This window comes from Rattus norvegicus, chromosome 6 (assembly GCF_036323735.1).
Source record: "Rattus norvegicus strain BN/NHsdMcwi chromosome 6, GRCr8, whole genome shotgun sequence".
Taxonomy (NCBI): Eukaryota; Metazoa; Chordata; class Mammalia; order Rodentia; family Muridae; genus Rattus; species Rattus norvegicus.
This window is the reverse complement of record NC_086024.1, coordinates 34602240-34746418: the sequence shown is the minus strand read 5'-3', so window position 1 is coordinate 34746418 and position 144179 is coordinate 34602240. Positions and strand designations below refer to the sequence as shown.

Genomic DNA, 144179 nt, shown 5'->3' with positions numbered 1-144179 from the left:
GCACAAGGCAAAGGTCATCAACATTTGAGCCATTGTGAGGTAGAGGTACACATTGCCAAAGTACTAGCTGGGGAGTTATTGGCAGTTAATAGAAACTGGGAACTAGGGGATAATTTTTTCCCAAGGGTACAACCATGGATTACATGTCCATAATCCAGTAGAGAACCCAGTATCCATGCATATGCAAATGATCCTAATGAAGCCCAGTGGGTATATATATGCATATGCATATATACAGTGTGTGTGTGTGTGTGTGTGTGTGTGTGTGTGTGTGTGTGTGTGTGTGTAGAAGATATGTTAGAATTCCAGAGGACAAGAGAGGAGTAAGAGAGGAAAATGATCAGAATAAGATCACAATACATCTTATTCATATACATGAAATTGTCAAAGGACGAAAAAAGAGATATGTGACCCTCCTTCGTTACATTTAACACAGAGAAAAGCTGAGACTTGAAAAGATAAGGCGTTTCGCCAGTTTTACACAGAGAAAAGAAGTGGAGCTAGGCTTCGCACCAGTCTGTCCTGTGATCTGGAGCAGTGGATGCCAGTCTCAGACCTGACCTGTGGGGTTTATTATTGAGAAGTTTTAGGGAATAATGCATGCAAAGCAATTAGCAGCTATATTTTCAGTGATTGTATTATGGCTATGCCTGGGCTCATTAAGTAATGTTTTTCAGCTTGGTAGTAATTTTAGAATTTAGAAGTGAGTGCATGGTTACAGTGTTATTAGAGTGGAGGTTGCATCCGAGGCTTTAATATTGCAGAGCACTTTAGAGGCATCTAATATGCATCTTTTATGTTCAAAGTGCTATTCTTCCTCTCAAATTTCTTTGTGCTTAAAAATAATAATTACAGCCACTCCATTCAAGCAAACCGCTAAGCAAGGAATATGTAAGTGAGGGACGGTGGCAATATAGTTCTTTGGAACCATAAGCTGTCTTTTTGTGCCTGAATCTACAATGACAGCAAGGAAAAATATCTATAGAGGAGCTGTCCCCAGACGTGGTGCTGAAGTAAGCATTCTGAACTTCCAGAACTACACTCAGACAGGGGTGTGCCAACTCCCTACCGATCTGGCATGGAGTAACATCAAAAGAAATGCATGGCAGACCACAATTTCCCAACATGTTGTTGTAGCCTGAAGCAACCTGCTAATATTAGCATAGAGCAGCATAAGTCATTTTGGAAGGCACAGTGGGGGAGACAGCATTTTGTATTGTTCCTTTTCAGAAATGTGTTAAACTACAACTCTGGATACATAAGCTGACGATTTCTGCTCCAAACGACATCTGACCTGTGAAAAAGAAAGCTCTTTAGGAACCAAGAGCAAATCAAAGAAGCCTTATTTTGAACCACTAAGGAAAACTAAAAGTCAGTGATAAGAGACCATTTGGAAATTTGGTTGAAGCTAACAAGTTGTTTCAATAAGAAATGGCCTTTTACAAAATAAGTAACATTTTTTCCTTATTAAACAAACTGAATAAAGCAAATTTCTGAATTTTTATAAGCAGTATAGACTGAGTTAAAAAATAGATTGTATTTCTAAATAATTCTGATGGGAGTTACTAAAAAGGCACACAAGAGTACTTAAAATTGGCTAATAAACACTATAATTTTTAATATGGGATTGGTTAGAACAATAAATCAAAATAAACCCGGATGAATTTTAAGAAAAGTTACTTTTTTCCTCACAGGAATTACAAATTTCAAATTACAGATTTGGGGCATACATACTGTCATAGGAATTTCTGTATGAAACAAAAGCCCCTCCCTTCCAGAAACTAGACAGATATGTATAGTGAAACAAAAACCCATGTAATAAAAAGCCCACGTAAATTTGGACTGTTTTAAATCAGGTAGGCTCTCCGGATCATGAGAACACCTATATAGATTGGATAAGAAATATCTCCAATGCTCCATGCACTCCCTATGCAGAAAGAATACGCTGGATAAATAGAGTACAAGATTTGGTTAGTTTATGCATAGATATTAGAAATTATTATAAAAACATATGCCCAAAAGGAGTACTGTTAGCAAAGTAATGGAGTCTGAAAATTGCAAAGTGGACAAGAGATGTCTGAACATAAAATAAATTATAGCACTTGTATAATTAACACTCATTATATTTTAGGCTTTTTATAGTGTCCCACTGCAATCGCAAGTACAGAAAGCATTGGTCCTACATCTGCCTCCTTTAAAACTACACAAGCCAGAGGAGTTTGGTTTGAGTTCTTATCGGAGCTTGTTTGCTTGTTTCTCATCTAGCGTTGTATACAGTTGCTCTCCCCGGGTCTTCGGAAGTGCTTCCCATAACCAGGATCCCGGCTTACTTAGTTAGTTGAGTGTTTCTAGGAGGCCTTCGTTGTCCTGCTGATTTCCCTCAACCTGACAATCTCTTTGTTGTTAAGTAAAATACTGTTCGCAATCTGGAGAAGAGGGAAATGTTCCATCATAGATGTTGCTCCTACACGTCGATATGGGCAATCAAGGTGATTTATCATTCACAACCTCTCAAACTGACGCAGTTAGACATTTTGTATTGAGGGAGCCTAGAATCCAATTGAGTTTATATACTCCACTATCTACTATTTGGAATCCAAAGGAGGAACTTTTAGGCTTTGTGGGAGCAAATGTTCTAACTGAATTGTAAACGCCTGCAGAGAGCAGATGGTAGGTGGACAAAGAGGATAAGGAACTATCCTCCACTCACTCGCAAGCACACATCCCCATTTGTGCAGTGTACCTCAATGGTGTAGGTCAAACCTGCTTAGGGGAAAGGAGACATATCAAATAGAAAAATACTTGAACATGAAAATCACTTTCATAAATGTAGTTGATGTCCTTAATGCAAACTATTTCATCTCTTTCTTTCTTCCCATTACTATCGAAGTTATTGAGAGTAGGAATTCAAATGAATATGTCTTACCAGAATAGTTATTCAAGTAGGAACGTTTGTCATTTGCAGATGCTTACTGGCAGAGAGGAAACAAAGCTAAATGACTTTCTTGTCCTATCCAGGAGTTTTTGCTCTCTTCCAGTCTGCAATGCTCATTCGTTATCCAGGGCTACTCACACCCAGGCAGTGCATAATTTGGGAATCGAAAGTAAAATAGTGAAACATTTCTCAAGGTGTTCACTTCATTTTTTAAAAAGAATTTCAATGCAAGAAGTATATATATACCTCGTATTGTCTCCTTCCAGGCATTAAAATTCCACACTCATAATTCTGTGCATCACTCCCCTACAGGATGCTAGGACATGTTTCCAATCCCAGCTCACGGAACTCCTGGGCTTTCTGGGGCAGTGGATAGGTTCCCAAGCTTCCCAACATTGTTTGTTGGGAAGTTTTTCATATTTTCAGACTAAGCCCTAGGCATGGGAAGGAGCAACCATCGTGAAGTGAGTGTCTTCTAGCCTGCTTACCAATGGACAAAATCATCCTCTGAGCTGTTTATTTCCATTTTAATCAGCCAGCCAATCAACTCTGAAATGAGAGCTTGCTTAATTATGCTCTTAGCACAGTACTTAGCTCTGCCAGGAAGTACCAAAAGAGCACAGTGCATTTCTGCCCTCTAGGAAACTTGACTTGGACACACCCAAGACAATTAGAGAACCAAACTGGATGAGAAGCAATTAAGAGAGAAAATGTTAAGTGGAAAGGCTGTAAGTGCTCTAAAGGGCTCAGGGGCGTGGTTCCAGCAGAGAGAGCATTCTGAAGAAAAGACTTGACTTTCTCTCCACCTTATCAACTTTCTCAGCTCTTCCTTAGCACATTGCCAATGCCCAGAGTTGAGAGAAACCAGAAGATGCTTCCAATGTGGCCCAGGGGACACTGCTGCTTTCTCAGCTTCTAGCTGTTTTGAGTTTCATTGCTTTTGAAAATTAAAAGCATGTTTTCTGGATTTTAGATTTTGTTCAATTTTGAAACAGTCTCATTCTGTAGTCTATGCTCACCCCACATTTGTGGCAGTCTTCCTGCCTCCATAGCTCATGTGCTAGAATCGAAGATATATACAGGTATACATAGCTCCTGATCTTTTGCTACTTACTGTGCAGATCTACTCTAGCTGATGCTCTTGTGTCAGACTGAAATCTTCCACTAGCCAAATGCAAACTGTTGTCTTATGTCATTTCTCAGGAAATGCCCCCATTCACCTCCTCTAACGCCAGCTCTTCCGTTCTCATACATTTCCAGAGTTCACTATAATGTGACAACCATGCTGTTACTCTCTTAACAAGACTGGGGTCGCCAAGAGGTGAGCCAAAGAGAATTTTAGTAATTAGAGAAATTTAAAAATAGGGACATTTCAGGTTTCCTTTGGGTGGTCTCAGGGTGCGATACAACAAAGTTTGGCAATAATATGAAGCAAGAGACTATTTGGCAAGGCCCATTTTCTCACAAGATAATACAGTTATATTGTATGTGTATTGTGTGTGTGTGTGTGTGTGTGTGTGTGTGTGAGAGAGAGAGAGAGAGAGAGAGAGAGAGAGAAAGAGAGAGAGAGAGAGAGAGAGAGAGAGAGAGAGAGAGAGAGAGAGATTGCATATATGTAGGTAAATACCAGAGGAGGACATTAGGTGTCCTAGTGTATCATACTCCACCTTATTCCCTTGACAAAAGGTCTCTTGCAGACAACAGAGCAAAGCTGGTGGCCAACATGTTCAGTGATGCTTCTGTCTCCATCCCTGCATCCATAGACACATGTGCAATGCACAACCACAAATTGGTTCTTACATGGTTTCTGGTGGTTTGAATATTTATTTTAGGAGCACAGCATGTACTCTGACCTGGTGATCCATCTTCCCAACCCAAGATGTCATACTCATCTTGATAAATGTAGAAAAATTAGGATTTGATTCCAGATGAATTCTTGAAGAAAAATTTGTTAGTCTTTTGGAGAACCTCATTGTCTACTTTCAAATTAGTTCTTCCTGCCTACCTTTTCATGCTATTACCCACTGGCCAATGGCCTTCCTCTCATCCTTCTTATCACAAAGCCACTGAGTACCAGATTCTTGTGAAATAGAACTTTTACAAGGGGAAAGTAGACGGAATCATTACTTCAACCTGACACTTCCCTCTGTCTTTCTTTTTTACTAAGTAATATGTCAAACTAATTCAATTCATTGTGTCCATTTTCCTCCAGCAGATCAGAAGTAAATGAATGTGCTCTATATAATCAGGAAGGCAATGCAAATACAGAATTCAACATAGACCATTCAAAGACTATAATATGCCCAGCGATAAAAAAAATTAATGCAAAAGTTAACGATTCATATATCACTTGTTATCGTCACCTGTCAACACCTCTGACAGTCCATTATAATATTTAGTATTTTTATACTTTATCTTGTAAAAAGAATTTTATCCTTCTCTCATTGTATTCCTTAACATGAAAAGAAGGTCAGAGCAGAGTTTTAAATGTTAGACAGGGAGACTGATAACTATGGTTGCTGGTGACAATGAAATTCCTACCTTTATAGAAGGGACTGATTCTTTTCAGCCATTGCCAGCAAATAATCTCTAGAACCAATTCTAAATCCATTCTAGTTGATCAATGACAGCTTTGCATCATTAACCATGCTTCTGAATGCCAGCCAATCAGTGACAGCCCAATATTTCTGAAAATCAGCCAATGAGTAACAATGATTTTTAAGTAAGCATGTTTTCATTGCTAAAGGTCAAGCAATATCTAAACACTCTTGCTTTTGATATTTTGTCAATGCCTGAACTCTACAATTGCTTACCTCTTATATAAGATGAGGTCTTGGGCTTTGCTCACAGTGGCCCCACAGGCAGAGGGATCTTTTGAATAAAGCTAATGTGTTTTATACACAAAGTGATAACTCTCTCTGTATAAACTAGCTTGGTAACTCATTGATGTATTTAAAGATTTGAGTTCATTTTGCATCATAGTTAGTTGTGAATCTATTTTATCCTTCCTCATTACTTGTCAATGTCCTTGAATGAAAAAATAATGCATCTTTTCTATTATATGATACTTACCACATGCTGTGTCATTGAACAAGTTCTCCTTGTTATGGGGTAGAAGTTAGGAAGGCTCCTAGAAGTGAGGCAATTAGAGTATATGATATTCAACTATCAAACAAAAGCCTGACCTAATCTAGTTTATTTTGTCCCAATTCTAGTTGAAACATTTTTTAATGTTCCTTCTACAGTGCATGAATCATGAGCCTTCTAAGATATAAAAGTCAGAGCAGTGTATTCACAGAGTATATAAAATAAGTTTTAAAACCTCCAGCTATTGGTAATTGTCAATCATTCCAAAAACTCTATCAATTTGACTCTGGTGCAGCAAGAATTCTATGAGCTTGGATATCCCTAAGGATACCATGTACTCCTAAAATGATCATGTTTATGGATCTCTCAAAGCACAGAAGATTCCTCACAGAGGCTTGTTAAGATGACGAACAGGGATCAACACCACACAAGTAAGCATAAGGATACAACCATTTTTTTCTTGTGGGATGGAGGACAGAGCAGTTACACCACAGCTTCATGACCCCTAAAGGTATCAGTGGCTCCATAAAGATTTGGAAATTTTGTTAATGCATATACCAGCTAGGGTGCTTTAAGAAACAGACCTTAAGCCATGGATAGAAAAACAAATTCTTATAAAATGAAACCCAAGTCCTGGGATGGGCTTCTATTTCTAGGTTTGCCAGTTTCCATCCTAATGAGGCTTGGTGGGGTGGGATCCTGCTTATGCAGTGCCCTCCCCTGACCTGGGTCCAGGCAGCACCTCATTCTCCCTCTGCTCCAGCTGGTATCTTGTCCCCACCTGCTCTCTCCCTGTGCAGGATTCCCCTGAGACTGTGGATTCTATCCCTTTTCTTCTCCACCTGTCTCCTCTAGGAGTTCATCTGCTTTCAGCACTTCCTCTCTCACCAGGATGTAAATGACTCCCAAATCTATCTCTCCACTTTACATGTCTATCTCTCTCCATCACAATGTACTTACTGCATGCTGCTGGCAGGCAATCATTACTTGGTAAATACTCACTGCCTGATTGTGTGATGAGATGGAAGTGATCGTCTTTCAAGTAAATGCATAAAGGGCTTTACTGGGTCAAGATGGCCTGCCCTTCCTAAATTCAAAACTAGAGGGAAAACGATACAATTACTATAGGTAAACTCCTTGGAGAAAAAGATTATATAATCTTTGTTCGTTGTCTCTTTAGTTTATCTATTGAGCACTGCCTTTGTGTTCAAGAAAGTTCCTCTTTCCCTTTATTCTAGTGCCACAATCATTAGTGTTAGGGTTTTTGTTTCTTTTTCTCATTCAATTAGCACATTCTGTAATGACATACCCATTATTTTGGTACTTCAGCCAAAAGAGTCTAAGTCTCTCTTCTCTAGGATTTTTGAACTTGGACCTGATAAGAGTGTTCTTTCTGCTGGTGTCTGAAACTGGAAAATATGAAATTTCAGAGATGCTTCTCACCAGTGAGTCACAGACATTATTTTATGCCAGGTATAATGTTTAAAAAAAAAAGGAACAAATGCCCTTCCTGCTACTAGAAAAAGACAGAAGATAAAGAAGCAAGGGAATAGTGAATGTACAGGATGTCAGATGGCGTAGGTCACATAGCCATTGTCCATTATTTGTGATACAGAAGGTCAAAATATATGATCTTGATTCTCAAAGGAAACAAGGCAAAAGTGGTTCCCATTGTTATGCATGCCTCCGTCCCATTCTCAATTGTATGTGATTTGAACATAAGGGCAATAATGACAAAACTTGTCTACCTACTGCTGAGACAACAGCCTCTACTGCATCACCCTAACCCATGGTCACAGAGATGGCTCTAGTTAATCGTCATAGATCACAAAACAAAACAAATAGACATGAAGATAAGAGGACTTGTGGGATGGACAGGAGTTGTAGGGAGCTCGGGGGTGAGAAAGGTCAATATTCATTACATACATGTTCCAAACTGACCAAGAGCAACTTTACTTAGTAAAATAGGAAAAGTCCCGGTAATAATCGTCAATGCTAGTGCAGGAGTTTGAGGTGTCATATGCTGTATCCAGTACAATACAAGTCAGAGTTTATCCAGATCTTGACCTGATAGATAAGCTGATTAGCTTGAAACATCTGTCTAGTTTTATAGGTGAAGAAATTGGAAATCTGGGCAAAATCACAGACTGGGCAACAGAAGTGTCACTGAACCCCAGTTTCTTCCCCTACAAACTTTTTACTTCTCACCCCACCAGACTGTCACCAAGCAGCCTCAGGATGCCAGAATCTATGCTAAATAAAGTGCATCTTTCTTTAAGGCACTCACAGCCCACCTGGGGAGGCAGATCCAGAAGGAAGCGAGTCAAATTAAGTTACTATCACAGCACAGGCCAAACTGAGTACTCATATAGAACACGAGCGTGGATTTTAATTCTCAGCTCCATTTAACTTTTTCATTCTATTTGGAGCAGGTCTGGTCTATTTGTCTGCTTCCTTCACTTGAAGGTGGAAACAAGAGCAAGTTCTCCTAGGTGATGTGTGGCCTAGCCATCTCATTTTTATTGTGATACTGTGAGTGAGTTATGCTGGGTATTTGCTGATAAATAAGAAATGAAGGGAATGACCTCTTAAAACACCTGCCTGACTCGAGTCATCTTACAGTTCACTCAAATGCATCACTTAGATTGTCCTTAGAGCCTCAGCCTGGGGCCGAGTCCCTGCACTGTGAGCTGAGAAGGATAGAGCATTCCAAACATTAGCAAAAGCTTCTAATGAAGAGCTGCCTCTTACTCTTCATCATATGGAAACTTATCATCTGGACTGCAAGGGTGCTACTGGGTTGTGATTTTGAAAAGTTCATTTTGTTTCCCTCTTTGCTACTGTGAAATATTTCTACCAAGATAGCTGCAAGTGAATTAAAGAAGTAGAAACCAGGAACATACGGGCTGCCCATTCAGTCATTTATTCTGTTTTCCTACTTTTCAACTCTCCATTTGGTGTTTTGAGAAAAGCACACATCAGGAATTCTGTTGCCCCAAATCCCTGGCCTGCGGCATAAGCATCAGCCCATAGGGACATTGCAGAGACAGGAGAGGGACCAGGGAATGGAGCAGAAAAGTAGATTAGGAAGCCCCTCTTAGAAGCTAAAGTGCTTAAAAACTGAATGTCAAAACTCAGTCAGGTTTTAAGGACACCTTTACTCATCTGGACAAATATTAAGTTCATTTCCACACTGTTCTCCAAGAATTCACATGTGAGTTAGTTCAGGAAACAGAGGTAAACCCAGGACAGGTTGCCTCCTTCATAAGGTCTCCTTACACTCAATCTAGGCAGGGTTCCTCTTGTTTTGCTCTGCCTAGCATAGCCTTTTGCCTTCCTTGGTGAGCACAGGAGGTACTGCTACCTCTCATCTGTAATATCTACGCGTGTAGTGTTCATTGTTAGACCATGAGAACTTGGTCTCATTGTTCATCGACAGTTTCCTAGAGTTCACAGGATCACAGAGACTCTGAAGACAAGCAGAGTCTGAATGTAGACAGATGTGGAGGTAAATGACAAAACACACTCTGAGGTTCTAGTTCCTTACCAGAACCAAGGAGGATAGTAATAATACATGGCTATCCACGTTCTTTGATTAAAAGTAGCAAACAAACAAAATTAAATGATAGCTTATAGTTACTGAGGAATTTCTTGGTGCTATATGCTACTTTGAGCAAGCTGTGTGCATATGCATGGCCTCTTTAAACTTCCTAATATGCTAGAAGGTAGACTCTAGAAGGAATACTATTTCACAGGTGGATTAAAGGCTGATAAGTGCTTTATACTACCTGAATGTACTTAGTCTAGAAGAACATGAAAACACAGTAATGATACTAACTATGCTACCAGGCACACCAAATATATGCTACAAAAGCAGCATATATTTTATCTGTAAAAATTAGATAGGCACTGGCTTAAAAATGTATGTCTAATCGTGTTTTGGTTATAGCTGAGTTATATCTGGACTCTTCATGTTTTCCTCTAAAAAAAGGAAAGAAAGAAAATCCACTAAAGTGACTTGCTGGAATTATTCAGTCATTGTGGAAGTGAGCAGAACTGTAACCCCTGTCCTTTCTGCAGAGCCTTTGAGTGTGACCAGTGCTGATGTCACATATGGCTTTAACATAGCCCCTTAATACATTATGTTAAGTCAGGCTGACACTATGGACAGTTTTCTACTCAGGCACACTATGTTTCTTATAGAAACCATAGGTTTCAACTTCTACACATGGCGACTTGGATACATTCTTTTCAATTCTTCAGGAGATACAACCTGAAAGACGGGACTAAGAGGAAGAGTTGGGGTATTTGGTGTTCGGTCTCAGATGTTCATTCCTTGAAGTGAGGCCAGCCAGCACATCAACTGCTTAATATAAGAACAGAGGTCCACAGCATTCATTCTAGGTTCCTATGCTAAACTTCACTATGAAAAAGTATAGGCAAACAAAGAAATTAACTAAAGTCTCTTGTGCATACTTCAGTGTTCAGTCAGTGGAACAAGAGTAAATGTGAACAACAAAGGAGAAGTTGACTCTAGAGCCTGCCACCTTGGTACAATATCACATGTCCCTGAAAATAGTAATTATGAAGATGAGATGAAGTAGAGAATGATACTTATGATATTTACAATGTGAAATTAACTAAAACAAATGCAACTCAATGTTATTGTTCTTATTAAATACAAGAATACTACGAATTCTAGCAAAACGTCAATATAAGAGAAGTTAATTTGTATTAAGATTATAGGGTTATAGGCAATGCTTCTTTATAGTTAATATCTTTATAGTTAATATTACTTTATAGTAAAATATCAACATTAAATGTCACAACACATTGAAGACACTGCCCTAAAAGAACAAGCAATGACTATCCCCCATGTAATTGTCCTTGCTATCATTTTCCTCCCTTACTAGGAGGCTAGCTGAAGGGTTTTTCTGTTGTCCAGAAGACACAGTCATGTTCTGCTGATTGTCTGACATTTATGTCATACCTAGATATACTAGATATTTCTCTACTTCTATTTGCAAGAGAAATGCAGAATATTTGGGGACTTACTGATGGCTGATACAAAGGGTTAAGAATGATGAGTATCTACCTTGAACTGGACTTTTTTAACTTCCATGTCCTAGGGGTTATTTCTGTTTAAAAGACTATGATGTGTGGTGTGTACACTTGAGAGGTGTCTAAGGCAATATGCTCTGAACATCACAGGAAATCCTCTTCATAGTTTACATTTTATCATGAACATTTCAATTGGAGTTGCAACTAAGCTACAAAGCTGAAGGAATGATGTTACAAATGGTGAGACATTAGAATCAGAACTTCCTCTTCTTCAGAGGGCTTTTTTATTGAAATCATCCCAGAGTTGGCCCCAAGATCACCTCTCATGGAGAAAAGGATACCTCAATGGTACATTTTCTGGCCTGTCTCCTAAATATTCTTCTTTGCCAATGTCCCTACTTACCTGTCAGTGACTTAATTCTCTGAGTTTGGAGGGATTTTCTCCACTCTCCTCAGGGTTGACTCCAATCTGTAGCACTGGCTTGCCTTTTGTGCTAGACTTGAGATATCATAAAAAATATGCAATTCTGTTCTACAGCTGACCTGGCCTGAAACTTTCTGACCATCAGCTTGCTCATATCCCTGGACAGTAGAGGCGGGATATGTACCCTGTGCAGGGACCTAAGGTTGGCTGTAGTTAAAGGGTGGAGGTTCTGTTTGAGGGAAGAGGCTTTCCCAAAAGGTTCTTACTCTATGTGATATACTTCATTCTACATCCATTTGGGAAAACAAACAGTTGTATAAAAAACCTTGCCCCAATAATTTTCATACAGGTATTCTAAAGGCACACTCAGGAAACACATATATACAAAACAAACACAAGAAATCAAATTTGGGCTTTTGAAATATATATAAAAAAAAAAGTCTGTGCTAACCCAGTATCTGATATCCTGTCCTACCATCTCTGTTAGGGAGACTGCCTATTTCAAATCACTTCCCTTTCATTCAGGTGAAGCTTTCCTTCTGCATTGGTTGTAGGTCATGGTTGCTATCAAGAGACTGAAAAGGTTGAATCCTAGCTCTATTTGTGACCACCTGACTTCAAGGGAGACTGAAGTACTTCAGTATGTTTCAGCTTCCACGTCACTTGTCACTGACACCTCCTCGTGCATGAAAGTCCAGGAAGATTTCGGCAGTTTGCATTTGCTCACAAGGTCTCCTTTACTGGAACACTGAAGAGCATGCTTTTTAACTCAAGCTACCATGGAAACACAACTCTCCTCACTCCCAGGCAGCCCTGACACTGAGTGATAGATTTCTTCACTGGAGTTAGGACCTTCTCCTTTAGGACACCACTATAGACCAAAGGACAGCTGAAACATCTAGTCTCATGGATAGAATAACTGTCAGATTCTTCATCTTTCCATGAGGACATGGTCATTGTTGGGACACTCTAATAAATCTCATCATGTCTTGGGTCTAGTAATATCCAAGTCTATCTTCAGAGTACTTTCGTGAGTTTAAGTTTGAATAGTATATTAGTTATGATTCTCTAGAGGAATATATATATATATATACATATATATGTATAATATATAAATATATATTAGATTCAGTTCTCAGCTGAGCCCCACTCTCTGGTTCATACATGGTTCCTTTTACCTGTATTCTCACATGATAGTAGGTTTCTGAGATTGTTTTTAATAAGACAAATAATTTAATTTGTAAGATCCCTACCTTGCGGGTTAATCAGACCTACCTACTGTCATCCCATTTGGAGAATAGTTAGCAATATGTGCTTGGGAGGGGTCAGAGACACCTAGACCATCCTAACAGGGTGACCTTGGTGAACACAGAATACTTTGTGAGTCCTAAGTACTTTAGAGATGTTGTCTCATTTAAGATCAATGTTTTATTTTTTACAGATCAGAAAACTAAAGCACAGGTTACCTGTGGTTCAGCCCCTCTCACTTGTTAATTAGAACCAAGGAACTTTGGCTTTACAACCTACAATCTTAACCTCCACACCACTCAACTTTCTTGTTGCCATACCAAGAAAGCCAACTCTTAGACTTTACATCACATCTTGTAAAAGACACACACTAAGTTAAGCCACAAGGAGTAGTGCCCTAGAATGATTCCTTCTACTTGAGTGCATGTGGAAACGAGGCTTATCTGTAGATGAAAGAACAAGGCTGAGTGAGTGGAAGGGTTTATATTGTTAGAAAATTATATGAAAACCAGTCTTGGCATCCTGGACCAAGAAGTTTTCTGACTAAGCCTGTAGAAAGGACTGAAATGCTACTGGGGGTATATGCAAAGGCCACAGTGTAAGTTGTAAGTTGGTATCTCAAGTTCAATGTAAAGAGCAAGGCTCTGACTCTCCGGGAAGAAGAAAATGGAGCTTCACTCCTACAATAGCAAGGATCTACAGCTAGCCAATAGCCACACAAGTTAGAGAGAATATCGAGCTCCAGGTAAGAGTATGGCCTACCTGGTCTTGTAAGAACCTCACTGACCCATGCCAACCATGCTGACTCTCAGATGCTATACGAATTCTTCCTTTGACGCTGCTGTTTGGGAGGTCATTCATTGACTTGCCTGTTGAGTCCCATTGTCGCAAATGTTTACACTTGAATTTATTTCATCAGCCTCCTATAAATCTTTCCATCTCCAATTTTATCTTCTTCTAAATTTTCATGATGCCGTCATCCTTTGAAAAAAAATCTCACCTTTCTGCTCCATTCTTCAACATCAGATGTAGCAACAGCACTTTAAAACCTATTGGGTGAGGCCAAATCAATTGTAAAAGGCCTTATTTGTCAATTGCAAATTGTCAATAGCTCCGTGGACTCTTTCTGAGAGTTAAGGGAGTCAATTTTTGTGTCTCAGTCTCGGTGTTCTCACATGTAAATATTAGAACTAACACCTATGTCACAGTATCATTGAGAGGGATTAGACTGGATGATATAAATAAAGTTATTAGCATAATGCTGAATACGGAGTGAGAATTCAAAAAAGTATTAGTTACAGTCACAATCAGATGTGAAGACTAGATTTGCATTTATGGACATTTATTTAGTGAACAGAAAGGGAGGAATGATGAAGGGTGGAAATCACAGAAATAGTGGCAAGGCAGACTGACCTGGGGCAGTCAGGGTTGGGATAACTGTGGAAGGATAGGAATGTGTTTTCCAGGTGGGAGAAGAGGTTGAGCCAAGAGACAGATGCCTGAAATAGCAAGCCAGGCAGGGCTGTATTCAACCAGGAACAGGGTGTACAGATGAGAACAAATCGAAAGCTTCTCTGGTTTCTTTTCCCAGTACACACCTTTATTCTCCAAACAGGAAGAGAGGAAAACTCGCACTGGTTCTGAGTGTGTGCCGGGCACTAGTTGAAGTACTTCACACGGTACTGAATCCTGCCCAAGGAAGTAGGCCTCGTTCTTATGCCCCAGTGAAGGGAATGCAAAAATTTGAAAGTATTGGTTCTAGAGTCCTAGCACTAATAGATGGAAAGTATGAGATTTGAACCCAAGAAAAGGGGAAGAAGAAAGTTTCTCCCTGCAGTGTGTATGCATTTCTAGACCTACCCATACTGACAGACACAAGCAAACAATAATAAAAAAAAGACGACTAAAAAGCAGTCATAATAATTTGTTTGCCTAAATTAGTTTCTTTAATACAAATAAAAAACAATGAAAACCTAGAAAAGTTTTTTTTATTTCATAGTGAACTATAAAGTAGCTGGCCTAAGGCTAGACTTTAAAAAGCATCACAAATGAACATGGATTTTGTCAGTAAATATGTCTGCATGCATAGCATACACCTGTACACAAGTGTTTGCATATGTATGCATATGCATGCATATTTATATAGATGAGTACATGGGGTTATTCATGTAGCAGAGTAACCCATTTGTTTCTGGAGATGTGTACCATGATGCTATGGGCATAACATTATAAATTAAACAGATGTGGCCTTCCGGTTGCATAGGAAGTAAATAAAGCAGCCTTTCTCAAGACTCTGGACTATGCAGATGAACCATCTCAGACAAGGTTCTCAAAGAGTATTTTGCAGTTCACCAAAAAGAAAAAAGAATATTTAAAGTGAGCAAAACTACAGCTAGTAATGTCTATATGAGAACGTGCTTGGTACAGAACACAGATAATGAATTCAAAAGGCCTAAGGTCACTAGACATATTTTTGCCTTTGAATTTTCAAAACATGCTTCTAAATATATCTAGCTTTCACACATAATTTTCTCTTTTCATCATTTAATAAGTATTTCTTGAATGCCTACTAAACGTTATGTACAGTAGTCCTTGCCTCTGGGGACACCAGAGAGACATGATCCTATGTAAAGCACAAGAGAAGAGACAATGCATTAGACACATAAAAAAGTTATGTAATGTATTATATAACTGCGACATTTGGAAGAGTAAAGACAGTGGATAAGGGTTACTATATTAATTAATAGAGGGGACAGTGTGACCCTTTAGATAGGATGACAGGTGAGGGAAAATGTAGATGATCAGCTTATCCGGCATCAGTGGGAGGGGATGCTTGATCTGTGGACACTTGATGCCCCAGAGAAGGGGGATGCTAAAGGAGTGAGGCCAGATTGGATGGTTGGGTAGGTGGGGGATCAACCTCTTAGAAGCAAATGGGAGGGGTATGGTGGGAGGTTGTGGAGGGGAGACTGGGAAGGGGGGATAGCATTTGAAATGTAAACAAATAAACTGATTAATAAAAAAAGAAAAAGGAAAACAGACTGTGAGTTAAATGGGATGAGAACCTTCCAGACAGGAAATATCTAGGACAAAGGCGAGGGGTGGAAGTTTTCAGAAGAGTTTAACGTATACAAAGTAGGCCAGTAGGGGCCCATATAACATGAGCAGAGCCACAAAGCAATGGAAAGAGCGGCCATGCCATAAAGGAACAGAGCCAGGCCATGCAGACTGTATACAATCCACAGTCCCACCTTGAAATGGAGAGTCATTGTGGAGATATAATAGAAAAGGGTCCCAACTTGACTAAAGTTTGGAGAGGCATGATGTGCTAACCCAGGTAGATGATGGCCCATGTCTAGAAGCTTCAGTAGAATATTTAATAGAATTTAGCAAGTGCCCTATAGACTGCTTAGAGCTGATGGTTTATTCTTAGGTTCTATTATTTATTCCCTATATTATTTTAAAATTGAGTCCACATTAAGGCTTCTAAAGTGCTTCTCAATTAGTACAGCCCTTGTCTTTTTCTACCCGTGGTGAATCTCATTGGCTGATTTTCCCAATCAGGGTAACAGTACAAACGTCACGTGAGCTCTGACTGTGCTCGCTTGTATCCTTGCATCCATCTTCATTCTCAGAAAAGCATTGGGGCCATCATCTCAGTCACAGAAGAGAGGTTTTTCCTTCCTCACTGAAATCCTGTTTGCTTGCCAATATTTGTAACCGTCGAGTTCCTGCCTTGTTGCCAGTCACACACTCGATAAGATCAAGACATTCATATTATTGAAGTAAGGTCTAATTTGCTATAGCTCATTATTATTTACACATTGATAGCACTAAATAAAACCATGGCCCAGCTTTACTTAGGGTTTTTAGTTGTATTGCCCAAAGTGAAATTGGCTTGCTGGTTCTTACATTTACCCTTTTGAATTATACAAACACACACGCACATGCACATACACAAGCACACATGCATATTACATGCATAAATAAATATTTGTATATATGTTTGCATGCATGTATTATGAGTGTGTATATGTATATGTATGTGCATGTGCATATGTGTATGTATATGTGTGTATGATATGTATATATATATGTGTATTTATTGTGTGTATATGTACATGTGTGTATGTGTGTATGTATCCTAGAATTTAGCTTGGTTGTTGTTTGCTATTAATGTGTATTGTTTGTTTGTTTTGCTTTGTTTTCAGACATGGTCTCATGTAGCTCAGCCGGGGCTAGAAATCACCATATAGCCAAGGCTCCAAGGCTCACCTTAAATTACTGACCCAAATACCTGAGCCTGTAACAGTCGGTATTAGAAATGTGCCACTATATCCTTCTTGGGTGATGCTGTCCACCATTCTAAAACAATTGACCATGATAAAAAACTGCAGAACTTGCTTGATTTTTCTTTTGCCACCCTCATGATTTTTATTGGATTAATATAGATTTCCATGATCCATTTATTCCTTCATGGGCTTAAAATACCCTCAAACACCTTACTTATATTTAACTTCATAATCATTTCACTTCATATTCTTTTCTTGTGATGTCTGAAGTTATTCAATGTTTCTTTTTTCTATCCAAAATGTGTTAAGAATTTTATCATGTTTAAAATAACATAACATCACATTACGCCATTGGCATCTATTTTCCTAGTTTGTCTTTATAACACAAAGGATGTTTTAAGGTAATAGTGTGTGTGTGTGTGTGTGTACATACACATGAGATATGTATGTGTTTGTCCCCACTTTATGCCTCTATCCAACTCTCTTGTTTAGCTCTCCTAATTCATGTGTGATAATGAATCTTTTCGTATTGTTCCATAAGTGCTGAGTAAGCAGTATGTGACCAAACTACAGTCCTCCAAAACTCTCCTACGGGAACAAAGATGGAGCTGAGCAGGGCAGGCGAGGTCAACAGTGCATCCCTGAGGATTTAGATTGTACATCTCTGCTGCCGTCTGCACACTTTCCTCTATGCTAAGCCAACACTCAGCCAGACTCACCAATGCGGCTGTCTGCTCTCTGCTAGCTTTGCAATGTCACCACTATATTTCAGAATAAGAATGTGTGTGTGTGTGTGTGTGTGTGTGTGTGTGTGTGTGTGTGTGTGTGTGTGTGTCATAGTCTTCAGTATGTTTTTCTGAGCCAGGTCCAAGAGTTTCTAAACAAACTCAGCTACAACACGGTACTTTGCACTGGTGTCTGTATTTTCTTCTAGAGTACTACTACATGGACCTAGCCTTGGAATTGTGGGTCCTACTCCATGTACTTAAGGATTTTATTTCTTGTAATCTACTATATACATCAATTTCAACATTTGCATGTTCTAAATAAGTGTATTGTGGATTAAAGTCTCTGAAGGAACAGGACAGAGGGATGTGTAATAAGGAACGGGTCCACCTGATTTTGGAGGTTGCCAAGCAGGCTAGAGACCCAGGGGAGTCGATGGCTCAGATCAGGTCTGAGAGTGGTCTACTGGATAACTTATTTTAGCTTAAGGTCAGTTGTTTTTGCCCTAGTTGGATCTTCAGAACTGTTTGAGAACTATCTATATTGTTGAGGGAAATCCACCTTATCTAAACCTTCCTAATTCCAGTGTTTGTCTCAATCAGAAATACCCTCAGAACTGCTACATAAAAATTTCCATTATATTACCATTGTAATTTGGCTCTTTACATGATTTAAGTCTATTCATGGCATTATTATATGCCCCATAGAATGGATGCTATTCAATTATTTGCTTTCTGACATATTAAATATGTTTATTTTCATTATTTAAAATAATTCAAATTTCACTTTGCAAGGAAAGATTGACAGTGGAGTTAGTTATGGCAGCCTTCTTTCTCGTCCTTTGCTTTCCCATGGGGTTCAGGATTATTTCCACGGTCTCACTTCAGCCTGTCTCTCTTCTCAACATTTTTAGTGAAGACCCCTGGGTAGTCTCACATTTATTCTAGAAACCTTCTAGGCTCATTTGGGAATCTTGCTCCTTTATTTTATTTTTTGAGACATGTTTCTGTCTTCTTCCCTCCTATCTTCACGTCTTCTACTGAAACCACAATCCCAGAGATGTTTGGCCAAAGATTATGTCAGTCTCCTCTTTCTGGCTGTGGAGGAGACACTGAGTCTGCCTCCTGTTTCCAATCTAATGTGAAACACTCTTCCCACTCACTTACAAGTCCAAGTTCTGTCTACCACCTCTTGCTTTCTCCTCTGCAGGGATGACTGTGGCCTCTAGCTACATAAATGCAGTGGCCAACGATCTGTTCAAGAATAACATACAAAGTAGACAAACCTGTGAAACTTTAAAGACCAGAACTTTTGTAACTGGATTGGCCAGAGCCAGAAAAACCAAAGCACAGTGAAGTGAGAGTGGCTTTCTGGAAGCCATGTGTACCCCTGGAGACTTTCCTCTCCTTGGCACAAGAGGTGAGGCTGAGATGCTTGGCAGGGTCTCCGTGCTGCAAGACAGAAAACCAGCAAAGATATTGAAGATGTCACAAGACTGAAATTTGTACTCTAAATGGAGTTCTGCAGCTTCCAAGGCAGTGAGGACTTAAGAAGAGATGGTGTAAGACCCTGTCTAAGAACCACCAGAGGGAATGCTGCATACATTCCTAATAAATGTTAATCCTGGAAGCTGAAGACACATGGTGCTCTAAATTTTATCTAGACCTTTGCACTCCACAGAAACACTCATCAAAGGAGATGACCCTACAATACAAGTGAAGAGCAAAATCCCAGGGAGTCTGCCATAGCAAATATGCACTAAAATAAGTGTGAATGGAGGTTTTGGGCAAAAGTGAAAGGACACTAGACAAAAATACCAAAGTGTGAGAAGGAATGGAAAGGGCCTACAAAGGCAAATAGAAGGCTGGTAGAAACCTTTGTTGATTTCCCTATACACCAGTAATGCATTCAGGGACTACTGTATTTGTTGGCTTACAATACAAAAGAAAAAAACATCAAAGATGGGAAGGAATAAGTAGAGTATAGAGTATTCTATCAAACAACACTGATCTGGAAAGTGGGAAAATGATCAACCAATAGTGGCTGTTACTTGCATTTGCTTTGTTGGCCTTAATAGTCTACTAAAAACAAGTGCCTTAAAACAATACTCATTAATTATCTCACAGTTCTAGAACCCAGAAGCCCAGAACAGGGCAGCCAGGCTATGAGTTTTTCTAGTGTTCTGTAGGTCAATGTCTAGCAAGCAACTCAGTTTGCTTCTTTTGATACCAGAGGCATCAGATTTCCTTGGTACATGAACCTACTTTCATTGTTGGTACCATTTCTATTCATCCCTCTCCACTGACTCCAACATTCTTGCTACTTTGCCATAAAGACATTTGCTGTAGGAGGCACAGAGATCTTTCTGCTCACTGATAAGCATTAGAGGGATCTGGAATGTTAAACACACAGGGTTGTTCCTTCAAAGGAAGAGATGCATAGCCTGTTGCCCACCCAGAAGGCTGGGAATGGACATGGTTAATAGCCTGGTGACTTTGTACTATCTGTATTACCAAACCACACTGGACTCTTACTGTAGACTCTTAATCATAATCTTGTTCTCAGTTGGTCTACAAACCCATGTTTATGGACTGTGCTACATGTACTTTACAAAGGGTTTTGATGCAGTCACGACTGATGTTTATTTGGCTTACTTTGCTCCTGAAGATTTATGTATGCTTTATTATATACACGGAATTGAGTTAATTATAATAAGAAAAAGAGTTACCAAATTGTGCTGTGATTAAATATATCTAAAATGAACTACTTGGGGCCAGACTCCTGAAGTTTGGGCTAACACCGTCCACTTAGTTGTTTTGAACCGAACTATCTCCTTACCTCCTGCTGATCGTAGTTCCTCTGCTGGCTGTGGTGATTGCATAGATCTTCAAACTTTCTGATGACATTGGACTTAATAAATAATCCAGAATAATCCCATTTTAAAAAAATTGGTTTTTCTTACACAGGAATATATTTGCAAATCTAGATTTCATGGTATAAATAACTTTGGTTGGGAGACTTGTTCATTAGTCTTCCTCTAACAGTAAACTTTCTAAAGTCAAACTTTACAAATGTCTCACACATAAATACGGTCAATGTAGTCTTATATCCTCAGCAATCTCTATTTATTTTTCCAGTCGTATTTTGGTGGCAATCACTTCTGCAGGAACTTCCTCTTCCTTCATTGCGATGATCGGTTGCCATTTAACAGGCTTCATTCAAGGAGGCGTAGAAAGGCCACCGTGGGTGCTGGTTCCATATTTGTTCATTTCTCCTGTGAAGAAGCAGTCGCACTTTTTGGTATATTGGAAATAAATAAATCAAAACAAAAGGTCCTGTGGGAAAGCTTGATGACTCCAAATCAAACCTTGACTTATGAAGAGGAGGCAAAAGGTAGGATTCAGAGATACACAGAGTGCCAGTGTTGGTGACAAAAATCACAGTCTGGAGGTTGACTTTGGAAGGGACACAGAATGACGGGAAGCGGGGCTAACAGTGTGCAGGGTTGCCTCACTGCTGTGACTGCATAGCAAAGCACATATTATAGCAGCCTTAAAGAGTGCCTTGCCAAACAGAAAGCAGGAATTATGCGTCACTGAGTCAAATAGTCCCTTTCATTGCCTTCTCCAAAGAACTAAAACTCTCTGGGATATATGTTGGCCTTTATCACACCGGACTTGCTACAATCACTGCAGAATTCTTCTAATGCCTATAATATAGAACCAAATGCCTTGGCTTAGCACACAAGATGTTGCTTTTGTATTGGCTTGGCCTTCTATCCATTCTTCCTTGGCTTTGTTCATACTCCTAGCGTTTGCTGAGCTATGGACATTTCTTGAACAGTCTGTTCCACGACTGCAAGCATGTTTGTACATATCATTGCCTCATTTTTTCTTTTTTCTTTCATCCTATCCATGAAAATTTACCACCCACCTGTCTCCATTTATCTTGTCTTTTATTTTCCCTAGATCCTTCATGGAAAGTTAATCTGCTAGATATAAATGTATTTTCTATCGATTTAAATAAAAGTCCATGGTGGTAGAAGTTCTCCAACTTCACGGGTTTATTTCTCTGTATAATCAATATACCAAAGTGAAGTACAGTGTTTTTGAAAGATTTGTCATGTATTTCTCCGATCATTCTTACACCTCAGTATATCTTAGTATGCGTCGCAGGAACTGAAAAATAATATGTGTACTAGATATAAGAAATGAGTGTAAACCTTAGTGGAGAAATTGTATTAAAATGCATAAACATGACAACTACCAACATGATAATTACCAACAGAGTTAAAGAGGCCATGTGTCTTGGGTATAGAACAGACATACAAAACTGACCATGATGAAATAACTCTTCTACATTCCACAATGGAGTAAATGAGCATACCATATATAAAAGCACCTTAAAGACCCTGGGCAAGAAGCAAAGGACTATGGTTCCTGAGGAAAGGAAAACAACTAAACTATCACTACAACTGTCACAACAAGGTAGAGGTTAGGACAGGGTTTCCAATAAAAAGAGAACCCAATCTTGACAATATTTGTCTGAGTTGAGGTGATAGAGGACAGATTTCCAGGAAACGAGAATCACGAGAATTCATAAGTTAGAATGCCAGAGGAAAAGATACTATATAGGGAGATTCCCTCTGAAGATCCACAGAGAAGTTCCAAACCTGGATCTGGATGGCTATTTGACATATTGCAAGGCAGCTACCTGAGGCTGGAAAAGAATCCCAGAAGGAGAGGAAGATACTGAATTAGCAGAGTTTTCAAAAAGCTGTGATGAATTAGTGAAGAACCTGACAGAAAATAAGGGTCTGAGAGGCTGCTCAAAATATTCCTATCTTCAAAGGCCTATAAGGATGGCTTAGCAGTTAGCATGAATACTCTTTGTTCAGTGGACCCATACTCAATACCAGCTCCCACATTCTGGCAGCTCACAAGCACCTGTACTTTTAGTTGCAAAGAGCCTCACAGCTTCTTCTGCCCTTCAACTACCTGCCCTCATGTGTGCATGGACCTGCACATAGACAGGTACATAATTAAAACTAAAAATAAAGCATCAAAAAAGGCATGGTCTTGAGCCTGGCAGTAAATTTTGAACCGGATCTTTGATATTTTAACATATTGCTTAGCCATGGCAAAAAGCAAGTTTAAAATAATCCAAAAATAGTAATAAAAACCGGACAGCCAAAATTATGAAGTTCACAATATCCAGACTATCATAAAAATGAAAGGATTTTTAAAAATGCAGATTGTACAGTAAACAATCAGAAGGAAATTTGATTAATAGTAAAGAACTAAGATAAAGATGATGGAAATTATACACAGAATCATACAGACATCTATTATAAATATCTACATATATTCAAGAAGGTAAAAAAAACTATGACCATGATGAACAGATACACTAGAGTATGAAAAACTATTGAAAGAATCTAAAGACAGCAATGAGTATGTATATATATACATATATGTATATGTGTGTATATATATATTTCATAGATATAGACACTCAGTGTCTTATTGTTGTTGATTCTTCCTAAAGTAGTCAAGAAGGATTTTGTTTGCTTGACTGCTTCCTTATTTGTTTGTTTTGCTTAACTTTGCTTTAATGAAAATTGATATGTAGGTTATATCCATTCATTTATTTATACTTTAATTATATGTATTTACTTTGGTGTGTTTGTGCATATGGTGCAGTGGGCACGTGGAAAGGAAAACTGTGTGAGCCAGTTCTCTCTTTCAGCAATGTAGGTCTCATTATATTTGGTGGCAAATGTCTTTACCCGCTAAACCATCTTGCTGGCCTGATTTTATCATTTATACAGAAATTCGAACAACTTGTAAGTTTAAAAGACAGTTCTGTAAAACAATAAAATTAGAAGGCTTACACTATTCAATTTCAGTACTATGACTGTGATAATCAGTGGCTGAATGAGTGTGTGTGTGTGTGTGTGTGTGTGTGTGTGTGTGTGTGTGTACATGTGTGTGGTTTTTTTAAGAGTGAAGATAAATATATGCAGAGAAAGTTGTGAGTGTGTGTGTGTGTGTGTGTGTGTGTATGTGTAATGAAAGAGAGATTCACATATGTGCCTATACAGAATCTACTAAATATATGGTTAGTTTCCATCTCAAAACACTTGCCATAAATCAAAAATATAATGGGCCAGATATATTCGGCACCCCAGTTAAATCCATTACAAAATTTAAAACACATAAGTCAGTCTCTTGTAAGTTAAGCATCAAATTATAATGAGAGAGGCAGAAAGGAATAGAAGTAGGGAGGATGAAAGGAAGGAGAAAAAGAGGATGTGCGTCTTTGGAATGTTGAACAAATGGGTTACTATCTACCAAAAATAGGCGACCTTTGGCAATTTTGTGACATTTCTCACATTCACATAAATATAGATAGCATATGTGCAGCCCATGAGTATGGCTATAATGAAATGAGCAAAGCAATTTAAGATTAAATCAAGCACAAGAGAAAATCATGCAGTAATTACTGGAATGGCATAGAAGATCCAGAAATGTCCTCACATACTTTTATTTTTTCCCAGTACACATTTTTCCAACAACATTACATTTTTAACATCGAGGTAAGTGAGTGGAAAAGAAGGACTGTCCAGATAAGATCATGGTAGAAACGTGTGCTTGCAGCTAACCATTGATCTTTAATGCCCTATACAATTTGCAAAAATTAACCTGAGACGAATTTGGGATGGTGCAGAATAGAAGAGTGAAATCTGCAGCTATGTAAGGAAAGAGAAGCATAGTAGAAAAAAATCTTTATAATCTTGTTGGACAAAGTTTCTGTGGCATAGAAAAAGCACAAACCATAAATAAAAATTACCTGGATTTTCTCAAAATTAAAAACATTTTATTTACACATGACACTTTAGGAAAACTTTTTCCATACATCACAAATAAAGAACATTTTCACACTCCACAGTCAGATCTGATCACGTTCATAGCAGATAAATTATTTCGACTCAATAATAAAAATCCACACAATTCACATTTTTCAAAAGGGCAATAGACTTGACAGTCACTTTAGCACATGAGACAAATGACAGACAAGTGCATGCAAAGATGCTAAACATCATTAGTCATCAGTAAAATGTAAATTAAAACTGCAGCGAGGCATCATTACATTCGCAGTAAAATAGCCATAATTAACAAGACTAACAATAGCAGGTGCTCGGAACCATTTAGAGAAACTGTAAGTCTTCCATGTTGATGACAAGAATGCAAACTATACCATCATCTGCAAATCAGTCACCGGTCCCTATGGCAGAAAAGATTCTCTCCAGATGACTAGAAGGATTGTATCTTTAGGTATTTAAATGTTTTAATACATATGGCCAAATGGTTCCACTGACACATTAAAAGAAATTTGTTTCTAAATAACCATAAATTGGGAGTAAAACTACATATCCATCAACTGGCGAATACAGAAATGATGGCCTATGCACATCGTTGACTATACTCAATACTGAGAGCAAGTTTTTTATACATAGGACAACCTGTATCAAGCACAAACCATACTAAGCAAATGGCCCAGGACGCAAGAGACTACTCACAATTGGATTTGATACTTATGAAATTCTGGAAAAGCTGAAACAATAAAGTGAGTAAACATCCTGTTTTCCTGGAATTTCCTGGTTATTTAAAACTGGGCAGAACCACAGGGCCAATACAAATACATGTTCTCTATTTATATCCTGAAGGTGACAGTGGTTGTAAGACTATGTATAATTGTAAAAGGCTGGCTGAATTGCATGTTCTATGTTGCCTGAGTTTCCGTTGCTGTAAAAAAAAAGCCATAAAACAACTTGGGGAGGAAAAGTTTTACTTTGTCTTATGGTTCCGTCATTGGGGTTTGACACAGAATCAATGGAGGAACATTGTTAATGACTTCTTCTTGGATCCCATTCAGCAACTATCCTTATATATTCTTAATTCTTCAACTAAGTTTCCCTATCCCCAGGTTTATCAAGTTAACAACCAAGAATAGTCATCACAGATATGTTAAATTTTATTGTATTTAAACTGCATTTTAATAAAATAATATATAAGAATTTGGTAGGGATTTTTATGGAAGGCTCAATTATATGCTTACAATCCAGACAGAGAAGTTTATGTTTGGAGTAAGGAACAATAAAGAATTAGTATTCTTATATAATAAATAAATGGCCCTCTTGGGGTTTATAAAGGACTTGGATTTTATTTTTGGCATTAGTAACTATTTTATTTTCCTAGGTCTAAGGAGTCCTAGGGATTTCCTTAATAAAGGAAGTTAAAGCATGTACTTTTCGCTGTATTTATATAATAAAACTGCATTGGTAATGTGGAAAGATGGATGCAGGTGGAGATAATTTCACACACTAGTAATGACTTAATGGATTCCCTTAAAGATGCTGTAAATTGGCTAAATTTTACACCTCACATTCAAATCTAACAAGAGCAGAAGGAAAACACACCTGCAGATATAATAAATATCCTTTGACCCAGCAGTCTGAAACAAAACTTAAATAGAAAACTTCATCCCTGTATGTTACCCTTAAGAGAATTTACCTCCTATGACATAATGAGTGTTCTGATCATGACAGACCAGATGAAAGCATGATTTTGCAGGTGCACCATTTCTCCCTTGAAAGAAGCTGTTAAACCATGAAGGGCAAGTCAGAATCGCTATCATGTTTTTCCAAACACCAAGGAGATCACCGGGAAGAAAGTAGTACATGCATATCAAGTCAATCCAGGCTAATGCACAATTTCATTAACTATTCAGCAGTATGAGTTACTCCATGTTTTACATATAGGATTGGATTCCCTTTGGGAATGAAGTAGTGTAAAATCCTTGTTACAAAGGACCACTGGTGACAGAAGGGCTCTGTCTAATTTCTGTTGACATAGAGTGCTATGAAATGACACACACATCAGCTACTGCCAAGAAATTACATTAAGCATTGCTTTTTTTGAGATTTTCCCCCAAATTACTTATAAATAACTACAAGAAATTATTTATTGCATGTATAAGAAAACTAAAATCCTTCATATAGTAGGAACTCAGAGTAAACAAGGTATGAAGATAAATAAGAAATTGTAACATCTCATAAATAAAAATGTAGTCTATAACCCTAGTAATTTGAGAAATACAAATTAAAATAAAAATTGGACTATTTTAATCTATAAAGGTGACCCAGAATGCAAATTAAGGTTGAAAATGCCTAGTGTAGTAAATGACGGTGAAAATGTTGCAAAGTTAAAAATTGACTCCATCATTTTGGAAAACATTTTGGCAGAATGTATCAAAAGATCAAAGCTCAAGTGTTTGGACCCATCAATTTTTTTGCAACAATGCTTCTACATAAAAAATGACAGGTGTATAATGATATTTGTTGCAATGGTATTTGAAGAGGACTTGGTAGTCTTGCAGGATTATTAACTCCACCCACATTGCAGAATGCTTCATAAAAATAAATGACCATGTATACATTTAGGGTTATTAAAGAAATACCTTTCTACCATGTGTTACCATAGACTACCATATATCTATCAGCATATCGTGCCAAATACTACCATTATCTAGGTCTTAATTCTGTACCATTCTGTTAACTATTTTGTAGTGATATTTCTTTTAAAAATATAACTTTTAAGATTTAATTTTTATTTGTGTTGTTTGTGCCATATTTGTATCTGTGTTCAGAGAGTAAGGTACCTAATGGTCCAGTGTGAATACTGGGAGCAGACATTGGGTCTTTGGGAAGAATTCAAGCTCTCTTAATTTCTGATCATTTTGTAAATGCAGAAGTTTAAAGCAATTCGGGAAGAAAGAACTTGACATGACTTAGCCAGAGTTCCTTTCTTGTTTTTTCTTTCTCTTTGTTAGTCACTTCTCTCTCACATACACACCCTTTCCCTTTCTTCTCTTTAGTATTTGCTGAATGGTTTCTATTAACTAACTCTATATACGAATGATATAATATGGGAAAGATATGAAAACAAATTAAAGATACCATGGATTATGATAATATACTAGAGATCCAACCTAAGACAGTCAAACTTTGAACAGGGGGAAAAGGAGTCAGACAAGGATAACAGGAACATAAAGGTAAAAAGAATTTCCCAGATGAGTAACTAGAAGGTCTTTTTAAAGAAGGTACCAGATTCAGCATTAACCAATCAAGGTTTTCTGATTCCATTTGTTTGGAACTAAAAGAGAGCAACAACAAGATTGTCTCTATAAACTTAGGGAATAAAGTGTCATCAGGTTCATTACACGGAATGCAAAACTTCTGATCTCATAGTTGTCAAAGCACAGAAAATCTTTATTATACTCTCGGTTTTCCAGGATGAAAACCTCAAGAGTTCAGGATACTTTTTTCCCAATCAGGATGTGTGTGTGTGTGTGTGTGTGTGTGTGTGTGTGTGTGTGTGTGTGTGTGTGGTGGGGTGTGGTGTGTGTGTTTGTATGTGTGTGTATGTGTGTGTTTGTGTGTGTGTGTGTCTGTGTGTGTGTGTGTGTATGAACTTTTATGAAGTCACAGCAACCATGTGCTATCAAGTACACAGCTGACATGATTCATGCCAATCCCAATGACTACCAGGACATCAAAAGAACAGCAGAGACATTCTGACATGAGATAAGAGAAAGTAGAGACTTGAAGGGCTCTGTCCAGCACCCAGGGTCTAAAGAGCACTGTTGGGTGCTAATCTCCTTCCCGTTCCACAGGCTGTTTCCCCTCCTAGAAAACAGTCAAGGCCCCAGATGTGCAACAGCCAAAAGCAGCAAAGGACACACAGAGTTTTTGTTGTTGTAATGTTTTTTATTTCTCTTTGTGTTTTGTTTTGATTTGTTTTTTTCTTCAATAGTACATTAGCTTAGATTTTAGAGCAGAAACGACAACAATATTCTAGTCAAGTTGTTTGATATTTTTTTCTCCCACAAGTCTACTTATCTTCCATTTGCACATCTACCATTAGGCAGATGCCAGTTTTAAATTCTGTCATCAAGATATAACCTTATTTTCATCTAAAATTTATTTTAGAAGATATCTTATTTTAAATTGGATATGGAGGCAACATGTCCAGAATTAAAACACCACATTAAAATTTTTTATCGAACATTAGTTTTTTTTATTAAACATTAGTTTTAGTTTTGAATTTTGAATATGGAGGAAAAAATAATTCCTAAAGCCATGGAAAGAATTCTTTATCAAGTATATCTTCAAAAGGAAGGTTGGTCACCTACTAAGTCTACATTTATACTGGAATGATTCTATAAACCTCTCCCTATTCAAATAAGTTTCATGTCTTTCTGGTTTTGGGGGGGTTATTTTTTTTGTTTTGTTTAATGTTAAAATGTGTTTGTATAATTGAATTTTGCAGACAAGAGAGTAAAAAGGCTTCTGTTTACCTTGAAGAAGAAGTGAAATGCTAATTAAACATACACTTCTCCACAAAACTTTCTAAGTGTCTCTCTTTGGGATTTAAACTCAACTTTGTTCAGCATTAAATTAATCTCACTTTGGGGCTGTGCATTTCTTGTCAACAAGATGCTTGGTTGTGTTTACAACCTTATATTGCTTACAGAGGACCTCACTTGGTGCATAGTGTCAGTTTTTCTGAGTGACTTCATGCTAGATTACATATCAATGAAGTGAAACAAGCCAGGCTTTCAGAGCCCATGTGCATAAGGTAGACTTTGAAGAGCTCTGACATGTTTGTTGAAGAAAATTATGTTTTCCTGTAATAAAATAAATACAATGTTTGTCTGGAATATCAAACTAAATCTACATCAAAGGGACATAAGAAAATCCAGAGTACATGAACAAGTCCACAGATGAGCTCAAGAACAGAGAGGAGAAGAGTATCTGATGTCTGGGGGCGGGGCGGGAGGGAGAAGTTAAGTTTTACTGATGAAAAAAAGAAAAAAAAATTTAGCCTAGGTTAAAAATTTACTTTTACTTTATAGCTGAAAATAGGAAAATCAAGGTTAGCTCTAGTTTAGTAAGTCCCTCCTCTGTGTGGCTGTGAAGTGTGAACGGATCTGTGCCTGTCACACAGTAAGTATCATTTGAAAGAGAGAGGCAGTGGATAGACAGGGACCAGCCATGACCAAAACAGACAATGGGATCAGGCTGACAAATAACACAGGAAGGAACATCTGCTCTAGAAAAACATCTGAAGATATAGAACTCTAGATCTCTTTGTGCCTCTGTTTTGCCAGATGGGGTCTCTGCCTGGAGAGTGGAGGCAGGGGATAGACCAGCAGTGGAACTGGCATTTTGAATGATATGCCTGTAGGTTACTACATCACAATCTGCTCAAGAGTAGGTTGCCAGGAAGATGACACTGCCATTTGACATCCCAATAATTTCTTCGGTAACATATGCAATCAGTTCACAGACCCAGCCCAGCACAGTTGGCCAGAGTTGGAGGAGTGGGCGGGGACTTCTTGGCACTCCCAAGAAGACAGGTGGAGAAGCTGCGGATTAAGCTGTTTGCTCATCCAGCAAAGGGAGAAAGAAATGTCAGAGCTTCTTCAGCCTTTCTCTTACTGGTCTAAATACATTGCCTATTAACCAGACCAAGCCTGGCTATGTAAACAGTGATAATTCCAATTGTGTCATCATGAGTTAATTATCTTATTACTGTTTATATGCCAAAAGAGAGAAACCTCCCTGAAGGCAGAAGACTGGTTTATTTTTGTCTCCCTCCAAAAAAAAGTCTTCTATATTTTAAACATTATTTAAATAATAGACTTTGCATAAATGTACTTTATAAAGTGCTGCTTAAATGTTCTGCCTTATTTAGAAAGGAGCTAAAGCAAAAGGAACAAAAATAGAAGTTTTAAATTAAAAAAAAAAACATCAGAATTATAGGATATCAATGCCACACCTAAGAAGAGAAGTCTCCAGCTTTGTAATAATTCTTAATGCTGTCGTGTTTCTCTAAGGACCCTCTTTTATCTTCTTTTTTGAATAAAAATTGAGTGTGCATTAGTGCACTTGAATCCTCTTTGGAATGCATTGAGAATACAAGTGCAGTCATCAGGCAATCATAAAACTTGAAATGGAAAAAAAAAAAAAAAAGCTAACAGTGCACTGTTCCGATAGCGGATGAATCCCCAGAGGTGAGCAGGTTCACAGCACAAACCATCAGCCTGGACTCAAAATGATCATACCTGGCTCTACGGAACTGCAGGTTCATTTGGGAGGTTTAGGTCTCTGAGGGTCAGCAATGTAGAACAAAACCAATGCATGGTCAAGGACACAGCAAAGTTGAGGCTCATGAGACATTTATAGGATTTAGTGGCCTCCTAATATAGCACAAAAAGCCCCAATAGAGAAGAGGATCCTGAACATGCTCCTTCCTTCAGGCATCCACCCTCAAGTAGCCTACATCACAAGGAAGCTGAAGGTTAAAGCAATGAGGACCTACAGCGAGAGCCCAAGAGATGGAGAAGAAACCAAGAGTTGGGACTGTACACCTACATTACTTAGCAAGCAGGAACTGGAAGTTGGTAGGATGGGCTCTCAGCATCCTCCCTTTATCTACAATTTGACAAAACATAAGGACAGATGCAGAGATGGAGGGTGGGAATGAAAATGAGAAATTAGCCAAGATATGGACAGAAGGAACTAAATGAATATCCTCCACACAGGGATTTAAAATCCAAGAAAGCAGGTGTAGATAGGCTTCCAGGTTGGCCACAGATATAAGGAACAACCTTGATTATTTTAAAACTCTCCCTGGCGTGTAAGCACAGGGTACACGGGTAAACATGGGCAGTACACGAAAGGAGAAGCTTATAGGAATGGAAGCCTGAAAATGCTGGTGAAGACCATGGGAGGCCACCCAGAAGGGAGCTAGGGCAACCAGATTCTTCTTTTGTGCACTCACACCACAGCAAAACAAGCACATAAGTAGGGATCTGGGGTTCACCCATGGGTCTAGAATTAAAAGTATGGTAACTATAAGCATGCGTTACTAGAAAGGGCAGAATGAAGCCAGGCAGCCCAACCCATGTAGTAGAAGCTAAACTATGAGCTGCCTGTATCTTAGAACTCTGACCAGAAATGACCCTTCTTTATATACTGACTTCCTTACTTTTATCAAGAATATAGAAAAGAACTTCTGGTGGGAACTCCACCTGAATTTGCTGCCACTTCTAGTTTTTGGTTTTAGGGTGTTTTTTTGGGAGTGGGGATCACTGACCCACATCGTTGTGGTCAAAGCATCTCCCATTTGGCCATAGCAGATGTCCCAGTAAAAGCTTTGCCTGGATCCATTTAATGCTGATCTTTTTCCCTATCGCTTTGAACCTAAAATGTGGCTCCAATAATATAAGCATCAATGTGGTAGAGACATGAGAGTGGCTAAAAGAAACAGTGTCGGAGGCTGAGAGTTAAAGGCTCAGGATTCAGAAAAGAGTAGAATTTTCTAGCCATTCACTGAGAACATAGAAGTGCATGCTGTAATGTAAAATAATGTTGGTAATAGCCAGTATTTATTGACTTCTGTTCATGAGCAAGTCAGTGTGCTAAGTGTTTTCAGTGTGTTCATACCATTCACGGCCATCCCAAGAGATAGGCTGCATGTCTTTTTATTTGTGTGTATGCATGCATAGAAACAGGCTAGAAGATGTTGGGCAACCTCCCATCCTCAGATACCAGGATTCTGCTTTAGGACTGTCAATCACTCGTCCCATTTCCTGTTTCTTCATTGGTGTCATGTAACATTGACTAGAAATAGAGTCAAGGGCATATAAGATACCTGAAATTTTCTTGCTAAAGGAAAAAAAATGAAAGTCCAGGGAAGTTTAAACATTCACTGTCATTAATTTCAAGCTTTCTTAAGCGAGTCATCACAACAAACATCTCAGACTCAACTGACTTTCCTGTCTCCATTATTTTTGCTTGATATAAGCCACGTTCATCTTTCTCCTAGGTCACTGAAGCCAGTCTCCTATCTCTCTCTCATCCTTTCATATCATCTATACTTATCTGAGCAGTTGCAATGATTCTTTCAAAATGAAAGCCAGATTATGTTTCCCTTTGTCTTAAACCCATCCAGAGTCTGGATTTGTCACTTGCCGACAGTGTCCAAGTTCTCCTAATGACATACAAGTCCCTCTATGATTTAACTTTCTCCCTGGCCTCATCTCCTGTCTTCCTCCACCCTTCTTTTTCAGTCTCAGCTACAATCACCTCCTGAATGCAATTTCTGGTCTCCCTGCCAGAAACACTCTCCCCCACTTATTTATATACATATATTTCACCCCACAGTCTCCTTTTATCTCATCAAGCACTCTCTCAAAATTGAGACCTTCCTTGAATGCTCAAAATAAAATGGCACCCCCATGCATCCCTACTCCCACCACATCTTATTTCTCTCTATAGCACTTATCACAATCTGACCTTCTAATTATTCCGTTCACTGTCTGCCTTCTCCCCAGGAGCATGCACTTCAAGAATGCTCTCTCTTCCCTGATGCATCATCAATGAATGTCTGAAACAGTGTATACCATGGGGCCAGTAAATACTTGTTTGATGAATCAAAGCAGAAACAGAAAAAAATCAAGTTCTACATTAGTGTGTATATCCTTGATAGTTTATTATGAATAATGAGGAGATAATTATAGTGGGAGAAGGAAGCAGGACTTCTGGTGGGGAGAGTGGAGAAGACAATTCTAAAGAAACTGGAGGACAGCAACAGATGGAACTGGTCGATAAACAACAAAAGAGACACTGAAATCATTTCTATCCATTATGAGAAGCCGAGAGTATAATTCTCAAGAACAATGAATGACACTCTTTGAGGCCTTTTCCTTTTGCTATTGATGTATGGAAGCCTAGGGACATACTTTCCGAGAAAATCCTTATAACCCATCACTGTCCAATCAATTGGAGCTCTTGAGCAGAGGCAGGCGATGAGAAGAAGCCTGAGAGGTCTGGATTAGAAGCCATCCAATTAGATTGCCAAGCACTCTGCCCAAGCCTGATGGCCATAGCACAGGCACTTATGTCGATGAATCTCATCATTTCCAGGTGGGTGGGGGAGGGGAAGCACATTTTAAAAAATTGCTGGGTTACTTCTCAGATTTGGCCATTCATGTCGATTCTTTTCCAGTAAATCACATCAGCATAAACTGTCTGATGTAAGTCTTCAAAAAGGTACATCTGAGAGCCAGAAGGTGACTATGGTCATCTATAGCATGTTAAATATGTCTAGTGCTGAAGGAGAATTGAAGGCATCAAAACGGTTTTGGTTTTTTTTTTTTTTCCCAAGTGTGCCAGGTGTGCTCTTTATGGCTTCGTCTAACTGGAAGGCCTTTCTATTTTGGGTGAATTTCATTTTAGAGGTGTTGATTGTTTGCAGATGCTTAGAAAAGAGACAACAGGATAAAAACAAGTTTTCGGAAGTCCTTAAAGAAAGTCTTATAATAGCAAGAAAGAGCTTTAAGGTGGCTTCAGGACACCGTGTCTAATAAAGCTAACCTGGGATGATGCAGTGTGCAGAGTTTGAAAGCATGAATTCTGTTCTCAGAGTCTGAAAACTACGTGTTGTGTTCTCGTCTCCTGCAAGCCAGCAGGTCACCCCAAGTTCTCCATGGCTTCATTTGAGGAAATGAGAAGTGATCATCCACTTCCCCAAGTACACAGGGGGGTCCTGCACAACCTGCTCCTGCTGTGACCTACTTTGCTCCTGTCATTGCTCCGCCTACTACAGCTCTGTCAAAACCATGGTAACTAGACAGCTACTAAATGTGTGACAGCCAGGGAGATAGAACTTCAGGTCTTTGCTCTCCATTTCAAAGGACAACAGCTGCCTAAGAACTGTGTGACCTCTTTGGAGGCTAAAAGATTTTGTTTCATCATTTCGTGTCGCCAAGTATGCCTCGGTGGTCCCCGAGATGAGCATTTCTTTGAAAACTGCCCTGGTTGTTATCTTACAGAAGCAACCAAGCAGCCACTGACTCTTTAACAATCTTTCTGTTTTGAATTTCTTTCTCGCACTTAGTGTGTATGTGTCTTTGAACACACACTATCTTTTTTTTTCCTTAAATAAAACAAGGAGGCACAAGTATCCCTACATGTAAGTCAGAAGACAGAGAAAGATCCTTAACAGCATTTTTAATTTTATAAAATTTAATGCATTGATGATGGGGAATTTTAACTTCAGCCAACTAGGCGGCTAGATTGTCATAGCTTAAATAATCATTCTCCATTATTAAAAAAAATTAATGAAGTAAGAGTATTATGAAATTTTAAACGTTTTTCCCTCCCAAACTTCAACCACAATGCAATTTAAATATGTTTGGGGTAAAATCAATCAATTCTTTACCAAGGACAAATTACACTTCTCAAAACCTCTGTTGGCAGGCAGAGTGGACCACACAGGACTAACTGGAAGAAAGCTGCCCTTTGGAAATCCATACTATAGAGGACAAAGGCTCAGAAATGAGACCAGTTGGCTCCTAGCGGGGCTCCCAAGCACCTCATTGTTGCCAGTTTAAACGCTCATCATTCTACAATACTTCAGTTTCAAGATCATTAATAATACATCAGCTAGAGAAGGCAATACCCAGGCAAACAGGGATGACAGCAGGTAGAACACTGGGGACTGTCACAGCCATTAGCATGGCTAAAGCTGTAGTCCATAAACAGTGCATAAACTTCATGGAGACATAGCTAGGAAGAAGCATTATATTCTTTTGACCCAATAGACAGTAGGAAATGTAAATTTGTAAAGGCTTGAAATGTATCTATTTTCAAAAACATTTGCTCTTCTGTTGGAAAACCACTCCATATATATTAGAAAAAACTTAGAACATTTCCTAAGCCATTAAATAGCTTTTCTTCCATTTACTCATATATAAATAGATATTTAAAACTTTTTACCTAGTGTTCTATATATGATGCTATACACTTCACCAGCTGTCTCTGGGACTCTACTCTGTTTTCTCATCTATTTTCCAAACAGTCTCCCTTGTGAGTGATACCTTTGTGATACAGAGTAGACTCCAGGTTTGTTCGATGAAAAACTGGATTTTTCTCTCCAAAAAGGTAATTCACTCTCCACCTAAGGTTGTTTTCTGTATTCATTCATATTGTCCTTCGAGCTGACAGAAACACAGTCCTGAGAACTATCTTCAGAAAGAGCTGTAGGTGGAGGACTACATGTTACCAAACCAGACAGCGGGTGGGTAGGAAAAATGACTGTTTCAGACTCTGAGGAAATTAAAGCATAGGTGGGAATTAGAGGAGTTGAGTTAATCTCTGTCGAGGAGCATGTACATCTCTCCAGAAATGAAGTTGGGAACAGGGTGTTCCAGGCTGCATGCTTGCATTGTTCTAGATATAAACATCTGGACATTAAAATACATCTGAACTTACTATTACCATTTTTCCAAATCAACATAATTTGTAAAGTTATTTCAAATACATATCATTATACCCACAGGTAAGCATAGCTCTCCCCCTTTTTCAAAGATGCCTCCTTTTTAGTAGATATAATTATGGAAAACTACAATTGGCCAAAATACAGAGAAGAATTAATTTTGAGATTCCTAGCACCAGCGAGTACATCTACAACTGAATACCTACAACTAAGTTTCAGAGAACACTGTGGAAGAGTAGGCAGAAAGATTATATCAGCCAGAGGACCAGGTAATCTGCTGTGAGATTGTGTCTCTTGGAAATGACAGGGATTCCTCAACAGCATGGCTTCCTAAACAAAACCTATTACAAAGACAACATCAACAGATATTCCAACATAAAAGGGGGAAGTCAGCCCTAGACAAAACTACAGGCTGCCAATGACTACAGCCACTAAGGATGCTGTGAGAGAATTCGTCTTCCTCAGGGTTGAATACACTATTTGGTGATCCAAAATCAAACAGTCAACCAAAAGGAAATATATATGAGCAATAATACATAGAATTGGTAGGAAGTGTGTGTGTGTGTGTGTGTGTGTGTGTGTGTGTGTGTGTGTGTGTGTGTATAACATTACAGTAACAAATAAAAAGAGGCTATCAATTTGAGAGAGAAGTAGGAGGAAGGACACAATGTAATTATAGCTTAATTTTTAAAATGATGTCTCATTGCTACTGTCTTTTCACATTTCAAATAGCTTCTTAGTAATATGTACAACATTCTAGCCAGCAATGTAGTTGATATCAGATATTAGCTCATTTTAATATATTAGGTACAGATGTTTTGGGTATTATTTTCTCCTCTTCTTGGATTCTGAAACCCTCCTCTCTCAACTCTTCCTTCCAAGTCTTCTGTAGTCATTTTTCCTCCTACCTCTAATTTCTACATTTGGGATACCTCAGAGTTCGGTCCTTCAACATCTTCCCTGTACATTCTTTTCTTGGTCAACCCGTTTATCTCAAAGACTCTAACTCCTTTTACAGTAAAGTTTCCAAATTATGAATCTCAGATGTGAAGTGGCGATTACATATAGCTGACAACCTTCAAATTCTAGGCCTTCCTGTGACTGTCACCTGCCAAACTCCTAGCATCACTTATTTTCTTTCTCTCTTGCTTCCTTCTGGCCATTATTCAAACACTGATTTACTAGAACTGTCTTTCTTATATGAAGTAACTTTGTCTATAGTGCCTTATACCCTACTACACGATACCCTGCTGTATGGTGCTGTTTAGTACCATTTATTATCCAACTTACTATATATACAGTTTTTGATATGTTTCTCTTCTTGGCCTTGGGTATAAATTCATTCATTCACAGATGTTGTCAGTTCTGTTCACTGTCATATTTTACTACCTAGCAAAATGACTAGCCCATAGTAGGTACTCAACAAATAGGAAGAGGATGAATTTGATAAACTAGCATATAGATGAATAAATTAATAAATTTGATGCAGTTTAGAGCAGATACTCATTTAATAATGCATTTCTGTCCCAGTAAGACCATGTGGACTTAAGTTTGTTTAGTTTTTGCCACTCTCTAAATCAGAGCTTGGTGACACTCTTAGAAATAGAGCAAAGAATGACCAACATACACCTAAACTCTACTCTCTTATACTCTACTGCATGAATACTAATCTGGTGTTTTATACTCAAAGCAAAAATAATATGAAAAATATTTCTGAAGTCACAGGAGGTAGTGTGAGGTTTTTTTTTTCCCAATGAGAAACTTCAAGCTTTACACAGCCTTAACACTTTTTTATCATAGTTTTGTTAAGGCTTTCATTCTTTCAACACAAATATAATAAACACCTCTGAAGTAAAAAGTGCTACAGCCATGACCTTGGTTATATGAGGCCTGAACATTAAATGGTCATATCCAACTTCATATGTGGGAGTACAGACAAGAACTCAGCTCTTCAATTCTATATAACCTCTGTTTCCTTTCGAAGATTATCAATATTTAGTTTTTCAAGTTTCAATCTTACTATTTCTTTGTCTGTACCCAGCACTGTCCTTGGTCTGAGTCAGGTGTAAATTGGTCTCTTCGGTTTTCAGTATTAGGAGGGAGATAAAAATAGGAGACCCAGAAGCATTTAGGTTTTCTTCCCTCTGCAATAAAAATTTGCAGAACAGTGGAGTGCAGACTTCACTGCATAAGAATATTATGAGGGGTGTGTGTGTGTGTGTGTGTGTGTGTGTGTGTGTGTGTGTGTGTAATGAGTGCTTGCTCTCTGCTCATTTCCACAGCTCCATTTTGTAGCTTATCCAGTTGATTGGCCTTCCTGAAATCAGCCATTTGCAGATCTACTGTTTCCTGTGTAGCCACCAGCTGCAGGGTAGATGAGTCCTAGCAGAGTTTGAGCCAGCTGGAGGAACGTTTATTCATTGACTGGGTATCAGGCATTTCTAAATGGCTCACAAAATACTTTGCAGGAGTCAATTTGTAAACTCGGAGCCAGACTTCTCAAAACAGGATCTATCCAAGTTCTTCTCAAATCTGGCATTACATGCATGCTCTAAGAGTCAATACACATAGATGAAAGGCTATGCCTTTCATTTTGTCTAACTTTGAGAAATGTAGAAGGTTATTTCTTTTTTTAACATGCTCAGAAGCATAAAACCAACCCATTTCCATGCCTTTACAAAAGGACAGTTCATGGAGTTACATCACTCACTAGAGTGCCCACATACGTAAAGTCTAACATTGTTGGGCATGAAACACCCCAAAGCAAAAATAAAAGTCACTTGAACTGGAAAAAAAATCTTAATTTTTTAAAGCATGCATTATATGTGTAACTGCAAATAATTTGCATATTTTAACTCTTTTTATCCTTAGATAAAGGATAATAACCCTAGCTATGACCTCAGAAACACTGTGATGATTTTACACAATGTGTTGGCCATGTCTGTAACATCACTCATTTAGGATACCCTCCAAACATGTTAACCTCTATGAATTTTAGAGAAAATGTTGAATTCTCTTTATGGAAAAGACAAAAAATAAAACAATTGGGAAAAAAATTTTTTGAACCACGTTTAACAGTAGAATGCTTCCAGTCAGCCATTAATTATTCTAGAAGCAGCACTGATTCTTTTTTTTTTCTAAGCCAGCTTGGTGATGCCTGTGTACAACTTGAGAACTCTTGAAATTTCTGTGTCTTTCTTCAACAAATAGTGCATGCTCCTGGGAGAAGACACTTGCTGTTGATTGTGTCTAGTGAAAACTGACACGTCTTAGGGGAACATTTAGCCTGGACTAGTATGCTGAGTAATGAGACCACAAATTCATAATTTAACAGTTCACTGTTTAGCAGAGGTGACAACATGAACACAGAATATTCAAACTTGATATCATTTGCAGCTCTAAAAGGAGATACCTAAGATGGAGATAGCACGGTTTAGAAAAAGTGATAATATAGAAAGGAATTTAGTTTTGAAATAAAGAGCAGAAGAATTACTATTGAACTGACAAAAAAAATAAAAGGGAGTTAGCATTTGAGCCATGGTTGTTCTTTATAGTAAGCGTCTCTCAAATAGGCAATGTTTCAAGTACATAATAGCTTTAATTTTATGCAGATTACATATTTACACTATAATAAAATGGAGAATGGCTTAGTGGAGATACTTACTGCCAGGGACATAATTATTAATCAATATGTCTGTCTAAAGCTGTCAAGTCAGTTACTGGAAGCCATGTAGAAATTCAAATTCTCTTGTCATCCAATTCTTTCTCTTCAAGACTATATTTTACATTCAAAAAGCCACTGACATATAGCCAGATTCCCAGGAGTTTATATGCAGAGTGATATAGGAAGGAAAGAAAGGAAAAGAAAAGAACTCCTTCAGTCTCTTTACAAAGCAGATACACAAACACATGCTCCTTAAGCTATATCTATCCACACTGTTGTGCAAGCAGGCTGTCTAGCAGCTGAAAAATATTTTTGGATGTCTGGCTTGTTTTGTCACTAAAGACCATAACCCCAGCAAACAAATGTTGAGCATTTCTAACCTTCCTCAGCTACAAGGCAGGCTGTCTATAAGGTAGTAGGATTTCTATATGAATTGAATAGATTCTAAAACATAGATGACATCATAGTTTACCTTCAACACCATAGTTAAGACTGTTGAGCCATCAGCATCTCTCTCTCACATTCATCTTTCCTAGGCATCAGACAGTAAGAAAAAAGCAGAGGGTCTGAAGATATAGCACTGTGGCTACAGTTGTTGATAGGATGCCCATAGACCTTGATTTGGACTCTAGCACCTCACAAACTGGGTTTGTGGCACAAAGCTATAATCCTAGCACTCAAAATGGATGCAAGAGGATCAGAAGTTCAAGGTCATCCTCAGATACATAGCATTTTTTATGACAGCCTGTGATGCAGGGACCTTAACAAAAATAATAACATAGTTTTCCTCTAAATATTTAGTTAATGGAGGAAACTGTTGACCTCTAAATCTCCTTGAAAATCTCAGTTTTTAGAATCAAGTTCTCTTCCATTCCTCTTTACAAGAGCTAGGGTTTCTGTTGCACTGGAACTTGACCCGTTTTACACATGAGGTTTAGCAGATTCATTACCAATTTCCTTCAGATATCCTCTCTCTCCATGTCCCAATCCTAATAAGAAAAGACAAACCTCAAAGGAAACTTAAAATATTTAATGACTTTGACTTTTAAACATAACCCAAATTAGATAATAATGTCAAGTGATCCAAAATATCAAACTGAACAAACTGTATTCTTCTATAAAGTTCATATCAAGCAAATCCTCACTGATTTAGAGTACTTTCTGTGAGAGAAGAAAGAATTGTATAGGATTGGAGAATGCTTGGGGCTGGGTAGATGGCTCAGTCAGAACACTACTTGCTATGGAAGCATGTGGTCCTGATTTCTGAAGCCCAGCAGTCATGTAAAAAGAGGTATACACACACACACACACACACACACACACACACACACACACTCACATACACCACATACCCCATATACATACAAAATGTAAGAATACTTGCCATTTCCTCATGTTCAGGTAGAAATAACTAATAAACATTCTAGCTGGTAAAATTTGACACAGCTATACTTATTAGAACAGTATTAAGTATTTAAAAACATGCATTATTCTATTCTATTCATGTCATATAAATGAATAAAAAGGACATATGAAGGAACTGAACTAAATTACATAAGTGGGCTAAATACCATCAGATCCTATGTTTTTAAATTATCTTTGAAAAAAATTCTAAGCTCAATTAAAAGCATAGAGGGGCATGAGTCAAGGCTAAAATCAAGCTATAGAAAAAATAAGGCTAGAATCCTTTTGAGTGATCCTCCCCTTTCTCACACTGACTGTGTCATGACCATTAAAAAAATTGTTGTGTTTATAAAAAGATAAGGAGAGAGAAGGAGTATGTTTGGGGGATATGTAGTCAGGTGTGGGGGAAGGGGGTGCCTTTGCAGGACCATGCTGAGGCATCCCTTCCCCCTGAAGACCAGCCACATGAAGGTATAGTTTATTCAGGTTATGGGAAGGGGAGCTGAGAGGCTGGTAGAGACAGAGAAAGGCAGAGACAGAGAGAGAGAGAGAGAGAGAGAGAGAGAGAGAGAGAGAGAGAGAGAGAGAGAGGAAGAAAAAGAAAAGAAGAAGAGGAGGAGGAGGGGAGGAGAGGAGGTAGGGGAGGGGAGAGGAGAGGAAAGGAGAGGAGAGAAGAGAAGAGATGAAAAGAGGCCAGCCATGAACATGAGGAGAAAGAGGGGGAGGGGAATGAAGGGGGAGGGACAAGAGAACAGAGTGAGAGCAAGAAGGCAAGAGAGCAAGAAAGAGTGGAGCGGGGAGTGCTAACATTTGCCTCTGTATTTGACATGTTCTGACTGTGTCTCTCAGGAGAAATCTATATCCGGTTCTTCCTAAAACTGGAAATTTATAACAAGAGAAAGGGGAAGGATATACGCATATATTCATACAATAACAGTTAGTGAGAAGACCATGAATTTGAAGTACATTGTGTATAAGGGTTTGGAGGAAGGAAAAGAGAAGGGGGAAATGTAATTATGCTATAATCTCAAAAAATTAAAGGCTTATATTTTATTCATGTGAATGAATGTGTGTCTATGGGAGTACCATGTGTGTCGAGGTGCCTTTAGCTAGCAGAGAGGGGAGGGTGTATCAGATACCCTAGAGATGGAGTTACAAAGAATTGTGAACTGCCTGTTGTGGGTGATGGCAATGAACTCACATCTTCTGGAGAATCAGTAGGCATACTTCACCACTGACCCATGTCTCCTGCACCTCTTTTGATTTCCTTCAAACCCAGGGATGAAGCCTTCCCCACTAGGACATAACAGAGAACAACTAGAAAAGCACTGAGATATTGAAGTAGATTAGAGATGAAAAATGGTCCTTACATGAGACCTCTGAGGGGCTTTCTATGATATCTGAAGTTATTTAAAAGAGGTTTCACTATGTTCAAATCAAAGTTCACCCCAAAAGTTCTCAAACAAAAATGCCCTTAGCCTGTTCTAATGAGTATAGACAATACATCTGCACTGCCCCACTCTTTAAAACGTACCTGTGTCCAGCCCACACATACTACTTTTCCTTCTCAATTGCAGTTTTTGATTTGCAAGAGTAATTCTGTCAAGATTTGTACAAAGGAAAATGCAAACAAGTAAAGAAAAAAATTATTTACTGGGGATTTTAGTGATCTCCAGCTGTGTTTGTATGGGATGCTCACATAAGAATGCATGAGAGAGGGGTGAAAGGGAGAGAGGGGGAAGGTGATTTTAATTTGAGGCACAATGGATATTGCTAAAAGTTTTATTATAGAGGCAGGGGAGATGGCTCAGTCAGTAAGAGCACTTATTGTGAAAGTCACTGGTACCCAAGTAAAAGTCAGTCATGGCTGTTAGATGTGAATTGACTGAGGTATTGTGGAAATAAAAGAAAGAGGAGATTGATCTTAACAGAACAATGAAGGGCAGAAGCAGTCTCTGTGGGAGTGGAGACTTTGTACCAAGGTGCAGGTGGATTGGAGCTTTTATAGGGCAGGAAGGAATGGGTGATTCCATTTACAGATCTCTTTCCCTACAGTCTCAAGGTTGTAAACACCAGTGAAGTTTGCAGTGCTGACCTTCTTAGCAGGGGCTCTTCCCATCCTAACTGCCTGAAGATGTTATTATCCTCTCAACTTTCCTATCTGGAGTTTCTTAATCCACCTGAGGCTTTTAGGTCATTTAGCCCTTACTGACCTCCTGTGACTGTAACCCCAGAACCCAGGGATGGAGATAAGCTGACCCTTGGCACATGCTGGCCAGCCAGGTTAGCCCAAATGTTCACTGTGAGATAGTGTCTCAAAACTTAAAGTACCCAGCAATAGAGGAAGGTGCCTGACACCATTCCCTGGCTTCTGTAGTAAGTATATGGTACATGCACCTGCATACATGCATGCATGAGAATGCACACACGCACATACACACACACATGTGCATTTTTTTTACCTATCACTAGTCATGTCTATGTCAATAAATATGATGGTAAGGCAACAAAGGAAACCTGAAGGGCTCAAAAACAATAAGCAATTCAAGATACCTTTTTCCTTTGGATCCTTTCTGGCCATCCTGGCAGTTGTAACTTTTGAATCTTCATTCATCCTCAAAGACCTCACCTGATTGGGCCTGAATATTAGTGATAATTCTTAGGGCAACTCCCTGTGTGCTGCTAGAAGTCTTCAGTAGCGAATAGAGAGAAAGTTATGGAAAGATAGAAGCTAAAAAATAACGAGAGTGATGAAGACTGGTAGGCATCAAAATATTGAAAGCAAGAGATTAGGTCCTTAGTGGTAGCCCTCATAACTGCTATGAGAACCCAGGGCTTCCATAACCCATTGAATCTAAGCCCAAAGGCCTTTGTCCCCCTTTGTATTCTCTTTTCTTTTAAAAAATTCCTTACGAACTGGATCTGCTTTCACAAGTCACCAGCCACGATGCAACTGCATAATAGATAATTTAACAGAATCTAATCTAAGTACTACCATACCTTCAGTCAAAACTTTGACTCAGGGGCTTGGGGGCTCTTGAGTTGGAAAGTACTTGCTCTACCAGTAAGTGTGCCTAATTTCAATCCCAGCATCTATTTTAAGGAAGATAAGTGTGGTAGCACCTGCTTGTGATACCAGCCATCCTATTTGAATTGGCAACTCCACATTCCTAACCAGTGAGATACTTTGTCTCAAGAATACACATACATATATTAATTTTGCAAAGAACAGATACACACACACACACACACACACACACACACACACACACTATGAAAATGCGCACAGCAAAACCAGACAGACCTAGTCTATACCCTGTCTGGTTCTATGCTAAACATCATTTTATCGATGTGCCACATACTCATAGTGCCTTACTGTGTGACACACTTTGAGCCTCCTAATATTGTTCTAGCCCTGCCTATATCTTTTCTTACCAAACCCTAGTCTTATTATTTCCTTTGTTATGTCTCATTGCAATTGACAGACATTTATTTATTAAACAGTGATTACTTGCCAATTTTTAGGCAAATGATTAAGGTTATAAAAAATTTTAAAAAGAATTGTAAGGGGTTGGGGATTTGGCTCAGTGGTAGAGTGCTTGCCTAGCAAGCGCAAGGCCCGGGGTTCAGTCCCCAGCTCCGAAAAAAAAAAAAAAAAAGAATTGTAATCTCAGAGATAATATTTAGAGAGTTAAAAAAAAACAGTGTATGTTCCACAACCATCCCTGAATGACTCCAAAGGCTATATGGAGCTAAGAGAAGAGACTCTCAGGACTAAAACAAAGATCAGAAGCCTGCAAGTAAGAAAGTCCTACCCAGACAGAATGGAAGGCCACTGCTCTAGAGAATTTTCTCTTTATTGGGTAGACCATAAGCAGTAGGGTAGTAGGTCATACTTCAAGTTGTACATGTTTGATCAGAGAGGAACTATATGAAGGAATGGGTAAACAGGTCAGGACAGAAAACTAACTAGAAACTGGGAGACAAGTTGTGCAAAACATAGTGTCTGCAGAGATGCAGTTGTAAAAGAGAACTTTAGGATGATCCAGGTTTTGGGGGCTCACTGAATGGAGGGATACAGTAAAGTACTGAGGAGGGAGAGGATTGACTTTGGGACAGGCCTTGTTTCTGAGCTTGGCCCACAGGCTTATGTAGTGAACTCAGGTGGGAGAGGCTGGATACAACTCAAAGGCTACAGATATGGTGACTTCAGTAGGCAGCTAAGCTCCTATTTTCATCTGGTCCTAAGACCCATTATATGAATATAGTTTCATTCCTTAGGGATAAATAATATTCCTCAAGGTTGCCTTTACTGGCGTGTTAAACAATCCCACATGTCCAGCTATTAAAATCAAGTATAGCTACTATTGGCTTTGCCGGACTCTAACCAGGCCTGCTATATACCTTTCTATTTATTTCTCTCTATTCCTAAGGAGTAACTGCACCTTTCCATTTTGATTAAATTTAACTCGAGCAAAGTTTAGTGAGGAACTCCTTTCATCAACATTTGAGATGAAGGCAAGACAAAAAGAAATGCAAAAGGAGGGAAAAGGGGGAGCGGAAGGGGAGAAAGGGAGGTGAGAGGGAAAAGAGGAGAGGGGTGTGGCTCATCCAATTGCATAGACAATTTCTAGCAACTTATCAACATCATGTTATTTGTCTTTGAAGAGTTCAGGGTCAAAAGACTGGGCAATGGGGTAATTTTTATTAATTTAAATTGAAATACAAAATTTTCATTTTACTTTTCTTCTCTAAATGACAATAAAATATAAATCTTAAATTTGTAATTGAGATGCAAAATCCAATAATTGCTCACACACCATCGTAGATTGATAAGCCGGGCCCAAGTCATGCATAAATGCGTGCAGATACTGTCAAGCCAACTGCTCTTTATCACAGGCGGGACAGTGAGCAAGATCCCTAACCTGATAACAGCTAACGGGGCTGAGCGAGTATTTGAAAGCAATGAATCTTTTTTTTTTTTTTATTTCTTGAGAGGAAATGAGTTCCTCTTTGAGATGGTCGGTGGGTCTTGACACTGAACGGGTCAGTTGGCTCACTACAGAGGTCACGTGGGCCCTTTCTTCCCTCCTATTTGTATGCCACCTGTCTTCTTTGAAAGCATTAGATCTACTAATTTCCAGCTTATTTCACGCTAGGAGTCTCACGAGTTCATTTTCTAAGTGGATGTTACATCGCCCCAAACCGTCCTAGCACGAGGCCGAGCTTAGTTCTTGGAATGGCCATGGGTAAACAGCATGACTTCCTGCTTTAAGTAAAGGACGGCGTCATTGGGTGGGAGGTTTTGAACTTCTGGTCACTCTTCCTCGTAACAAGCTCCTGAGTTACTCATAGCATCATCAGCCAACCAGGAATCCATCAGCATCTGCCATTCATGCCAGAAATCACTCCACCAAAGGAAACTGGGAATTGCTACAACGATCAATCTGTGCTCGTTTTTTCACGTTGAAGCAAACTCCTTACGTATTCTTACCCTAACTGCTCAGAGTTTTGTTTGGTAAACACCAGGGAAGTGCGTGGAGAATCAATATGCCTGTAAAGGCATGAAATCCGACTTAAGGAAGGTCAGTAGGCAGCCTGATTCTAAGGGGGAAAGTCCTTCACTCAAAGGTGTAACAACACTTAGTCACATATTCTCTTGAAATAACAGATTCCGCAGCTATTCCTCGAGGAAATGAGTTTATGTAAACGAGAACATTCTGTATTGTGCTGCTGAAGTCACAGACTTTGCCAGATGTTCACAGTCCCAGGGCTCGCTTGCGTGACGTTGGCGAGCACTGCATAAACCCAGAAGGATTCGCCTGTATTGTTTTCTTTTCCACCGTCTGAAAGGAATTTATACATTTCACTGTGCTGGTTTTATTTTTAAAATCTAGCTGTCTTTAGTTAAATGCCACAATTTATCTTATAATGGTATTTAAGGGGCTTTTGTGGCACTGTGCCAGATTTATATTATTAGAACCTAGGCGTTTGCAAATGAACCTCTTTCAATTAGTGTTTCAGGAAGCAATTAAACTGTCTAAAGTGTATTAATGAATACACTGGAATTGGGAAGCCGATCTTCCTAATATCCCCATTATTAATGCACCATCTGCTTCGCTGCCTTAGGAGCAAGCATGATCTCTAGCCTCTGGTCCAGGAGACCCAGTCATTTATTCAAAAAGGTCACAGAAGCATACGTTTGTAATCAGCCTGATATCCCATACAATATGTAGATATTACATGGAAATATGGACATATACTTTTCTTGGGCTTTTGCAGATGCAAATGAACGTGCATATGAATTCTTTTACATTTCCCCTTATTTTCTGTGTCAAAGCACTAACAGCGTCATGAATCTCTTCTGTGTCTACTGTTGCTGCAGACAGCATGATTGCTGTATGAATACTCTGTGACTTTGAAGGCTACCATAGGATCTTAGATGAGACTGTCTCTTTTGATCACTAAAGAATGCTATTTCCTATTGTTTGTAGCTTTAATCACAGGAAGTTGCCTAGGTGCTGTAACAAAGCACAGTGCCACTTCTCAATATTCTCCTTAGGGTCCATGCCACAAGACATATTCTAGAAGGTTCTACAGAAGGCTGGGACTTCCTGAAGTTCTCCTTATTGAATGTATGATGGAAGGAGACTTAGAATTTGTGGAAAAGACAGGACAAAACAATGAAAGAGAGGTCACGGAGGACATCGTGCTGCTCTACACCATACCAAGTCTTCAATTCACTAATATCCAAACATCCATCTGGCTTTGGTGACTAATTGTTACTAAGGCAACCAGAATGCTAGTGATACATCCCCTGCTTTTAAAGTCAAGGAAAAAAAGACTTGAACTTAAATAAGAGCTGGAAACTAACTGGGTGTGAACTGTGTAGTCACTGAAGAATAGCTTATGAAAGAGAACTCTAGGGAGCAAAAAGGGTTCAGAGGGAAGTAAGAAAAGAGCTCCTCCCCATAGAATCCCGGACTTCTCTTGACTTCCTTTAGTAAATTCTGATCTGGGATAGACTGTAGCCTCCTTGAGTTTATGTGCAGATATCATACCCTTCAGTTCCTCAGAATGAGACCTAACCTAGAGGTAGGATTGCCATGGATTTAAATAATCAAAACTTGGTTTCATGATTCTATAATGACTAGTGCCTTTCAGAAAAGGTGAGTTTAGAATAAGGGGCATATAAGGACAAAAAACAAAACAAAACAAAACAAAACAAAACAAAACAGGGGCAATAGAATCCAGGGGATACTGAAGATTTCCAGCAAACTCTAGAAGCTTACAAGTAAGACATGGGGCAGATGCTTTCTTCAGACCCTCAAAGGAAGACGGCCCTGCTGTGATGATCAACAAACTTGTGCAAAGTGCCTGGCATTTTCTTTATGTGGGCCTACATGTAAATGCCTTTCTCATACACTGTAAAATGATTGATGGTAAAAATTTTGAAAACCAGAAAAACGTTATGTTTATAAATTACGCTTGAGGAGAAACCAACTGGTATTAGCTAACTTGAAATAATTTATATTCTGGAATCTCCAATAAGGACTCCAACTATATAAATTAACTGCAACAGATATTATATACCCCAGTCTACAGGAGGAAAAGAGTCTCAGTGAATTAAAATAATTTTGCATCTAGTGTATAGTGCTGCTGGGATTTCATCCACACCTCCATTTTCTAATTCAACTTTGATTCCCACGACAATACAAAGTCAATACTCCCCTCTGTGTCTACATAGCCTCTTCCTTTACTCTTACTTGTGCTGTACCTGGCCCTTTAAATAGGCTGGCATTATCTTCTCACTAGCAGCTGGCACATAAAAGCTAGCTTCTGACAACAATGGTTTGCCAAGCAATTTCCCAGGTTAGCTCTGTCTTGTGTATTATCTATTAATCTTATTACTGTTCCCTGGCCTCTCCAATTTTTGGCTCCTTTTCCTTGGCTCTGAACTATTAGAACTAGTTCTCTGACCATGCCATGGGCTCCCTGTTCGGCTCTTGGCTTCATGTGCTCTTCTAATTTTTAGACCCCGCTTCAGCCTTAGGTCAGAGAGACCACCTTCCTTCAGTTTCATTCCTGTTTTAATGACTGTGTCTAGTCCAGCTTTGCCAGTGAGGCCAATTCTCCTGCCTTGAATGGATGAAAGGCACTGGAAAGTTTCATATAAATACAACGATGGGTGGGAGTAGAAAGGAACTAGGAAATGATATAGGTAGAGTCACATTTAGTCTTAGCTGCTATGGTCCAGATAGGTTTTATACATTCATGTTGTAGAAACTGGATAAAAATAAGACGTAGATAGATTCTTTGGTTGTTGGTTTGCTCATGAGGACAGAGCTTTCACTAAAACATTAGACCTTACAGTCTAATGAGTTTATATTAAAACACACTTTTCCCCAACCCTTTGCTGTTTTGCTACAGAAGGTACCATCATGTGCTATAATATGAAAGTCCTCGCAGTTACATAGAAAATGCTAGTACCATGCTCTTGACATTGCAGTGTTTCAAACTGTAAAAGTAAATTTCTTTTCTTTATATAGTGACCCTTCTGTTATATTTCAGCATCAGAAGACGAACTAAGGCATTAGCAAAATTTATGTAGTTTAAAGAAAGGCACTATTTTTTTCAGTCATTATCAAATCAAGAATGTTACATTTTAAATTTCCATGCAGAACTAACAATCTGCATTGTTTTCGATTGAAACAGGTATACAAAGCATAGGGCCAGCAAAGATATTGTTTGCTTCTTGGAATCCTTTTAAAATAATATATTGTTAACTAACTAAAGAATAGTACTTCTTTCATATACTTGCTTGGATTTTTAAAGGTCGGCTTTGGAACAATCAATCATACCTCTCTGGTTATTGTAAGAGCATATATCAGAAATATAATTCAATCTAGTCTAGAAGCATTCAGGGCAAAGTACAGCGTGTCTGGCTTATTTAGCTTAACATAATGCTCTCCCATTCTATCCATTTTCCTGTAAATGTCATGACTTCAATTTACTTGAAGTTAAATAAAATTTTTCTAGGTATGTGTACCACATTTTCTTTATCCATCCCTCTGCTGCTGAATATCTAAGCTGATTCCATTTCTTAACTATTCTGACTCTTTTAGCATTAATGTGACTATGCCAGTATCATTATGGTATATATTGTTTTTGGAATGTATACTCCGGTGTGATGTAGCTGGATGACATAGTAGTTTTAGTTGTAGCTTGTATGTTTTTCACAGTAGCAGGACTCAGAAAGAAAAAGTATAATGTATTTTCTTACATGTATGGAATATCTATTTAAGGGTGTGTGTGTGTGTGTGTGTGTGTGTGTGTGTGTGTGTGTGTACACTTATGACATGAAAGCTCGAAGAGGGGCATAGGAGAGGAGAGTACAATAGTAAGCAGAGAATGTAGAATAGACAGGATAAAGGATCGCATGGAACATGGAAATGGAGCGTGGACTACCTGAGAGGGAGGCAGGGGACCAGCAAGATGGATCAAAAGAACACAGGCAGGGAAGAGGACATAACAAACAACAATGATACGTAAGCACAAAATAACCCATTGAGCATTCATCATTACCTTGTATGCTAACCTTAAATGATTTCCCCATGGAACCAAAGGCAAGAAAAGGTCAGATAAGAAAGGAAAAGACGACTACTAACATGATGTTATAGCAACCAAGCTCCGTATGGTCCCCATCTTCACTCTTGCACTGAGATGTTTGTCAATGATTTTACTTGGAGCATACAGCATTTCCCTATTTCACTTATGTTTTTGGGGGGGGAGTCTTTTTTAATTCATTAATTTATCCACGTTACATCCTGATTGCTGCCCACATCCGTCCCTCCTCTCCTCCCAGTTTCATTCTTACAAATCCCTCCCCCATCATACTCCAGCTCTCCTCAGTAAAGGGGAAGCCTCTCCTCATACCACCCTTCCCTGGGACATTCAGTCCCAGCAAGACTAAGTACATCGTCTCCCACTGAGGCCCAACTCGACAGTCCAGTTAGGGAAAAGGGATCCAATAGCAGGCAACAGAGTCAAAGAAAAGTCCCTACTCCAATTGTTAGAAAACCCACGTAAAGACCACGCTGTATATATCTGCTATAAATGTGTAGGGTGGTCAGTGCCTATATGCTATTTGATTGGTGGTAGGCTCTGTGAGCCCCCATAAGTCCAGGTTAGCCGACTCTGTAGGTCTTCTTGTGGTGTTCTTGACCATTCAACTTGCTCACTCAAGTTCTGCCTGATGTTTGTCTGTGGATCTCAGCATCTGTTTCTATCTGCTGCTGGGTGAAGCCCCTCAGGAAACAGTTATGTTAGGCTACTGCCTGCAAGCATAGGAGAGTACAATGAATGGTGTCAGGGGTTGGGTCTCCCACATGGGAGGGGTCTCCAATTGGGCCAGTCATTTGATTGATTAGCCATTCCCTCAGACTCTGCTTCATCTTTATCCCTACACATCTTGTATGCAAGACAAATTCTCAAATGGAGGTTTTGTGGATAAGTTAATATCCCCCTCCTTCCACTGTAATTTCTGCCTGGCTATAGGAGGTGGCCACTTCAGTAACTATATCCCCCACTAGTAGGAATCTCAACTAGGATTATCTGCAAAGTCTCCCCAGAGCCTTCCATATCCCAGGTCTCCATCTCACCCCAAAGATGCCTTCCACTAATTTCCATTCTCACTTATAGCCTTCTCTAGCTTCCCACCCTCCCCATACCTGATCTCCATCCCAGTTCCCCTCCTCACCCCATCTCCCTACCAGTCTCCTTTCTCCAGTCACCTCTGATGGCTATTTTGTTTCCTCTTCTGAGTGAGATTTACGCATCTTAACTTGGGCCCTCCTTGCTACATACTTTCTTTGGGTCTGTGGATCATAGCATAGCTCTCCTCTACTTTATGGCTTTTGTCCACTTATACGTGAATATAAACTATATGTGTGTTTCTGAATCTGGGTTATATCACTCAAAGTGATAGTTTCTAGTTCCATTCATTGGGCAAGTATTTCATATCAGTTCCTACTCCACATGTACACTGGGGATAAACTAGAGACAAATAAAAATTCAAAGACCAATGCAGAAACTGTAAAAGTCTGCTCTTAGAGGTCTCATAATTGATTGGGAAAATATCAATACTTACACATATGCAAATAATTCATTCCTTAGTACATTGTGTAACTAATTCACTGTGCTGCGTTCTATTTCATCAATAGTAAGTCTCTAAAGCTTGTACAAAATAAAATGAGCTGGTTTCTAGCTGACACCTGAACCTCGCTGATCCTAGCCCACAGCTCCCTGCTCCCAAACCCCATGGGAGAGAGAGCTCATTGTCCAGACGGGTGGGCAATCCTGAGACTGCAGGGCAGGAGAGACCACCAGTTCTGCCTACCTTTGCCCAAATCCCTAACCCAAGAAGAAACTGTATAGAGCTTCTGGGCACAGGAAGATGGGGCAGTCAAGTTGCAGGAGCCCTGCGGTCCAGACTGCACCTGGATCTGAACAGACCCAGTCAAATAGGTCCCTGCACTCAAATCCCATGGGAGGGAGACCTAGACCTTCAGAGGGGCAGACAATGCCTGGGAAAGCAGAGGAGACTACTCTCTACCCACATTTCTGATGCTAGAGGGAAACACATAACGCCATCAGGGACTCCTGTGCACAGGGATCCAGAAGTAGAGGCAGGTCCTTCTGGTTGCTGGCCTCACAGAGAGCTGAAACCTAGCTCTGAGGAGCGACTTCAGGCCCGAGACCAGAGGTAAGACCAACTTTTCTGCTCCAAGTGACCTGCCTGGTGGACTCAGGAAACACACCCACAGGAACAGCTGAAGACCAGTGGATAGGAACAACTACATGCCTGAAAGCAAAACACTCTGTTCCTGTAAATGGCTGAAAGAAAACAGGAAAACAGGTCTACAGCACTCCTGATACACAGGCCTATAGGACAATCTAGCCACTGTCAGAAATAGCAAAACAAGGTAACAGCAGAGACAGCCTGATGGTGAGAGGCAAGCGCAGGAACCCAAGCAACAGAAACCAAGACTACATGGCATCACCAGAGCCCAATTCTCCCACCAAAGCAAACGCTGAATATACAAACACACCAAAAAAGCAAGATCTAGCATTAAAATCACATTTGATCATGATGATGGAGGATTTAAGAAAGACATAAAGAACTCCCTTAGAGAAATGCAGGAAAACACAAGTAAAAAAGTAGAATCCCTTAGAGAGGAAACACAAAAATCCCTGAAAGAATTACAAGAAAACACAATCAAACAGATGAAGGAATTAAAAATGGAAATAGAAACAATAAAGAAAGAACACATGGAAACAACCCTGGATATAGAAAACCAAAGGAAGAGACAAGAAGTCGTAGATACAAGTATCACCAATCAAATACAAGAGATAGAAGAGAGAATCTCAGGAGCAGAAGATTCCATAGAAATCATCAGCACAACTGTCAAAGATAATGTAAGACAGAAAAAGCTACTGGTCCAAACATACAGGAAATCTAGGACTCAATGAGATGATCAAATCTAAGGATAATAGGTATAGAAGAGAGTAAAGACTCACAACTCAAAGTACCAGTAATTATCTTCAACAAAATCATAGAAGAAAACTTCCCTAACCTAAAAAAAGAGATACCCATAGACATACAAGAAGCCTACAGAACTCCAAATAGATAGGACCAGAAAAGAAACTCCTCCTGTCATATAATAATCAAAACACCAAATGCACAAAACAAAGAAAGAATAATAACAGCAGTAAGGGAAAAAGGTCAAGTAACATATAAAGGGAGACCTATCAGAATTATACCAGACTTCTCACCAGAGACCATGAAAGCCAGAAGATCCTGGACAGATGTCATACAGAACCTAAGAAAACACAAATGCCAGCCCAGGTTACTGTATCCTGCAAAACTCTCAATTAACATAGATGGAGAAACCAAGATATTCCATGACAAAACAAAATTTACAAAATATCTTTCTACAAATCCAGCCCTACAAAGGATAATAAATGGTAAAGCCCAATACAATGAGGCAAGATACACCCTAGAAAAAGCTCTTTGTTTTTTGCAAAGAAAAAAAGAGAGAGAGAGAGAGAGAAGACAAGCTCACCAATATAATCTTACCTCCAAATACGAAGATAACAGGAAACAACAATCACTATTCTTTAATATCTCTCAACATCAATGGACTCAATTTCCCAATAAAAAGACATAGATTAACAAACTGGATACATAATGAGGACCCAGCATTTTGCTGCCTACAGGAAACACAGCTCAGAGACAAAGACAGACACTACCTCAGAGTGAAAGGCTGGAAAAAAACTTTCCAAGCAAATGGTCTGAAGAAGCAAGCTGGAGTAGCCATTCTAACATAGAATAAAATTGATTTTCAACCAAAAGTCATCAAAAAAGATAAGGAAGGACACTTTATATTACTCAAAGGAAAAAGCCACCAAGATGAACTCTCAATCCAAAATATCTATGCTCCAAATACAAGGGCACCTACATGCATAAAAGAAACCTTACTAAAGCTCAAAACACACATTGCACCTCACACAATAATAGTAGGAGATTTCAACACCCCACTCTTATCAATGGACAGATCATGGACACAGAAATTAAACAGACATAGATAGGCTAACAGAAGTCATGAACCAAATGAACTTAACAGACATTTATAGAACATTCTATCTTAAAACAAAAGGATATACCTTCTTCTCAGCTCCTCATGGTACTTTCTCCAAAACTGACCATATAATAGGTCACAGGACAGGCCTCAACAGATACATAATGTTATAAATGATCCCATGCGTCTTATCAGACCACCACAGGCTAAAGCTGGTCTTCAATAACAATAAGGGAAGAATGCCCACATATACATGGAAGTTGAACAATGCTCTACTCAATGATAACCTAGTCAAGGAAGAAATAAAGAAATTAAAAACTTTTTAGAATGTAATGAAAATGAAGGTACAATATGCCCAAACTTATGGGACACAATGAAAGCTGTGCTAAGAGGAAAACTCATAGCGCTGAGTGCCTGCAGAAAGAACAGGAGAGAGCATATATCAGCAGCTTGACAGCACACCTAAAAGCTCTAGAACAAAAAGAAGCAAATACACCCAGGAGGAGTAGAAGGCAGGAAATAATCAAGCTCAGAGCTGAAATCAACCAAGTAGAAACAAAAAGGACTATACAAATAATCAACAGAACCAAAAGCTGGTTCTTTGAGAAAATCAACAAGATAGATAAACCCTTAGCCAGACTAACCAAAGGACACAGAGTGTCCAAATTAACAAAATGAGAAATGAAAAGGGAGACAACAGAATTAGGGGAAATTAAAAAAAATCATCAGATTCTGCTACAAAAGCCTATATTCAACAAAACTTGAAAATCTGCAGGAAATGGACAATTTCCTAGACAGATACCAGGTACCGAAGCTAAATCAGGAATAGATAAACCATTTATACAACCCCATAACTCCTAAAGAAATAGAAGCAGTCATTAAAAGTCTCCCAACCAAAAAGAGCCCAGGTCCAGATGGGTTCAGTGCAGAATTCTATCAGACCTTCATAGAAGACCTCATACCAATATTATCCAAACTATTCCACAAAATTGAAACAGATGGAGCACTACTGAATTCCTTCTATGAAGCCACAATTACTCCTATACCTAAACCACACAAAGACCCAGCAAAGAATGAGAACTTCAGACTAATTTCCCTTATGAATATTGACATAAAAACACTCAATAAAATTCTTGCAAACCGAATCCAAGAACACATCAAAACAATCATCCATGATCAAGTAGGCTTCATCCCAGGTATGCAGGGATGGTTAAATATACTGAAAACCATCAACATAATCCACTATATAAACAAACTGAAAGATAAAAACCACATGATCATTTCATTAGATGCTAAGAAAGCATTTGACAAAATTCAACACCCCTTCATGATAAAAGTCTTGGAAAGAACAGGAATTCAAGGCCCATACCTAAACATAGTAAAAGTCATATACAGCACACCAGTAGCTAAAATTAAACTAAATGGAGAGAAACTTGAAACAATCCCACTAAAATCAGGGACTAGACGAGGCTGCCCAATCTCTCCCTACTTATTCAATATAGTTCTTGAAGTTCTAGCCAGAGCAATCAGACAACAAAAGAAGACCAAAGGGATACGGATTGGAAAGGAAGAAGTCAAAATATCACTATTTGTACATGATATAATAGTATATTTAAGTGATCCCAAAAGTTCCACCAGAGGACTCCTAAACCTGATAAACATCTCCAGCAAAGTGGCTGGGTATAAAATTAATTCAAATAAATCAGTAGCCTTCCTCTACACTAAAGAGAAACAAGCTGAGAAAGAAATTAGGGAAATGACACCCTTCATAATAGTCCCAAATAATAAAATACCTCGGTGTGACTTTGACCAAGCAAGTAAAAGATCTGTATGATAAGAACTTCAAGCCTCTTAAGAAAGAAATTGAAGAAGATCTCAGAAGATGGAAAGATCTCCCATGCTCATGGATTGGCAGGATTAATATAGAAAAATGGCCATTTTATCAAAAGTGATCTACAGATTCAATGCAATCCCCATCAAAATTCCAATCCAAATCTTCATAGAGTTAGTCAGAACAATTTGCAAATTCATCTGGAATAACAAAAAACCCAGGATAGCTAAAACTATCCTCAACAATAAAAGGACTTCCGGGGGAATCACTAACCCTGAACTCAAGCAGTATTACCCAGCAATATTGATAAAAACTGCATGGTATTGGTACAGAGACAGGCAGATAGACCAGTTAATAGAATTGAAGACCCAGAAATGATCCCACACACCTATGGTCACTTGATTTTTGACAAAGGTGCCAAAACCATCCAATGGAAAAAAGATAGCATTTTCAGCAAATGGTGCTGTTTCAACTGGAGGTCAGCATGTAGAAGAATACAGATCAATCCATTCTTACTGCCCTGTACAAAGCTTAAGTCCAGTGAATCAAGGACCTCCACATAAAACAGATACACTCAAACTAATACAAGAAAAAGTGGGGAAGAATCTCGAACACATGGGCACTGGAAAAAATTTCCTGAACAAAACACCAATGGCTTATGCTGTAAGATCAAGAATCGACAAATGGGATCTCATAAACTACAAAGCTTCTGTAAGGCAACGGCAACCAACAGATTGGGAAAAGATCTTTACCAATCCTACAACTGATAGAGGGCTTAATCCAAAATATACAAAGAGCTCATGAAGTTAGACTGCAGGGAGACCAATAACCCTATTAAAAATGGGGTTCAGAGCTAAACAAAGAATTCACAGCTGAGGAATGCCGAATGGCTGAAAAGCACCTAAAGAAATGTTCAACATCTTTAGTCATAAGGGAAATGCAAATAAAAACATCCCTGAGATTCCACCTCACACCAGTCAGAATGGCTGAGATCAAAAACTCAGGTGACAGCAGATGCTGGCAAGGATGTGTAGAAAGAGGAACACTCCTCCATTGTTGATGGGATTGCAGACTGGCACAACCATTCTGGAAATCAGTCTGGAGGTTCCTCAGAAAATTGCACATTGCACTACCTGAGGACCCAGCTATACCTCTCTTGGGCATATACCCAAAAGATGCTCCAAAATATAACAAAGAGACATGCTCCACTATGTTCATAGCAGCCTTATTTATAATAACCAGAAGTTGGAAAGAACCCAGATGCCCTTCAACAGAGGAATGGATACAGAAAATGTGGTACATCTACACAGTAGAATAGTACTCAGGTATCAAAAACAATGACTTTATGAAATTCATAGGCAAATGGATAGAACTGGAACATATCCTGAGTGAGGTAACCCAATCACAGAAAAACACACATGGTATGCACTCATTGACAAGTGGATATTTGCCCAAATGCTTGAATTACTCTAGATGCACAGAACACATGAAACTCAAGAAGGATGACCAAAATGGGGATGCTTCACTCCTTCTTTAAAAGGGGAACAAGAATACCCTTAGGAAGAAATAGGGAGGCAAAGTTTAGAACAGAGGCTGAAGGAACGCCCATTCAGAGCCTGCCCCACATGTGGCCCATACATATACAGCCTCCAAACTAGATAAGATGGATGAAGCAAAGAAGTGCAGGCTGACAGGAACTGAATATAGATCTCTCCTGAGAGACACAGCCAGAATACAGCAAATACAGAGGCGAATGCCAGCAGCAAACCACTGAACTGAGAATGGGACCCCCATTGAAGGAATCAGAGAAAGAACTGAAAGAGCTGAAGGGGCTCGAGACCCCATATGAACAACAATGCCAACCAACCAGAGCTTCCAGGGACTAAGCCACTACCCAAAGACTACACATGGGCTGACCCTGGACTCTGACCTCATAGGTAGCAATGAATATCCTAGTAAGAGCACCAGTGGAAGGGGAAGCCCTTGGTCCTGGACCTCCACTGAATGGAATTCTGGGGACGAGGGTGCTAATGGGGGGAGGATGGGGAGGGGAACACCCATATAAAAGGGAAGAGGAGGGATTAAAGGGATGTTGGCCTGGAAACTGGGAAAGGGAATAACATTTGAAATGTAAATAAGAAATACCCAATTTAATAAAGATGGGTAAAATAAATAAAATGAGCTATGTTCTTTTAGAAAAGAGGACCATCCAGGGGAGAGGCAGGGACTGAATAGCTAAAAATGATCAAGGTTCTTCAACTTCATTAAATCAGTTTCCCACTTGCCAGGTAAGATATTCCCAGGGGAGCTATGTAAAGAGGGCAGGTAACGATTCTGTCATTGTCTCTTCAAGGCCTGGGGAACAGCATACAATTGCACTGGGTTATAGTCTAATGGCTTCTCATTAATAGCTCTAAAGGGATTCATGCTCCTGGTAATTTGGTTGGCAACTTACATTGCTTTTCTCATCCCAGTTCAATCCTGTTCTCAATTACCTTTTGTTCTTTAAATAATTCTCGGAGCCCCTTCTTTTCCATTAGGCTTCTCACAAATAACTAGGAGACATGATTTCTCCCCTCCAACCGCGACCAACTGCAGTACTTTATCAGACTACCCCGATTTTACAACAAAACTAATAATTCCACCTACTAGAAAATCCCTCAACCTCGGACAAGTAGGAGGACTTGGAGGCTTGAGTCAGTCTATACCCTGTCCCCTCTACAACTATATGACTGCCAAGAAATGTTCTCAAGCTAATGTTTATTAGCATAAGTGTTCTTGGTATCACAGTGAGAATGGTCCACACAGGCTTGAGAGAGCATAATTGTTTTGTGGATACTTCAACTGTGCTAGATACCAAGGCCACCTGTTATTTGGTGATGTGGGACAGACTATATCTGTCTTGCTCTGCATGGCTCCTCAATTCAGAGAGAGGGAATCATTTGGTATTGTTTTGCATAGGAGGAGGCTTATTTCACAGATGGTAATGAGAATAATGGAGAATCAGCAGCACTGACTAATTGGAAGACATCTGATTTATCAGATCAATCAATTGACAAATAAATATTTCCTTTGGCTGTTTTCTTTATAGGCAGGCATATATTTTGAGAGGGGGAAACTGGTTTCTTATACAACTTTGATACTCCTAGCTTTTCTGATTGCAACATTTCTCTCATTCCTCTGAGTTTCTATGCCTGTGTTTCCAATATACAGATTAACATGTTTATATTACAAAAAAAACTATGGAAATTGAATGATGGTCACCAAAAGTGACCAGGATATTCTATCACAAATATTTATATTGAGCTTTTGTTCAATGTGATTAAGGGCACTATGGAAATGTGTCTATATATCTATATCTATATCTATCTATCTATCAACCTATCTATCCATCTATCTATCATCTATCTATCTATCTATCTATCTATCTATCTATCTATCTATCTATCTAATCTCTGTAAGCTTAAATTAGGCTTACAAGCACTTCATCCTCTTCTCTCGGGTCCTGCCACTACATCCAAAGATTTAGTAACATTCTATTCAGCCGAGCATCCACATCAGTAACTCTAACCCATATCTCTTTGTAGCTCATAATTTATAAGTTGAGATTTACTTGGCTATCTCAAGCTTCCATTAAACCAACAGCATGGAGACAGAACTCATGAATGTCTCCTTCTAGAACACTATTCTTCAATGACATGACCTTTCCACTTGTGCCCCAGACAATGTGCCTTGCGACAATGGTTGCCATTTTTCTCCCCTTAACCCCACCTCCATGCCATCACAAAATTCTTGCTATCTAGCCTCATGAATATTCTAACTTTATTTCTATGGCTATTATGCTGGAGTCAGTGACCAACAGTTCTTTCCTGGGTTACGATATATTTCTAAATGATGTTCTCTAAGCTTTCTAAACACTTCATTATGACCAATCTTTCCACAGACAGCTCCCAAAGACATTTCTAAAGCAAAATAAGATCTTATCTCTGCCTTGCTGGATACCTCAATGGTTTTCTATGGTCCATAAAGACAAAAATTCTCTATAAGAACTACACATCACAATCTGCCTGAATCTACCAGCAGCTGCAGCCTTGTCCCATAGCACATGACTGTTAGAGGGGTCACATACACCTTTCTTGTTCTACTTGGAATCTTAATGAGTGTGTCATTCTCTGTAGCAAGAATATTCCACGTCTCTATAACCTTTTCCCAAACCACTCTATTTGTGCTGTAGATCTCAACACAAATATTTCTTTGTAAATGGAGTTTCAAGAAAATTCTTTAAAGAACCACACAGAAAGTTTGTGGGACTTAAAACCAAAGTCCCCCAAACTAAAAGTTTGTTGAGGCAGAGCAGCTCAAGATCCAGAGACTCGGTTGGCACACACCTGAGGCTTAGACGACTCAAAGCTCCCTGACAGATGCCTGACTTCGAATGCGTGCCATGCTTCTCACATAAAAGAAATTGTCCTATGGTCACAAAGGCTCAAAACAGAGTTCTCCATGCTAATGAGGTACCTAGAGGCCCAGAGGGCTTAGCTAATGAGATTTCCTTCCCAGCTGTTCCTCCCAGCAGGAGGTATTTAATCTCAGGTCAACCAGAGAAGTTGGGTATGGTTTTACACATCTGTTTTCTGCCATTAAAAACTGTTTAGAATCATGGACTCTCTCATGGACTATCTCTTTTCATCAAGATCTGCATTGGGGAACAATGAAAAGTAGGCCTTCACCTACAGAGTCATAGCCGAATCTCCTGTAGAAGGCCTCTCTGGGCTCCCAGCCACAACTACCACCAAACCTACCTCTGCTGAGCCAAAGACAATCACCCTGATGGAACAAGCCAGATCTCCCTTCCCCAACCTCCACCCCCGGCTAGATGCTGTTCTAGCCCATGGCTCGTGACTCCATTCTCAGTTCTTCTATGATTCCCAGCAGCACCTTGATGTCCAAGTGTCACGCCCACCTCGGCCGGCAAGGAAGACGCAACACGGTTGGATTCTCCTCAACAGCCTTTACTGCAGGACACCTTCATTGTTGACAAGGGGACCTCGAGCGGCAAAAGCGCTCGCCTTATATACACAACAGTATAATCCTTCAGGGATTGGCGAGGCACGGGTCACCCCACTATCACCCCACAGTCATCCCACTATCACCCCACTACTTGTCCTCCAGGGATTGGCGGAGAATGAATCACCTCACTAGCATAGTACCGCCCCCTCATAAGCATATCACCAGCCAACTGACACCAGGTGCAAAACCTGCGCATGCGCAGTACTATTGTTCACCACAGGAGGGCGCCGGATCAAACAGCTGCCCTGAGGAGGGGACAAGCCTGTGCATGCGCAGCGCGGTAAGTTGTTTACATTCAGACGGGGCTGGCTGTCGGCGCCATCTTTGTTTTGCCGCGCCGTTCCCTACATCCAAGAGTCAGAAAACCCCAAAGCCCCAGCCTTGTGACAGGCCCAGGATCCCCTCCCCAAACCAGCTCAAACTTCCCCATATCTTAGACTGCTCTTCCCACCCCCCAGAGCCCTGTTTCAGCAGTACTTCCTTATAGCCCAGAATGGGATAAGGGCAGTCGACTCCCCGAGTTCTACTTCCCCTGTGTAGCTGTGCCCTGTGGCAGGGTGGACACGGGCCCTCAAAAATTGCTTTTAATTTTATACTATTTCTAATTACTTAATATCTGTGTCCTTCATCACACTGTAAACTTCTACAAGTGTGGGCTTCTACTCAGGTTTTTGTTTCACCATTGGATCATGGATCCTAATGTAGTATTTAGAATACATTCTGTATTTAGGTAAAGTTTGATCACATTGGAAAGATGGCTCAGTGGTTAAGAGTAGTCACTGTTCTTCTGAAGGTCCTGAGTTCAATTCCCAGTACCCACTTGGCAGTTCACAAGTATCTGATGCCATCTTCTGCTGTGCAGATGCACATGCAGATAGAGTAACCATATACAAATAATTGTTCATAATAGCACGGATGTATAAACAAACAGGAAATGGTACAAGTTAGATTACAACTACAGGCCAAAGTGTGTGACAAATAGGAGTCATAGAACTGGAAGGATGAAAGATGAAGATAACTTCCTGAGGAAGCAATGACTGGAGACCGTAATAATTGAGACTGAGAGACTTGGGGTAAAAGTTAGGTCAGTAGAGAGGTAGTAATAGGCAATGTGTGTTCAAGTGATGATAATTTTAGGTGAGACATTGCTAAAGCCAGAATGAGCACAGTAACAAGATTCCTAGATGCCCAATGAGATTAAAATTGTAGCCCAACATACACATTTGGTCAGTAAACAAGCAAAAGAAGGCAGCATCTAGGGGCATGCACATCATTCAAATTTATTCCCAACTGGGATGGCCATTTCAAACCAGTGGTTTATATTGTTAGACAAACAGATATCCTAGTGGGTAGTGATGAGCAGAACAGGCACTGTGAATGGTTTGTTTGGGTTGGTGTAGACTTAGTTTCATTCTAAGGAGATAAATGACTCTGTGTCTCTCTACCAGCCACATTATTAACTGCACTGGCATTTTATTTCTAAATCAGAAGATAATCTGAGACCAAACAAAGAGGAAGTATTAACAAGAGGCCTTGCCACAGGCTGTTGACTATCTGACATTTGAGAATGAAGAATCGTTGCTTCGGGAATATTCTGAGTTCTTCTTATACACTCTGCCTGAGAAATGCTAGAACCTAACTTTAAAAATACATGTGCTCAATATGCTACCCGTGAGTTTCAATTCTAAGCTCTTGTCTTATTTGGTCAGGGACTCTTATACTTTAATGCCTCTGTTGACATCAAAACAGCACTCAGTGCTTCCTCTAAACCAATGCTTCTCAATTTCCTAATGCTGTGACCCTTTAATACACTTCCCTGTGCTGTGGCAAAACCCAACCATAAAATTATTATTTTTTTGCTACTTCATAACTGTAATTTTGCTACTGGTAGTAATTGTAATGTAAATACTTTTGGAGATAGAAGTTTGCCAAAGGGGTTTGTGCTGGCTGATTTTGTGTGTCAACTTGACAAAAGATGAAATTATCACAGAGAAAGGAGACTCCGTTGAGGAAATGCCTCCAGGAGATCCAGCTGTAAGGCATTTTCACAACTTGTGATCAAGGGGGAGGGCCCAGACTATTGTGGGTGGTGCCATTCCTGGGTTGGTGGTCCTGGGTTCTATAAGAAAGAAAGCCAGTAAGTAACATCCTTCCATGGCCTCTGCATCAGCTCCTGCTTCCTGACCTGCTTGAATTCCACTCCTGACTTCCTTTGGTGATGAACAGCAGTGTGGAAGTGTAAGCTGAATAAACCCTTTCCTCCCCAACTTGCTTCTTGGTCATGATGTTTGTGCAGGAATAGGAACCCTGACTAAGTCAGGGTTGCAACCCACAGATCACAGATTGAGAGCTGCTGTTCAAAATGAACTGCCAAAAAAAAAAAAAACAAAAAACTACTACATTTTATGAAGGGAATAGATAGGTAGGATGAACTAAAGAACAAGGAAAGTTATGGTGAAATTAATCCTTTCTAGAAATCAGGAGACATCAAAGTCAAGAAGCAGCTATTTTATCAGTTCCAGAGCACAAGTGACCTGTGCCACAACTCAATCTGAACAGAAGATAGCAATGAAGAGCCATTGGCTGCACAGTAAGAGGGTAGTTGGAAGCATACTATAGGTCAGAGGAGAGAGATTATAAGGCTGAATGGCAGTGATTGTAATAATATTTAAATTTCTTTCTGTAAATAAAATTGCCACAAGCTCCATGCCTTGCTTCTGAGAAGAATGCATAAATTCAATCTGCAAGATTGCTTGGGTCATACGTGTTATTGTAAACACCCATGCCTTTGTCCCACAGTATGACAGGATTCAATATCTTTATTGCCTATTCAATATCTTTATTGATGGCTGAGTTGAAGGAATCAGCAATGTGCACATCAACCGTGCACAATGTACTAACTTAGAAAGATTTGATAATACCCACACAAGTCAGGAATAAAATTCTAATTGACCTTTGAGAAGCTCACCAGACCGAGTTACTTTCAGGCAAGAAAAATTAAATAAGGACTCCAAGCTGTTCACAAGCTAAATATAAATATCCTAAACAAAGAAGTCAAAATTTCCCACTAGTCTTTCTTTTCCAGTCTTTTATTAATGCTCCAGATTACTTCTTAGATATCAAACTTTATAAAGGATGTATATATAAATCATAAAGAATTCATAAAAGTGTAATGTGTATTTAGAAAAATGGAAACACCATTGCGTTCTAGTACACCCAGAAGGTGCATAATACTTCTATATTCAATAGAGAAGAAAGGAAAGAAAGAAGAGACAGCAGAAGGAAGGAAAGAAAGCAGGAATGAAGGCAGGAAGGACGGAAGTGATTATTTTTTAGGAAAAGTAAGAGGAAAGAGAATACATGTGGCCTCTGCTGGGAAGTGCTTATGACCATAAAGGAAAGAATCATTCCTCAGAGGTAGAAAATATAGATGTCCATCAAATAGAAGTGACAGAAACTCGGGGACTCTCTGTGTTCTTTTCAGCCTTGAACATTTATTTAGTTTAATAAGTGGTATTTTCTCCCATTCATGAAAAACATGATTCTCAAGAAGGACATTTTTCATCGGTTACAGAGAATTGAAATCAGCTGCATCTCCCGAAGAGCACAACTGCCACACATATCACAATTATTTTCTTATGTTCCCAACTTCTCCTACTAGGGTTCTGAATTCTGCCCACATTTTCTCTAGAGTCTGGAAATGCCATTCTTTTTATACTGGAGTTAAGAAAAACACAGAAAAGATTTCAAATGGTTCTTCTCAGTTCCGACTCAGACTGAAGATGGTCTTTCCTGCTTCATGTACAGATACTGCTTCCCGACTTTAGAACCATGATAAGATTATTTATTAAGATTGGAACAGGCCCGAGACAGGCAAAGGACAGTTAAAATCAAATGATCGGAAAGTAGGGCCCAGTTATTAAATTTCCTAAAGGTTCTAAATTATTCTACAGTATGAACAATGTTGAAAATCATTTCTTTGTAAAGATAAGCAGTTATTTTTTTTTCCTTTGAAGCATCCCATACAAGAACCTATTTTGGAATAGCCCATAGACCCTGATACTTTTTCTTTACTTCATTAAGGAATGAGATAGAAACTTGTAGGATTTAATTATAGTAATGCTTTTCACATTTTTAAATCACTTGAGAATCATGTTAAAAAATAAAGGTTCTGTGGCTGGAGAGATGGCTCCTTTAGAGGACCCAAATTTGGTTTCCATCACCTAGATGTCAGCTACTAACCGGGAAATCTGATGCCTTCTGCTCTCCTCCACAGACATTGCATGAATATGTTGCACAGACACGTGTAGGCAAAATACCTACACACTTTTTTTAATGAATTTTAAAAAAGATAAAGGTTTTAATCAATTATAGCTTAGGTTTTTTATGATTCTGAACTTCTAAAGAAGTGTTTCTCAACCTGTGAGTCACAGCCCCTTTGGCATAGAATGACCTTTTCACAAGAGTTGTCTAAGACCATCAGAAAACACATATATTTACATTACATTTTATAACAGCAGAAAAATTACAATTATGAAGTAGTAACAAAAAACATTTTATGGGTGGGGGTAACCACAACATTAGAAACTGTATTAAAGGATCATAGCATTAGGGAGATTGAGAACCACTGGTCTAAAGACTGCTATGTGGTACCAATGATAGCTACTTCAGTGGGTATCTGTTACCCAAATACCCAAGTTAGGAAGTCTTTTCTATGTAAAGCTGAGTGAGGTGTGTTCTCACATACATATTTTGCTTGCCTAGGTTCTTCCACATCTGCTGTCTCACTTGACTTTTATTACATTGAGAAATACTCATAAACATCAACTCAAAGATAGAAGATATTATACTAATGACTTTTCTAATTCATCAAGTAAAAACAATAATAGCTATTGAGCCTAGTCCTATACAGTATATCATTCCAAAGAGACATAGAAAAGTCTCTGTATTTAGGGCGTCTCAATCACTGTTTTGATCATAGTAACCTGAGAGTAGCCTACTCTATATAGCTCTGTGCTAGCACAGCATATTAAGGTAAGGAAAGCAGAAGAAAAGTTCAGTTCCTCTCTGGTGGTAAGACAAGTCAGACTTCACACTGGGTCATGAAAGATCATCAACACTGAATGTAGTATGGCCTCTTTCCTCAGACTAATATGACTCCTGGGCTAGCAGGGATCTGAGTCTTGGGGACACTTGTTAAAGCTTCTAGCTCATTCTGTTCCAAGACAAAGATATTAACAAGGCACATGATAAAAGGTAATAAAATTAGGGGCAATTTATCAAGAAAGGGAAGTACTCCAAGAACAGAAGTGTGATGGTGAGCAAAGAAAAGCCTCTGCCCTAAAAAGAACACACATGGAGGGACCCATGGCTTCAGCTACGTATGTAGCAGAGGATGGCACTGTCTGGCATCAATAGGAGAAGCTCTTGGTGCTGTAAAGGCTCATTTCCCCAATGTAGGAGAATCAGGGTATTGAGGTGGGAGTGGATAGGTGGAAGGGGGAGCAGCCTCATAAAGGTGGGGGAAGGGCGATGGAAGAGGGGGGGGACTGGAAAAGAGGATAACATTTGAAATGTAAATACATGAAATATCCAATAAAAATAAATCTCAGTGTCTTCATTTACAATATAGGACTATTTCTTCTTTGTATCATTAACAAAGTAAAGAAAAGGACTTCTAAAGAGATAATTTTCCAAGGAAAATTTCCAAAGGAACTTATGGAAGAGCAACTCCATGCCTGAAAGCTGGAGACACAGTATTTGGAATTCTTTCCTCCAAAGTACTGGGGAGTCTGCATTTGCTTCACTGAGGTATGGGTTCTGAACAAGGGAAAAGTCGTTCACTTAACATCTTACTGTCCAGTTAGGACAACTTAGCAAGCTAGCAGTGTATTTTTGCCGAGAATTCCAACATTTAAGAGAAAGATAGTAGAAAGACTGGATAAACAAAACTCTATGGGAGTCATATCTTCTTTGGTGGTCCCCTAAGGAGATAGTGCTTGCTATTCATTGCTTCCAAAACCTAGCCTCATCCTATGTATGGGCAGAACACGAAAGGGAACTCTTTATCTGTTCACTTTCAAAGCCTAAATCAGAGAAGCAAAGCTGTGACAAACTCTGTCTGCAAATCTTCCAGTTCTGATTATGTATCTAGGATCTACTTTTCAAACAGTGGTTGGTTTTCCTGACCAGATAGAGCCAACATCTCTCACAGATTATGCCTAGCTCATTCAAAAGATAACATTGGGCTGGAGAGATGGCTCAGCCGTTAAAGGCTAGGCTCACAACCAAAAATATAAGATAACATAACAAAAACAAATTGAATATATTACAGCAATGCCACCCAGGCCTAAATGGGAAACTCCCATATACAATGTCAGGGGTTCATTTGCTTACTATAACACAACCATACTCAATAAATAGTAGCTAATATTGATAAGTATTAATATTAATAGTAGCTAATAACTACTGATCCTTTGTCATTCTTATGAGCTATGCTGTATGTGGTGGTAGATGGACTCACAAAGTCATGAGTTCAATGCCAACTTACACTACATAGTAAGACCTTGTCTTGAAAATATATTTGGAGCTCTGTATTCAATTGACTTGTTGAAATACCTACAAAGAGGCTGAAAATAATGACAGATGAGCCCCCAACAAATTGCACATGACCTTGGCACCTCTAGATTTTCATTGTTGGTTATATGAAGGCTCCCTTCATGATACCTTGTCAAAGCCAATAGAGACATGACACTGTTACCAATGTTTATTCAGCACAACAAAGGCAAATATAACTATAAGGCTTCAGAATTCAAGAACTTGTCAAAAGGTGCTCACACTAATGAAGAAATTGCCCTGGCTTACAAATGGTGCTGGCTGGATCTCGTGCTTATTTTTCATTGGAGAATAATATAACTTATACAACACCTCAATTCAGAAAAGGATTATTTCACTGCATAGTTTAGGAGCTTCTCTAAACTGTAATAAGTTTAGCAACTGAGATGTTTAGTGACAACACTGAACTAAGGCAGAAAATATCAAAGTTGGGTCAATGGTATCGATTCCTCCCTTTTTAATATTGTCTTAATGATCACAAAGAGGGCTGTTCTATTTTGATTTTTTGTTGTTTCAGCTGATGTTTCATGTTAGCCTCAAAACAATAGGGTAGGAACAGCTCTTAAAGTTTTGGTAATGAGTGCCAGGGTGTGCTCGTAGGCTGGCTGCTTCCAAAGGACATAAAAGATGTGCAATGAAGCAGTGGCCTTTCAACTTTCTTTGGAAAACATCCCATTGATTTCAGCCTCAGTTAAATCAACAGAACCGTGTCTCAAAATGTTCTTGAGAAATGCTTTGTCACTACTCGGAAAATAACAAATGCCTCTTTGTTCCAATTTCAAGATGTAAGCTGTATGCTGAGGCCCGACTGCACAGAGGATAGTATAAATATATAATCACGCACAGCTTCAGTGACATTTTTCTCATTTGCCTGGTATAAGCTGATATGTAGCTGTATGTGAATACACCTGGAAGAAGCCTACAATACTTTGTGAGGTCAAATGCCACAGACACCATCCTGCCAGCCAGCTAGAGCCAGCAAGCCCAAAGGAATTTCCCATCTATGTCATCATCGCAAAGCTCCAAGTCCCTGCTCATACTTCAGAACACAGTTAAGACAACTGGGAAAACAAAGGGCCACTGCCACCTTGTCTACCACAAGCTTAATTATGAAGCTCATTTTTGTTCTGCAATCAGGAAAAGCAAAACCTAATTTACAAGAGGAACTACTGCAAAAGGTCAGTCCTGAGAAGAGATTGATGCATTCCCACAAGGAGAAAACTTCCATTCCAAGCTTGGCAGTTGATAAACACACTTATCTCACTCCCCATGGTGGAAGCGGAGGGCTTTCGGGGGTCAGTGAAGTGGCACAGACCTGCTACGTGGCTCCCTGGACACTGTGAGGACGACTAGCACATGGTGGTGTGGCAGATGCCTAGCAAGGGACAAGACTCCAGGAAGGGCTTCATCCAATGCCTATTCAGAAGCTCAGAACTAGCTTTCAGAGGATGAATTCTACAGTTTGACATGCTCAGTGTTGGCTGCTAACATACACATAAACATACACACACACACACACACACACACACACACACATGTAAGCCCGCATGCACACATGTACACACACGTACATACACATATACACACATACACCATACACGTACATACATGTACACAAATGTATACGCATATAGATCACACATGTACATTCACATACACACATGCACAAACACACAAAAGATACCCACACACATAAACATACACCATTCATATGTATACATGTGTATACCCACATATATACACACTTACATTCACATAAATACACAGACACAGAAACACACACACACACGTACACACACACACACACACACACACACACACACACACCCCAAAAGAGAGAAAATAATATCAAAGCAATAGGGGTACCAGGAAGCTCAAACCGCTATCCAGGCTGGAGATACAGCTAAGCTGCAACTTTAGAACCTGGCTACAGCACAGAGAGCATATTTTCCTCTGGATCTGCAGTTTGAACGTTTACACCAAGTCACGGCTATCACACAAACACCTGGGCAAAATTGACACTGGGAAGGGGAAGCAACTTGGTCTTATTCTTTCCTCTGTGCCTTTGTTCCTGGAACCATAAGAGTAAAGCAAGACAAATATTTCTTTGGTATTGTCTACTTGTAACTACTTTGTATTATCTTCTGTATGATTTATTTAATGACATCAGTTTTCCAGGAACCTGAAAGCATGCTGGATCTTATGCTTGAGATTCCCAGAACAATGGAGCACAGCAGCTCCTCAGAGGTCCAAACAGTGACACACTAACCCACAGACTGATGAAAATTTACACTGAGACCCTAGATGCAAAATTAAAGAAAGGAAAAGGAAGACAGAAAGCCTATTCTCCAACCTGGTTCAGAGTTGCACACTATGAAATTCAATATGACAGTTGAGTTAATGAAACAGTTTGTCCTGAAAATTCTCCATTGGCTGTCACACGCATCATATCCAGCATGATCTAAATAATTGAACAAACATTGATTGGGTACAAACAACATACATGCTCATTAAATCTGAACAAGTAAAAATTGTTCCTTCAGTCAGGCTGCATCACTGCTAGCGAACAACAGAAATGCCCTTACATGTGGTAATAGAAGAATGCTAGGTGGCAAGAGCTAGCCAGAGGAGAGGGACAGTACCAAATGTGGGGCACAAGCAGGACACAGGAATAGCACACATGGGACTGAACTAATATTGCTGTTGGAAATTGGGGGCCATATGATGTTTCTAGCCATATATATGGCTGAAATCAATTCCTAATAAACCCTTATGAATTGTGTCAATGCCTGCATTGGGAGCAAGAGAGAACTATACCCCAGATATTTTTCCTCCCCAGTAAGAAGCAGAGCATCTTGCTGTAGTTTATGTGGCAATAAATTCTACTAGAGAGGAGGAATCAAAGGCGAGTCAGAAGTAAACAGGAAGAGAAATTCCCACAAGGAGCTTGGACATAGGAATGGTTAGAACTGGAGACTTGATTATGCTTAGATGTTAACACCTGTGGTGTTAGCCAAAAGCATGAATACTAGTGGTTTGTGCCAGTAGCTGGTTTTGGAACCCAAAGGAGGAAAGATTCTACTCTAAGACACAAAGAAAATCATATTAAGATGATTTTTAGCAAATCTCAAATAATAAATCAGATGTTAAAACAGCTAAAATGTGTAGGGAGAAATATATATCAAATAAGCTTCCTGAGTCATAAAATGATACTGTGTGGGGTAGAGGATTAGATGGATGGGTGGATGGTTCTTATAATGTTTGAGAGATCCTTCTGTCTGTGCCCCTTTTCAATGAATCAAGGACCTTCTCCAGAGCAGAGCAAGCAAATCACATGTCACTCAGGGAAAGCAATATGCATCACGTTACTTTTAAGTATCCTCCAGGGCAAAAATATAACCGGAGAAGTTACACCTCATCAGGTTCATCTTAACTTCATTAATATCATGAATACAAGATTAACCTAGGGCTCATACCAATCATCTTTGCTTTTGCAGTATGTTGGAAATTCCTCTGGCTCCAGCACAGGCTCAAGTCATAAATGCAGGTGGAACCAGACTAATGTTTATGTTTGGTTACTAGAATCATGAAAGTGAAGAAATTAAACACATTTAATAACATTGAAGAAATAAAAGCACTTTCTGTAGTGCTAAAGGAAGGTTAATATAAATATTTTCTATTAATAAAGGCAATCTTTCCATATTATGTTAAAATACTTAATATAATTATCAATTTTGGTACCTAACTGATCATAATTTGACATACATAGTTATGATTGAAGTTTTACTGGTGAGAAAAGAAACAAAATATAAATTCACCACTACCAGTATTTTTCTTCCATAGAAATATAGAAGTCACAATATCCTTATTTAAACAGTAATAAACTAAAAAGGGAGGAGTCTGTGATAATAACCACATAAAAACACTAAAAAGTTCTGAAACAAAGGACAGGGTAGGAATGACTGAGAGAAATGGGGATTTGTAGCCAAATATCTGATATGATAAATTTAACCAAACTTGAAGTAACCCAGTAATGGACTAAGATAGATAGATGATAGATAGATAGATAGATAGATAGATAGATAGATAGATAGTAGATAGTAGATAGATAGATAGATAGATAGATAGAGTAGCAGAGTGGGACTCAGCATTGTCCAGAAAAGTGAAAGTTGTTTTCTGACCTGTTGCTATGGTAATGACTGCTGTAGCACTGCAGAATTCTGGGATGCAACAGTCAGATGGAATGATCACATATTGAATCACCTGAATCTGTTTGAGGTAAGCCTAACACACCAACTATTTAGATAATTTTGAAAAGCATAAATGTTATTGATTCAGTGAGTCAAAGCTTCCAGCACAAAGATTAGATTAAAAGAGAACAGAGAGGGACTTTGAAAGCAATTGCTGACAAAGTCTTCACAAAGCTTAGAAGGCCCCACACTATCCCAGTCCCATAATTCTGATTATATGGCAGACCAAATGCATTTCTGCACATACTTACTAAAAAGTTAAATGCTGCTTAAGTGAACAATACTTTTATGAAGATTGATTATAAATTACTTAAGATCTTATTTCTCCTTGCCAATGTCCAAGTGGTACTAACTATCCTCCCCTTTATTCTCACTGAAACCATCTCCTGTTGCCTTCCACCGCCCCTCCACCACTCTGCCATGGTTAATTGTCTGCTTCAGATATGCAAGCCAGAGTCCTGCTCCAGAGTTTCTCTGTAAAAGTCACTCCAACACTACACCCAAGAAGAACATCCTCTCTTCTTTGAGATGCACTCAAATCTTACCTGTTGGACAAGGCTTTACACCTTTATATAAAACTGCACCAAGAGTTTGTTATCATTATACATGCAACACACACACACACACACACACATACACACACGCACACACACGCACATGCAAAATACACACACATGCACACACACTTCAGCACAAGCACACACATGCATACACACACATGCACACACACATACACACATACGCACACATGCACACACATGCACATACATACTGCAGAGACATGTAGCAGAACCAAGTTCCTTTACTTTGTATTACTATTAATCTGCCCTTCATTGCCTTTCTAAAACTTAACAAATGAAGAAAAAGAGAATGGTATGAATAGTTGATAAAAAAGAATATGTATATATAAACGGTTCAGCTATTTCAAACTTACTTCTTTTAAAATATCAAAAATGTGGGGGGAAAGATGTGAAAATATAACCAAGGAAAAAGGGGTTAATTTCCCACTAACAATGCTCAAAGTGAACCCAGAATTCCAGACAAAAGGCATAAAAATAATATCAAAGGAGAATACTTGTCTTTAACTCTATTTCAGAAGCTAAAAGTTAGATGAAATTAATATTAGAGTTTACAAAACTGGATTACAAAAAATAGTATGCTTACATAAATAAAAACATTTACCCAGATTTATTAATACATATTTTGTATGAAAAAATTCATGCATATGTTTATATTTTAATGAATCCTGGTATGAAATTTAAGTCATGCAACTATGCTCACAGTGAAGATATACAATAGTGTTATCACCCAGAAAATGTCCTCATTCTTTTGCTGTCACCTTCTACCCCAGAGACCTTTTCCAGGAACCCACTGCTCTGCTCTCTGTTATAATAGTTTGGGTCTTATAAAATTCCATGTAAATATGATCATATAATATTTTGAACCCTTTATTTTATTTCTTTTACCAGGTATAATGTTTTCATGTTTTATATATTATTCAGAAAGAATAGTACTGCTGAATAATGCTAAATTTTGTTTGGGTTAAAGCTATGGTAACTAGAACTGCTTGGACACAAATGCATGATAGTATACAGATTGACCTATGTTTTGATGTCTGTGACTAACAGACAGTTATTAGATACTGGAAACTGTCTGAAACTCTGTGCCGTTTTCATTTACAGCATCAGTCTGTCAAAGTTCAGGAGGTTCCATATTCTTCTAATTATTATCTGATGTTGTTTGGTCTTTTAAATTCTTTTTATGTTTGGTTGGGCTTTGTTTGTTTGTTTATTTTTGTTTCATTTTCAAGACAGAGAATCACTGTCCTGGCTGGCCTGGAACTTACTCTGTAGACCAGGCTGGCCTTGAACTCACAGAGATTCCCTGCTCTGGAGTGCAGGATTTGAAAGTGTGTGTGACCACCACCCAGTTGTCTTTTGAATTCTTACTAGTCTAAGAAATATAGACTTACTTTGTTTTTCTGACAACTGATGGCTTTGAGATTCCCTTTATGCATTTATTGACTAGATATTTCTTCATTGATATCAATTCAAATCCTTTACCCATCGAATGGTTTTCCTATTATGTTGTTGCTAAGAGTTAACTAGTCCTATATAAATCATTTAATAGGAAATGATTTAAAAATAATTTTTCTTGGTCTATGGACATTTTTAAAGAATTATTACGGCCTTATTATCAACTGCTTTTTCTATAATTCACATCCTGTTCGAGATATCATCATCAAGTGACAGTCACAAAATTACTCTCTTTTTTAGGAAGTCCTATGGGTTCCTATGCCCAAATGAATTCGGAGTCCATTTTTGTTACCGGTGTAAGAATGGTCAAGATGTATTTTTCCTCCAGTTAACCCATCACCAGTTGTTCATAGTCACATGACCATCAACAGATTGATGAAAATAGAACTCTATCTATCCATGCTGTGCAATAGAACACCAGTGACAGTTTTAACAAGAAACAGCAATGGAGTATTCTTCCAATAGCCTTACAGGCCACAAAGGCTTGAAATCTCTACTTCCTGTTTCTCTGACAACTATAGAAAATTCATCTTCAGTTGGGTAATCCCTTTGGATTTAAATGTCCCAAGTGCATACAAACACAAACTGTAAGTTTCTGGTCTTTGTTGAAGCTCCTTAAGGTAAAGCTATAGCCCTTCCTGCTCAAAATAATAGAACTTATGTTCTATTCTTGGCCACAGGTATAAATCTGACATTAGGAACTACCCAAAATATTACATATACTGTCCCATTTTTAATCCAGCTGTGTTTGGATTTAATCACCTGACTAACAGTTCCCAGAAAAGTTGGGTCACCTGAAGCCATGCTAAGAAGATGGGAAGAATAACTATCCCTTAAATGTGTTGTTTTTCCCTCTCCCAGCAACCTCTCCAACAGGCAGTTGCTTACAGGTGACCTGTATTGATAGGTTAGTTAGTCAGAAAGGTTTAACTTTTCCTTTCTCTCTCAGACACTGGACAAATCTTGGTCATGCTTTCCCGGACACTTGGGATTTCCTCACTTTGTTTCTCTAAAGCTTTCAACCTGCCTTCCCCACCCCTTTCCATCAGACAGCTGCCCACGCACCATGTGGCTGTTTCTTACAAACACATAGCTTTTTCTTTCTTCCTCTTCCCCATTTCTGTTCTCTTTGCAGCTGCCGAGGTTTACAGCTTACCTTGTCCTACTGTTCTTCACTTCATCGCTAATAAACCTGTCCTCAAACTACCCTTCTATTTTAAATCCTTTTACTAAGGAGATTAAGAACCCAGAAAATGGAACCTAAATTTCTCTGGTAACAGTATTAATGCACACAACATGGATGGAACGCACACTCGTTAAGAGAAGTGAAAGAAACCAAACACCACAGATTACGTACTGTATGACTGCGTGTATATCGGCATTTAAAATATTCAGAATTAATCTAAAGTGACAGAAATAAAAACCTGATGATAGAGGGAAGTAGAGGCTACAAAGGTGTAGGAGAAAATGTTTGCAGGATTGACAGAATTGCTCTGTATCTTGACTGGGCTGGTGGTTCCACTGTGCCTCTGTCAAAACTCATCAGATTGTAGACTTTAAATGGACGCAGTTCATTGAATGTGAATTATTCCCAGTACAGCCTCTTTTGAAAAAAAATTAGGCATTGGGCCAAGTTTGTAAACACCAGCTTTTTTTTCCAGGCTGCACACCTCAGAAGATCATTTTAATAATACCCAAGTGGACAAAGTGAAATCATGGGAAACTCATATGATATGAAGGATCCTCACTCAAATGTCCAAAGCAAGATATAAAGGACTAGAAAAAGCAGAACTCTAAAACTACTTAGCATAAAAGCTAGGAAATATGATTACCTGAAATTTACCACAGAATGGAATTACACAGGGTTTTTTTTTATATACATACATAATAGGAGCAGAACTGTGGTATCTGAGAGGTACTGCAAAGTGGTAAAATTCTATCCTTTGTTTCATCTATAGCCCGGGAAAGGGCAAGGAGAGCGGAGATTGGAAGAAAGGGGACAGAGGACAGAGAGAAGGAGACAGAGAAGAGAGTGAAGGGGACAGGAGAGAGAGTGAAGGGAAACTGAAAGCAAAACAAACAGAACAGAGGGGCAGATGGGAACAGGAGTAGAATAGAAACAAACAAATCACAACATAGATTAGAATTCTAGGGTAAGCTAGTCCATACATATGATTATGGGAAAGAAACAATGTAAGCAACATTCCAAACTGGAAGAGAAAGTCCAATGGAAACCCACATTGAAAGCGGTAAAGCCTGATTGTAATGAGGTAAAAAGTCAAATTGGACATTAACGAAAATGTTGAGAATCTTTTAGACAGTAAGGAAGAAAGCAGAATGGAGATGGAAAATGATAGGGTAGGGGACTAGAGAACAGATTGACTCTAAGAAGATTACACATAGTAAAGATTTTCTTTAAAGAAAATAATAGCATTGAATCTATAGTCGTGTTTTTTATTCACTTTACATCCAGATCAGCACCCCACCTCCCATTCATTCCTCCCCTCACACAGTCCCTCCTCCAAAACTCCTTCCCTTTCTCCTCTGAGAGGGGGGAGACTCCCTATTGTGTATCCCCCCTACCTTGGCACATCAAGTCTCTACTGCAAGGCTAGGCTCATCCTCTCCTACTAAAGTCAGGCAAGGCAGCCCAGTTAGGGGGATGGAGTCCACAGACAGGCAATAGTTTTAGGGACAGCCCCTGCTCCAGTTGTTGGGGGCCTGCATGAAGCCCAAGCTGTACATCTGCTATGTATGCAAACAGTGCCTAGGTCAAGCCCATGGATGCCTGTTGGTTGATGGTTCATCAGTAAGAGCCCCAAATTGACTCTGCTGGTCTTCCTGTAGAGTTCCTATCCCCTTTATCCCCTTTGGTGCCTTCAATTCTTCCCCTATCTCTTCAGTAAGAGTGCCAATGCTCCATCTAATGTTTGGCTGTGGGAATCTACATCTTTCAGTCAGCTGATGGGTGGAGCCTTTCAGAGGACAGTTATGCTAGGTTTCTGCCTGCAAGTATAACAGAGTAGCATCAATAGTGTCAGGGACTGGTGCTTAAGTTGGGGCAGTTATTGGTTAGCCATTTCCTCAGTAGTCAAGGTATTTTGAAGTGTTGACTTGAAACAAGAAAAATCATTAATTAGCAGGGCTTATTTACTACATTATTAGCAAGATGGATGAAAAAGGCCATATTTAGAGACACCTTGGGAATTATCTTGTACTCTCAGTTTAATATATACCCGTTTTTAAAAACAAAATTAATGTCAAACAACTAAAATACCTAAAAACTTGAGGAAGAATTGAAGCACAATTTTGTAAACACAAATAAATCATTTTCCATGTCTTATAAAATAGCAGAGAAAGAGCTGAGCCACCAAGAGATCTGAACAGAGAGAATGAGCACAATTATCCTCTCAGAAACAATTATTTTAAAAAGATAGCATATGACTCAGGAGAAATCAAAATTATGTTTGATTTTGAGAGTGATAATTAAAAAACAAAAATAAAGATCTGGAGACTTCTGCTGCTCAGCTGTACCACAAATCCAGCCTCAGTTCAGGTATGTGTGAAGATTCCTCCTACACTTGACAAGTAAACATTAGAGCTGCTTTCTTTTCGACAGTTCCTCCTTACCTTCTTCTGCTCTTCTCTTAGAAGTTCACATTACCACTATATCCCTACACCCCACCCTCCTACTCTACACCCAACCCCCACACTCATCCCCAACGCACCCCCAGGCCACCACCAAGATTCAGTGGCCCTGTGGTCACTGTGGACAATGGTAACAGCATATTTTACCAAGAAGACGACCAGATAAGCCTTGTCTTTCTATGGGAGTGAATTTGCACAGAGCCAATACAAAAAGAATATAAAAGAAGGCTAAATATCCAGATAATTGAGTAACCGATTTTGCTCATTTGAATACTAATGGTTAGAATAAATGTTCTTTACATTAAGATGAGAGAGAACAATAAAATACAGCAAGCAGTCAATGCTACAGACTTTTTTTAATTGCCTCTTCCCTGAAAATTGTAACTGATGTATACGCACTTCAAAACACCATGAACGTAAGACAGAAACTGTTCTAAATTCCAAAGGAATGGTGCATGGCAGCTGTCTGATGGAAAGACATTTTATTCAAACTTATCTTGAAGTGACAGAACTTAGGATTTAGTTGTTGTTCTTTGTATTTGTTCCATATTCCAATTTTCTGATAATATCCTCTTTTGTATTAAGAAATAAGAATATTTTCAAACATCAGGAGAAATAAAATGATATAAAGATTTAATTCCCTGAAATAAGTTCCCCAAAATGTTAGTGGAGACTATCTTGTGACCTTGTGCTTAAGGACGCTCATGTTTACTCAGTCCAGATTTGTGTATTTGTTTCACTTCTACAATTTAAATTCTTTTTACTCACTCTTACCAAGGCTCAGAGAGCAGATACATCTTTGTCTCATTCACAATGATGAACTTCCTACACTGCTGTGAGCTCTCTTATAATAGTTCCTTTTGGTCATAAAATCTGATTAACATTAAGATTTTTTGTTATTTAATAATGAAAAAAGTAATTCTACACATGCTGGTTAGGCTCCTACCTGGAGATAGAGAAGTATCTCAGAGTGTTTACTCGAAAGAATGAACACAAGGAAGGAGTTAGAAATGGTTGGTAGCACTGACGAAGTATGAGTACAGGCACCACAGCAGAGGAGTGAGTGGTATTTCTAAAGCATGAAGGGTAGCATCTACACAACCAAGAAGATTTGCCATGACTGCCAAGGAACAGTCATTGTCAAATAGATGTCCAGCAACGTGACAGGGGACAGATGAGATGAACCAGACTCTTTCATTTTCCTTTCCCTCTGACATACCGTCCATGTCTCCCATTCTATAACTCAGAGGACAAGAATATCTGGGAGATGTAGAGCCAACAGTCAGATTTCTGTAGCTCACAGCCAGACACAAAGTATGAGGAATGGGGCTAAGGGTCAGAGATAAAAGTGTTAGTGTGAGCTTCTGGGCGCATGCCCACCTCTACAACAGCCATGCATTTTCTACTCCATTCTCAGCTCGCTGAGACAATAGCCAAAGCATCTGCAGATGCCTGTTGCCTCCTGTAACCACAGTTGGATGTATCCCTTCTCTGTGACTTGGAAATACAGGTTGTAGCCCAGGAATGCAAACACAAAACAATGACTTGGACAAGAGGTGTCTGCGAGTGTCTGATAGTGGATAGATTTCAACAGTAGAGCCCCTGGAACCTAGTAATGAAGGAGGACTGTGTAAGAGAGGGATCAAGGATGCTATAGCCTGTGGAAAGGCAATGGTAGTCTTGTCACAGTCAATATTTAGAAATCATATTTTGTGAATGGTATGGAAAATTGTGTTATTGGCTGAGATCACAGGGAGATGAGTGTCAATGGAGCATAAAAGCTCCAAGTTCTGACTAGTGGGACAGAAGAGAAGGTATTAGTCTTGTATAGTAGCACATACATATAATTCTAACATTAGAAGGTTGAGGCAGGGATGGATTCTATCAGTTCAGAGCCAATCTAGGCTACAGGGCTACATCTAGAGTCAGGGTCTGTCTCAGACAAGCAAGCAATCAGAAAACCACAGCTAAGTGTTTAAGCACTTGAAGCACAATAGAGGCTTCAGATGCTGGGTCGTCTGAGTTCAGTTCTGCAGAACCCAAGTAAAGCTGTTCATAGTAGTGTCTTTCTGTAATCTCAGAGCTCCTATTAGTAGTCAGGATGCAGAGACAAGAGAATCTCTGGATGCACATGGGACACTTAGCCTGGCATACACAACAGTGAGTTACCTTGCCTCAAGGTGAAAGAAAAGGACCAACATCTGAGTTTGTTCTCTGATCTCTACATGTGCACTAAGGTGAATTTATACCTATGTACACACACACACACACACACACACACACACAAACACACACACACACACACACACACACAAAGCTGAGAGAAAGAGATTGAAAACAACAACTAAACAAACCAACAAATGAAATCCACCAGAAAATAACCATTGATCAAGGCTGCAAATAAGCTTGTAAAGTTGGTGGGAAACAGGAAGAAAATATCTTACTTAGAAGCCAAATTAAGACCGTGTGTGCAATGGGAAAAGATAAAAGGCTGTATCAGAAGCTGCTCAGAGGCCAGGAGGGCAAGGAGGAGGAAGTAATTATTGGAGTTATAAAACAGGAGTTCTTGTTGGCGATCTTGCCAAGTGCATTTTCATTGAAGTGGTTGAGGTGAAAGCCTAATTTGGGTGTTGAAAAGGGAAAAAAAATCTTAAGGACAGTGTAAGTCAGAAACTGTACTTTTGAGGAGATTGGTTTCAAGGGAGCAACATGAAATGGCTGTTGACACGGAAAATGCAGTCAAGATACACATGCTTTTATTTAGAGATGAGAAAAAGAATAGAATAGTTATATGCTAGCCGAAAATAGCCCAGTGACTGCCATCAAGTATTGATTGGGGGAAGGGAGTCAGAATACTTGGCAGGGCTTCTTGTTGTTGTTTTTAGAAAATTTAAATACGTAAATCACAAATTCATAAATTCCCTTAAGATTTTAGGAGCTGGTCCCTGAGGAGTGCATTTTACGATTTTATATAGTGGGGGCACGAGTAATACCTCAAGTGACTTGGTCAGCATGGAGGCTCCTGGTGACTGAAGAGCCCTGGCTGACTTGGGTGACCTCCTCTGCTCCGTTTCTGAATGTGAGGGAGTCTTAGAGTGGGAGGCAGGTGGTTCTGAGAGGGACAGAGGGGAAAGTAAACACGACTTCTGAATAATTCCCTCTGGCATATCAAGTTTCCGCATTCTGGGGTTTTTCATTTAAAGGCTCTTCTGCTTCCCAGTTTCAGGTTCATCCTCATGCAGAGGGATGAAGAACGGATGCAGCAATGTGTAAGCGTAGCGCCGATTTCCCTTTACTTTCTGGGATTTTTTTTTTCATTTCTATCTCGAGGATCAGGAAAAAGAAAATCTTCTATACATCACCCCCACGTCCTATCTTTCTTCTTGACGAGGCTTCCCATTCCCATCTATCTTCTCTCTAAACAGATTCTTTCCACCTCTGTGCAGCTACACTTCCTTGGAAAACACAAACTGAATCAAGGGTGAAATTGCAAGGAAGACATGGAGCTGGGTTTGGACAATGATTAAACTCTCATGTAATAACCAGAGAACCATGTAAGCCACGGGCAGGCCACGGGTACCGGGGAAACGAGGAGTTGATTAGTATGGTCCCAGGGTTAACAACTAGGGAAAATGAGAAAAATGATTAACAACAAGAGAGCACTGAGCAGTGTCGTTCCCCGCTGGGTCCTGGCAGCCAAGAAGCTGAGGGGTTTGCCCAGATTCCAGTTTCCTTGGCTTCCTACATTTAGTCTGTTGCCATTTTCAGGAACTAAGGACATCTGACTTTTGCAAGCATCTTTCTTTTGTATCTCTATATATTTAGGTGAGTTCAAGTCTTCTTGCCCTACAATAAGGTATCTATGATGTCCTGCAGCTGACTGTCTGCCCTTCAAATAATTTCTACCAAAGTCCCTGTTCAGTAAAGAATGTCCACCTGCAGTGTTCTCTATTTCCAACTGCATGAAAATGAAAGCAAGCTCTTGAACTTGGTGTCTCCAGCATTCTTTATTCCTACCACTGAGATCCCTGCGAGGACCCCAATTGGTTCCTACCTTCTTACCTTTGCCTTCATCTTCTGTCCTCTCTGGGCCCCACTGCAGAGCTAACTGGCTTTACCAGGCTGCCCAACACTGTTAGAGGACAGGCACATTCCTGACTCACATTTTTGTGATTCTTTGATAACATTTTAGCAACATTATAAATGCTGTATACATTAAGAAGGCATCAAACACTTCATTAAAAAATATATATGGTTTACTATTACCACAAATTAATGGATGAAACATATTAAATACGACTTCCCTAGGCAGGAGGAACCCTTTGTAAACCTTAACTCACCAGCATATGGAGCATAACAGTACATAAACAAGTGATAGCCCCTTCTGTATAGTAACAAAGTAGCCTGTGTGCATCACAAACTGTTTAGATCAAGCATCTTTACCATAACTGCTCCTCCAGAACACATTATCAGAATCTACAGAAACGTTATAGCCAAGCACAAGAAACCAGCCTCATTCTGAATTGAAGGACTCTGTATATAACACACTCCCCATACTCAAAACAGCCTCCAAGCTTCCATGATTCTTCTAGTCACGTGTTTGTTTCATTTGGTAAACACCTATTCAACGTTCAAGATTCAACACAAATGGCCTCCCATTCTACAACTCCATCCTCAAGGCCAAATGCCCACCGTAAACACACACAGCAGACTTGTGAGTGGAAAGGCTATAGTTTTGACTAGAATCCCTTACCTTTTCTTTCTAGACCTCCTACCTATAAAAGTATCTGGGGACTTCATTTAAATGTAACCTGAGCAAAGTCTCAAATTAAATACATAACAACAGACCCAAGAGTGATTCATACAGGTTTAGAAAGAAAGCAAACATAAAACGGAATGGAAAAACCAAGGGTGACTGGAGTTCTAGAAGTCAAAGTATCAAACGAGGAAACCATTGATGCTGTAGATGCTGCAAAGACCTGGCACCTGAGAAGTGCCATAGCTTCCTCACCGGGCAGAGAGCCAGATGCTTTCAAACTGCTCACAATCTGTGGCTTTGCGTTACCTAAGCATCCAGCAGTAGACTGTGACTTTTTATGCACACTCTTACTGTGTCAGAGCACAGAGTGCTGATCCCTCCTCTAGAAGAGCCACGCTCACCATTTGTACTCAAAGTCATCTCCTTATGAATAGTTTATCTGCAGCCCGCTCTCTTTCCTTAACCTCTACAGACATCTTTATTCCCAACACCTCCTTCTACATTATCTGATTCATTTAATTTCTTACTTCCTTTTAGTCTGATTCCCCCTTGCCCTCCTCCCCACTCCGGTTTCCTCCCTCCTGCGCTTCAAAGCTCTTGGAATCTGGAGCTGTGCACAGATGTTCCCATCCTGTGAGCGCACGGCTGTTTCTCAGGTGGTATCTTGGAGCAGGTGTTCTGATGTGCGCCTCCCTCCTTCGTTGTCTCTGCTGCTGCGCTCTCTATCCAAACACCAGATTGCACTGATGCTGTTTTTCTATCTAGAGAGCTCCGGATTCATGACCGCAAAGTAGGCTGTGCTTCTAGGCTGCTGGAGACGGGTGGCGATTGCAGAACATTTCTAGGGCACCATTGTATTAGCTACATTTGCCATTGACGGGTAGGAATGATTTAAGGAAGCAAAGATTCGTTTTGATGCATGGGTTGTCTGTTGTGGTGTGGAAGACATGGCAAGAAGGGTGAGGTCTGTAGGAGATGGTGTGCTAAGCACACGCTTGTTCCACTGTGAGGAAATCAGGGAGCTCAGAAAGGAAGGAGGCTATACTGCATTTTCAAGGCAAACATTCCAAGGAAACACCTTCTTCAAATGTTATCCTACCTCCTAAAGATTCCATAACCTCCCAAAGTAATGCCAACAGCTTGGACAAAGCATTCAAACAGAGATGTTTGTAATACAATAATAAGTGCTGGGCCAGAGGTTTACCAGAAAAGCATCATTTTGTACTATGACTTCATCCCATGCCTAACTGTGTCTATGTCTTCTCCCATTGTACTAGTATTTCTATAGGAACATCTCTTTCATACAGAATTTCAAATTCTTCTTGTTACCTTGAATTCACCTTCATATAAGCCAAACATACCAGCTGTTTCTGTCTCCTGGGAACATAGAGTAAAGAAACAGTCAAAGGGACTTTAGATTTAGCATCCTTTATAATAATTGACTTGAAGACCCTTCGTAGATACCAGTCAGAACCACAGTTACCTGCTGGGCAGCCTAGCAGGTGGACAAGCTGCCAAGTGAGGGGCCCTTTATGAGGACTTCGCTTTCCTCATTCCATTCCTGTTGGTTTGTGAGTTTGTCTTTGGCCTGAGGGTATGGAAGTGAATTTCTCTCTACAAAAAGGGTCCTGTTTTACCTTCCTTGTAAAGCTTCCTTTGGGAATCCATGATTATGGCAAAAATATTTTCTTCCTGCCTTTGTTCTATCCATGATAAATTAGCAAAATTTTGTCCTTTCTGTGATCGAAGGAATTATATATTTTTGACCCTTGTTAAAAGTAACACTCTTCTTGATGCTGCCTATGATCTCCACAGGTACATATATTTGAATGGATTTTTTTTTGGAACCTAGAGAATTAGGGAGAAATTTAAGAGTGAGAGGTGGGGGAGTCAAAAGATCCATAGGGGAGAATGCTCAGAATGGCTTATTAATGGATCAGCTTAAAACTCCACTCATATTCAGACAAACCGATTAGCTCCGGAAAGACAGGTAGAGCTCAGATCTGGGTATTCTGAGTGCCACCGTGGAGAGCATCTTTTTTTTTTTTTTTTTTTTTTTTTGGAGCTGGGGACCGAACCCAGGGCCTTGCGCTTCCTAGGTAAGCGCTCTACCACTGAGCTAAATCCCCAACCCCTATGGAGAGCATCTTATACCCTGTTCTTCTCACTTTACAAAGCAGATCCTCTGAAATTGTAGCATATGTTTTTATTGTGGCTGTATGTGTACAGTGTCTGCTTCTGTGTGCATCATATGTACATGTGGAGACCAGAGGTGAAAATCAAATATTGTCCAATGCTATCTACCTTATTTTTTGAAATAGTGCCTCTCACTGAGTCTGCAGTTAGCTATCTTAGGTAGGCTACCTAGCCAATGAGCTTGGGATCTTCTTGTCTTGGCTCCTCAGCACTGGAGTTACAAACATTTGCCTCTGCACCCAGCTTTTACATGGGTGCTGGAGATCTAAACTGTGTTCTCATGTTTGTATGGTAAGCACTTTATTCAGTGAGGCATCTTCTGCATTCAATTTAATGCATCATAATTTTTATTTTAGACGCCTCTGAGGGACATTTCCTTTATGAGAGAAGACAGCAATACATTTACTTATAAAGAGTAAAACCCAGAACAAAAAGTGACCTTTAAAATGGCACATATCTAAATGGGACCACTCTATTACTTCATTCAGTCATTCGTTCATTCAAAAATATTTATTGAGAATGTTCACTGGTCCAGGCATAAAACCGAAAATGAAAGAGACAACCCTGGTAAATTTTCTGTCAACCTGGATAATTTATTAACTTCTCTCTGCCTCGATTTCTCATCGATAAAATATGAGTGCTATTACTTACCTTGCAGAGTGTCATGAAAATTGAAAAAAAAAAGAAAAAAAGAAACCATTTATGGAATGTTTGTATCAGCTTTGTATTGAGGGCTATAATTAACCCTTTTCCAGTCTTATTTGATTTTTAACCAAGACTCTCTTAGTCACAATGACTTAAGATAATTTTAGTCTTATCAAATGCCCCCCCCCCACCTCAGAAAGAATTCTTCTCACCCTGAAGGTTAAACTTCTTCAAGCTCCTGCAGGTAGATCTTACAGAAATGAACAGAAAGTGTACTACTGGACTTTCCCTACAGAAAAGTCATAGAAACCATGGCAGGAAAACCACACCCAGCCCTTGCCCCTTAGCTATGCCTTTCCAGAACCTAGATTTTCTTTTGACCATTTTATTTTGCTTCATTTTGGATCACTATTCCCTCCATCTGTGGTGTGGTACAAGTATCTGTAGTGACTACTAAATGCAATTATTAAATGCAGTGAATGATTGCATATCTTAATGCTTTAATTATTTGATTTTTGTCAGCTGCATTTTTATGGGACCCATGAGAATAACTGAGAATGACTTTTCTGGTACTACATCTTGCAAATTATCTCATTTTATTTCCCTTCGCAAATCCGAAAACCCAGATATCTCTTTTGATCAGTGTTAATGATGATACTAGTAGCTGTCATGGGGAAGGTAGAGTTATTAAAGCTTAGATTTACAAACTAAATATATTTGAAAATAAAAGTACCCATTAGGGATTTCCTTCGATATTCTTACATTTAGGGGCAGGGATAATAGTGATGCTTTTAAAACATGGTCTTAACTTGTGTTTGCAAATATAACTACATATAGTTTGAAATGATGTCATGTTCATAGGATGTCATCAAAGCACGGGGTGACATTGGAGAACTTGCTTCAGTACCTAACTCATTCCCCATGCCTGCATTTCTTACCCCATAAATGCTAACTAACGGGTTAACCTTCTCTTGAGGGGTTTATCCCATGTGACCTACCTATTCCCAGTCTGCTTATAGTCAGAATACGTTCTGAGGAACACATCCTTTGATAGCTTTGTCATGTCGTGCATAACGTAATATTTAGTAGCTGATGACTACTAGGCACATGGTGAGCAAAACAACATGAGATTAAAGAGTAAATCAAGCACAGCTGAAAACGATGCAGCAACGAGACTCAATAGACAGGACATCTGGGAAGCTGCTAGCAGCCATGTCATATTGTTGTGTACCAAACTCCTTCAAAAATAATTAGAATAGACTCTAAAGTAATAACAAACCATCTAGTAAATATATCAGCCAGTAATGTAGTTGCTTATTGACATTATCAAGTGCTACTTACTATCATTGGATAAGCCAGGTTTTTGTAAGAACATAAGCAGAGTAGGTCTGTTTATCCCGGTATCATCAGCAGTATCTGAGAATTTCATCATGACACAGTGATTGGCTGCAACATCACTAGGCAGTAAGAATTCCTCAGGGTCATTACAGTCGCTTGGGAGCACCATCTAGCAGAGTATTTCAGTAAATGGAATGCTACACAATGTCCCCTTACACCAATCAACTAATAACTAAACTCCTGCATCAAAGCAAGTCCTTTCCTTAGCCCTTTAACTCTACAGGACTAACAGCCCTTTTCACATCACAGACAACACAATCGGTACTTACTCACCAATCACAGGTCCTGTCTGGAGTCTGGATTTCCAGAGGCTATCATGTACCCATTTTACCCAGAGCCACACGGGTTCCTCTTCTGAGCTCCTCTAATTTCTGAGGCACGATGCTGTTAGCATTCTTATCAAAACACATTCTAATTGTTTGTTTACTACTCTCCCCAATGGAAATCAAGCTGTTCACAGATTGCAAATGTCTATTCATATGGATATAAAAGTAAAGTGTGCACTTAATACTTCTTGAACAAATAAATGCAGTTTTGTCCCCTTTGAGGTAGCACCTTAGCATGTCACACAAAGTACAAGTCACTGGGAAGGCTTTCATTCTCAGTCTCAAATTTAATTAATTGCTAGTGTATATTTGTTTCTTGTTTCTGTGGCTTCCCAATACTGTGTATAATGCTTTTCTAAATTGACATTTTTTTCTCATCAGTCTTCCCCCCGTTTCTTTCTTTCTCCACCCTCCCCTTTCAATTCCAACTTCAGACACAGCTGACGGGTAGCAAAGATAAATTTCTCAAATGTGAACACAAATGAAACTGAACAAACCTCTCTTTTCACACAGACCAATGGTCTAAAAGCACTCCATGCAAAGAACGAAGAAACATCTACTTTCAACGAGAGTGCAGTTTTGATTAATGAGAATAGCCATTGTAATGACTGAGCTGGGGAATAGTCCTTAAAATAATTATAAGACCTTGAATCCCCAGAGATTTCCCAGGGACATCATGGAGCTTTCCTTGCATCTTGTCTAAAGAGAAAGTATCTAACCCAGGGAATGGACTTGAAGAGACCAAAGGAGGCAGATGTTGTGCATGTCCTACAAACCCTTCCTACTTACTGAAACTTGAATGAAACTAAGAGTTATTCTGTAGATAAATAGTTAATATAGTTCCAAAAATTTCATGATTGGCAAGCATCTAATTAATATTTATTATTATTACTATTACTACTACTATTATTATTATTATTACTATCATATGTGTTATGCCAAGGGTTGAACCCAGGGCCTTATACATTCTATACACCCTGCCATATACTTTGGCGATTCCCATTTTGATTTCACAACTTTTTAATGACGAAGCCAATTATTTCTTCTTCCTCATTTTTCACGTTACTGAATTGGCCTCACAAAGTCCATAAGTGTCAAGCACTCTACACTCAAAGCCCAAACAATGAGGTTTTGCTAACACTAGTTGAAATGCATGTATACTTGAAGATGTAAATTGCACTATGTGCTAACTCTGATATCTCTGCTCAAATTCCTTCCATCAGTCTAATCATCTATAGCATGAAGTCCAAATTTACAAAGGAGTAAGCAAGACATTGACATTGTGTCCCCAGCCCTCTATGGTGCCTAGACAGCCACCGTGTCCCACTGGAAATACATGCAAACACAAACCCAAGGGCATTTTTAGCTTCCACCAATTTGCATAAGTTATGAAACTGCCAGGAATACATTCATTCATTCATTCATTCATTTATGAAATCAAGGGAGGTTTTTACCTTGTATGTAAGACTATCCAAGAACTAATGTAGGTATAGCTGATCTCAAACTGAGAGAAACCTTCCAGTCTTAGCCTCTGGGTTGCTAAGACTACACATATGAGTCACCCAACCCAGCCTCTTCAACCTTCTTTGCATGCCTCTTCCTGATTCTTACCCTGTTTTCCTATCATTTCTTTTTTTTTTTCAGTCCCATAACCAATCTTGGTTATACTTTTTTTTTTAATTTTATTTTTCTTTTTTTTTTTCTATACATTTCGAGTGTTATTCCCTTTCCCGGTTTCCGGGCAAACATCCCCCTCCCCCCTCCCCTTCCTTATGGGTGTTCCCCTCCCAACCCTCCCCCCATTGCCGCCCTCCCCGCAACAGTCTAGTTCACTGGGGGTTCAGTCTTACCAGGACCCAGGGCTTCCCCTTCCACTGGTGCTCTTACTAGGATATTCATTGCTACGTATGGGGTCAGAGTCCAGGGTCAGTCCATGTATAGTCTTTAGGTAGTGGCTTAGTCCCTGGAAGCTCTGGTTGCTTGACATTGTTGTACATATGGGGTCTCGAGCCCCTTCAAGCTCTTCCAGTTCTTTCTCTGATTCCTTCAACAGGGGTCCTATTCTCAGTTCAGTGGTTTGCTGCTGGCATTCGCCTCTGTATTTGCTGTATTCTGGCTGTGTCTCTCAGGAGCGATCTACATCCGGCTCCTGTCGGTCTGCACTTCTTTGCTTCATCCATCTTGTCTAATTGGGTGGCTGTATATGTATGGGCCACATGTGGGGCAGGCTCTGAATGGGTGTTCCTTCAGTCTCTGTTTTAATCTTTGCCTCTCTCTTCCCTGCCAAGGGTATTCTTGTTCCCCTTTTAAAGAAGGAGTGAAGCATTCACATTTTGATCATCCGTCTTGAGTTTCATTTGTTCTAGGCATCTAGGGTAATTCAAGCATTTGGGCTAATAGCCACTTATCAATGAGTGCATACCATGTATGTCTTTCTGTGATTGGGTTAGCTCACTCAGGATGATATTTTCCAGTTCCAACCATTTGCCTACGAATTTCATAAACTCGTTGTTTTTGGTAGCTGAGTAATATTCCATTGTGTAGATATACCACATTTTCTGTATCCATTCCTCTGTTGAAGGGCATCTGGGTTCTTTCCAGCTTCTGGCTATTATAAATAAGGCTGCTATGAACATAGTGGAGCACGTGTCTTTTTTATATGTTGAGGCATCTTTTGGGTATATGCCCAAGAGAGGTATAGCTGGATCCTCAGGCAGTTCAATGTCCAATTTTCTGAGGATCCTCCAGACTGATTTCCAGAATGGTTGTACCAGTCTGCAATCCCACCAACAATGGAGGAGTGTTCCTCTTTCTCCACATCCTCGCCAGCATCTGCTGTCACCTGAGTTTTTGATCTTAGCCATTCTCACTGGTGTGAGGTGAAATCTCAGGGTTGTTTTGATTTGCATTTCCCTTATGACTAAAGATGTTGAACATTTCTTTAGGTGTTTCTCAGCCATTCGGCATTCCTCAGCTGTGAATTCTTTGTTTAGCTCTGAACCCCATTTTTAATAGGGTTATTTGTTTCCCTGCGGTCTAACTTCTTGAGTTCTTTGTATATTTTGGATATAAGGCCTCTATCTGTTGTAGGATTGGTAAAGATCTTTTCCCAATCTGTTGGTTGCCGTTTTGTCCTAACCACAGTGTCCTTTGCCTTACAGAAGCTTTGCAGTTTTATGAGATCCCATTTGTCAATTCTTGATCTTAGAGCGTAAGCCATTGGTGTTTTGTTTAGGAAATTTTTTCCAGTGCCCATGTGTTCCAGATGCTTCCCTAGTTTTTCTTCTATTAGTTTGAGTGTGTCTGGTTTGATGTGGAGGTCCTTGATCCACTTGGACTTAAGCTTTGTACAGGGTGATAAGCATGGATCAATCTGCATTCTTCTACATGTTGACCTCCAGTTGAACCAGCACCATTTGCTGAAAATGCTATCTTTTTTCCATTGGATGGTTTTGGCTCCTTTGTCAAAAATCAAGTGACCATAGGTGTGTGGGTTCATTTCTGGGTCTTCAATTCTATTCCATTGGTCTATCTGTCTGTCTCTGTACCAATACCATGCAGTTTTTATCACTATTACTCTGTAATACTGCTTGAGTTCAGGGATAGTGATTCCCCCTGAAGTCCTTTTATTGTTGAGGATAGCAGCTTTTTATCACATGCTACTGTCAAAATATATCTCAAGTCTGTTCTCAATGCCTAGATTGGGAATTTCTTGAAGGTACGAGTTTAATACATTTTCTTGAGCATTTAAAGTAAAACTTTATACATATTATGCACTAAAAAACTTTTATGTAATGAATAAATTAAAAATGCAATTACCTATGATAGTAATATAAACTTAAGTGATCTTTGGGCAGTAAAGTATATAGGTATTAAAAGAAAGAAACTAGGTCAAATTAAGAGACTTTAAGAGAGGAGGAAATTCAAATGTCTAATTGTAGAAACCAGTTTCAACCTCAGAGAATGTAAGGAAAACATAGAGCAAACATTATTCTAGGTTGAAGAAGAATAAGATTAATTCTGGAATCTATGAGTAGGTTCTTTTGAGATCAATCTCAAGCAAGGTTCCATAATATATCCTTGAATCAATAATGTATGATTTAAAAGACCTACAGAGAAAACACCAGTTCCCAGGACTTTTTTGTAAAACAAAACATACAAATGTCTAAAATCACTTCTCAATTTTGTTTTCTTAAATTTAGTAGTGTTGATCAGTGAGATGGCTCAGTGAGGAAGGAAGCTTCTTGTTAAGCATGACTACTACCTCATTCAATACTCAGAAATCACATACAATTGAAAAGAGTCAACCACTTCCCATTAGCTGGCATCTGACTCCAACAAGAGTATTATACCATGTATGTGTGCACATAAACATACAATACACAATTAAAACATAAATAGTTAAGATATGTATTATGATTTCTTATCCTTTTATGCATGTCAATGATTTGTTTTGATACTTCTTGGGAAAAACACAGGTTTACTAAGCAATTCCATGGCATCAAACTCATGGGAAGTAAATACAGTGAGGAATCAGAATGCACAGAGTATAAATAGGATTCTTTGTGTGATAAACCAAGCTACAAATGTCATCCAAAAAGTACAAATATGTGCTTTGAACACAGTATGAGCAGGACATGACTTAACTCATTATATAGCATGATACTCTGGGTTTATATCAAAAGCAGTCTAATACAAATATTACTTACATTTTATATGACTCATGCTCTGTTGTGATAACCACCACAGCAATCAAAAGCAGCTGGAGAGAGGAATAGCTTTATTTGGCACAGAGGCTGCAGCCCATCATCTAGGGAAGCCAAGTCAAAAGTTTAAGACAGGACCTTGGAGACAGGAATGGAAAGCAGAAATCACCAAGGAACATCACCTAACTTCCCCATACAACTCAGGAACACACTGGGTTAGGAGAGGCTTTATACTGGGCATATCCCTCTTCTATCAATTAACCTTTAAGAAAATGCCCTATAGAGATGCCCACAGGCTGATCTTCTAGAGGCAACTCCTCACCAGAGGGTCTTCAAAGGTACATAAGGTTGACAACCAAGAGTAGCAATCACAACTCATAAATACACTGACATACATAAAGGATATCAAGAGAGACATAGTATTAAAGGCAACTGTGAATCCCTTTCCAGTCTGTGACGTGAATATTGGGATTGGCAGGCCATTTACTTTAAAATAGGCAAAAAAGAAATATTAGGTTCAAAGATGAGCACTTAGAATGAAGGGGAAGAAACCATGTGTATAGTACAGGGTGTGTTTCAGGAGAAACATGTTAGAGTAAAAGCATCAGTAAGGCCAAGATATTAAATAATCTTCTCAGATAGAAATGGAATGAAATTTGTTTGGAATGACTTCAGAAGACAGAATTAAAACCTGAATAGAAATTCTAAGTCAAATTCATTATATGTAAAAAAAAAAAAAAGTTCTTGACAGCAGAACTATTCACAATTGGAATGGGCTGTTTTATAAGGAAGCAGGCTCTCCAAGCTACTGGCATTCAAATGAGAAGGACTAGCATAGGATTCATAAATATTCTCATCTAAATAGTCTGCAATAGGGGTACTGAAAGGAGGATGTTCTCTGGAGAAGGAGAAATATATAAAAATGATGGTGGGATCAGTCACTGAAATAGGATTGAATTTAGGAGGAGATGTTCCACATTTCACTTTGCTGACCTTAAGTGCGTGAACGATAGTCTAATAGAAGAGGCAAGGTAGGAATCTGTTATATTATCTAATGCCAGAAGAAAGGTCTGAACTGGAGGTGAGTTTGAGCACATCCATCCCACAAGGTCAGTACAGTCCAATCTGAACCCAATACATTATTTTTAATTATCGATTTTATTTACCTCCAATGTAGTCAAAATATTATCATTTAACATGTGGCCAATATAAAAATATTTAAATAATTTCTTTTTTCTTGTTATTGTTTATATATGTGTTTCAAATATGCTATACATAGATTACTTAGAGCATATCTCAATTCAGGTACCTGCCTTCTAATTCCAAGAACCTAGGAGATACATCTGGGCAAATAGGTACAATGACGGACAACATAGACATGGAATATCATCAAATTCTCTAAAATATTAAACTAAGATTAGCCAAGGGAAACTTTTAAAACCATATAAATGGAAGATCAAAGATAATAGAGTAAAAATATATGTGGTCAATTATGCTATACTCTAATGAAGGTTGGGGACTTTAAAATACACAACTAGAGCTAAAGAAATGGCTTATTGGATTTGAGCACTTGTCACTTTTGCAGAGCCCAGAATTCAATTCTCAGCATCCACATAGTGGCTCAAAATCATGCATAATTTCAGTTCCAAGGGATCCAATTCCCTTTTCTGGCCTTTGTGGTTAGTGTGTATCCATGTAGAGGACATGCATGCGTGCAAGCAAAACACTCATATATACAAAATAAAATTCTAAATGCATTGGACCCAAAGTTATAGAAACCCTGGGAGCAGTTTGACAGATAAGTAAATGCTCTAATCATTCTTAGTCTGAGGAGTAATACGTTTAGGTCCTATAGTTCTTTGTCTGTGGCCTGCCATAGACTTTGGATTACATTTGGACTAATAGAAAAGGGGACAATAGACAAGTTAAGTGGTGGCATCTTCCAGGGGGACTTCTATGCAAGGCATAGAAAGAAAGCATGTACCCTGCTTCCTTTTGGTGCATTCATGTACAGTGTCTTTTTTTTCTTTTCTTTTATTGGATATTTTCTTTATTTACATTTCAAATGTTATCCCCTTTTCTGGTTTCCCCTCCGAAGCCCCCATCCCAAACCCTCCCTCCTCCTGTTTCTATAAGGGTGCTCCCTCACCCACCTACCCATTCCCTCCTACCTCCCCACCCTAGCATTCCCCTACACTGGAGCATGAAGCCTTCACAGGACCAAGGGCTTCTCCTCCCATTGATGCTAGACAAGGCCATCCTCTGCTACATATACAGCTGGAGCCATGGGTCACTCCATGTGTACTCATTGGTTGGTGGGAGGTCTGGGTGGGGTGGTTGGTTGATATTGTTGTTTTTCCTACAGGGTTGCAAACCCCCCTTCAGTTCCTTGAGTCCTTTCTCTAACTCTTCTACTGAGACTCCGTTCTCAGTCCAATGGTTGGCTGCAAGCGTCCAACTGTTTTTGTCAGGCTCTGGCAGAGCTCTCATTCAAAGCATAAAATAAGTCATTTCCTTCTTTTAACATGATTTCATGGACATACTTTTGCAGGGATAAAATTGGAACACTCTTCTTACATGGATCTGCCAATATTGATCCTTCAGAATCAATGGATCGGAACAGGTAAATAAAGGCAGTCATGGGAGGAAAGCGATGTATAGATCAGCCCTGATCCAGTCTAAAATATATTCGCTTAATTAAAATAAATGGTATGGTTCATTTATCAGGCATAATTATTTAAACAGTATAGGTAAATCTGATTAAAGAGTGAAGTCGCATTGTGTAATTCCACTACTTAAGGCCAGTCTCCAAGCAGCGTTCCCTCTGCTATTACAGATACATTCAATAGCTAGAGACCCTACATAACACCATTTTCCCCTGGAAAAAAAATAGTTGGATGAAGGGAATGAGATCTTCAGAGACAGTGTCTCTTGGCCCTAGATGCTGATACGGTGTCCAAATCTTACACCTTATATTCAGGCTGATTGGTTCATATTAAAAATATATAGTGATTCTTTTATAAGGCTTATTTGACTTAAAAGTGTTTGCTCATTCATGTTGGTGTCATGCTGTGCAGTCAGACATTTCTGGACCTCTGTCATCTCATCTTTTCTAGCTCTATATGGCCTGCTCCTAACTCCATCATTTCAGTATTCCCAGATTTCCTTACTACCTCATGGCACCCTTGAATCTCTGTTCTCATGGATGCTCTTCCCTCCTGCCAGCTCATTCTGAGGATTCATGATGACTGCGGTTGCCATAGGAATGATTCATCTATCATAAAGGTGGCTGCATGAGATCACAAATACTCCAAGGAAAGCCAGGAGGAAGGGAGGCAATATTCAAAACAAGAGATAGATCGGCACTGAAAGTAGATGACAGCTTAATGAGAGGGGGAGATAAAGCTTGTACGTTTTCTGTAATTCTCATGCGTGTGTGCACATCGCTGAGAGACCCAAGCGCAGATCCACCGTCAAACGTGTCTCCCTGGCCCACTGGAGACTTTATCATAAAAATAGAATGTAATTTATAGGCTGTAAAGAAGCAGCCACATTCTCAACAGCCAGTTGGTGAAAATGAAAGCCAGGATAGCCTGGGGTGATCTTGGACACCACACCATGGGCATCCACTAATGGCTGCTTGTGAATGATAATTCACCTGTCATTTACAAGAAAGGACTAGAGACAACTTTGAAAAGATTTAGCTATCTGCCTGGATGGCTTAATGTTATAACATCTACTTTTATTCCTAAAATGGACCATTTTTATTATAATGTAATCCAACTGTCAATATTCCAATAGTCATGATCACTTTATTCTTGTATCTCCTTAATGGCATTTCAAAGGAATGTAAACCCACAGTCCAACTGCAAATTCAGATGAAGTGCATCTGACCATTGAGTAGTTTGTGACCTGGCTTGTAAACTGAGTCCTATTCCAGGCATAGACAGCTGCTTTATCATGAACAGAATTTTAGCTACTGCTAAAATTCCTCCCCTGGGGAACAAATCAACATCTATTCCTCTTAAGATTCCCAAAGACAAACCAAGGCATGACTCCACTAAAGTTCATTATGGGAATCAGGGACTTCATTTGGGCTCCCTTACAGAGCATACATGAGGGGTTACTTACACAAGTGAGTATGTTCCTCCTACATCAGGCCATACCTGAAAAACCCTCACCCAATAGGCATGAGAGCCTCCCCATAACTATGTAGGTAGAATGTCATTCCTCTACTCTTCCTTGATCTGTGTATATATGTCATTAAGTTAGAGTTACATACAGCAGGTGGTAGAGAGAGACTAGATGCTCAGAGGATGGTCTTATGACCCTCTCATCCCTCACTCAACAAGTCCTGATGGGATTCTTCCTTTGTAAAGTGAGACAACCAAACTCCTCAACATGGCAGTGGGCTGACATAAAGGACAGTCTATCATCGGGCTACATCAGGCTATAGATAGGCTTGTGAATGTGGCTAAAGATTGACCACTGTGAACCAGAGTCAAACATTTCACAATACAGCCCTTGCTGTAAACACATCAAAGGAAAAGGGTATGGGTAATGTGGACCAGCCACAAGGAAGCCACCAGGCAGCATGCACATCTTTGCAGAGATGGGGCAGAGACATTTTTGTCATGAAATATGATGCATTGATATCATAGTTTCCAAGCAACAGGATACCAATCAGACACTCATAATTCAAGGACTTATTGTCTTTGTTATGAAGAAACCAGATAAGCAGAGAAGGTAGGAGAACTCCTTAGCATAAGTATAATGGACAAATATGGCCTGAGGGTGTGGAGGACAGAACCAAGAAGTGATACCTGTTTAACTTCAGGCTCTTTGAAACAGAGATCAATCTCTCTGTATCTGTGGTAGCCCACTTAGCCAATACTGTGGTTGGCTTCTTGATCCTGTACCAATTCCCGGTGTAAATGGGTCCAATTGGAAAGCATATAACATGCTTTGGGTTACAGAGTACAGTTTTTGGTCTGTGGCCAAAACATTGGCAGTAAAACACAAAGCGGGATAGTTGTAGTAAACCTTCTAGAGCTACTTCCTCTAATATATTAGAGGGTTGTAAAAAAAAATGCTGTCACAGCTAAGTCAGACAATGGTTAGGTCTTTAAGACATTATCCTGTGGTTCCTTCCCCTTCTTTTGTAGCACCTGCAAATTTATTACATAAGATATTATTTTGTACTCAATCTAATTAGTTAGAACTATTTGTAGTCATTTGAAATACACTCCATGTTGATTAAAATAATTAGTGTAGGGCTACTAAATATTTACCTAAGATATGAATCCAGGGGGAATTTGATAAATTTAATTAGCAAGAACTAATTATTGTTATGATAGGAGTTAGGGTTTAATAAATATAATTACAGAGCACAAATGATGGCTTCTTAATTAATAGATACTAGTTGCAAACATAAGAGCCATTATCATATTTTCATGCAGGACATGCTATTCAGCACACCTTCCAGGTGTCAATGGTAGCAGTAATGGCAACTTACAATAAAAGGAGCTTGCATTTTATGGTGCTTATGCTGTGAAACTGAGTTCTAAGAGGCTAGAAATTAACTCATTTAGTCCCTATACCACTCTATTGTAGTCCACATTTTACATATATATAGAAACCTAGGCATAGGAAGGCCTAGTAACTTGTTCAAAATTACACACTAGAAAAAGACACTGGGAAAATGACCCCATGCAGTTTAGCCCACGGGTTCACATCTTGTACTATTTTTTATGGGGCCTAGAGCAAACAATAACCACCACCACAACAGAAATATAAAGAATGAATGTTTAAAAGGTCAGTGACCAAAATCTTATTTCATATTTACAATCCAGAGGTAGTAAGTTTTTGGTAACAGTGTGTATTCTTTCCTGATGTGGATAGTCCACATTGATTCCAGAATGATTGGACTGTTCACGTTATGCCCATGAGTCAAGGACACTCTACTGAACTAATGCTTTCAGAAGCTCTTTGTTTTTTTTTAAGGAAGAAGAGCTTGCCTGGCTTTTGTTATGAGTGTCTTTCCCCTGATCCTAGCTTATGTCCCTTCTACTGTCCTTCCCATAAAGGAATTTTTAAGTCTTTTGGTTATGACTTTGGGACACAGGAATTTCAGTTACAAAGAAAATGGGCAATTGTTGTCAATAATAGGTAGAGGCTACACTAAGGGTAGGTTGCAAAACACAGATTGTCTTATGCCCAGAGCTTTCTATTCAAATTGGATTCTGAGATATCTGGGTTGGTGCCAAAGAGCAAAGCAAACATAGAGACCACCTCCCTCAGGCCTTTCCTTGTTTAGAAGAAATTGTATTTCTCCCCCTGGTCAATCCTGAGACACAATTTAATCTTAGGAGAGCAACACAGACAAAAAGGAGAGAGAGAAAGAAAGAAAATGAGAAAAACCAATAAATAGTAAAAACAGGAAGCAGGAAAAGATAGGCCTGGGTGTACAATTTTTTTGTGTGCCTGTTAAATGAACTCTGGTGGGGATGAGGAGAGAGAATTATCCTATTTATATATTGAAAGGAATTTTAAATATGCATAGGCAGGGAGAGAGGATCTGCAGAGATTGAAATGCAAAACGCAGCATGGTCTGTGCTTCTTCCTTTCCACCTCTCAGTCCCATTAGCGAGCTCCTGCACCAATTTCTGGAAAGCTTCCTCTAAAACTCGGAGCCGCCCTTCTACTTACTCAGCAATTCTGATTTAGAAAAGTGATTCTATTTTTATAAAGGAATGGGGGCTTCACTTACAAAACACCTTGTAAATGTATAAGCACAGGAACATGTGGTTCACACTTGTACAATGAGGCACACAAGTCCAGCAGACCCGCTCCCATACAATGCTTTGCTCTTTTGCATTGCAACCTCCTCCCACTCAGCATCCAGACAGTTAAGATTCATAACATGCAGTCATGTCTCCTGCCCTTATGCAGGTAGAGAAGCACAGAGATGAGGTGGCATGGAAAGTCATCCTCATTAAACAGAACACAATCACTTAGCAACATTTAAAAGATAAAAAAAAGTCCACATGTCCCCATTAATACACTTTATCCCCATTTAAAAAGCAACATTTAGGGGTTGCGGATTTAGCTCAGCGGTAGAGCACTTGCCTAGCAAGCGCAAGGCCCTGGGTTCGGTCCCCATCTCCGAAAAAAAAAAAAAAAGCAACATTTATTTCAAAAAAATCATAACTTCCCTATCAAGAACTATCAGCTGGCTGTCCCTACTATGCACTTCTTACTACCTATAGGAAAGCAAGAATCACTTCTTTAAATGGTTTCTCTGTGGGGTAAATGCTAATGTATCAGTTGCCCTATTCCCTGACCCAAGACTAACATATACTAAGTCTCTAGCTAAAGTCCTGGAATAATGACTAGGGAGATGGCTTAGTTAATAAATACTTGTTTCTCAAATATGTGGGCCTGAGGAAATCCCAAGAATGCTCATATAAATGCTGGTGTTATGGCTTATATTGATCATCTCACTGCTGGGGAGGCAGAAACAGGGGGATCCCAGAACTCAGTGAACAGAGAGCCTATCCCAGTTACTGAGCTGTAGGCCAAAAAGAGACCCTGTCTTGGAAGTAGGTAGAATTCCTAAGGATGACAGACAGAATTGTCCTCTGGCCTCCAAACATGAGTTTACACCCCCATGAGCATGGAAACACACACACACACTCCCTCTCTCTCTCTCTCTCTCTCTCTCTCTCTCTCTCTCTCTCACACACACACACACACACACACACACACACACACACATTGATTTTATTTAAGAAAGACTTGTAAATATCCAGGAATAAGAAGAAACTGCTAGACACTAAGTCTTTTGTAAATTATTTCACATTTTTTTCCATCCTCAATCTCTCTGCTGTGCCATGCCTCTCACAAATACACAAAGTCTTTTTACATCTAAAGGAGATCTGCTGGCCTATAAGGTTTGGGAAGCTGCTGTTATCTGGCTATTTCCAGGGGAGGATTTTTTAGATTATTGAGGTTTGATATTGGTCAAAGCTTCTAGGTTTTAATAAGCTTCCATTTCAGTACTAAAATGTATGGAAGAAAGAAAAGGAAGGGGATAAATGAATAATGAGAGTGTGTACAGTGCTTCAATTTTAGTGCACTGAACATTAACTCTTTGAAACAGGAAGAGATCTTGGAAAATCTAGCTAGCTGTATCTTCCTTCTATTGAGGACCCAGGAGAAAGCACTTTACCTAAACAGACCCAAACATATTCTGCTTGGCTTACACCTGCCCATGAGCTCCATCAACTTCCTAGACATCTATGCTAGATGCTTCCCATTTGATGTTTCAACTTAGAGGGAAAGGAACTGGGAGGATCTGAGGGGATGGATGGTTAATTCTGCAATGGACATGTGGGCTTTGTAGTTTCCCTATGAAATCCAAGTGGGTTAAGGTAATTACAACCATGATTGATTTATCTTACCCCAGCACACAAATTTGGGGTCTAGTGAGAACTGTTCTCATAGAGACTTGGATTACTCTTTTTCTTCTAGATGTGACATTTCTCTTTTAGGGATCTAGTGAGTAGGAACTTAAGACTAAGTTCAAGAGCTTCTAGAAAACCTGAGCATGGATCCTGTACTAAAGGTCTTAGTGTGGAGTATATAACAAGACAACTACTAGCCAGGAGGAAGAAAAATTAGATTAGTTCAAGGCTCCATGTGGACAGTTTTCTGTAGAGCCACATTTATCATATAAGGACAATATGAATTGTCCTAGATGCAATCTTGTAGTGGAAACGCAGGGTAATGACTACGTTTATATTAGCTTTCAGGCAATCAAGGACTAGCAGTGAGGATAAGAGTGGCTTTAATGTGTGACGATCTCCCCCCTTTACATTTTCTTTTATTGAAAATAGATTTGTTTTTCATCCTGAAAACACAAATGTCTTCAGAAGCGAGAAGGAAATTTCACAAAGCTATCTATAATTCACATCTTGATTCTAAGCACCCAGTTGAAAGAGCTGAAGAGATGACTCAGTGGGCAAGCATGTATATCTTTCCACCTGAAGTTACAACTCCAAATTCTTTTCATCGAGTACACATACTAGGATCATAATCCGACAGGGTTGTTTCTCCAGTTGCTGTAGTGTAGCAACACAGAAGTAAATAAATAAAACTTTATTGAAAGAGGCCATGGGTATTTTCACTTTCAACTTTTTGTACTTATTAGGGACATTGTAGAATTTATTAGACACTCACTTCTTTTTTTAAAATTTTTTTCCTCCATCTTTATTAAATTGGGTGTTTCTTATTTACATTTCAATTGTTATTCCCTTTCCCGGTTTCCAGGCCAACATCCCCCTAACTCCTCCCCTCCCCTTCCATATGGGTGTTCCCCTTCCCACCCTCCCCCATTACCGCCCTCCCCCCAACAATCACATTCAATGGGGGTTCAGTCTTGGCAGTTCTAAAGACCATTAGAATACACCTAATTTTTCCCAATGGGTTGCCCTTCCTCTGGTTTACAATGCTTCTTTTCCTTCTATGAAATAAAGTAGACTGCTTCTCTCACAATGACTCCCAGTAGATTGGCACACAGACATGGATTTCATACAGCCCGTATTTCATCTTTCTTGCTCTATGTCCAGGTACAATATTCTGGAAGACTTCATCTTTAATATAACACAGTACTCACAGTCCTAGCTCAGGGCCATACCTTTCTTTGGAAAATATTTATTTGCCAGTAATGCATTCTTCTTCCAATCATCTGCACATACAGAAAGCAGGATTCATGAGGCACATCTTTCATTATAACTCCAGCACTAATAATGCTTCAGCCTCATCAGGGGATTTGTATCCAATATGACCAATTCCATTCCACTGTTTTCTGTTCTTCCATGTCTCAGCCCTCCTTTCAACATCAGACATATACCCTTATGAAAAACAAAACATGGACTGAATGCTTATAACCCCTTTAGTGTCTGTTTAAACTCACTTCCTATGTGATCTGGAAGTAGACCTTTGGGAGGTAAGGAAGTCATGAGGTAAAGTGATAAATGATATCTTTGCTCTTCTGAAGGACAATTTAAACTTTCAAGCCCTCTTCGTACCATGCAAAGAGACAGTGAACATAACAGTAATGGACTCAGAAGAGAAATCTCACAGAGCCCAGCCACGATTGCAAGCTTGATCTTGGGCTTCAAGATTGCATAATTGCAAACCACGAACTTTTGTTGCTCATAATCTACAGTGCTCATAATAATTCACTAAAGCAGTCTGAACTGTGCTCGCCTCTTTTCCTGTTGCTGTGATCAAATATTCTGACCATGTAAGTTAAAGGAGAAGGGGTTGGCTTTAGCAGTCAGTTCCAAGTCCAGTCTATCATGAAGAAATCAAGGGGGCAGGAAGGGGAAGCATCTGGTCACATTGCAGCCACACTAGAAAGCAGAGGGCAATACAGATATATAGTCTGTTGTTCTTCTTACTTCTTCCACTCTTACACAATCCAGAATCCTTTGACTAGGCAATGATAGTGCCCACAGAAGGTGGTCTGTTAACTTAATGGTAATTCTGTTAACATAATCAAGATCCTCTCACACTGGCCAGTCCACAGTCCACAGGCTAAGACAATCCTCCATTGAGAAGCCCCGCCCAGGTGATTCCACATCCTGTTAAGTTGCCAATTAAAATTACCATTACTAGACAAGTAAGAGAAAATCATTCAGTCAATAAAAAGAATATTCACAAATAAAGAATGTTTCAGATGTAAATAAAGGAGCCATGCACAAATTTCCTGGAAGTCACTAGAAGGGAGGAATGGATCTGGACTGTATAGTGCATGAAACCATGGGATCCTTGTGGGTCCCTTTGCTTGGAGGGTGGGTGATTTCTCAGCAGCTGCTGTGTTTGAAAGCACAGGATACCTATAAGGCCATTGCATTTCATAAGTATGATTTCTACTGTCCTCTGGACACAGATTCACCTGTACACTGTCACATGACAAGACAGAGCTCAACCTGCATTTTGAGAATTAGAAGCCTTTTTCTGCCTTTTGTACACAACCAATCTTTTGAGGTCCATCTCAAATTCTGGTTACCTTCTCCATTAAGCCATCGGATTTGCTTAGCCCCTATCATTATACAGATCACACACACACACACACACACACACACACACACACACACTCATAGACTTATTCACACTGCACACTCAGGTGCTCTTCATGCTAAGCTAAGGTAAATGATTACTAGGTACCTGGTGAGGAATGTAAACGTATCAAGGTCTTTCCCAGCAGAGCCCTGCAGATGCTTCCTTCCACACAAGACACAAAGAACATCTATCTTTGCACAGGAGACACCAGGACTCAGTGGCTGCCATTTGTTTCTCCCCCTCACGCTGTTTATTCACTCTTTTAACAAATACTCATTACTCCTCACTGAGGCTGTGACAGAGAACAAGACAGTCCTGCTGCCAGCCCTTATGGAGATGATAGCCCAGCAGTGTATGCAAGAGTAAATAAACAATTGCAAATCAGAGTGTGACCTACAACACTAAGCTAGGAGTGAATACTCTGGGAACACTCAAGGAGACAGCTGACCCAGACCTGGGTAGGGCTGCTGGCAGGGCAGCTTCTGAGCTGAGATGAGGGGAGGACTATTCAAAAAGTAATTTATAAAAGATCTAGAAGTTAAAAGGGAAGGGAGGGAGGTGTGGGGGAAATGTCTCACTTAGGGTAAAAGAAGATTGTCATTCTTTGCATGCCAAACACACACACACACAGAGTCACATACACATACACACACACACTCACATACTCACATATACACACACAGTCACACACACACAAACACACACACACAGTCACACACATACACACACAACCACACACACAATCACACACACATACACACACATACACACATTCATACACACATTCATACACACATACATACACACTCACACACACATACACACACAGTCACACACACATAGTCACACATGCACACACGTACACACACACACACACACACACACACTACACTCAGACTTATTCACACTGCACACTCAGGTGCTCTTCATGCTTTGTCTTTGTTCAGCCTATAAGCATCAATGTGTGAAGAGTGAGCCTTTTATCCTACATTTCAGATAAATCATCTGTGTCTGAATTTTGTTTCAGTGTTGATAGAAATCTAAGTCATTAACCTTATAAGGACCCTTTGAGTTTTTCCCTTAGAAGGTAAGTAGGGATAAGGCTTTTCTTAGAGAAAAAGCTAAGAAGAAAATAAGGTCACATGATCAGCACTCCATAAACATTCCCTGCCTTCATTCCTAAGTCAAACCTTCTAGACAGAGAATGCACTAAATTCTGTGAATTGTGTATAGAAGCACCTGCTATGGTCAGGACAAGACCAACCTTTTGACGAGCATCTCGGCACACAGGAGAGAAACATATTCCTGGGATTCAGCAGCGGTAGTGGTGGGGAGAATATTATGCTGGCGAATGGAGGCATGTGCAAAGCCAAAGAACAGGTAAGGGTTGGTCCAGAAAAGTTCACGGAGCTGATATAGGGAACTAGATACTCTGACTTCTTCCTGAATCTTCAAACACTTTCTGCACAGAGAACAGATTCCTAATGTATCTTAGATGTTGTGTGTCTGTTTTGCCAGTTAGTGCAAAAACTCATTAAACATCTGAGATGGCCTGGAGGCTGTAGCTATTTCCAGGAGCCTCATCTCAGCTTCTACAGCACCCTTTCATTCGTCAGCAGAGATCCCCATGAACCCTTCCCTGGAAGGTACCCACAATCCCTCACTACAGACACTCCAGGGTATACATTACCCATCCAAAATTACTCGGCATGAAGCTCATGTCTGCACACCGCACCATCCCTCCTGCAGAGAGTGGCCCTGCAGTGAGGGTGCTCAGGAAACAGTTAAGGAATTTTAAGTTCACATGCAAACACATTTACACACATACATGGTATACAGACAGGAGAGGTCCTTGGGAAATAAGATCAACTTTGTATTTCCTGGATCCACTAAGATGAAAAGTAGGACTCTGATGAAAATGATTAATATGCTTTTGGCAAGAAATAAGCTGGCCAACAACAGAAAACTTCACATTCAGTGAGAGATCAAATCTTGAGGCAATAAGACAGGGAGAAATAAAAGGATATGCCCAATATCCTCCTCTGGCCTTCAGGAGTTTTTGCATGGGTGCATACAAATTCATACACACAGGCCCACACACACACACACACACACACACACACACACACACACACACCAAGAAACAAATGTGAATGCATGCCAGTGTCGTTCTCAAGTGATCCCAATTTTAAATATTGGTAATAGTTATAATAATCACTGTGGCTATTTCAGTAAATATAACCCCCCATAATCTGTAACCTTTACTTATCAGTGGCCTCTTTTGTAAGCACTGTGACTTCCCTCTGTGTGTGAAAAGTTAAGGTCAGCACAGGTAGGTCAACTTTAAAGGGACGAAGACTCTGTAAGAAGCAGATTCCAATAGCAATTGGCTCCATCAAAGATTAGGCTGAGCAGTGTGAACCCAGGCATGCTGGTCAGACTCTTGTTACTCTAACTTAAAAGAAAAAAGTTTGTTTGGCTCATTCTTTCAGCTCATGATTATCTGGTTCCATTGCTTTTGGTCTGGGGAAAGACAAGGGACATCATGGGAAAGGGAAGGTCCCCCAGAGCCTGCTTACATCATATTGCCCAAGAAGCAGAGAGAGAGAAGGTGCTTCTGCCAAAGTATAACTTTTGAGAACACATACCCACTGTGTTCTCCAACTAGGCTCTGCCCTCAGTAATGCTATATGATCCATCTGAGGATTAATTAAGAGGTTAATTTGGGGCCCTAAGAATCCAGTCACCTACCAAGATTGCTGCAAGGTTGGACCAAAACTTCAACACTTGAACTTTTTGAGAGATTCTAACCACAGTACCAGAACCCCCTCCAACATAGGTTACACCAAGAGAATAACCAAAAGCGTTTACCAAAACTACCTGTAGGTTTCTGAATGAACAACTTAGACTCAAAAGATTAGCATATCTCAGAGAAGTAGACAAGAATTGGTGCTATCCTTGGCAAAGCTGATTTCACACTGATGGGGAAGATGCACAGTCTTGGGTCAACATGCCCTTTAGATGGCATCACCTGCACCCAGGTCTTGTTCCCTATTACTGCCTTTAGGCTAGTACAGCTTGGAGATAATACTGCCATGACAGGGCACCCAGCTGGCATCAATTAAAGCACATTGGCTGATTGTCAGATGGTTCACTAGATATGTCTCACATCTAACCAACAAGAAAGGCTAGCTGCTATACCAGCTGGCCAGGCCAAACCATCTGGACTCTGTCCAGAAGGACTTCAAGGAGTCCTGAGGAGAGGCTGCATGTGAATTTCAGACAGTGCCTTGCTCTCTTGCAGCTTCCAACTGGGGGACATCTCTCCACGTACTGGTATGTTTGCAAGCTTCATGCTTAACTGCTGAAGTGTCTGAGCCATATAGAAAAGTCTCTTTGACTTCATGGATAAGTCTGTAAATTGCTTTTATTATGATAAATTGTCCTGGAAGTTCTTCATACTAACTGTATACCCTAGTAAATGGCCAATGCCCCTCATAGCCTTGGTTTCCTACCTGGATCTGAATGTCTCTCCATCTGGAAAAGAGAAAAGAAGCCAATGCTGGTCAACCTGATGATGGCTGAGCTTTCTCACCCTGTATTAGAATCCCCAATGCTCAAAAGCTCCCTGCCAAGTCACCATTTAGTATACATCTCTTTAGAAAGGCATCAGAAATTAAGGCTGGTTGTAATGACTTCCTGAGTAGAGTTTCCAGTGGATCCACCCCACTCAAGGTGGAGCAGTCCTTATAGGATGAGAGCAAACAGAGAGGAATTATTCTTGCATCAATACAGAGAAAGGTCCTAGACTCTGTGGACATGAAGCTTGTGGTCCTGAGCTACACTCTTGGACTTCTAAGGGCCTAGGTTCTCTGCTACAGACCATCCTTGAGAGTTGATTCTAGTTCAGGAAGTCTCTTTGGGAACAGACCCAAGACTGTCTCTATCTCCACCCCCACAGTCCACTAAAAGATTCAGAGAAAACACAAGGGTCTCCTGAATCTCACTGATCAGTGTCTACAGGCCAGGGATCTCATCAAAATGGAGATGTGGAGAAATTGAATACAGAGTGAGAGAAGAAAATACATTAGCCCCCTCCAAAGGGTTTGCTCTTTCTTATTTCGTTATTGTCATGGTACTTCTTACCAGATCTTGATTTTGTTGTTTTGTTTCATAACTTTGGAAAGTTTGTGAGTAGAAGGATTTGTTTTGCTCCCATTTCCAGCATCAAAGATTATATATCCATGTTCAAAATGTGGTTATGTACTGAAGGAATGGGCTGACTTCATCTGATCATGAGGCTCCTCCCCGTTCTATGTACACCTTCACAGTACCTGAGATGTTGTGTTACATGAGAACAGAAATGTATTACTTGTTATAGTTGCTGGGAAGTTGAAAATAAAGACGTCAGCAAATTCAATACCCCACAGAGACCCTTGAAGCATAGGGGGCATACTCTATATTCTCACAAGGTTGAAATGCAAAGAGCATCATGCAGTAAGAGCAGTAGGGCATGGTATGGTCACCCACTAAAGATTCTGCCTCTTAATGCCATCATTAGGTTCTTAACATATGAATTGGAGGAAGGGAGAGGACACAACGTTCAGACATTATCAGTTAGCATCAAAAGTAGACCTCTCTTGGATACCTTCATGACAAGCTAGGCTGAGTCCTCCTGCTTTGATGAAGGAGCCAATAATGACATCTTGAGAGTTTAACAGGCAAGGAGTCCATGGGAACCTGAAGGACTGCATTCTATTTGTGAACCCTTGGGATGTGGTGCACAGTAGGTACTCATTAGATGTGTGCCGTGCAAATGTCTGAACAGATGCATAGGCAGCTACTCCAGGTGGGAGGGTTAGAGTGAGAAAGGCTCACAGGAAGGTTTATGGTGCAAACAGACAAGAAGTGATATTTGCTCATTGCTATTAACTGAGACTCCAGGTAATTCAAGGTCATAGCGACAGACACGTTGTAATTTAGTCTAGGCAAAGAGCTGTATTAAGATACCATGCCCTCCAGCCAGAAAGTGCCCTTGTTGCTGCACTCGGGGCATTAAGCCGGAAAGCCATTGTAGTTCTCTCAATAGCTTTATGAAAGAAGTGTCTTGATTTCTTCATCTCTATCACTGGGGCTTTCCCTGCAGGTCCTGCTAGAGGGAAGAAAACAGAATCCTGCTTCTGACAGCGAGATTCTGGGGCATGTGTATAAACCCTGAGCAAGGAAGAAATACCACCACAATATTAGGTCGGGGATCCTTGACTTGCTCTGTCCCTCTGTCTATTCTCTCCTCTGTATGGAATTTCCAGGCTAGACTCCCATGCTTTCTAACAATAATATAAACCGGAGGCATCTGCTTTCATCGTGCTCAGCTGAAAGGCCTTTTAAGCTCCCCACTGTTTGTTTTGGTTTATTACCGAAAGGCTAAAACCGTTAAAAAAAAATCATTGTTGTGGGTATTTTCCAGTTGAGATGAAATATTTAACAAGGGTAAGGTAGGGAGGAGGAAGTTTGCTGAAAATACCATTTTTTAAAGGTCAAAAAATGCATAAACCCATTACTTTAATATTGTTTGTTCTCACAAGACACAAAATGTTCCAAGCTTTTCCTACTCCAGATTGTAGCGCACAAATGCACACAGGTATCAGATCCTTCTCCCCAGCCCAGCTATGATCCTTTTACAGCCTTGCTTAGAATCTTCTATAGTTCCACATAGCCCAGAAAATAAGACACAGTATCCTCAGCCCAGCAGGAAAATCCTGCCATAAGCCGGCTCGACCTAGTTGCACAGCCTCACTGCCCAGAGGGGCCTCACACCCACCTCCAGATCAGCCTGCTGCAAAAATGCGTTCTTGCAGAAAATTTCAATGTATAGTTTTACCTCTCTATGTCATAACATCACAGCAGTCTCTCAGTCTGAAATTACCTCCTTCCTCTCCTTTCCCATCCATGATGACACATCAAAATCTTACCCACGCTTTCCAAGTCAGGGCAACCTTGCCTCCTCCGGGATAACTCCCCACTCACCCTAATCAGAGCTCTCTTAGGGACAGGTGGTCACACAGTACATCTGTTTGTCATCATCCACACCCTCTAAAAAAGCTCTGAGTTTCTTAAAGGGAGGGATTATGGACCATAGAACTTCACGCCCCCCCCCAAAAAAAACCAATGCCTCCACATTGTATATACCTAGTGAATGTTATTTCAATGATAAAATTAATAAAAATACAAAGTCTTTTTTTCCTCCCTATAGAATTGGCTCTACTATTTGTGAGAAAATTAAAACTTTAAAACATGCCAAGGCACTCTGCATAATGGATGCATCTTCTGATTGGATTGTAATTAAAATAAGATTTTTTTTCTCCCTGTAATAACATAGTTACCTCCACTGGCAGAAGGGAGATGGCAGACATAATGGATAGTTGATGAACAGTTTGCATGTTGCTATAATGTATATCCCATTATGTTTCCTGCTTCAGTAAAAGAAGAAATTATAAGAGCCCACTGTCCACTGCCCTGCCCCAGCTATAGCTGGATTGAACAGGACAAGAACACAAGGAATGAGGGCTAACAGAGGTGGGGAGCTCCAGAGCTTGAGGGCACGAAATAGAAAAGGTATGAGAACTTATCAGAAGCCCCACAGAAGCCTGGGACTGGGTCGAAAGAAATCCACAGAGCTCTTTTCTCTTTATGGATTCCGAGTCAGCCTCTTTCATTGCAACAAGAACTAGAGGTAAGATGTATTATAAATACAATAAAATACACACTGTGAATTAAAAATATAGTTTGAATATAATATAAACTGCTTTGTTAATTATTTGCATATTGGTTTCATGATAATAAAAATTAGTTATATTGATGGCTGGGGAGACCACTCAGTCTAAGAAAGTAAGTCATCAGCAAGCATGAGGACCGAGGTTTCGTTTCCAGAACTCAGGTTTTAAAAGTTGGGCATGATGACACCACAGATTTGTAGTCCCCATTCTAGGGAAGTGGGCACAGAAAAATCCTTAGGGCTTTCTGGTCAACCAGTCTAACCCAGTCAGCAAGTTCCATACCAATGAGAGACAATCTCAAGTATAAAATAATGTGAATAGTACCTTGATACTTATCTTTGATTTTCACATACACATGCACTCAAGCACCCAGATATACCTGTATACACCAGACACACACACACACACACACACACACACACACACACACACACACATGCACGCGCGCGCACACACCAAAAAAATGCATCCAATATATCTGGTTAAATATTAATTTCAGGAATATGACTCAGTTAATAAAGCACTTGCTATGTAAGCACAAAGAGCTGAGCTCAAATCCCCAGCACCCATGAAAAAGGTTGGAGTGTGAGGGCTTCTAACCTCAGAGTTGAGGGTTGGAGACCGGCAGATCTTGGATGATCACTAACCTGCCAACCTAGTCTTATTGCTTGACTTGCAGTTTCAATGAGATTTCCAGTCCAAAATCAAGAGCAGGATGGAGAGTGTTAAAGGACAATGCCGGAAGTCAACCTCTGTTCTCCAAATCACACACACAAGTGAGTACACCTGTGTGCATATGCCTGTACACCATTTACCAATGTATATATGATTTTTCTTTTTTACCGTTTATATGGCTCTTGAAACACTTAAAATGGCATTTGGCATTATCTTTTGCCTCTTGCATTGCATTTCTAGTCTAGTGTAAGTTTTCTAAACTAAATAGAATGTCAATTTTTCCCACCTCCAAAAAGGACAGAAATCATCATTCAGAGCATGGATCAGAGCCAGCTAGCCTCATGATAACAGGGGAGCAGCTTTCTGGACAGATGTATACAGTTGTTTTCTGAGAGCTGAGAAGTCTGCTGGTATCATTAGTAAAGCAATGGACATTGAAACAATGCCCATGGCCGTGGGATCCTGTATTCCCAAGTCTTATGCAGAAAGAGAACTAAGCCCATGTTTCTAATGTTTGGCTATAGGAACAATATTTAATGGAAGGAACTCTCTTAAGCAAGAGCTGTAGTTTTGTCTGTCACTTGCATATTGTTTAGTGTTATCATGGGACTCATTAATCATTAATGGTTTACTCATCTCAATTTCTCTAAATGTATTGATAAGTACAGTTAACTGATTTTTAGTTCAGGATACCATTTGTTGTGGGTGACAGGCACAATTTCTTACCCAAGAAAGGTTTGATACATGTTTGGATTTATATAATCCAAATAGTTTTTAACCTAAAAAAAAAATCTTTTGGGGGTTGGGGATTTAGCTCAGTGGTAGAGCGCTTGTCTACCAAGTGCAAGGCCCTGGGTTCGGTCCCCAGCTCCGAAAAAAAAAAAAAAAAAGAAAAGAAAAAAAATCTTTTGTCCTTCAACTTCAGTAAATTGAGATTTATCACAAAAACTGATCATTGACAGCAACCTTGCTACACAGAGAGTGTGGAACTGGGGTGAAAAGTAAGGCACAAAGTTATGTGACTAAAGCTGACATCATCACAGAAATACTCTTGTTATAACTAACTTAATGTCAGCTTTAATGGTACTTATCAAAAATCTTTACTTCTGCAAAAAGTGGTGTATTGATTGATTATCTGTTACCAAGTAACAAAGTTCCCCATCATTTAGTATCTTAAAACAATATGTAGTGCCTCTGAGTTAGAATATACCATTAAGATTTTTCATCTCAATTTTTTTTTTATAGTCAAGGTTGGTCCTCACATAAGCTCTCAAATTGACTCCCAAAATACATTCGTGTGTGTGTGTGTGTGTGTGTGTGTGTGTGTGTAGATACTTGTATATAATTATTTGTAGTACAAAGAAAAGTTATTGCAGAAAATTGTCACACTTTCCATTAACTATATGATGATTCATTTATTATTTGTACATAGTCACAATTTCCCTATTTCTCCCTCCTTCCTGCTTATATTCTTTAATCACAGAATAAACTTATTTCACAAAAGGCTAAATCAGCAGCCTGAGCAGAACCAGCCCCCTTCCATCATGTGTGAGTCCTACAGAAAAGTGGCTTGTAATGCAATTCTTGGTAAGTTTTCACTTGCAATTGGACTAACGGATTAAAGACTGAAGATGGAGAAGCCCCTTGCACAGCGGAATGCGAATGGCTTCTGGAAACCAGGCTATCAATCTCTAGATAAACGGGTGTCCACCTTTTTCCAACCAATCCATTCCACCCAAGAGACCCTGTGAAAAGCAACTGGCTGAATGGGAAGTCGCAGCATTCGTAATAACAAGGAGAGACAAAGTCTTGGGAACACGCTATGTTTCATTTTCTATCTGTGCTTTTCTGTTTGTTGAGGCTCATCAAATTCACACACCCCCACCCTACCCCCATACTGCCACCAACAACCAAAGAATCATGGAAGAAGAGCTAGGGAGTTCTGTAAGAGAAAAGCAAGCAATTGTATAGTGGTACTAAGGGGAGACATCTGCAGATTAGAACATCACAGGCAGGTGTCTGAAGAGCCAGCCTTGTGTTGTCTGCATGCAGAAGAACTGTGTGTCCAAGTCTATTATCCCACTTGCCCTATGCTAGTCCCCAATCAAGACTGAATCCCAGTTGACATTTCCCTCCCTGGGCAATAACAATAATACCACTAGTCATATGACAGCTTTATTACAAATTATTTTATAGTTTAATGATCTATAAAGCCTTTCAATTGTTTCCCTGTCTAATATTCAATGTGATTCTCTTAATCAAAAGTGGTGAAGATCTTCGTGCATAAAGATCTAGCTTCTAATAACTTTCCCTTGTTTTCTCATAAAACTCGCTTTTTGTTTGTGTATTTGTGATGGTAAAGAGTGCTCACATGTGCTATACAAGTGCTTTACCTTAGAGGCACATCCATGGATGTACTGTCCTTAGGCAGTCTTTTCTACCTATGCTCAACTAGCACTCTAGATCTTTCTTCTCCTATATGTAAAACAAGCCACACTCCCTCCTCTGACATCTGCCTCCCATGTGGGCTCCAGAAAAACTACCTGCCCTCGATGAAATCTCTAAGAAACAAAAATGAAGGAAAGGGACTCAATTGATTTTTGGGGGCTGCACATGAATTTATGACATCATCTTCTCTTTATTTACCTTATTCAGACAATTCTTTACTTACGGTCTTATACCTATGTTCCTAACAGTGAGAATACTGGTGAGCTCTGTGTAATTAAAGTTTAATTTATCCCTTAGTTTCACCCATATCTCATAAAAGCAGTGTGTGTGTGTGTGTGTGTGTGTGTGTGTGTGTGTGTGTGTGTTTTATTATTGTGTATTCCATTCTATTTCCCCAGCATACCCTCTGCTCTATCATCTGGGGCAGAAATATTGTGTAGTAATTTATTCGCCTCTCTTCTTAGAGCTTACCATTCGCCAGCTCCTCTGAATCCAATCAAAATATTTCTCCCCATCTCATCCTCTTTATGAATTCTATTAGGTATTTCTACGTCTGTTAGTTTCTGAGAGCTGCTGAGATGGTTCGTTTTGTGTGTCGACTTGATTGGGCCCTAGGGTGCCCATGTATTTGGCAAGACATTACTCTGTGTATGTCTGTTCGGATGTTTTTAGATGAGGTTAACATCTAAATTGGTAGATTGATCAAAGCAGATTGCTTTTCCCAACAGAAAGACTAGCCCTCCCAGGAGTAAGAGGAAATTCCTCTTCTGGCCTGGCTATTAAGCAGAGAGATCAGTCTTCTTCTGCTTTGGACTTAAAATTAAACATTGGGAGCTCTTGGTTGTCAAGACTACCAGTGTCTGGATTGGAGTATATCAATAGTTTAAAATAAAATGAAACACACTGTCTAACAGAATCACAACTTATGTTTTGGAATAGCATATGCAACCAACCTCTGTAGCCCAAGAATAGCTGGTGAGGTGCAACATGACTATGGCAAGGCAGAAACCAGACCTTCTATCTGGACAGTTATTCCAAAAGCTTAGTGGTTTGATTGTAGGAACACTATGGCCTACTGCTATAATCTAAAATAAAGAAACAAAGGTCTTAGTGAAGTCATGATTTTGTGCATATGGTTATGTGGGAGTGAGGTGATATGTTTGGGGGCTATCTATTAGCTTAAATCTACACATTGAAGCTTCCAATAATACTTCAACACCTTAAGTTAAATTACACAGTTAAATGCCATCTGTCAATTTTTCCTTCCCTGTCAAAACCTTAAGCCATGATATCAGTGTTGTTAATTATCTGAACAAGCTGCTCACATAAAAATAATACCATCACAAAAGAGATCAACAATGCCTGCCTAAAAGTCCCCATCTTCTATTTTTATATGATGTTATGGTAGGGGAATAGTAGTTCACCAAACTGAAATGGCCTTTATTTTATCTTAACAAATTAGCCAAGCTAAAGGGAGCAAGTGTGGCAAAGGGTTCAATGGGTAGGAAATATAGAAGGAGATTTCAATACATGATGCTTGTTGGCTGAACACTGTTCTTGTGAAGTTCAAGGGAGAACTGATGAAGTCATGTTAGGAAGAAAAGGTTCCTAATAATTCCCAAGCTGTCATCAGAGGCCATAACTATCATCAGAGAAAGAATGCAGATGCGATATATTAATTTCCGGATGGATGGCCAGATCACATCATTCCACATGTTCTAACAGGTGAGGCAATCGTTGTCCTAATAATTACTCATGAAATGTCCACTCCAGGTGATATCAATGGGGACTGAAACAGGAAAACATCTTCAGAAAGTTCTCCAGAGTCCAAATGACAGCAGAGCCTGTGAATTTTCTGGCCAATAGCTAAGCTATGGGGCCATTGTATTGAACATTCTGTTCTGAATGCATCCAACCTTGAATTTGAAATGATGGATCTCCCTGGATTTGAAGCCCCCAACACTATTCCATTAATAAATATTCATTTTCCTTTTCTCCCTCCGTAGCATTTTCTCATCAATCATGGCTGAAGTCACAGCTGCGAAAGCCCTTTATCCATTAATGTTCATCTTTAGATGAGGCCGTGGATCCTTACCAAATTATGAAATTACTGAAGACTGGGTGTGGATCGTTTGTTCAGTGTGTGTGTGTGTGTGTGTGTGTGTGTGTGTGTGTGTGTGTGTGTGTGTGTTGTTTAATTCTCTATTGAGTCTGTGTTTATTCCCAGAATAAAATCCCCCCAACACATGTTGTCTTCTTCATCTTCACCTTGATAAATCACTCCATTGGATTCTACTGTCTTGTAAAAATAAAAACGATCCCCAAATGTTCAAGAATTACTCAGGGACTATTCAGTGTTCAATATGTCAAAGCAGCCAAGACAGTCAGTCAGGAAGAAGATTAGAATCAATGAAGAAAAATCCATCCTGGCACAAGTTGTCCTGTTGCCAGTGCAGTCAGGGAAAGGCCCACTCGTGCGACACTCTCATTACTGAGAGAAAAAAGTCTTCAAGCCTCAGAACAGTTGTGAGACCACAGTCTCTGCAGCCTGAGTTCTTAGGACAAATCCACAGTTTACTTTGTCAAAATAGATACTCCTAAGGAGTGGCTGAAGGTTGAGCGTTGTTTTAGATTCCCTTTGTCCTCCCACTTTTGATCAGACAGGATTGCAGTCTGCAGCCGCCTGAACCATAGTGATGTGTTCTGCAATAACATCCCAAAGATGGGTGATGAGGTTTCTAGTCATCCCTACTGATCCAACATCAGGGGCTGTCACTCTGACACAGTGTCAGCTACACACAGTCTCTCTCCTCTCATTCCTTCTAATCATTACTATTATCATTATGTCACATCCTACCCAACTTCTACCCAGCCCAGAAACTGAGGTAATTTAAAAGGTAAAGATCTGCCTGTGTCTCCAACATAAAAGGCAGCATTGATTAGCACTGTTGATATGAATATCAACACAACCAATACATTACTGAAGAGTATTCTGTAAACATCTTGTGTGGGCAATGGCTCAACGCCATTACGTACATTTGTGAAAAGCATCCACTGAATGGGGATAGGGTAGCTACAAAAAGATGTTGGAGAAGGGAGTGGGAGTTGACGAAATCAGGGTAGGTTCACTCTGGCAAAAGCAATGGAGAAAATGAATGTCATTATCCCAACAGACGATCATAACCCTGGCACTGACCTCTGTTGTCAATGATGGCAAAACATTTCCAAGTGCAAGGGAATTTGTTATTCTGCTCTCCTGGATATAAAGCAGAAACTAGAGATTTCTTGAAGCTTCAGTTCAAGCACACATTCCAAAGGTTTTACAGCCGCATGAGCAAAAAGTAGCTATGCCAAGTTAAAGCCCTCATCCACAGAATGGAAGCCTGAGACCTAAGACAAAAGCACAGTGGCCCATGATTACAGTGGTCATGTGACCAGGGCTAGAGGCCAAGTCTCTGTGTTTCCAATCTTTGATTTCTCCTCTGTACACATCCATTTAAAACAAGAGGTGTTGGTAGTAACACAGACTTCTTGTTTCAGGAGACTGAATTCAGCATACAACTGTCAACAACTACTGAGACCAGGTCAGGAGACCCTTCGGCAAGTTATTAAATGTCTACAAATGTCTGCAAATGTAAGTACCACCAGTTACAATCTACCTTTAAGTATCTTGCAACTTTACAGTTGCATTCGGACCATGAAATAGACGCAACTTATTTTGCTAGAAGATCCAAATAATGGTTAATTATAGACACAGAGACCTTCAGAGAGATGATTATTGTATTTAACATTATTATTTTTAATAAACCCATTGTTATAATCACATGGAAAATGAGACTAAAAGTCTGAAGTATTTGTAAGCTTAAAAGAGGGCAACTGGCATCTGCATAAAACAATGTAATGCAGCAAAGAGCTCAGAGCAGTCCACAGTTATAGCTTAATGAACACAAATCTCCAGCACCAGATGCCCAATGTGACAGGCTTCTGACTCACTTCCAGCTCTTCATAGCGTGGCCAAGAAGAACAGGCTTGCAGTACCTCCTCAGCCAACAATGAAGTCCAGAAACGAAGAAAAACATAGGCTTAAACCAGGACCTCCGAATGAAGCAAAATATATGTGTATTTTATAAGGAAATGAAGTGAGGTAGTGACCTGGCATATCGGAGCTCCAGAAGTAGCCAACCGGTGTACTACTCTGGCTCTTCAAAAGACCCTGGAATTTTCTTTCTGGATTTTTCCTTTGCACTGAAAGCATGACACTGACATCCTACACACAACGGTGCCACAGAGTGTGATCTATTGAAGTAGAAAAGAAATAAGGGAACCCCCTGAGAAAGAACATAGAAGTGATTGAGCAGAGTGTCAACAGCTGAGCCTCTACCCCATCTAAACTCACGAAAAGGAACAGTTCGTGAGCTAAGGTTTGTCCTTAATACATGTGACCAGGACTGGCCAAGGAAGGGGATGATCCTTTGTTTGTAAAGACAACTTACAGAGAAAGTGAGGTAGTTAAATAGAACATTCTTTCTTCTCTATGAGGGCATTTTGCTGATATTAAGGGAATACTAGACTTAACACACACTAGGAAAATATGTGCTACCTAGCCCTACCTCCAAGCTACGTGCTTACTCTGTGCATTTGTTAAGGAAAATAAAAATTACCATTTACAGCAGAGACATGAAAGATATATTGAAAAAATAATAATCAAAGACAAAGGCAATTATTTTGAGATTAAGAGAGAACATGAGAGGGGTGAAAGGGAGAGGATGTGGGAGGGGTTGAAGGGTAGAAATGGAAGGAGGGAAATAATAGAACTATATTTTAATTTAAAGTAAAAAATAAAAGAACAGTAATACATTACTGTTTTTGTAGTTTGTTTTTCTATAATTTATTTATATCTGAACTAAATCTTCCCCATTAGTTACTAGTTTGCCTCTTTATTCTTCTACCTGGAATAATTGCTCCCTCTGAATTGCAACACTCTCTCCTTGAAGGAAGGAATGATTAAGGAACCTTCTTAGTCATGCAACTTAATGGGCTGAGGAAACTTACAAGATTTGAAGATCTCTCTTGGAGATTATATAAGAAATAATTTCTGGGGGGGGGAGGGAGCCTCTTCTAGTGAGTTTCCTTCAATGTGTGCAGAATACTCCGTGATAGATATTTCATGAGGTGTCACCTGTGCCAGGTGGGTGCAATAGTAATGCAAGTAACCGAGACTCACCCACTATCTCTATGTAACCCCAATACCACCTTAGGTACGGTTGGATAGAACCATTTGTTTGATGACTTATATGGGATGGGAAGACTTGTATTAACATCTTCCCAGGAAGTTACCCCATGTTCCACTGCTTTGTGCTGCAATTTCTGTCATATTATCCAACTTTAGATAAACATGTGAATTTTCAAAGTATATTGTACAAGCCAATACCATTAAATTTATAGGCGATGTTGAGCAAAATTCATACTTACCTTGAATTAGAGAGCTATATACCTTATGGTGAAAATACTTAACCAAAATAACTAAAAATATAAAACTGCAAGGAAAACACATTAAACAGAAAAAAAAAAGATTGCTGTCCTTCAAATGTCACTGGGTACAAAAGCAACAGTGGAAGCAACTGGAATGAAGACATTAATGAGCGTTTATTATCTAGATATATGAAAATTCTCTGTAAATCAGTGAGAAAGAGATAATACAACTAATTTAATATAGGTAACAGATAAGAATAGGCAACTCAGCGTGATGTAAAGAGCTAATTATAGTCACACTTAGTCCTTGGTGACAGTCAGATAAGCAAAGTTTAGAAAGTAGGAACAAGAAATATTTGGAATTGAAGTGTTCTGGAGAGATTTTTGCAGAAGCTATAGACATTAAAAATACACATCATCCCATTATCTTGCTATTATCCTGTCCCTGAGTACATATTCCAAAGAAGTCCTCTCTTTAGTCCACGAAAAGTTTTTTATGAAGACATCCATTTTCCTCTGATAATCATTTCAATTGCCAACTTGATGAACTGTAGGGTCATCTGGGAGATGGGTCTCTGGGTAGGCTATTGAGGGACTATCCTTTTAGGTTAATTGGAGTGGGAAGACATACCCAAGCAGGCATTGTTCCCTGGGCTGAGAATTTGGATTGAATAAAAGTGAGCTGATATGGAGGTAATTTGACCAAATAGCTCAGGCTTCTCCCATTGTGATTTCTCTTCCATGATGGAATATGACTTCACACTGTAAACCAAAATAAACTCTTCGTTCCTTAAACTGTTTCTATTGGGGTAATTTAACACATTAATAGAAAGGTAACTAAGAAAGTCCCCATTATTTGTGACTAATGGACAGTGGCAACAACCTAATACCTAGAAATACACGAAACAGAATTCTACTAAGAAACACTGTGTTAGGCCCAGGCATCACCACTGGGTTTGGCATAAACAGTGTGAGAACAAAAAGTAAAAACAGAAAACCAGTAAACTGCTATATTCTCATTAATTAAAAAATATATAACACCTTTCAATCATATACAGATAACTAATATATTTGGAAATTACACAAGGGAGAGAGGGTGCTTTTGCAAGAAAGAAATGAGATTTCGAAAGGGAAGTAATAAATTTAGAAGGGAATGAAACAAAAGAGATTAGCACAGTGATAATATTATACTATTTATTGTTGCACGAACTTACTCTGCTGGAATACTTGTGCTCAATGACTGCTAGTACTTTCTATGTGCACTGGGATTACAAAGGTGAATGGGTGATAAGGTTCTTCTCTTGCCAGTCAGGAATAGAACTGGACTCTGTGAGTGAATTGGCAGAATCGGATAATTCTAAGTGAAATTTTGATGTTGACAATACCAGCAACATTGCATTCAAGGTTGCTCATGTTTAGTAAATCACAAATTAACATACAGATGTGTCTGTATACACACACACACACACACACACACACACACTCACACACACACACACACACATGAATGAATTTAGGTGAAATGGGTAATAGAGCTTGTTGACTTTTTTCAGGAAGACATTTTGGACTATAAAACCATAAGGATTCTTGTGAGAAGACTTTCTGTTGCATGTGACTCAGCATGATTTGTGTGTGCGCGCGCGCACGCGCGTGCGTGTGTGTGTGTGTGTGTGTGTGTGTGTGTGTGTGTGTGTGCACTATTCTGTTCACCAGATATACGCAGCAGTCACATAGGGTGTAGAAAGGAAATATAATACTCTCTGATTAGCTAATTTTCTCTAGTGTTACTGCTCATTGAGTTTCTGCCCTGGAGCCCAAACACAGCCCCGGCTTGCACTGCTGTGCTTGATTCTGTTTCCTGTGAATGATCTACCTGCCTCTGATCCCAGTGGTCAAAGGAAAGAATAGATTCTTTCTAAATAAGAGAGGGTACCAGTCAATGCACCATTCCTGAAATTCTAAAGCTATTATAAAAGGGGGGAGGACTTTGTGAATCTGTCTAGGAAACATGTATTTGCAACCTGCAATGACTCGTAACATCAGAAAATGGTATGCTTGTATGAACGTGTGTGTGTGTGTCTGTGTGTGTACATCAGAAAATGGTATGCTTGTATGAATGTGTGTGTATGTGTGTGTTTGTGTGTGTGTGTATGTTAGAGCTATTTTTCAAAAGATTTTTTTGTGATATTTGTCTAGGCTATATGTATTTGTAATCTTTACAAATTTACTGGCTCTGTAGCATCAGGAAAGATGTGTTATGTGAGTGAGTGTGTGTGTGTGTGTGTGTGTGCGCGTGCGTATGTGTGTTTCTGTACTTATGTGCCTTGTTTATGTGAGTGCATGGTTCTTCCATCCTCCTTTTTTGCACATTTTTTAATTATTCTAAACCAGAAACAATCAAAGCCATCCAGGCTAGAGGCACTGGCTGAAGCTAGAGGTGGGCAGAGATTTCCAGCAGAAAAATAAACTCTTTCAATACCAACATTCGGCATTTAAAAACCTGAGACGCAGGGTCTATACGACATCCATCAGCACTCTTTCCTCAGTGCTGGCAAAGATGTAGGGAAGTGAACAATGTCACAAATTTAGCAATGCATTTCAAGAGTTTAATACACGTCCACAACCTCTGACCAGTAATTGCTCTTATGGGAATCGTACACAGGAAATTACCAGAAATACAGGCCAAGATTGACATTTAGAAATATTTAATGCAGCATTTTGCATGTGGCCCACATGTCATCTCAGGACGTCTGTCCTTTGCAAATTAAATCAAGTCATTCTAAGGCTCTATCTCAAGTCTTGGAAAGTCCCAATTCTCCTTCCAGATCCTCAGTGGATCTCACGTCTTCACAGTTATAACTCTTAACTCTGACTAGTATCAACCACAACAGTGACAACAGAGATCAGAAAATGTTTCCCCCTTTCTCCAAAACAAAAACTTAGAACTTGCGCATGTTTTGGTCATTATCAAGGCATCAAGAAAATTAAGAGACTATATGTAACATGAAGGCAAATAAATTTCAAATTCAAATGTCCTTGTTAAGCAGTCAACCAGACTTCCAGTTAAGCCTGTTTCTTGAGGCCCAGCTTCCCCTACTAATTTTTAATCCCTTCCTCCTCACTAATCTTGTACTAATCCTAAATTTAACCCAACACATTTAATACAGCATTTAACTCTCCATGTTGCTATATACAGGTTGATCACGAGCTCACAGCACACCAAAGCCTTATTGAGTTATTATCCTATGTGCTCAGTTAAGAAAGAATTCTTTCCTGTTAAACATGCACTGAGAGTAAATTTCTCTTTCTATTGTTGGCCCATTTGATGTCTGGAAATGTAGCAGTAGTCACTCAGCTGCTACACTATGGTCTTCCTTGACTCTGTGCGGTTGCTATTCCTTTTACTCTATTGCGTCATGCCCATCCTCAGGACCTGGTTACCCCATCCTTCTGTGATGCCCAGCAGCAGAATGTATTGATATGTGTTTTCCTCTGTGATCATAAAACATAGAGCATTGGCCCCATCCCCATGTGTGAGGAAATGTGATGGAAATTTTGTGGTAGTAAGACAAATCCAAAATGTATCATTGAATCCCACTAAGCAATGTCCCAGAACCATTCTGGTGGGGAATCACTCAAAGAACTGGACCCTGATGAAAAACAAGCTGTTACTATTAGCTCAGAGAATCACCCCACTCCACGGTGGTGAATCTCTTTATGATGGGTTGATGCCTAGTGGGTTTTTTCCTCCTCTGGTTTGGCATGTCCATTGGTGCTGTCCTTGATGCGTTCATGTTTGGACAGTCACGTTGGTGAGACTTTATGGGATATTTAGGAGATACAGTCACACAGCAAACTCTCTGACTCATACACTCTTTCTGCCTGTCTTCTGCCATGCTCCTCAAGCTTCAGGTGAGGGCTTGTTTTCTAGTTGTTTTCCTTGGGTTCAGACTCTACAACTCTTCATTTTAATTGGGTTTGGTTTTCTGTAATGGTCTCCATCTGTTGCAAAGAGTAGTTTCCTTGGTGAGGGGTGAATACTGGACTTATCTGTGGTATCTTATAAATCTGTGTGTCAGTGGGGGGAGTATATGTGGGGTGTGCATGTGTGTGTGTGTGTGTGTGAGTGATTTATGTCTGTGTGTAGAATGCCTGCATGCATGTGTGTAGAATAAAAGTTACATAATGAAGCGACTGAGCTTCTCAAGATGTTTGTTACTGAAGCATAGCCTAGCCAATCCTCACAGCCCCAGGGCTTCTCTTAGGAATGTATTCATTATACCATTGAAGCTTGAAACAAAAAAAGTCTGGTCCAATGGATGTGCTGAATAAACTAATGAATGTTTTAAATCAAAAATGTCATTTTCTTCACTGGGAGGCAACATATAGTGAAAAAAGATTAGACTTTGGAGTTACGGAGACTCACTTTAAATCCCATTTTGCCACTTAGAAGCTGTGACACCTTAGGCAGTTCAACTTTCTAAGTCTTCGGTTTCTCATTTAAAGAAACATTTTGTCTGAAACGCCATTCTTTAAAGGGTTTTTGAGCATGTTAAATGAGACGACACATAAAAAGAACCTGGTTTGTTGCCAGGCATCATATATTAAATTGACTATTAATGATATCTCTTTCTTACTTTATTCGAGAAAATGTCAAACAATGCATGGTACAAGTCAAAGACAATGACTATGCTATTGACAGTACAGCAATGGGATCAATAGCAGCAAGTAACTGATTATGAATACAGGTCTGAGGAAGAAAGAGAAAGAAGTAAAAGAAAATGACGAGATTTAAAAGGAATATATGAGTACTTCCTTTGATTTAAATAAAGATGACAGAGCAGATTATATGTGCTTTGACTTGACTTCTGGGCAAGGGGCTTGGAATTAAAATTTCAATTATAGATATCTTAGACTCCAGGTCATCCATGTAGAGTTGCTAAATTGATGAATAGATATATAGGTCTAGAATTCAAGAAAGATCTATGGCTGGGAATATAAGTGTTTGTTGATCAAATGAGTGATTAAGTGAATGGTTGTGTGGGGGCCAAGAGACAGAAGTTAGCATTTAATGAGTTCTTTGGCAAGCATAGCTCACATTTAATTTGGCCATTTTCACATCACAGTAGTCATCTACAAGGGGTTATGCAAGATTAGAGAAGACCATACTTATTTAACCAAATACAGTCCCTGGTAATAAGCCATTTCAGAAGGGTAAAGAATTACCCTCATTAAGTCACAACTTTAGGATGCTAATTATTTAGCACTATGTTTGGGTTTCATATGTTTTAGTCAAAAGTGTCTCCATTAGTACTAGTTATTAAGCACAGATGGAGATGGTAGTTACAGGAAGATGGAGTAACTTCTTAAAATGATCAATTAAGCAACTTTTATTGTTTTACAACATCGGCTCTCTGAAAGGCATTTCTCTGGTCCTACTACAGGGTGATAAACTAGAATCAGGCATGAGTCTCACCTAGTAAGAAGGTCACAGTTTCACATGGGCTGGTGAAGAACTAAGGAAGAGGGCCAGGTTAGTTGGAACAAGAGCAATGGTTTCTAACTTGGGAGGCCAGTCCTTTGCATGATTGTCGTGACTGTTTAGCTGCAGCTTGATGCCGATGCCTCAGGTCTACAGAAAGTGATGTGAAGAGGGAGGAACAGGGGCAGGGGTCTGTAGGATGCAAAGGGACAGGAACTTTTACAAAAGAGAAAAATCACCTGTTAACCTGCTTAATTATAACTGAGTATTTAGAAAGGGGTGGGCAACACACCAGAGAATGTATATTCAGGCTTTTTGACTACTGGGTTAAGGACTGTGATCTTTACTCTGTAATAGATAACAGGACTCCATTGAAAAACCTTGAGCAGAGGTGACATCAAGTCTTACAGGGAATTTAAAAGGAATGGTATTTAGAGGCTTTCCTGGGGATAGTTTTTTTTTCTCATCTTAAAGTCAGGGAAATAGTATTTACTGCACAAAGATGGTTTTAAATGAGATAACCTATATAATGCTGTGGTTGCTTCCCTCCCCATCTTATTTCCTGAAAGTGAGCTGATAATATCCACCTGCTCCTCATTAAGACCCCACGGGCAGTAACTGCAACAACACGAAGATATTAACAAGGGCGGGTGCTATAAAGGCAGCTGGAGCCCCACAAGCAGGGATTTAGCAGATAAAGCAAAGGCAAGCAATAAAAAGAGAAAGGTGGAGGAAGAGCTGTTCGCCAAGGGCTGTTGAAAAGAAATAAATTGGAAACCTGTTATGCATGTATCTGGGACACTGCTGTTGACCTAAGAAGAGAGCGACCACCACAGAGAGAGAGCTCCAGTGGGGATAGAGCACCCAGGAAATAGAACCCCCAGGCTGTGTGAGGGGATAGTGAACACAGTCCAACTATATTGGCTGGCAGAAGGGATCTAGTGTTTATTAGGAAAATGGCTCTTATCTTGCAATTGTGCCACTATCCCAGTGTCTATCAGTAAATTGACACAAGCAAAGTTCTAATAGGAAAAAATCTGCAGGGATGGGAGCAAGAACCTGCAAGAGACCACTAAAGACAATGACACACCAGGGGCAGCTGAAAAAACTGAGCCTTGTCTATGACACATATTAAGTCTTTACCTACACAGAAATTCAATAAGATAACCCCAGAACTGGGTCCCACTGCCAATCTGGTAGTTGGCTTAGCTAGTGAAGTCACAAAGTCATCAGAAACCATGAAAAATTTGCTCACTGCTCATGGAAAGGGCAGGAGGGACAATGTCTGATACTTGCTCTCCAAGCTGATCATGGTCTAGAGAGGAAATTGTGAAGCCCTTGGGTCTCCATAAAAATAGACAATTGGTAGTGATGCACACAGATGGTCAGAAGGCTTCGTGTAATTGAGCTGCTGTACTCAGGCTGCTGCATGGAGGAGGGAGCACAAGAGTGGAGGCCTAAAGAGTAATAAACAGGGAAACGAGAGAGAAGTAAAGGTTGGTGACATCGCACAGTCATACAGTGATGGTAAAGTTAACTCTAAGGCACTCTAACCCTGCTCTTTCCATGAAGTGCTGGCATGAGCACATAGCTGGGACATTGAAGACATGAAAGAATGGGTTAGGATAGCAGAGATCACTGTCTTTTTATAAAAATTCTCCAGAATAACTACTGTCATCCATGCTTCGGGAAGAGGTATGGGCCATGTTGTCTCCTAAGCAGTTAGCAGACAAATTAGCACTGTTTCCCACTAGATATCCTTGGCAAAGAGCTGGTGGTTTTTCTCCTAAATAAAGACAAAAGTCCACAGGGTAAGAATATTATTAAAAGAAATAATCAATAATTACTGAATGGAATAGATAAACCTTCCAAATATTAAACTGGCGGGGGGGGGGTGTCTCACGCAAATCCTGGATAGTGAGTCTGGCAATTGTCTATAACTATAAATATCTATTGAATGACTCAATGAAACATTGGAAACAGCAAATAGAACACAAATACATAAATGATCAAATGTGCATGCTACTTTATCAGATATCCAAGCTTTAATTCCTCAGACAAAAGGCTTTCTGAAAACATGTACAATGATAGTTTAGGGACAGAGACCTGTTTGTACTCAACTCAGTAGCCAAGCTTAAGTTCCACTTGTGCTCCCGGAGTCCCACAGCACAGGTAACCCCATCTACCCCACACCCAACCATGTATACACAGAACCCACTTTGTGCAACATCATAGATATGTATGCATGCCTGTAAAACTAAAAGAGTTAGTGCCCAAGCTTGATTTCCACTGCTGTCTTAAACATCCTAACTCACAAAAATTTGGCAGGAAGTAAGGGTTTACTTGACTTACAGTTCCACATCACAGTCCATCACTGAAGCAAGTCGGGACAGAAACTCAAGCAGGAACCTGGAGTCAAGAAACAAAGCAAAACCATAGAGCACTGATTCTTAACCTATGAGTTGTGACCTCTTTGGGGATTGCAAATCAGATATTTCATTACCTTTCATAACAGTAGTAAGATTTCAGTTATAAAAGATCAACAAAATAATTTTATGGCTGGGGGTCACCACAGCATGAGGAACTGTACTGAAGGGTTACAGCCTTAGAAAGATTGCCAGCTACTACCATAGAGGATGCTGCTCCTGGCTTCCTTCCTCTGGCTTGCTCAACTAATTTCCTTATACAGCTCAGGCCCAGAGTCCCAGGGACATCACCACCAACTGCAATGGTGATCTTCCTACATCAATTAGCAATTAAGAAAATGTACCACAAATACACTCACAGGCCAATCCAAAGGAGACGATTTCTCTATTGAGATTCCCTCTTTCCAGAACTTTACTTTATGTCAAGTTAACCAAAACCTAATTATTACTCTTACCTGCTAAGCCTTAGGGAGATCAAAACTGACTGATATCATACACGAGAGAAAATGATACTGACTGGGGTCATTGAATCTGAACTTTGTTAAGCCGCAATTGTAATAATTGAATTCTATGATGTAGATTGTGTTTTGCATGAGTAAGATCACAGAAGCTAAAGCAAATAACAAGAGTACTGCTATCCTTATTAGCCCTAGGCTTACCTTAAGTGTAATCTCAAGTCCAGAAATCCCTGTCTTACCATACCAGTACCTCACCAGGTCTTCCCTAGCAATATTTATGTGCAAACTGTCACCAACCCAGCCATGTTTACTCCGAGTGCACCATATGTAAAAAACTAGAGCATGTATGTCCTTAACAAAATATAAGTGGATGAATACACACACATACAGAGAGAGAGAGAGAGAGAGAGAGAGAGAGAGAGAGAGATGCTTTCTGTATGTGGCTGTTTCTTTCAGGTTGGCCATGACAATTGTTGTCTTGACCCAGAGAAGCTCTGCTCACTCCCATGGAACCCTCATAAAATGATATGTATTAACATTATCACATGGAGGAAGAGGGAGGGTCATAAGTCTCACAGGAAAATCAAGAGGGTCACCAAGATCGTTTTGGTGGGTATGCTTTCCCTAGCATTATGTAAGCCATAAACAAGTGACTAGAGTAGAACTCTTTGTCACTGAAGCTGATAAGGGACTCAGGTGATGATGCTTTTCTCTAAACATGAAGGCTATAGGTGAGGCTCTTCAGTAGTAGAGCAGGCTCTAACTTTCCTAGGGGAGGGACTTCCTAGATACCTTTGTGTCACCCCCGTTCCTATAAATATTTCCAATAAACTAACTGAACTTGGACAACATTCTTTCTTTGTCTGCAGGGCTGCTTTCTACGTGGGGAAAGATCAACATCTCCAGATGAAAAGAAACTTGACATTTTCAAATTCTAACAACATCTGGGTGACTTCCCAAGACTAAAACGTAGGCACGAAGGTATCTACTAGAGCTTTGACTCTGAAACCCAGGGCAAAAGTTTCATTTCACCACCAAAATGTTGCTAGCTCCTCCCTCCTCCATGGCACTGTCCAGTCCTGCAGAAAGCAGCCTTCAACTTGAGCATCAGAAGCATCACACCGTCTGTGTGTTGGAACCAACAGAAGTCTGTGCAGCATTTCGATGTGTTAAGTCACCGAAGCTTGCCAGAGACATCCATTCTCCTGAACATCTAAACCACAGGGTACCCACACTGCCTTCACCTTCTTCTGCCCTAAAGTTTGGTTTGTGTGAGACTTTCACTTCATTTGCAAATCTCAACTCTCAATCCTAGGTTTCCAAATGAAAGCAGATCCTTTATTTGTGGGAAATTGCACCCTGTCAGAAAAATCAGCATATATCCATGCTAGGAATCAGCAAAAAGAAGTGATCTCATCCCAGCAGAGGAAGATATTAGATATTAGGGCCCATTAGTTATTCGTCTGTCTTGGCCCCGGGCAGAGCCGGAAGGGAACAGAATGCCAAGTGCTACTGAGGTTGATGATGAGACATGGTGGCCGTGACCAGGAGATGACTGGGGAGGCAGAGGGTGGCAGAAAGGCTGGGAGGTGGGCTAGCTGCCTGGAGCGCTCAGGCATGATTTCCTGTACATGATTCCTCAGTGTCACTCACAGCTATTTATATAGCAGCAATGTCACGCCACATCAGCTGCACCTGTGGCCCGTGTGATGACTCTCAGTCTCAGATAAATACCATCGATGGACTTCAGGATGATGGGCACAATGGAACACCCTGGTGATTGATCTGTTTGTTTCCATCCTGGGGCTGAGGGTCTATTAAATAAACACTGGTATTTTGAAGGAAAAGCAGGAGAAATGACTACAGGATGGACTTTTTCTATTTCTTGCTTTGCTTTGGAGGTAGTGCTTGTTGTTTACTTTTGAGATTTTTTTTTTCTTAAGTGAGAATGATTTTTTTTTCCTCAGACAAATAGATCTGAACAAGAACGGGATGGCCTTATCCAGTCCTTTGCAGAGTTTACTCCCTGGCTGGCAGGATGCCAAGGATTAGCTGACTTCCCTGCTCTATTGCAATATTCTGCTCTAAAATCAGATCAGGCATAAAAAGCACAGAGTCACATGACCTTCCCAAAGACCACCCCCCTAAATGCATTGCTCCAATCAAGCTGGAAACTAGGGGCTATGGCACATCACATTACTTTGCTCACTTTGCATCAACCCTAGCTAGGGTCTGAGGCAACCTTAGGTCTCACATTGTACCCTGAGTACTTAATTTTAGAGGGCAGTTATTCATAAAAATGTATTTGTAATTTGAATTATTAAGAATAAGAGTTACTATTATTAATTATTAATTACCGTGAACCTAAAGAGCCACTCACTGTCTTTCCAAGGTAGAAATCGTGTTGTTGTTCCAGATTTAAAATTCAGGAAAAGCTTATTCCAAATTTTCAGTGATCCTTTTCTTTTTTCCTCCACTGGTCAGAAAATACTTTATAAAAGTATAGTAGCTTTTTCTTTCTTTTCCTTTTTTGTTTACAAAGTTTAGATCATGTCTTTGAGCTCCATGGGATACAGTAGAAAGTTTGCAGTAGAGTGTCTTGTACCCACCTTAAGATCATATTCTTCTTCCTACCCTCCAGAAAGCATTGTACACTTGAAATTTATGATACAGATAAGTACCTTGGACAGCACAAATGTACCCTGCACCTCCACTGGGCCTATCCCAAAAGATCCTTGAAACAATGTGAAATGATCCTGCAGACCCTTGGGGCCCCTGGTGGAATCTAATAAATGAGATCATGGCTCTTGACTTCTTCTGTGAGGTCTTCTATAATCAACCCCAAATGAAAGAATAATAACTGAAAATTAAAATCTGTGCATTAGTGCATTGTGAGGAATCTGACTCATAATATCACATTTTTCTGAGGGGAGTGGGGGAAGGCAGGATCTTTGAAGAACAGGAAACAAGCATGTGTTACATATTGTGCCACTGAGTGTAGTCCATGTTTAAAGACACTTGGTAATGAGACAAAAACAGACTGTAAACACGTACATGCATGCTTGTGTGGCAGCTGACCATTCCCACACAACCCAAGGAAGAAATACATAGATTTATCTTTATGAACAGGGTATAAGTAACCTACTCAGACTATATAATGTTACTAGTATGTATGTTTTCAAGACTGACCATTTGGTATCCAGATAGCCAGTCCCTGGGAAGGACTATTTCCCCCACTGTCAGCATTCATTAGTGGCCTATAGTTTTTGTGCAGGGTTGAGGCTTTGTGGTCTTTATCTATCAACTTTGTCATCTCTAGTGTTGTTCCTAGTTCTTGTTCAGTTCATTTTAAGGTAGTCATGTTGGTAAGAGTTTATATATGTAGCTTCAGATATTGCTAGGAGATATAGTCCTGATACAGTGGCTCTTACAAACTTTCTACCCCCTTTTCCAATAATATTCCTGAGTCTTAGATGCAGGAGTTATATTGTTGATATATCAGTTCAGGATGGGTACTACAAGGTCACTGCATTTTGATCGGTTCTTGTTGTTTTCCGACATTCTCTCTGTCTGCTTCAAAGAGACATTTGTTTGAAAAGTGGTGAGACCTATGCTTTTATCGGTGTGTATAAGGACAAATATTTAGTATATAGTTAGAGTTTATGCTGCCTTAGTAAAGTGGAAGTTGTAAGTTCCTCTCTAACATGTATGAGCTTACTAGCCCTGGGTAGTTAGCTAAATTTCCAATATCAGGCATGGGTTCCGTCTTGAATGTGTCTTAAGTTCAATCAGAGAGCTGTTGGCTCCGGCTAAAGTATTGTCACAATTAGGTGGTTGCTTTGGTTCAAACTGTATTCAAATCATGTTCAATGATATGTATATACATCCTTCACCAATGGAAAAGAAAGAATAATGATTAGGCATGTGGCTGATTTACTGATTGGTAGAATAGATGATTTGTCCAAGATAGTTTGAGAAGCAATCTTATGTACTTATCAATTTTGTAAATTATCTCTTTCTTGTCCTCCTTACTACATTAAATGGAAGCTCCATGAGGGAGGGACTCTCTTGGCTTCCTTCAATCTTTTGTCACCAAAAGCTAATATATGAATCTACCTATGAGAGAATGAATGAAATGTGATTAACTTTTTGCCTCCATCATTCATGAAGAAAATGTATTTGGCACTCAAGTGAAGAGGCTCACTAACCAGCTCTCACTCATTCTCCAGCATCAAACCCAGGAAGCAGAAGACTTGGGACTATAGCTCCATATTGACAAGGCACAACCCTGGAGAAATATAATTCATCTATATAATTTATCTTATTAGGAGCTTTCCAGAATCGTGGGCATTCCAATGGCAAGATACGACTAGTGATTGGTACTACATTTAACTGTTTAGTTCTATAAACACACCACAGACATTTATAAATCCGTAAACAAGGCTAATTTTCCGGGATTTATAACATTATGCAATCACAGAAGTCATAAACTGTTATCTTAGAGTATCTGGGAGAAGCAAACATCACTCACCATACCTTAATATTTTGACTTAAAGTATATCCCATTGACAGGAAATAGAGGAAACGTTAAGACAGAGTCTGCCCTGACTCTACTGAGGGTGCAGTCTTATAAGACCAACGTGGAAATGAACAGATGCCTCAGCGCTTCACAATCCATTGCTGAGTAGCAAACCCTTCTGTGCTAGGGAATAAAAGCCATTCCATTATGCTCGTGGATTGTGTGTGTGTCAACATTCCCCAGAGAGGCTTGCCTCTGTTTCAGGAAAACTGTCATCTCAACAAGGAAAGTCAAGTAGCTGGAATCACATGTATAATTTCATGTTTGATACCTGGGCCAAGATGATTGGGAGTGGGCTGAGCTAATGATATTGCCTCTCTGTAGGACACCCTCAGAGCATGACAGATTCAGAGTAGCTGACTTCTTGCATGGTATTTAAGGTTTTGAGATTAAAGCGTCCTGTGACCAAGGAGGAGTCTACCACAACTTTCATGACTCAATCCCAGAAGTTGTTTCGGGTCTATTAGCAAAAGAAACCCCACGCACATGCCAGCTCAAGGCAGGAAAGTTGTCTATGGATGGGGGTGAGTGGAGAGCCTGAAGAATAAGCAATTGTGCTACAAAGATTCTCCACTGAAGATGACTTCCGGGGCTTTAGAGAAGAGCTACCAGGGATTCTAAGTGTTCTGCAGTGCAATTCACAGGTTCACAGCTCAAAGAGCTGCCTTATGGATGTCAGGCATACCCCTGTGCACAACAAATGTTGATACCTTACAACAGAGAGCTAGAAGGAATACCAGAAGGATCTACCCAAGATCACGCCACAACCCCTTCCCTCTATCCAAATCTTAAAAGAGAAAGTCAAGTTTTAATGTATTCTTGACCTTTCTCAGATAAAACTAGTGTTTCTTCTAAGTTTGGTACTCCTGATACTTTGTGTAGACCTAATACCTACACCAAATAAATGCCTTTAAACATCCCCAACTACATAAAGTCATCAGCGGTTGATGAATGTGAAAGCTCATGGTGAAGGCGCAGTGATTAATGGTATATTTGCATGATCTCAAAGTACCTACATATGAACTATCAAGTAAAACAAAAATTAAAGGCTTTCTTTTATCATGGATTCAAACAAGAATACTTGAAACAAGACTTCAAGGTGACAAATGACCACAGTATGTCCCACACAAAGCATTGAGAAAGTGTGACATTATTTTTAGAACATTCCTGCTCAAAATGAATATTTTTTTAAACAAGTAAATTATGATCATGTTTATTTTTCTGGTCAATGTCTGCTTTTCTATTATATCTTCTTTTAACTATTTAATTAATTCATTTACTTTACATCCCAACTCCAGTTTTTTCTCTTTCATCTCCTTCCAGGGCTCCCCATCCAACTCCCTTCTCCATAACTCACTCTCCCTTCCACTTTCAGGGGCACATAGAGAATGAACCACCAACCAGGGGACATTCATAGGACTGGTTTAGGTCCTCTGCACATATGTAACAGTTGTGCAGCTTGGTTTTCATGTGGGACTCCTAACAGCATGTCTCTGACTCTGCTGCCTGCCTTTGAAACCCTTTCTCCCTACTGAGCTGCCTCTTCTAGCCTCAATAGGAGAAGATACATCTAGTCTTACCACAATTGATATGCCAATTGATATGAGTCTTAACATGATTGAATATCAAGACGAATCTTATCATGTTAATAATGTGATCTTATGGTTGAGGAATGTGCTACAAAATTAGTCTATGCACTTGAAAAATGAAAGGTCATGAAACAGTATCTTTACTCCGAAAAAATTCAGAAAAGAAAATACTAGATTGCCACCACTTTGATCATTCCCTGCATGAGCATCACACACATAAGAACACACAAATATTATAGATAATAGCAAGGATAACAACAGAACAAATGGGACATATACAGAGTGGGCAAATCTGGAAAAGGGACTTACCATAGTTGCCACGCTATTCTTACAATTTTTCTAGATGTTTTCTATAGGACTGAAATTGTATCAAAAGAAACAACAATAAAGTAATTTCTTTGTGAGTCTTTGGTAGTTCTACTTAGAGTCACTGCAATTCTCTCTCTCTCTCTCTCTCTCTCTCTCTCTCTCTCTCTCCATTCCTCCCTCCTTCCCTTCCCTTCCTCCTATCCGTTTCTGTTTACTTCTGATGAGAGCTTTATTAAGAGAATTATAGCTATTGAGAATATCCAGTCATGATAAAGCCATGATAAGGCCTTTAGATCTAAAACACAAAAATTACTCTTAGTAGATTTAAAAGGGAGAAGGTTAAGCTGCCATCTCCTAACTCACAGAATTGTAACTGCTTAAAAAAAAAACACACGTCCTGATCTATACTTTCCTGGATTCGATCTGACTTCCGGGAGAAAGATCTTAAAGGTCTGAAATGGTGTTAACCATGATATGTTATATGATATATGATATGATATGGTATGATGATAGGATACAATATGATAGTGCATATGATTCTACTTATAGATCTCTTAGAGTGTATCTTAGGTTACATTTAAGTTGGTATAGCAAAGAAATCCAAAGCCTAGAAGTTTAAATAAGGTAGTATTTATTCATTCACTGCTCAGGCTGGGCAGTTCTGATGTCATTGAAAGCAACTTCAGTCTCTAAGTCTGAATGAGCAGCTTCAATAAAATTTTCTAGCTTGAGGAAAGAAGCAAGGAGTCCAAGGCAGAAATTCATGATTCAAAGTAAATATGGAAGTGTGCACGCATCATTTTCATGACAAGTTTATTGGACAAAATTTAATCACTTTCTGCAGCTACACAGTAGGGACACTGATCAATATGCCTCTATCTGGAAAGATGCAGGCTCTGAAAATCAGAGTAAAGACAATGTTCTCTTTTCAGAATGGAATAGAAAAGAAAATAGTAAATAATTAGGGCCACCACACCTGGATTAGAGATTTGGTAGTTTCAGTATGACAAAGGGGCCTCACAGTCATTTTCCCAAAACAGGTATTGTATTTAAAAAGAAGATTGAAAACTGTTGGGTGAGGAAAGTGGAGGGGTCCCTGAGTGTACTGAACAGATAACGTCTGAGTGGGTGTGTATTGCTGACATTGCCATGCCAGTGTCAAAGACCACAATGTCTGCCATCCCTTCCTTTTGGAATCAGCTACAGCCAGGTTTCCAGGATGAAAATATGCAAGGCAGTGTTATGGAGAAGATGAATATCTAAGATAACAGCAAGTGGAACCCAAGGCTGCCTCAGGATGCAACCCTAAATCTTCTCTCGACTTTTTTCATTACTAATTAGAAGCAATGGGATTATTTATGTCATCAAGTTTCACTTCCTTTATATGATTACTGAGTGATTTCCACAAAGTAACAGGCAAATTAATTACTCAACATTTCTTTTTAAGTGACTGTATCCTGACTCATCAAATTTACGAGTCACAAATCACTTGACATACATCAAATTAATGAATTATTCCAGAATAGCTGATCTAACATTACATACACACACATACACACACATACACATATATAATATATATACATATATACATACATACATACCTACATACTAGTTCATTAAAGCTTTGTTCTGTTTTTGAGAGTTTTCATTCAAAATTACATTGAAAGTGTCATTTTTTTCCTTCCTCTCTTCTCAGCAGGAAGCAGGAAATTGAGGCAGCTTCTACAATTTTGCCCAGCTTCATTACTTCAGTAAGGAAGTTAGGAGGAAGCTAAGGAGCAGTTTGTCTCTTTAGACCACGTTGTGACGATGTTTAGAAATAAAAATGTGTCAGGTATTTTTTCATCATGTCAGATATCAATAAAATAGTAAACATTTGGGCATCATCACAAAATTACACAGGCTAGAACCCACAAAGCACCACAAAGTGTCTTTCAAAGTCTCAGTCCACGTATACCTTGAACAAAGTGAAGTTCACAATCGTAAACATTAAAAACATCAGAGAGAAATCCCAAACAAATACCCTACTGATGCAAATCAGGGCCTTGGGGTGAGGGGAGTCACGCTCTAAACCAACAAAGGGAACAAAACTTTTACAAATTGGAGCTGAAATTAATGAGTAGATCTGAAATAACAATGTGATGTGTGACCAATTAAGAGAAAAGTTGGCTCTTTAAAAGTATTAAAAGTTGATAAATGAACAGCCACCTTAATCAAGAGATGAAATCTAAATTAATAAGAATCAATTAAAATATTGTTTTATAAACTTATATTGATCCCATAAATGGAATGAAGTAGGATAAATGAATAAATCCCTACATATATTTAAACTACCAAACAGTGAACCATGAGTCTGAGTAATTCCTAATAACAAACAATATTGATACATCAATAAAAATTCTGCCATGTTAGATATCGTGGCATATGCCTGTAATTCCAACATTTAGGATTGGAAGCAAGAAAACCAAATGTTCAAGAGCACTTTACTACATGTATACCCCAACGTCAAAATTGGCTATATTAAACTCTTTCTCAAAACAAATCAAAATAAAATAATCTGATTAAAAAAACATTGAAGTACCTGAGGACCCAGCTATACCTCTCTTGGGCATATACCCAAAAGATGCCCCAACATATAACAAAGACACGTGCTCCACTATGTTCATAGCAGCCTTATTTATAATAGCCAGAAGCTGGAAAGAACCCAGATGCCCTTCAACAGAGGAATGGATACAGAAAATGTGGTACATCTACACAATGGAATATTACTCAGCTATCAAAAATAATGACTTTACAAAATTCATAGCCAAATGGATGGACCTGGAAAATATCATCCTGAGTGAGGTAACCCAATCACAGAAAAACACACATGGTATGCACTCATTGATAAGTGGATATTAGCCCAAATGCTCAAAGATGCACAGAGCACATGAAACTCAAGACGGATGACAAGGGGAACAAGAATACACTTGGCAGGGAATAGGGAGGCAAAGTGTAGAACAGAGGCAGAAGGAACACCCACTCAAAGCCTGCCCCACATGTGGCCCATATATATACAGCCACCCAATTAGACAAGATGGATGAAGCAAAGAAGTGCAGAACGACAGGAGCCGGATGTAGATCGCTCCTGAGAGACACAGCCAGAATACAGCAAATACAGAGGCGAATGCCAGCAGCAAACCACTGAACTGAGAATAGGTCCCCCGTTGAAGGAATCAGAGAAAGAACTGGAAGAGCTTGAAGGGGCTCGAGACCCCATATGTACAACAATGTCAAGCAACCAGAGCTTCCAGGGACTAAGCCACTACCTAAAGACTATACATGGACTGACCCTGGACTCTGACCCCATAGGTAGCAATGAATATCCTAGTAAGAGCACCAGTGGAAGGGGAAGCCCTTGGTCCTGCCAAGACTGAACTCCCAGTGGACTAGATTGTTGGGGGGAGGGCAGTAATAGGGGGAGGGTGGGGAGTGAAACACCCATAGAGAAGGGGAGGGGTAGGGATTAGGGGGATATTGGCCAGGAAACCGGGAAAGGGAATAACAATTGAAATGTAAATAAATACCCAAGTTAATAAAGATGGAGGAAAACAAATTTCTCCCAATAAAAATGAGCCCAAGACCAGATGGATTCATTGCAGCAATGTTCTTTTAAAGAACAACAAAACTGGTGCTCAACAAACCACTCCATAAACTGTGAAGGAAAGTAATGCTCTGACAAACTCCTTCTATAAAGTCAATATTGCCCTAATAACAAAACTAGATGGCACAACTAGAAAAGAAAACACTGAACAATTTCTATGACAAAACGTAGACATAAAAATAATCATAAAAATCGTACTGTTGAATGCTCAGCCTTAAACGGGACACCTGCATTGCCTACTACAAGGCTCAGAGAAAATGGTGAAGAAATAAGGGCAGGAAGAATATAAAAGTTACATGCATGGTATGTACTCACTGATAAGTGGATATTAACCCAAAAGCTCAGAATACCCACAATACAACTCACAGACCATATGACGCTTAGAAAGAAGAAAGACCAAAGTGTGGGTGCTTCAATCCTACTTAGAGGGGGAACAAATAATAACAGGAGTTAGAGGAAGGGAGGGATCTGGGAGGAAGTGGGAAGGGGGAGGGAACAGGGGTATAGGATGAGGTATGGGAAAAGACAGAGGTCCAGAGGGTAAGGAAAATGAATAGAAATATAAAGCAGTCGAGGGTGGGGAACTGGGGGAACCATTAGAAAGTCCCAGTCGCCAGGGAAGCAAGAGGCTCTCAGGACCCAACAGTAAACACTAGGATCAGCAAAATACACTATCTCAAAAAATAGGGTGGACAATGATAGAAGAAGACATCCAACATCAACTTCTGGCCACCACAAGTGATCACACTAGCACACTCCCATGTGCATACATGCTTACACATATATTACACACTGACACAATCAAGTTAATCTAATTCCAGAGATACAAGGACAGTTCAACATAACAATAGCTATACTAAAGCACATTAATAAAAGCAAGAACAGAAACTTCAAATTATCTCAATAGTTTAAAAAGAAATGCATTTGATGAAATTCAACCTCACTTCATAATAAAAGCTCTGGGAAAATTAGGTACAGAAGGAACATATTTCAACATAGTAATAGTCCCATGTATATGAGAAACCTATAGCCAATTCAGAATAAATGAGGAAACTTTGAAGGCAGGAGATATCAATATTCACCACTCTTATTCAATATGGTACTTAAAATTTTAGCCGAAGTGATGAGGCAAGAATAAAAGAAATACAAGTGGAAAATGAAGAAGTCTAATTATTCTTATTTGCCAATATTATCTATACATAATAGACCCCTTAAGATTGCGCACAAAGACTTAAGACTTGACAGCCAAATTCAGCAAACTAGCAAGATAGAAAATCAACATTAAAATCCAGTAGCTCTTTAATAAACTAATAAGAAAGGAACCAATAAAACAATTGTGCTTACAATAGCTGAAAAATATAAAATACTTAATAGTAAAGCTAACCAGTGTTGTAAAAGAGGTCTCCACTGAAATATGAAGATACTGGAAGGTGGACATAGCTACTGTCTTCATAGATGGGCAACATTAATATTGTTAAATCATCATATTACCAAAGAAAAAATAAATTGAGTGAAATCTTGCTCAAAACCCCAAGAATATCATTCAATGGATGAGAAAATATAATCCTAAACCTCATATGAATATGAACAATCATAGCAAGAACTGATGTAGGTGCTATCTATCACAAAACCTGATTTCAAATCATAAAATAAGGCTACTGCAAAAAAAAGCAGAATTCTGTTAGTGTAAAAAAAAATGGAATAGTGTAAATGACTCAGAATTAAGCTCACACAGCAACACCCATAGGACTCTAATAAAAAACCGTAATAGGATTTCCAGCAAAGTTACTTATAAATGGTGCTAGAAGACTTGAAGAGCTATGTGGAGAGAAATGAATCTAGATACTTATTCTTCTATATAAAAAATACCTTAAAATAGGCCCAAGTTCTGAAACTTTGGAGCTAGGGTGGGTAAAGTACTTGTTAAACAAGCATGAGATACAGTTTACATGTTCAATACCTGGGTAAATTCTGGGCAAGATTGGCAGAAACCCACCTGTAATCACAGCTCAGGAGGCAAACACAGAGAATCCCCAGAGTAAGGTACCTAGGTAGTGGGACCTGTCAAGCTATGTGCAAGTGAGAAACCTTGCTTTAATAAATAAATAGAAAGTCACACACGCACACACGCACACACACACACACACACACACATGTGCATGCGTGCATGCGCGCACACACACACAACACACATGTCATGTCAATACATATGGAACAAATATGTATACATCTCCCCACAAATATATATTCAACAACAAAAACTAGACCTGAAACTTGGAAATTACTGGTAGAAATAGCAGGGGAAGCCCTTCAAGATACAGACAAGGTAAGGATTTTCTGAATAAACTCAGTGGCCCAAGAACAAGAATCAAGATTCAATAAATAGGATTAGATAAAATTTAAACATTTCTGTATATTAAGAGAAATAAAGGCTAAAGGAGACACATGAAGAGTGGGAGAGAATCTGTGTCACCTCAATATATAAAGAACTCAAATATTAGTTACATGAATGTATTCCCTATGTTTTAAACAGCTGTGGATCTTTGTAGTACCTTTCATTTCTTACAGAAAGAGGGTTCTCTGGTGAAGGGTAAAAACTACACTGCTCTGTGGGTATAAGGATGAAAAACACAGGAATTATTACTGATGTAGGGAAATGGCAATAAGAAGTTCTCCTCTATGATCTCTTTGACCTCAGGTAGTTTAACTAGGTTTATGGTACCAGAAATAAATTCCCTTCAATTAAATGGTCCTTCAGTCCAATTAGATAGCTGTTGGTAACCCAAAGATAAAAGTGTCACTATTTCACCATTGAAATATCCTGAAAGGCTGGTCATTATCATGGGGCATCATGGAAGTGAGGGCAAAATAATACCTATTGTGAGATAGTATCTTCTAGACATGCATTCAGTACATTCACTCATGAAAATGTCACAAAACCCCATTATTTTATACATTTAATATATGCTAATAACTATAAAATAGAAAGCCTTAGTCTACTATGCCTCACCAGGGACCAAATAGCCTCCTGACTTTTTCTGAGGTTCAGATCAAAAGGAATTCCAACTCTGGCCTCACCGATGTCATATGCATCTCTTTCTACATTACATTTTCTTCGACGCCTTTTTTTCGATAAAGGACTGAGAGAGGGGAAGCATGTAATGATCTTAAAAGCCAACACAAATGCAATACACAGCCAAAGACATAACTTATGGGATGGTAATAAACCCCAAGAGTTGACCGTCATATCAATGTCATAAATATATATATATATATATATATATATATATATATATATATATATATATATGCCTTCCTGTGATGTATCTTCTTTTGACATTCATTTACACTTACCACTCAGTTTTTGGCTTATCAGAAAATAATTTATCAGTCCTTACATCCCTCCATGTCAAAAGCTAGGGCATCTTTCTCCTTTCTCTTCCTTGTGGTATCTGTCATCTACATTGCATTACCACAAGACCAGAGATTGCCTGTAGACGACAAAAGTCCATCTCTAGCAGAAGATGTCAAGAGAAGCTAGCAAAGCACACTGACCAGCTAAAAATGAGAGTAATAGCAGAGTGTGGGGTGTTCATTCTTCCTCTACCACTTCCTGTCACTAGGGCAAGAGACATGTTTTCTGAGCTAGTTTCCTTAATGATAATTTGATGATAAAAGTACCTTATTCATAGACATAAATTAATTAATACACGTAAATTACTAAGAACCTTGCCTGGTGTAATTAAACCTCAAGAAACATTAGCTGGTATCACCATTAATGTTATCACTATTAATATTATTAAAAGCTGACACTAGAAGATCATTGGTGACCTTGTCCAGAATTATTTGAATAAAACAATGGGGGTATATATGCCACCATGACAAAGATAGATGAATGTATGAGAGAAAGTGGAAACATGAAATTTGGACGAGACTCAGAGAATAGATATGAGATAATTAAATAAGGCTAAAGGTCAAAGAAATCAATTCCTTTTTTCCCCATAAAAGATCACATGAGAAAGATTGTTCCAAAGCTTTGCTAATTCTAGTGAATTGATGTAAATTATAGTCAGCTTTAATAGTTAGGAAAATATTAATTATAATTTATCTTTACACAGAAGTTTACAAAGTGGGCATCTTATTTTATTCTTAAAATTGAGGATACACAGCAGGGCCATTTTCTTTCCTTTTTTTTGTTTTTTCTTTCTTATTTTTATTTTTTCTTTTATTAGATATTTTTCAATTTACATTTTAAATGTTATCCCCTTTCCTGGTTTCCCCTCTAGAGACCCACTATCCCATCCCCTCTCTCCCTGCTTCTAGGAGGATGTTCCCCCACTCATCCACCCACTCCCTCCCACCTTCCAGCCCTGACATTAGCCTACACAGGGACATCGAGCCTTGACAGGACCAAGGGTCTCTTCTCCCATAGATGCCCTATAAGGCCATACTCTGCTACATATGCAGATGTCTACTCTTGTGATGGTGGTTTAGTCACTGGGAGCTCTGGGGGTCTGGTTGGTTGATATTGTTGTTCTTCTTATGGGGTTGCAAACCCCTTCAGCTCCTTTAGACCTTTCTCTAATTCCTCCATTGGGGACCCTATTCTCAGTTCAATGGTTGACTGCAAGTATCTGTCTCTGTATTTGTCAGGTTCTGACAAAGCCTCCCAGGAGACATCTATATCAGGCTCCTGTCAGCATGCACTTCTTGGCATCCACAATATTGTCTGGGTTTGGTGTCTGTATGTATATAGGCTGGATCCCCCAGGTGGGGCAGTCTCTGGATGATCTTTCCTTCAGTCTCTGTTCCACACTTTTTTTCCATATTTTTTCCTGTGAGAATTTTTGTTCCCCCCTCTAAGAAGGTCTGAAGCATCCACACTTTGGTCTTCATTCTTCTTGAGCTTCATCTGGTTTGTGAATTGTATCTTTAGTATTCCGAGCTTTTGGGCTAATATACATGTATCAGCGAGTATGTACCATATGTATTCTTTTGTGATTGGGTTACCTCACTCAAGATGATATTTTCTAGTTCCACCCATTTGCCTAAGAATTTCATGAAGTCATTGTTTTTAATAGCTGAGTAGTACTCCATTGAGTAAATGTACCACAATTTCTGTATCCATTCCTCCGTTGAAGCACATCTGGGTTCTTTCCAGCTTCTGGCTATTATAAATAAGGCTGCTATGAACATGGTAGAGCATGTGTCCTTGTTGTATGTTGGAGCATCTTTGTGTATATGCCCAGGAGTGATAGAGCTCGGTCCTCAAGTAGTATGTCCAATTTTCTGAGGAACCTCCAGACTGATTTCCAGAGTGGTTGTACCAGCTTGGAATCCTACCAACGGTGGAGGAGTGTTCTTCTTTCTCCACATCCTTGCCAGCATCTGCTGTCACCTGAGTTTTTGATCGTAGCCTTTCTGACTGGTGTGAAATGGAATCTCAGAGTTGTTTAGATTTGCATTTTCCTGGTGACTAAGGATGTTGAGCATTTCTTTAGGTACTTCTCGGCCATTCAATATTCCTCAGTTGAGAATTCTTTGTTTAACTCTGTAGCCCATTTTTTAAAACGATTATTTAGCTCTTTGGAGTTTAACTTCTTGGGTTCTTTGTATATATTTGACATTAGCCCTCTAACAGATGTAGAATTGGTAAAGAATCTTTTCCCAATCTGTTGTTGCCATTTTGTCTATTGACAGTGTCCTTTGTCTTACAGAAGCTTTGCAGTTTTATGATGTCCCATTTGTCTATTGTTGATCTTAGACCATAAGCCATTGGTGTTCTGTTCAGGAAATTTCCCCCTGTGCCCATGTGTTCAAGGCTCTTACCCACGTTCTCTTCTATTGGTTTGAGTGTATCTGGTTGTATGTGGATGTCCTTGATCCACTTGGACTTGGTATTTTTACAAGGCAATGAAAATGGATCAATTTGCATTCTACATGCTGACTGCCAGTTGAACCAACACCGTTTGTTGAAAATACTGTCTTTTTTACATTGGATGGTTTTAGCTCCTTTGTCAAAGATCAAGTGACCATAGGTGTGTAGGTTCATTTATGGGTCTTCAATTCTATTCCATAGAAGAAAATTAAATTTCAGGCTGTAGTCTTGTCCCAAGCCACAATCCTTACCAGGTAGATTTATCTTCCAACTGCAATTCTTTTTTTTTTTCATTTGTAATTCTTAAAATCTAAAAAAAATAAAGAAGTCAACTATACTTAGGAGCCTGAGAATTTCCACTGTCATAATCTTTGATTTATTTATTTATTTTTACACTCCAGATTTTATTCCCCTTCTGGTCCACCCCAAAGGTTCCACATCCTGTATATCCTCCCCACCCCAATTCCTTCCCCCCCATCTCCACCGCACCCATTCCACCAGACCTCTAAACTTCCTGGGCCTCCAGTCTTTTGAGGGTTAGGTGCATCTTCTCTGACTGAATCCAGTCCTGGCAGTCCTCTGCTGTATATGTATTGGAGGCCTCATCTCAGCTGATGAATGCTGCCTGGTTGGTGATCCAGTGTCTAAGAGATCTCAGGGGTCCAGGTTGAGACTGCTGGTCCTTCTACAGGGCTGCCTTCCTCCTTAGCTTAGCTGAATAGTATTCCATTGTGTAAATGAACTATATTTTTTGTATCCATTCTTTTGCCATGGGGCATCCAGGTTGTTTCCAGCTTCTGGCTATTACAAATATGGCCACTTTGAACATAGTGTTTTTCTATTGGAGAGTTGCTGCTACAATCTAAGGAGAATCTTTTTACAACTAGGTTTCAGAATCCAAATATATTCTATGAGAAAATCTGTACTGTCATTTCTCCTG

General features: G+C 39.4%; 1 long non-coding RNA gene across 2 annotated transcripts; it reads left to right on the top strand.

Annotated features, from left to right (window-relative positions):
- The first annotated feature begins 72062 nt into the window (after window positions 1-72062).
- LOC120103503 (uncharacterized) lies at window positions 72063-129086 on the top strand. Of its 2 annotated transcripts, XR_010052513.1 has the most exons (7): window positions 72063-72685; window positions 74934-75280; window positions 109981-110234; window positions 110957-111053; window positions 112436-112539; window positions 116941-117034; window positions 128108-129086. It is a non-coding gene; the product is annotated as an uncharacterized LOC120103503 (long non-coding RNA). The 2 variants fall into 2 exon arrangements; XR_005505757.2 differs by lacking the exons at window positions 72063-72685; window positions 74934-75280; window positions 128108-129086 and adding an exon at window positions 92002-94994 and having other exon boundaries at window positions 116941-118069.
- Window positions 129087-144179: the final 15093 nt, after the last annotated feature.